At 36.3% G+C, this 121,896-nt stretch overlaps 1 protein-coding gene across 4 annotated transcripts; it reads right to left on the reverse strand.

Moving 5' to 3' along the window:
• Positions 1 to 37,719: 37,719 nt before the first annotated feature.
• On the reverse strand, positions 37,720 to 120,725 carry LOC139979122 (uncharacterized). Of its 4 annotated transcripts, none has more exons than XM_071989814.1 (21): positions 120,586 to 120,725; positions 119,579 to 119,664; positions 114,571 to 114,648; positions 112,282 to 112,426; positions 111,518 to 111,733; positions 110,234 to 110,367; positions 109,096 to 109,606; positions 107,256 to 108,668; positions 104,979 to 105,154; positions 101,349 to 101,604; positions 100,275 to 100,379; positions 98,313 to 98,520; positions 97,252 to 97,448; positions 95,777 to 95,894; positions 94,969 to 95,065; positions 84,766 to 84,886; positions 83,875 to 83,977; positions 66,355 to 66,493; positions 65,734 to 65,858; positions 62,465 to 62,613; positions 37,720 to 38,261 (listed from the first exon to the last, which is right to left on the reverse strand). In XM_071989814.1, exons 1-21 carry the CDS (start codon positions 120,617 to 120,619, stop codon positions 37,876 to 37,878), a joined length of 4,797 nt encoding a protein of 1,598 aa, XP_071845915.1. In that variant the 5' UTR covers positions 120,620 to 120,725; the 3' UTR covers positions 37,720 to 37,875. The 4 variants fall into 4 exon arrangements, with proteins under 4 accessions (XP_071845915.1, XP_071845914.1, XP_071845916.1 ...); XM_071989813.1 differs by having other exon boundaries at positions 111,473 to 111,733; XM_071989815.1 differs by lacking the exon at positions 111,518 to 111,733.
• Between the last annotated feature and the right edge of the window lie 1,171 nt (positions 120,726 to 121,896).

A 121,896-nucleotide genomic window follows, 5' to 3' on the forward strand; every position in this document is an offset into this window, starting at 1 on the left:
CGAAAACCAGCTGATTCACACAAAGATGACAGTAACTACTGTAAATTTTAAAGTTTTATACCGCAGTAACAACTGGATCGTGCTAGTAAATATGATAAATCGATAGCATGTGCTATTAGGTTTACAGTAAGAACTGAGGATATGTGTAATCCCAAAAATGCATCAAACTGGATTTGTTGGGATTACACATATCCTCAGTTCTGATTGTAATCCTAATAGTACATGCTACCGAATTATAGCACGATCCAGTTTTTACTGTAGTCCAAAACTTAAAGATCAATAGTATAGTAGTTACTTTGTTCTCTTTGTGTATCTGCGAAAACTCACCTCAGTAAGTTTAGTTATAGGGGCGTTTGATGACGTTGGTTTACCTCTCAGGCGGTCAGCACTACTACGAAAAATACAGGGATTATATAGGAAGCACTAATTGCCCTCCGCTCACTATAGGAATATCATAGAAACTATATAAAGTGATCGTTGTCGAAACAAGGAATAGAATGGATACTATTAAAATCCTAGTTTTCGTAAGACCAATAGATAAAGCTACGGATTATTACAAAACAAGTACTAAACTGGTGTGGAACTTCCCACTCGTGTTTACTACCTTCCTCATCACTGATTTTTCCACGAAACTTTGTAAATTCTCGGTCAAACTTAGTTAGCTATATTATTTCTTCTCCCTCTTCTTTGTTACCTTTTTTTTCTGTTATAATTCTCTTCACTCTTGTTCTTTTTGTAGTTTTATTTACATATTGCTTTCCAGTTGGTAAAGATGAGCTGTCTGTAAAAGAATCTAGATTCTTCAGTTCTCTTCTACTTTCTTGAATTGATACTTGTTCCATCTTTGTTCTTTTGCAAAGGGGAAATAAACTGAAACAAATTGAATTGAACTGCACATACTTCGAATAGCATGCAAATGACTCCGGTCTTAACAATGTATTGTTTAGCTTCCGCCTTGACTGTAGAAGAGTCCTCCGACTCCCAAGCTCCCCATTAACTTCAGGACTCTTCTATGGAGAATCCCCTTCCACTACAGGGCTCATCGAAGGTAGCCGTCCATTAATTTAAGAGCTTGGAATGCTCTTTTAACTAGATGATCAAGGCTAGGATGTACTTTCTAAGAAAAGTCACTCAACATGGAACCTGGGCACGACAACCAAAACGACTGATCTGATCCACTGATCGTGTGATCTCTTGCATCTGTGATGGTGTGATGGTGTTATGGTGTGATGGTGTGATGGTGTGATGGTATGATGGTGTCATCGTGTGATCGCGTGATCGCGTGACAGCGTGATCGTGTGATCATGATGATGTTACATCTAACGTGTAACACGCGTCCCATGATAAAGGAACAGATACTAGACATGATTTAACCAAAAGACCGCATAGAGCCACTCCAATAAAAAAAATTAAAAAAACATATTTGATATGAGTTTTACGAGTCATTGGCTTTCATAGTAAACATTTATTCCATACTCTCAGTTCTTAATGTTAATTTTGACATTTACAGAGTATTTACCATAATATCTTTACCTTTATCTTTAACTTCTACGTTACAGTAATATCTTTAAGATATACTGTAATTTGCATATAGTTAATACTTTGCATGTGTACAAAACTACGTTGTTCGTCTTATGATCATATCAAGAAGAAGGTTTAACAAATGCATATATGATCCATTCCCCGCCAGTGAATTATTCTTGGAAAGAATAGTGCCAGAGGATAATGTGTCTTTTTGACACATGAAAGACGAACATATTCTTATCATACAGGTTGAAATTTACATGCAATTGATTTGTGTCATTTTTGAGAGAATAACATTTAAAATTTGACTTGGTTTGCATGAAAAGTGAACTGGAAGCAAATATGTGTGGAGTCATATACACTGACATATTTGTTTGATTTTACTTTAAAATCTTCATCCAATTTGCTTGAAAAGTGGGATGCATTAACAATATATGAATATACATTACTGCAGTCATGTGGGTATTGTGGGTAGCTTCAAATCCCCTCAAGCAAAGCTGTAAAACTCAATTCAGGAATCGAAACAATAAAGTGAAGAAAAAAAAAAGAAGAAAAAAAACCTTTCGCTGTCAATCTGCAACAATGGCGTCACATCTGTTTGCTTAAAGGTCACTTATCGTACAAACTGTGCTTTTTACCTATCAATATCTCAACAACGCGTTACAGTAAATATCACGCAAATGATGCTTATTATATACTCTTCTTTCATTGGCCCAAATAAATTTTCTTCCGGACTATTAATGAACTGTTATGGACTGTTAATGAATACTAAGTTATTACTTGCGGAGATCATTGAGGATGTAAAATGTATACAATATAGAATGATAATACGTCAGTTATTACACAGGACCACATACCAGTGGCGGCGGAACCGGGGGGGGGGGGCTTGGGGGGCTCAGCCCCCCCCCATGAAAAAGTTGAGGGGGCAAATGCATGATAAGCCCCCCCAATATTTACCAAGGCTCCGAAACGTGCATCTGCCCATTTTATTTTAATCAATTATTAAATGAAAAAAAAACACAATATTAGCATTTCACCTGTACTGTATAGGGTACATGCGATCGTGACAGTGCTTGGTTCATAGCAATTTGTTGGCATTGAGAAATGCTTTCTGTTTTTTTCTTATGACATTTATTTAATTATTGCATTTAATTGCAAGTAGTAATTTACTACACTCAAAAACGTCTTTGCGAGTACACTACGAGTAATAGCTACTCTCTTAAAACACCATCGAATATACAAATTACAATGTTTTTACAGATTTTTACAGGCTTGCAGGCTTGCAGGCTTGAGACCCATATTTTAGGGCTAGGTATTCACAGCATAAAACACTCGGGAAGTGCCGTTTCCGGCCATCTGGGGGTTTGAAAACCCCAAATTTTTCTTGTACGCTCCGCGCCAACCGATGGTGGCGCTCCGCTTAGATAGTCTCCACACATTAGCCCCCCCCCCCCAATAATTTTCCCGTTCCGCCGCGCCTGCCACATACCAGTATTTGTTTGTACAAATATATGGCAGGTTGAAATGGGAATTAATTATCACAATGTGATATGAAAAAGTAAACAGAAAATATGTGATAATAATAATACAGTGTATACACAATGATAATGTAAAAGTACACAACGATAATATAAATGTACAAGATGGTAATATCAAAATGTACAAGATGGAAATACAAATGTAAAACGGTAATAACATAAAGTTACACAACGATAGTATAATCGTATACTTTGTCATTATTTATCATCACGTGTGGTCGTTTTGGCGTTCCATATATTGAGCTGCAGTGCAACAAAGTCACTATTGTACACCCCGATTCACACAGAGAACACAGTTACTACTGTAAAATTATATATAGTTGTGTACCAAAGTAAAAACTGGATCGTGCTATAAATCGGTAGAACGTGCTATTAGGATTACAGTAAGAACTGAAGATATGTGTAATCCCAACAAATCCAGTTTGATGCATATGGTGGGATTACACATATCCTCAGTTCTTACTGAAACCGCTAAAAGCACATGCTGCGATTTATCAGATTTATCAGCACAATCCAATTTTTACTGTGGGTACAAAACTTAAAGACTTACAGTAATTACTGTAATATCTGTGTCAATCGGCTGCTATGGATCGCGGAACAACTTGGACGTTTACAGTACATAACTGGTTAGCACGTCATTAGTACCAGATTATAGCCTACATGCACTAAAATACATTACCGGTATACACTGGCCAATTTTGTTCTTTTTTGAGTAATCCCAATATTAATTAAAATGCTGTAAGGCCACACTGTGTTAAATTTGCAGACCGAAAGTATTCTATCGAAACGAATACGTCTGTAGTTTTCTCTTTCATTTCTTATGACTACAAATGTCTTCTTTGTAAGTTTTAATTTACTTTTTTTTCGATTAACTTATATTCAAATGCTTTGTCTTTCTTGAGGCATGAGACGTGGACTGTAGGTTTATATCATGTCCATATCATCATCGAGCAAATTTGATAGTTAGCGGCATTGTAATTTTTGGCTCAGGGTGGTACTTTAACTCAATTAAATCGAACAGATACGACATGTGCTCACATTAGAATTCGGAATTAATTTTTGACGGACTCTTACGAAGCAGGAGGTGCTTCAGGCTTAACACAATGGAAAGCCAGCAATCGGTTTTTTATACTTAAAACAAAGCATTTATACGACCAAGGTATGCTTTATCATTTTCACAACTTAAAAGAAAAAAGAAAGGCAAAAACCCACTGACAGATCCAGGCGTGACTATGCAAAATTTGACAAGAATCCAACCAATATGCATATCTGGCGATTTGTACGGAAAGTTTGTGTCCTCGACCGGGACACGGTTGCAAAGGGGAACTAGCATCAACCACCATATGCCCAGAGAGACAAAACTTGGGCATTTCAATAGTTATCCACATTTGTAAAAACTTGGAATTACCTTGAGTTTTGTATGTATAGTCACTGGTTTAATTAATCGGTAAAGATCTTGGAAGATGCAAATATGGTTGCTGTTTTTTTTTTTTGCCATCTTTTATTCAAACTTTGAATTCAATGTACATTTTTTTTTCTCCATTTTCGTAAATAAACAATAGCTCTTTCTTAAATAGCGACCAAAATTGTGAAAATTAAAGTGATCGATTTACAAAGTATATTAGATTAATACGAATTTATATATATATATATATATATATATATATATATATATATATATATATATATATATATATATATATATAATATAATATAATAAACATTCCCACGTAGCAGATAATAAAGGTATAACTGAATTAGGACAAATAAATAGTGACTCCGAAAACCTAAACATCAAATAGAGAAGAACAACTAGGAAATATTGCGTAAAGGTTATTGTAAGAAATGGAAGAGCGAGTTTCGCACTTATGAAATATTTCTCCAACTGTAGAAAGAATTTAAACTTATTGAAGAATGCATTTGTATTTGGTATTTGTATATATATATATTTGTAGAAAACCTAGAAAAAAAAAACAGTAGAAAACCTATCAAGTTTGTTGTTGATATATTCATGTGCCGAGGCTTTAATTTGCACTTTTTCCTTTTCTTGGACTAGACTAATAGAAAGGTTTCATCCCTCGAGCTGAAATTCTCACGTATCCTGCAGGTAACAATTAGTATATTATGGTTCATATATATCCTCTCGTTCTTCTCTGTGAATTGTTGATGTTTGAATAGTAAGAGAGACATTTTGTTTAGGCAGATTTTGAAGTTTCTTGGAGAATTCAATTCAAATTTGTTAAAATGACTTGCCAGAAGGGTTTTGCATTTAACTTAGTTTTGCGATAGTTATATGTCTTTCAGTTTGACGTCTTTCTGTAAGCGAATTCCTTGTTTACCCGTTGATATGTCGACGCGTAGTCATGCATGAGCCCGGGTATCTTGCCTATAGTAACGGATTTCTTAGCTTCCTGTAGGCGCCATAATCAGGATGTACGTTCACTGTATGAACTGGCGCTATGCTCTAATAGGGCATTGACCTTGCGATCTAAGGATTACACTCTGGCCAGGTCGAGGTATAGGATCACAACTCGCGCTCGATATTTAACGTCTTAATGTTCAATTTCAATTTAATTCAATTCAATTCATAAGACTTTATTTCAATCTCTCGCATTAAAGTATGCAATTATGACAATAGACGTGGGTAAATGTACAAGAGAACAAGAGATTGAGGAGTGCCAACAAGAAGCTCTGCAGAGCTTGTTTACGTTGACACCCCTTTACAAATAAAACATAGAAAGAAAGCTTAAGTATAAACAGAGAAAACAGAACAAAGATGGCAAAGAAAGGAAAATACAAAATCAATGATAGTTTGATATAAGATACTCTTTAAGACGTTTTTTGAAGGTGTTCAGAGTTTTACAACTAGTAATAGTAGTATGGAGGGAATTCCAAAGTTTTACGCCGACATAACGAATACCAAGTTGTGCAGACCTAAGTCTAAAGTAAGGAACAGTCAATTGATTTGGCGCACGGTTGGGATAAGGATCGTTACGTAACTGAAAATAGTTGCGAAAAGTCGACGGAGCATTATCATGTAACCAATTGAAAATAAAAATACCAACGTAGTAACGATTTATATCATAGATACTAAGAGCGTTAAGAGTAGTAAACAGGGGTGCTGTATGCTGGAGGTAATCCGCATTACAAATATAACGAATGGCTCTCTTTTGAAGTAAGTAAAGGGGTTGAATTCTAGAGGCATGGGTACTGCCCCAAATAACATTACAATATGTAAGATAGGGAAGTATGAGTGTATTATACAAAGTGACCAATGTGCTTCTGGGAATGATTTGGCGAAGTCTATTAAGAACTCCAGCGCCTTTAGACACTTTCATACAAATATTCTGAATATGATTATTCCAAGAAAGATGATTATCTATATAAACCCCAAGAAATTTAGTAGTCTTAGACAGCATAACATCAACACCGCAAAGTCTGATACTATTAATGTTAGGATTTAAGTGCTTTGAAGGTGTACTAAACACAATAGAGGTAGTTTTCTTAACATTTAGTGACAATTTATTTGCACAAAACCAATCATGAATATATGTAAACTCATTCTGTATAGTATCCAATAGAAAATTAATGTCATTACTGGAAAAGAACAGGTTGGTATCATCAGCATAAGAGATTATATGAAATTTGTTGCTGGCTCTATAGAGGTCATTAACATAAATTATAAACAACAATGGACCAAGTATGGACCCTTGAGGAACACCACACTTTATTGGCTTAGAAACAGAATTTATATTATTAATAACAACAAACTGGTGACGATCAGCAAGATAGCTTTTGAACCACTGAAGTACAGTTCCCCGGATTCCATAATGACTAAGTTTTTCAAGTAAAATGTTATGGTCAAGGGTATCAAACGCCTTCGACAGATCCAGAAATATACCAGAAGCATACTGATTATTTTCGAAAGCTTCCATAACTTTACAAGTAAAATGTAAAATAGCATGTGTAGTTGAGCGGCCAGGAAGGAAACCAAATTGATAGTTATACAGTAAATTATGCTTAGCAATAAAGTTATATAACCGTGAGAACATTATTTTTTCGATTACCTTGGAGAAACATGGGAGAACTGAAATGGGTCTATAATTATTCACGGATTCCTTTTCACCGGCCTTAAAGACAGGAACAACTCGAGCTATTTTTAAAGATGTGGGGACAACACCAAGCTCAAAAGAGAGATTACAAAGATATGTGAGTGGAATACATAATGAATGGGCAACATGTTTTACAATAATAGCAGAAACACCATCAAAACCAGCAGCGGATGGCTTGAGTGATAGAAGTACTTTAAGGACCTCATCTCTTGTTGCAGGAATAATGAATAAAGAGTCAATGACTGGTGCTTGCAGGTACATTTTGTAGTGAGAATTAACATTAGGAATCTTATGTTGAGTGGCTGGACCAATAGTAGTAAAATAATCATTAAAAATGTTTCCAATATCCAATGGATTAGAAAAACTGACCCCCTGATAATTAATCTGTTCAGGAGTGCGATTAGCTTGTCGACCATGTAAAAGGGTATTTATTGACCGCCACATACTTTTCGCATCCTGGTTGTTATTATTAAACATATTGGTGTAGTAAGACTTTTTGGCCAGCCTGATAACAGACGTAAGACGATTACGAAAACGTTTGTAGTCGTTCAAGTTGTTTGCAGTACGGCTACGGAGATATTTTTTATATAGACGATTCTTTGTACGGCAAGAATTAAGGATGGCAGGAGTCATCCAGTCATTCTTGTCACTAATACCCTTCTTTGTACTAGGAACATACGGAAGACAGTTGTTTAAATGCTTACTAAATATTTTATTAAACTGATCAAATGCAACGTTTACATCATTGCCATAAAAGACATCTTGCCAAGTTTCGTTTTCAATAGCAGACCGAAATAACCGTATAGTTGCTGGATTAACGTGCCTCCTTAAAGTGATTGACGGAATACTAGTTTTAACATTGTCAATGTCAACAATAGTAAAAACAGGGAAATGATCCGAAATGTCGTCACAAATTATGCCCGAGGTAGATGACAATGATGGACTATTCGTAAAAATTACATCAAGAAGTGTAGCAGAGTGTGACGTTATCCTAGAAGGCAAATTGTGGAGTGGACGAAAAGAGTGAGAGTGTACAAGGTTGATAAACTGATTACCGATGTTTTCCGATGTAATTAAGAGATTACAGTTAAAATCGCCCATTAAGAAACAACTCCTGTCTTCTCGATTCAATGAAATAAATAAAGTAGAGAACATGTCAATCACAGTTTCGCTAACACCGGAGGGGCAATAAATAACCCCTATGATGATTGGCGAATGAGAAGCCTGTAGTTCTATAAAAGTCGACTCAAATACGCCTTCTACAAATATACTCAAATCTGAACGAGATTTGTATTTAAGAGATGAATTGATATATAGTGCGACCCCTCCACCACGCCCTTGCCTAGAGGCATGTTCCATATTATACCCAGGGATGTTGTAGAGAGTATGTAAAGTATTAGGATTACCAAGCCAGGTCTCGGTTATACCGATAACAGAAAAATTATGCCTAACGGATCTTAGTGATAATAATAAATTATTAAAGTTACTATTCAGAGACCTAGCATTCACATGATACAAGGTAAGTTTCTGATCCCATAAATCGTTGGTAATATCTTGAAAGAAATTATAATTATAATACTTGCAGTTAGTAGCTTGAAAACTTTGAACAGAATTGATATCAGGATCAATAGAACTGAGAGGGGAATTAATGTCGTCGCATGCTTGAAAGTGATTACGAGTATTTTTACAAATGATACAGGCTATGTCCCCATGCAAACTAACAATAGGATTACTAATACAGTCATTATGCCATTTTATAACCCCGGAGCAATAACAGCAATGACCTATGGAACAACGATCACTAGACGTTAAGCTATGCGCACAAATACAACAGAGGTGACTAAATAAAGTACAATGCTCCATGCAGTATCAAATGCAAACTATCAAAGAAGTAAAAAAAAAGATAAAAAAAAGAAAGAAAGAAGAACAGAACAAAATAAGAAGAGTGAAAAAAAAGTATTATAACGTATAATACCTTGAATGTGGATAAGACGGGTGGTTGGACAAACGAAAACACACGACAAAAGGGAAATCCTATAAAGTAATCTGTAAAATACCAGTAAAACGTGCAACTACTTGCTACATTTAAGTAACAAACGGCAATGGTATGTACCGTTCCCAAAAATCAAGGTAGAGGCTTCAAATTCAAGATGGCGGCTTCAACTTCACCATTGTGTCCGTACATTACCGAAGTCTTGCCAGGTCCTCTGTATTAGCAATGTGATGTTTATGATCGTTTCCATCAATGACGAATATCTTCCCATCTAGGGTCCAAGACCGGTTAACTCTTTCATGTTTGCGGGCAAGGGCGAATAGCTCCTGGTTCCTGCGGGTCAAATCCTCATTAATGTATATTCTGGTGCCTTTTAGTGAGGTCCTGGCACGATATATCCTGTCTCTTGTGTTGTATGAGGTCAGTTTGACGATGATAGCCCTGGGTCGGGTGGCGTTTGCTATGTTGTTAGCTCTAGGTTATGGAACGCGGAAAGGGTCAACGTGAGGCGCCGTTCACTTAGAAATGGTCGTTCACCCAGAAACCGTTCACTTAGAGATCGCCGCTCAAATGCAAGCAGCCGCCCACTTATAAATTGCCGTTTAATGTGAGGCGCCGTCCACTCAGAGATGGTCGTCCACTCAGAGACCGTCTACTTAGAGATCGTTGCTCAAATACAACAGCCGCCAATTTTGAAATCGTCGTTGAAGTACAGAAACCGTTCATTCAGAAATAGCCGTTGACTCAGAAATCGTCCACTTACAAATCGCCGGTCGATGCTGAGCCGCGCCTACTTAGAATTCATCCTCCCTTTACAATGGCTATATACGTATGCATAAAGTGGGCGTGGACTATTTATCGGCTGTGCTCCCGCCCAGTAACGTACACCGAGCTGTTACAGTAGAACGCTGTTGTTCCCGCCTCATTCAAGTCGGCCCTGCGGCGCCCCTCCCTTTTTCAGGAGAGTAATTTCGTCTCGGTACACCGAAGACCACATGCAATGAAAGTTTCAAGAATCCAAAAGAAATAAGATGGAAGAAATAGTTTACACGTTGGGGGTCGAAAATGCCGAAGAAGTTTATTTCCCGTAACTTCGAAAGGGAACAGGCAACTCATAGACAAACAGGAATAACTAATTTGGAAAGTAGTAACATCCGTCGCTAGTCCCAGTTTTTTTTTCATTGGTCTAATCAATTTGACCGAGATTTGACCATTCATGTGCTCAGCATTTGTCAAAATAAAAGAAAGTGATGACTTAGCATGTATGCTTCAGTAACTGAGCATCAAATATAACATATTCTTAGCCATGGAAAAGTGTGATGTGTATCATGATGATGACCATAGATGATCATAACTGTTAACCCTTGTAACTACAGATGTAAACATTTAATTTTAATTTACAATAATGAATTAATAAATTGTAACTATGAAATACTATAGGCGTTACACAATAGTAATTCCACTAACTGTTACAAATTTACAAAACATTGTAATAACTTAATGATCCCTTACTATGAATTAGTAAATTCAGTGTTACCAAGTAACGTTTCATGACAAATGTAATAGTATATCATTAAAACAAATCAATTGTATTAACAAGTCAATAATCATTTAAAGAAATTACAATACGTTTGAAATAAAAATTTGTATATAATTGCAAGTTAAAAATTCTTCATGTGTGGTACTTATTAATACCACATTAGTTGTTAAAAATTAATAATTCATCATTATGAAGTAATAACTCATTTATAACAAGTAATATTTCATTAAAACATACAAGTATTTCATTACAGCAAATTATCATTCGTACTAACAAATCAATAATTTTGGGGAAAATTGTAATCACGAATTATTAATTAAAAATACTAATGGACTTTATTGTACGTCGTCTCAACATGTACAAACTCCCGGAGATTGAGTACGAACCGACACTGTATGAAATGGATCAAAACAAATAAGTATGAGGATCAAGTCTAGTATTGGGGATTGGCCGCAAGCTGAGGAATACCAGCACCGTACTCATATACTCATCATACTAACGTTAGGTTGTATTGCGAAAGATCCATCTTTTTTCCAGAGGCCTAAAGAAGCACGCCTCCTTTTGTAACAGGTGATTCACTGCAATCAAGCAAATCTGCCGTTCTTCTGTTGTTGAAACCGATTTTCACAAATTCCTCGAATTGTATATCATCGTTTGATCCATTTTAATTTGTGATTGAAAATTCAATGAACGAGTACGAGTGCGAACGGCCGACGCACCTCGACTGTGATTGAAAAGTTCACGCCCCGCCCACGATATAAATGTGCAAGTTTGGCTGTCACTCAAATGGACGATCTCTGAGACGACGATCTCTGAGTGGGCGATCTCTGAATGGACGATTTCTGAATCACGACCATTTCTCAGTCGCGGCGGTTTCTAAGTCAACGGCCATTTCTAAATTGACGGTTCCCGAAAATGTGGGTGTGTTTGCACGACAATCTCTGCTTAGACGCCCTGTGTATCAACGGCCATCTCTAAGTGGACGGCGCCTCGCGTTAAGCAGCGATTACAAAATGGACGGCTGCTGTATTTGAGCGGCGATCTCTAAGTGGACGGTTTCTGAGAAACGACCATTCCTATTTGGACGGCGCCTCATGTTGACCCTTTCCGCGTTCCATACTAGGTCGGGGTGAAATGCGGTGTGAACGGTCGATTTCTCCAGGGGTAAGGGTAACGTTCAGTTTTTCGGTCGCCAGATTAATGACTAACTCGTCAGTCGATTCTCCAGGAGATTCAGGAATCCCCTGTATGCGGAGACAGTTACGCATTGAATACTGCTCCTGGCGGTCAGCAGAGTCCTGGGTTGCAGTTAAGTCTCGTCTGAGCTGGCATATTTCCTCCCTGGCATCATCAAGTTGTTTTTGCTTTTTGGACAGTTCAAGTTGGAAGGTGTCATGAATTTCTTTACATACCTTCTCTTTCACTGCTTCCGCTATCGCTGGCACTAGTTTGCATATTAGATTGGTGCAAAAGTCATCTGAGTTAATGGCAGCATTCAACTCTTGGCGAATAGAGTCTATAATGTCCACATGAATTAGATCAGTGTTAGGTTGAGGTGTAGGCTCATGTGTAAACGTAGCTAGGGGTCGATCTGGGATCAGCACTCAGCAGTGACCTTTGACATCCGTTGTTGTTTGTTAGTAATAATAATAATAATACATTTTATTTATATAGCGCCAAACAAATTATGAAATAATTCTCGTAGCGCTTAACAAAATAATAACAATTATAACATATATGCTTTGGTGAAGAGATACGTTTTGAGAGCTGATTTCAGAGCTGAACCGTTCACAGTATTGCACATTTTTACATGTTCTGGAAGTGAGTTCCACAGGCACGGTGCACTGGATGCGAACGTTCTCAGGCCGTAAGTCTGTGTTTTTACTCTAGGGATGAGTAACATCAGCGTGTGGATGATGGTTGGTGAGGTAGCTTGGTCCTACATTGCGCATACATTTGAACACCATCAGAAGTAGTTTGTTGCTGATTCGTTCACGTACCGTATCGGGAGCCAGTGGAGTTCGATCATGGTTGGGGTAATGTGATCATACTTCCGAGTTCTTGTAACGAGACGTAGACGTAGTAGTTGGTATTTGACAGCAAAGTTTTACTTCACACAGCTTGTGTATTTCGGGTCATTTCTTCTTAGTAAACAATTCTCAATTCCCAGGTGTATAAATGGTGATCTGTGAGATAAGCTGGAAATATAGTTGAGTGCTCTGGTTTATGGTTAACCCTTTGCGATGTATTTTCTGACTGTATAGTGGCCCGGGAGCGACTGTTTTAAATTGTGCTAATTTGGATTGGCTTTCTTAAAATCACGTTAAAAAGGCATAACATTTGCCTCTAACTTACAAAAGACACAAACTTACTGACGTAAGAGTCAATGACACTCAACATGTCAGTGAACCACGTTAAGCAAACATTTTAAGCTAAACCTTCATTCAATTACGACTATTTAGCTCTAAACTACCATTCAAACATAATAGTTGCCCTCTACTTACAAGAAGATAAACTCTCCAACAACTGAAAATATTACAAAATGTTGAATGGATATTCAGGGGGCAGACACGAAACACTCATCGTATAAAAGAAACATTTTCCACACTGTTACTTGAAAATCGTATCTCAATATCATTCCTATCTCGAGATATGGATGATTAAATATGTCATGATATGTTAAAATATTTGCCTTGCCAAATTTGTAACATATTGTAAAACAAGTCATTTGAGGGGATAAAAGTTTTCACAATGAGTTTTTTTATTCGTTGCTTCTCTGTGTAATAGACGTTATAGTCCAGTCACATTAATTGATGAACAATTAAACCAATTCACTATTTTTCATAAGCAAATCAGTAATCGTTTAATCAAACATAGAACCAAATAGTTATTTTTAACTATAGTAGACAAATAGTAGACATTTCGTTTGCCGACGCATTATTTTTATACGCGATGTTGCAAAATTCATATGACAGCATCATTTTCAGATACCTTAAAGTAAGCACTACAAGGCTCAGGTGTTTTCTCAATTTAATAAATATCAGCTGTAAGCCAGCAAAAATTTATCAATATGAAATTGTAAAAAAGAGTCTACTACGATATGTCAGTGGCATAAATTTGACAGACGATTCATGTGCCCTTGTGGTAAACTATATTGTATTGTAGTGGAGATATATGTCATATATGTTTGACATTACAGGGAAGGGGACCCATTTTGAATGGGGGGGGGGGGGGATGAGACGAATATCTCTCAAACTGTTTACTCTTTGAAGTCTAACGCAAACTAGAGCACCAGCAGCAATGGTGTATAAAGCTTTCAATAAGTGTGTGTATGTTTCGGGGGGGGGGGGGTGAGGGGGAATCGCTGTTTAGTTAGGACATCTTTGCGAAAAGAATTTACTCTTGTAGATGCTACGATGGCCCAGACGAGACATATAAAACAATTTCAACATTTCGACTAGTTTGTTTCAAATTACTCCGTTTCTTCAGACTTGTTAAATCGGTTCTGAAAATGTCGACTGTTATATCACGACATTTCGACTTTGTCCTCAAATTACGGCTTTTCACATCAAAGTTTCGAGTTTTCTCTCATGCTAAGATGGTTTCTTGTGTTAGAATTTCAACTTCTCCATCTGAAAATTTACACTATACTCTGAACAATTATAATACCGATATTTTGACTTGTCCCTAGATATTTACATATTGAAATTTTATCTCAGACGTTCGACTATTTAATCTCAAAATTAGCCATTCAGGTCCCTAATCAGGGTTCCCCTCCTTTATTTGAAACGAAATCATGGTGTAAATTATAGGTAATGATCGAATAATTCTCCTCCAGTTTTTCTTCGTTTGAGAAAGTACGGTTGTAAGGGGGTCAGTCAATTCAAATCGAAAGCTGTCTTTGCTTACGAGGGCATGTTTTAAGGGAGTGAAGACTCGTGCACAAAGAAACGTCTGATGCCGGTAATCTGACCTAGTTTCGAATGAGGTGTAACAGAAGTGCTGGACGTCACCATCGATCCCAGAAAATACACACACTGCTTGCTACCGTCTGTAATTAGACACTAGTGTACAGTCACTACATGCAGCTACGGTCAATACCCACAACACAGTGTACATATAATAACAGCGATGGACATCTCAGGTCTAGATAAAAGATAACAAGGTATCACGTTTCATTACTGTCTGCATTTTGTAGCGACAAGAAAAAAAAACTTCACTTGCAAGCAACGGAAAGTTAACTTTTTTCAGAGGGCGGCACTCTGTTTGGGGCGAGTCTTCAATGCCTTTAAGGAGCATTGCACTAGAAGATCGTTTACTTAGTACCTTATTATTGGTTCAAAGTAATCAATAGCATTACAGCGTACTAAGCACATTGTACGTATATACCTTTCTGGGTGCTGCAATGTAATCAAAACTATTGTAGCGTAGCGAAAACGATTCATTATTATTCTGCCTGCTTCGAAGTCATCAATAACACTCTCGCGTAAAACCTACTGCACCCCAATATTACCATGTAATGTCATTCCATTGAAAAAGGGAAGATCAAATAAGACATCTTTCTAAACAGAAGACACGAACTGTTTACTAACTGTACTAAATAACTCCCGATAATATTATGGATGGTCATGTTGTTGTATAAATTGGGATATGTTTCCGTCGTTTTCTGGGTTATATCGAATAAAACTGGGGCGTTATCACTGGTTACAATGTATGCCTTGGCCCCTCACCTCCATCAATCGGGTTCTTTTCAAATTCAAAAGTATTGATTTGCACAAGCTTGCGGTTTGACCTTAAAAATATACCTTATTTATAGTCTTTTATATAACTTTCGTCCATTTTGGGACTCATCAAGCGATGAAGGAAGCGAGCCCCGGATCTTGTGTCACACACAGACCGAAGTCCATACCACTCGACCACAGTGATTCTACTGGTGCATGAATGCGTATAAACTGGCTTTGTATAACTGTCAACGAGGGCGTATCACCCAAGTGTTATGATTGTACAGAGTGCAACACCTGGTGCTTTGAATTTGACAATTTACACAAAATTACCATTTTTTATAGGCAAGCCAAGCCGTAAATAGGAAATGAATGTGTAGCAAGTGGTATGACAGATATATAATAAAACTAATAAAGATCAACACATCAGCACTTCGGTCTGTGACACAAAGGTCCGGGCATCGATTCCTACCTGTGCCTGATGAGTTCCAAAAGGACGAAACCGGTCGTGAAGTGAACATTTTTTCTAGCGTGTTGATCTTAATATTCTTAAATTTGAATGATAAGGCCTATATAATATATATATAGTCGGTTATCATTAATCCATGGACATAATTTTGCTATCATTTGCTGGATTATTTTCAATGCAAACTTTTAGACATGAGACAAAGACTTGTTTTCAAATGTATTTTTTTAGATCCTCCTGCAAGCAGGAACTCGCGAAGCGCGAAGAAGCCTCCTTGACTTACCAAGCCGCAAGCTGACCGAAGTCAATCTCTTACATTCATATTTAACGTTCATGATTATGATTATTGTCAGTTGTCAACATCTCTGTAATTAGACGAAATACATTAATCTTGGAGTGACTCGAACCAGGGACCTTATGATTGGAAGGCACCGGCGTTAACCACTGAGCTAACACTCCACTAACTAACACTTCACAGATAAGCTAATAAAGACCCTCCACGGTGCCCAAGCTCCACCGTAGTCATGACATCATGAATGTAAGCCTAAAAAAAGGACGAATTTGGGCTTAATGACTTTTAATCATCGGCATGAGGCATCGGTAGAGAATAATCCCAACAAAAGACCATTGTTACATCAATTCGAAGGTCACGGACACGCTAATGAACACCCTTCTTATCTACACGTTTCCTCCGAATCAGAAATATTAATGGCACACCACCACTTCTTATCACTAATCACTAATCACCTATGTTTTGCTTCAAACCTCTTTTTTATCAACCTTACATTCATGATGTTGAACAGGTTCAGAAAACCTAACAAATAATACATGATGTAGGTCTCCACTACAACCTGACAACATATTGTCAATATATAGTTTTATATATATAGTTTACATAGTTTTACATAATTTACATATATAGTTTATAACAAGGGGCACATGCATCGTCTGTTAAACTATACCACTCAAGCACCATACATAGACAATGTGATGATACGGTATGTGTAACCAAATTTCCAGTTACTTAACTGACTTTGAGGCCTGGCTAGTACTGTGTCCTACACGTCGAATTCCGACCAGGGGACTTCAATTTTCTGTTCAGTCTGTCGAATGTTACAAAGCATTGGATTGCAGTCTCTTACTGATTTTGACAACATATGAATGTTCGAAAAATCGTATTTATATCCATAAATAGAATTCGAAATAACAATAAATTGACACCTATGATTGTTTTGGGACTTGCTTATATCGTCACGTAATTGACAAGCTTAACGGAGCTTAACGCCTTTGAGTGAAAAGTTCCGACGCTGGCGATTGAAAATCCAGAACTTTTTATTTTCACGTATTTTCACGTATCACGATCCCTCTAAGAGGAAGGCACTTTAAAATGCTAGTAATGTTTCTATAGACATTCCATGTTATGCTGCTTGATTGACATGAAACAGTACAAATGTAATAATCGCTAAAGTGGATGTTTATGTTACATTAATGTGCTACTTCGACGCCGGTTTTAACTGTATACGCAATTCATGCTTGTCAAATTTCAATGTGGTTAAATACGTGACGTGTTACTGAATAATCCCTTCCACAACTAATTGCCTTTTAGGTCTCGCACCACAGTTAATGGTTCCATTAACTAAACTCGTCACTTTCAAGACCTGCCAAATCATAGATCGAAGTTTTCAACTGGTATATCCTACCCACCACACGAATAGCTGAGATCTTGGCCTATCATGGTCAGGCGCGTAGCCAAGGGGGGCGAAGGGGGCAGCCGCCCCCCCCCCCTTGAGCATATTTTTTATATTTTTTTTAAATGTTTTTATGATATCGCTAGTATTTTCAAAAGAGAAAATGCTAAGATGCAACTAACAAGGCCTGGGAAGTGCCATTTCCAGCGATCTGGGAGGTAGTTTCAGCCAAAATTTTCTTGTACGCTTCGCGCCAACTCATGGTGGCGCTACGCTTAGATAGTTTGCAATGCCGAATCTACAGTTTCGCCCCTCCCTTGGCAAATTCCTGGCTACGCGCCTGATCATGGTACTTGCAAATTCCATATCATGACCGTTTAGATTTTGAGCTAGAAGAGGAGCAAGTTTAGCATACTGAATCCCCACCCATACATCTGCTCGCTCGGATTAATATCAACATTTAACCAAAGATTTGCTAAAATGGTTTATATCACCTTCGATCCTCACTATTTCCACACCATCTGCACTTTAAATTATGCTCTTTCATATAAAGGCAGAACGAAAAGTGATGGTAACTGATAATATGCTTAAAAAAGCATTCCACTAAGTATACTTTTACCTATTTTCTCCGACAATGGTTAACCTTTCGAGCGGATGGACACTACCCTAATTGTGGTGCGGTACCTTTAGTCTTTAAAGGCATATTCTTGTGACACGTATTATGGTAAGAAACACCCGATACACATAGAGAACACAGTAACTACTAAATCGTAAAGTTTTGTATCACAGTAAAACTGGATGGTGCTATAAATCGGTAGCATGTGCTATTAGAATTACAGTAAGAACTGAGGATATGTGTAATCCCAACAAATCCAGTTTGATGCATTTTTGGGAATTTCACATATCCTCAGTTCTTATTGTAATCCAAATAGCACGTGCTACCGATTTATAGCACAATCCAGTTTTTACTGTGGTATACAAAGCTTTAAAATATTACAGTAGTTACTGTAATCTCTGTGTGAATCGGCTGAAAGAAAAAGAAACAAATTCCAAACTGCTAGTTGAAAATCCCATCTCAATATCTCGTCTCTAACTCAAGATATATTTGATACAGTTGATTGATATTTTGGCTGGCTAAACCCTAAATTCTTCCCTTGCAGTGAGCCACAGTATAGGTGATCTGTGGTTGTCGTATTAACGGCAAATGTGTTTTTTTAAAAGCGTTTATTTGCCATTGTAATGTTTTTTGTTGATTTATCCTAAACTGGATACATTACCTTAAATGTCAAGGTACTTAACTTTCATCAAAATGCAGCTTTTTTGTTATAGAAATATTATTTGCCTCTGTGAAGGAGTGATTTAAATATTTATAAAGAAAAACACATTCACAATTTTCACGAGACATGCTGTGATGACATCGTTCAACACTCTATTGTTGCAAGATGCATCTACAAAACAACACATTAAATATTGAAATAAAACCATAAACTTTCAAATTGTTGTGAGGAAGTGGTAATGACCTAAAGGTACCGAAATTATCCAGCAATTTTAACAAGGAAATCAACTTCGGTCACGAGAGCATCCTTTTGAAACAATCGATTAATTTCCGAAAGGTATGTTACAGAGCATGGTTTCAACATTTTGTTAATATATTCATAAACATTATTGTCCCGGTTAAAATATGAAGGAATTATGAAGATTGCAATGTAAAATTTCACGTGGGCATTCTTGTGGCAATGTTCGGAATTCGTAAAATCATTTACTAAAAACAATTATTTACTTAAAAAATAAAAATTCTATAGATGTGCGTCACGATAGTCCTATACGCACTGTCTTGATACCTGTTTGATATAAATAAGAGGGGTTAAGTTGCTTACCTGAGAACTCATTAACTCAGATTAAATTCACCGTCATCAAATCATTGGGATAGATTATATGTTGGGTGAAACAGGCACATCAAGAACACTTATTGATGCGAAAAATATTATGTTATGTAATGTAAAGCCAAGGTATTCGAAGTGTGGGAGGGGGGGGGGCGACCCATTTCAGGGTTTCCATAATAAAGTTTAGACGGTCGCCAACAATTTGGAAAATAAAGAAATTGATGATATCTGTGGAAAAACAATTAGAAAATTTGAACATTAGTTACTTTAAAAGTTTCAAAGTATAAGACAATAATATCGTCCAATTAAACACCATTTAATAATCAAACAAAAAATTATTAAAGAGGGTCCAAAACTCAAGTTAATTACGAATGACCAAGTTAATTGCCTCAAAGTGATAAGTTGATCAAATTAGTCTATAATTTACTTGTTTGGGGCATAGCTTTACCTAAATTTGGTTGGATACATCCGTAGCAGACTAGTGCAAGGGTTGCGTAACGTCTACTTAAAGGCATTGAAGACTCGCCGCAAACAGCGTGCCGCCATCTTTAATAAGTTAACATTCCGTTGCATGCAAGTGAAGTTTTTCTCTTGTCGCTACAAAATGCAGAAAGTAATGAAACGTGATACATTGTTATCTTTAGCTGGACCTGAGATGTCCATCGCTGTATCGTTTGTACACTAGCTGTGCTGTGGGTATTGACCGCAGTTGTACACACTGACTGTATACTAGTGTCTAATTACCGACGGTAGCAAGCTGTGTGTGTATTTTCTGGGATCGATGGTGGTGTCTAACATTTCTGTTACACCTCAATCGAAACTAGGTCAGATTACCGGCATTAGACGTTTCTTTGTGCGCGAGTCTTCACATCCTTTAACGTTTTAGAATGATGGATATCAAAGTTCCACAGCATGTTAGTCGTCTGTGGTATAACTATACGAGAACATATAGAACAAATACGAATAATAACTTAAGGACGACAACACATGACTAATCATATAGCAATTAGGGTTTCATATCTGATCCGAATATTACAAGATCCGACTAAAGTATGTCCGCGAATATTCAAAGTTTGACTGTTGTTTTCCTTTCTACTCATATTTCCGGAGTATGAAGCTCGAACTTACCAAGTTCACCGATTTAAGTTTAACGACACTAAAATAGGAAATACTTTAGGACCGTGTTGACCACATTTCCCTACAGGATTTAATTTTAATTAATCCATTTAAGTTTGCGAAATAAAATTATTATAAAGCACTTTCCTCTCGAAACCTTTCATGTTACCGTCTTGCACCCACGTGGTCATACTCCTCCAATTATATAATTAGATAGCATTTGATAACACCACAATATATATATATATATATATATATATATATATATATATATATATATACTCTCTCTCAATCTCTGTAAGAGTATCTCCATGCGGTAAAATTAGTATACTTGCGAAAATATGTTTGATCCTTGACGCGAGCCCAGGGAGCCTGAGGGATTTATTGGCAATCATCTTGGTGCCATGCAGTGGACCTATATGTGCACATGTGAATTGTCTGTGCTTAGGAAAAGCTCCTTTATTACCATCAAAAACCATCCAAATATGGGCTTGTTCAAATCACTATTGTCACGGATAAGTAAATATATATAGAAACAATAACAAAGCAAAGATGTTTAGTCCGTTCTGTCAAGTTTTGTCAATACTCAAAAAAAAAAAAAAATTGACAGTTAGGAAGGGAATATACTTAAACCTGTAGAGATTTGAACTCATTCGAACAAACTGCTATTCAAATTAATCCAATCGATTGATCTAAGAGACAACTCAAGAGATGCCTGCGATGATGGAGAAATATTTTATCTACTGTTTTGATGAATGGTGGCGCGATATGTGAAAAAAATGTCGATAGCGCTTGAAAAACAAACAAAGACAACGCTATAGACATGAACATTAAAGTCAAATCTGCAACTTATTGGTCTAAGATCGTTTTGAAGTGTTGAAATGTTACGACATGATACGAAATTATATGATACGATACGATATGATATGATACGATATGATATGATACGATACGATATGATATGATACGATACGATACGATATGATATGATACGATATAATATGATATGTTATGATATGATACGAAACGATACGATACGATATGATATGATATGATACGATATGATATGATACGATATGATATGATACGATACGATACGATATGATATGATACGATATGATATGATATGATATGATACGATATAATATGATATGTTATGATATGATATGAGACGATACGATACGATATGATACGATATGATATGATATGATACGATATGATATGCTATGATACGATACGATATGATACGATACGATACGATATGATATGATATGATGTGATGTGATATGATATGATACGATATAATATGATATGTTATGATATGATACGATACGATACAATATGATATGATATGATACGATATGATATGATACGATACGATATGATATGATATGATATGATATGATACGATATAATATGATATGTTATGTTATGATATGATATGAGACGATACGATACGATATGATACGATATGATATGATATGATACGATATAATATGATATGTTATGATACGAGACGATACGATACGATACGATACGATATGATATGTTATGATACGAGACGATACGATACGATACGATATGATATGATACGATATGATATGATACGATGTTATATGATACGATACGATATGATATGATATGATACGATACGATATGATACGATATGATATGATATGATACGATATGATATGCTATGATACGATACGATATGATACGATACGATATGATATGATATGATGTGATGTGATATGATATGATACGATATAATATGATATGTTATGATATGATACGATACGATACAATATGATATGATATGATACGATATGATATGATACGATACGATATGATATGATATGATATGATACGATATAATATGATATGTTATGTTATGATATGATATGAGACGATACGATACGATATGATACGATATGATATGATATGATACGATATAATATGATATGTTATGATACGAGACGATACGATACGATACGATACGATACGATATGATATGTTATGATACGAGACGATACGATACGATACGATATGATATGATACGATATGATATGATACGATGTTATATGATACGATACGATATGATATGATATGATACGATACGATATGATATGATATGATATGATATGATATGATACGATACGATATCATATTATATGTTATGATATGATACGAGACGATACGATACGATATGATATGATATGATACGATATGATATGATACGATACGATACGATATGATATGATACGATACGATATGATATGATATGATACGATACCATACGATATGATATGATACGGTACGATACGATATGATACGATATGATATGATACGATACGATAATTTATGATACGATACGATATGATACGATACGATACGATATGATATGATATGATATGATATGATATGATATGATACGATACGATACGATACGATATGATATGATACACGATACGATACAATACGATACGATACGATATAATATGATACGATAGGATGCGATGCGATGAGATTCGATTCTGAAGGTATGTGGTAATTTGACCAATCTATTGTTCGGACATCACATATCCCACCATTTTAGGTTATATCAAGTCTCTAGTTCGAGCTTCAGCAAATTGCCCACTCTCGACAGATCCTAATCATCACTTGAATCGGAATGATCTCATCATCATTAATTATTCAAGTTTAACGACTCAGTAATCATTTACCGAACTTTCATCATTTTTTCATGTTAATTACTAAGATTAAAACAAAATCATTGTGAAATAGAATGGATCTTTCCATCGTTTATTGAGAGTGGTACTAGCTTCGTTAATATATAACTTTCGTAGCCAAGCCAGCAGTCAACCCCCGGGCCAAGTTCCCCTGATACCGAACTCACTACCGGAAGCTACAGGGACTTCAATCCCGTTAAAACCCATTTCTATACTTTAGTGACCTTCTTTTTTTAGTAAACCGATTTTTTCGATGCGCGCAAAACCACACCATCATCATGTGTGCATTTTCAATAACTACCTTGGCATAATCATTTACATGCACACTTCAAGGTCAAAACTGTTTTGCCGTTAGGCAGTTATTGCCTCCATCTTGATTAAACGATAACTCTAAAGCCCGGGTCACATCTGCGCGATTCAACGCGCGATTCAACTCGCAATACAATTGAAGGTTGAATCGCGTAGTTAGACACGGGTATCAACTTGTTGCGCAATAAAAGGTGCGCCGTCGATTTGGGTTGATTTGCAATAGAGCAATGTCCTAATCAGCGCAACTTCTCAGAAGCAACTTTTAATATTAGCTGAGAATTAAAAGTTAAGTCTAAAATGCAGAAGATAATTTTCTCATATTAATATTAGCTGCCATTTCGCAATTGTTTTCACGATCGATTCTGTAGTTGTTTGAACAGTCGCGCGTGTGTGACCACAAAGTTGATTTCGAAGTTCAATCGAAAATCGCGTGATTTTAGTTGCGAGTTGAATCGCGTGTTGAATCGCGCAGATGTGACCCGGGCTTTAGGCACAGAAGTAATTTTTTATAAGTTGTATACTGTAAAAAAAAAACCACTGTTGTTATTCCAAGGTCTCATTTCTATACAACTTTTAATTTTTGAGAAATGTCCCTTTGAACTGCTGGATTTCGTCAATTAAATTTGATGGATTATATAGACTAACATAGATCATCAGGTCAGTTCTTCAGATGCAATACAAACCCCATCAAAGGTAAAAGAAAAGACTTTAATTGCTTCAAATGACATGTTTACATAATGTGTTAAAATGTTGGTTCTATGAAGCTACAAGACTATATCAAGTCAAAGTTATTAGAATTTAATAAACAATGGATTAACATTAACAATTAGACCTGAACCGAAAAGCTGACGTCATCATATCATATTAGCCTTAAACGAATATTCCAAATAGTCAGTAAATTAATATCTTGAAAGGAAGAACAGCTATATAAACATTACTAACATTCAAATTTAAATGTCTAAATAAAATGAAAGAAAAAACAACAAGCCATTATTCATGAAAGTGCCGATCAATAGTCCACAATACACAAAACTAAAGAAAACGAGTTTGTATTTCAAGAAATATATACTAATGTTATTTTTTCGTGAAATGGAAAACTTTGTGACGAAAGTGGAGATAACTGAGGTTTTTTACCATCCCCGTGGATTACACACGCACACACACACGCTGGTGTGTTTTACATTCAGACTGAGGACCCCATTGTTATAGGTTTTTTTTTCATTGTTCAAATCTACGTGTCCTAGCCTTAACAATAGAATCCTTCTGAGGACTTGGTGATTCTTTTCAAATCGTTTGAGGGATGTAAAAGCAAAGAAACAAGAAAAGGAATATATGAGTGAAATTTGCAGAGTATATAAGTGATCATGACCATGATTTTCACGTTACAACATGGTTACCATCGATGTATAAAAAGCATTGGATGGGTTTTGCAACCGACATATGAAAAATGGTTTGGTTTCTTATATCTTGTCGCTTATATAGTTATGCCAAAACGGAAATAAAAAAATATATATTGAAGTTATGCATTACACTAGTAATGACTTGTACCCGTCTAGAATTGAATTATTGTCCACTATAGTGTATATTTTGCATTGTTTGTTGATATTTTCATATCATCGATAATTAATCACGTTTGTGTTGCATTCATCCCTACCAAGAAACCAGTGACCCTAACTGGTATACGGTACGCTAAGCCGATGACCTATTTATAAATTACTCACGTAATAACCAACCCCAGAGGAGACATAAATATTTAATAAGTGCAAATTAGTTTTTACTTATTGTATTTAATTATTAAGGACCAAAATATCATTTTTATAAAAGTGCTTCGATTTGTGCGATAAACCTTGTATAGCTTATTCTTGAATTTGTTTATGTAATTTAAACGACAAACTGCGTTTCTAGGTTACAGTTTGCAGTATTGATGGAGTTCTTCTTGTAACTGTATATACTGAGATGTTACGGTATTGAGTGCATTTCTGGTGTAAGATCTTTGAAGGGCCATAAAGGAAAAACATCCTATCAGAATATCTCATCTGTAGGAAGTAATGTTGAATCTACATAATGAAATTGAGTAAGGAATGAAACAAAAGAAATCTCTTTATCTAAAGTACTTCAGATATTCTCGGATAACGTCACAACCGCATAAATAATTTCTCAATCTACATAGTTTAGTAAGTTTACATACTGATTGAAGCATTAGTGACACAGAGTGGCAGATTTTATCCAGAATTTGAGCTCTTATGCATAAATTGTGTAGGTAAGGTTAAATTCCATGACCTTTTCAAAGCAACAGAATTATTGTGTTTATCAAAGCAACAATATAAATACTAACAAATATATAACAAACAAAACATCAATTATGGAAATGTAACTTGAAAAGGTAAGTCTTCAGTTGTCTTTTAAAGAGTTAACTATAATGTGGACTGTTTGAGATGAATGGGTAGTGAGTTCCAGAGTTTCGGAGCCGATGAAGAGAAGGAATGTATCGCCATAATGGGATTTTGTCTTAAATAAACGAGTACTAAACCTGATTTCCAAAAATTACCGGCAACTATAAATAAGAGTACGAAAACGGACTCTCTAAAAGTATATACAGCTTACTACCATATTTGATGTCAATACAACAATGGTTATAATTACACACATAATTTACTTTAAGTTTCTGTGAGATATTTCATTGTCCGATTGCCTACGTGTTTATACTTAATTGGTTGATTAAATAAATTTAATAAATAACTTATCGCCACGAAAGCGATTCTTCACAAAACCGCAATAGTGCCATCCGAAAAAAGTTTTTTTTTTATTCTCATTCTTCAGAACAGATAATTAATTCGTTACTAAGAACTAATTAATTCGTGGCAAAGAATTAAAAATATTGATCAAATGCCACTTTTCGTGGTTATTTGAATCATATCTGGTGCTAATTTTGCGCATTGAAACACTTACGACAAGTCGACGAAGACATTAACGGACTGAGAAATATGTTCCCGATGTCTTCCAGCTAGAACTTACCCCACCCTACCTCCACCAAAAAAAATGAAAAAGGGATAAATGTAAAGTAAGAAAAATACTAATAACCATGAATAAAATGAATCTAAAGTTATATGGACGTGCTTTTTAAAGGAAAGCTTACTCCATTAGTGAAATGAAAGACCTTATAGTGTATAGTTTAAAAGATGTACACCTTCGGGTCTGATTGTCGCTATAAGCAGTCACGTTGTTGCGAACACAATAAGCTTGAATTTTAAAAGCTACAATATTTAAAAAATACATTAATGCTATTCAGGATATTGGTTATCATCTCTGTTTTCGTTACTTTTAAGTTGTTCTGTACAAAGTATTTGAATGTTTTTACCTCTGGAGACATTAAATGGAAATATCACAGCCATTGGCAAACGAAGCATTAATGAACAATTCATATTACTGGAGGACGGATCGAGTTTATATTAAAAATTATATATATATATATATATATATATATATATATATTGTATAATATTTCCTTATAGTTATTACCCGGGTACTGTTCTTTTATACAATGACTGGCATTGGTTAATTTTCCTAGGCATAGATCTACTGGCGTTGATATGGCTGTGTTGTAACAGGTTGCTCTATGTCTAAGACGCTCATTACCTCGACTCGGGGAGATGAAGAATAAAAAACGGTTTTCAATTGGGAAGGACTTACGCGAGGACTAGAGCTAATTTCATAATGTTTGCTTTATAAGTTTCTGAAAAACTTTAATTTCGGAATTTTAACTCGAAATGACTTGATAGCATGATCATGGTCATTCAGATTACGAGGACCTTTAGTTGTTAGTTTTTTAACTGACGGAAAGTCACGTACACTTATTTATAGTTGGTTGTGGCATTCCTGAAAGGCTTTTCAAATGGTTGTCTTTGGGGAAGGAAAACTAATTCTATGATATCCCGCGGAATCTTTTTGATTAGAGAGAGAAATCATTTCAAAATGACGATTTTGTTTGCCTTATTGATCTTTTCTTGGAAAAGTCAAAGCAATTCCAAACGTACAACAACGTTCTAGCGGGCTCATAAAAGCAGCAGCGGCACACGTACAACATATCGCATCTATATTTTTACCGTGGAATTTTGCATTTAGTTAGGAGAATTAGTACAAAATGTTTTCATCCTCAGGGAATTTCAACAAAAATTGTAATGACTTAATCATTTTAAAGATTCATACATCCTAAAAAAGGCCTTTATATGGATATTAAATGGGTTACATTATTCAGATGAAATAAATTTACATCTTAGTCGGCATGTTTCGAACCTGCGCGGGCAGAGCCCAATATATTTCCACTCCATCGACTTTACCACTCCCTCCACCTCCCCTCTAGCAACAAAAAAAAAAAAAATATCCGCGCTTTTCCCCATCACTCCCCGTAACATAAATGACGCCCTCTGTTCCCTGAACGGGTATAAAAAACGTTCGAATTATAGCGTCTGTGTCCTTATATGGTAATACCAAGACATGTTTTATGCAGATTGGAAATCTTGCTTTTCCTACTGTTCCATTTGTGTAAAAACATTTTCCACAATTACGCATTATTGGCAACAATAGAAGGGGATCAAACACTGAAAACTTAAAAAATACAATTGGTTTGATCACATGTTAGTATAACGCCATTTGCTTGACAATTTCAAGTACCTTGCGGCGTAATTGTACATTAGCACATTGGCCTAGTCCTTATTGTAATTATTTGGTGCCCATATCCTGGGGAGTTTGACCTATTCCAGAGACGTACATGACGACAATTGGTTCGTAGGGGGGTGGGGGTGGGGGGTGCCGTCAAGCAACTGGAGAGTAAGAGTTTTCCAGGTTTCCAAAAGGTTTTTAAACCAGTCGTTTTTGGATTGACTTGTAAATATTAATTCGAGACACAAACACAATCATTTTCTTTAGCTTCCATCACTGAGATCTTTACGATGAACAACTCTCCGAAATAGGTAAGAAACATCTTGCTCCGCTTGGGAGATACCCCGGTTAAACAACAATCGGGTCTAATTTGTCATTTGGGGGGAGAGGGGGGGGGGTAGTTGGCCGTTACAGATATCTCCATCTCATAAACCAACAATGGTTGCGTTTATTGTATCTCATTTGACTTCTCCAAGCAAGCTGTCTTCTGTAAATGTATAAAGTATTTAAACTTAATAAGTAAGAAATCATAGTTTATGGAAAACGATCATCGATGAGGATCATCGAAAGTATAATAAAGTATTGGAGGGATCATCAACTGTCTAATTGAAAGTCTAGCATGTTCTCTCTCCTTGATTATGGCCGACATAGGTTGCAACTGCCCCTTCAGGTTTCACACAGGTAGGTTAAGCCTAGAACTGTTTCATTCTAGTCAGAGGGTAAGCATCCCTCTTTCTCCCCCTTTAGCCCTATGCCATCTCCTCCTCGTCACTTCCAAACTCGACAACTTTCACGAGAGATTAACCCCGGGCCCGAGATCCACTTTCCTTCGGAATTTGCACTGGAAGAAAGTCTTGAAATTGAAGTATTTATCCTCGTCGTTTGTGAGTGTGAGTGCGTGTCCATTACAAGAGACGCTATAAACTAACTATATGGAAGTACTGACCCGCGACAAGGTATACCATTACTACTACTACCATGGTTTAACACACCACCGATCAACCACGTCCGTTGTCCCTGTACTTGTACAAGACGAGAGTTAATATTCTTTGTGGCCATGTGCAATTCTTTACTCATTTATTCTTAGAGAGTAGCAGTGGTAACCCCTAACAGCCATTGCCGGGGCGCCAATCAGAATTCACAGCCACTTGCACCATGTATTCAGGGATCACGGCCAAAGTTCAGTCGATACAATGTAGATGGCGACCGGGAAGGGCACCGGGGAAGGAGACCGGGAAGGGGACAAGGAAGAAGAACGAGAAGGGGACCGGCAAGGGGGCCGGCAAGGGAGTTCAAGATTACATCTGTAAGTAAGTATATAGGTAAGTGAACAACGGAAAGACAGTCTGGGAAACTTTAAACAAACTCGAATGAGCGATGGAATTGTTGGCTTGAAACGTTCGTTGTTTTGAATCCCGGTCTAGCCAAAAGTTTGAGATTTCCGTGGCTCATTAACTTATAGTGTACACATATTACTTAATGAATGTTTCCCCCATTTTCATTTTCAAAACATTGTGACCAATAGGAGTACGATACGTTGAATCTAAAAATGTCAAAATTTTTACTTTTCCCAATTATTATAAAAGGTTAACAGTTTGAAAATAAAAGTAATGAAATACATTGTTATGCCATTTTAATGTCTAAAAATTTATCGAAAACTCCATACAAATCAAGGTAAGTCTGCTTTACACATGCAAAGTCACAAAAAACAGAAAGTCCATTTATTCTTCATTTGAATAAGAATAAGAAAAGACTAATAATCAAATTAACTATTACGTCATCCGAAAGATGTAAAGTCCCATAATAACGTAACCTTCGTTATAGCTTAATATATATTGCAAACTCAATATTCCCATCTTTTCAAAATGAAGGGAGAGTTTTGGTTTCATAAATACCTTCATATCTTTCTTAAGTTGAAGATTGAGATGTTTCTCGATTTTGAAGGGAGGAAAAAAAAAATTTAATCCTGCAGCAAATAAGTAGGTTTCAAATTTGCGTGGTGAATGTTTTCTGTTTCCTGTAACACTGAAATAATAACAGCGACACTGTAGTAAGTAAAACCGATTAGCTCGATATACAGGTCGTTTGCTTTAGTTTTACAAACTTTGACTCTAACCTTTCCGAGTGTCCCTCAATATTAAATTACAATTGCCAGATCTTTCTTAATTTGTTTTTTGTTCCTCACCAAATTGAGATTAACGAGTGCATACATGTAATAAATTTGATCTTATGTCAGATACTCTTCATTATTAATTCCATCAACGAAGCAAAATGTCAATTTTCACTTCACAATTTGACGTGAAACTCAAATCTAGTTAATTCAGAAAGAAAGAAAAAGAGAGAAAGACACAAAAAAAAAACACATTGTAAAATAAAGTAATTGACTAGTCTAATTACAGTTTGTTCAAACAAGCACGTACATCGGTTCCGCGCAAAACTCCAATATAAGTTTGGTTTTGCTCAAGAGGGTAACAGACTAAAGCGTAAGTATATGTGATACCTCCATGATAGGTGTAATTGCACCATAGGCAGCTGTATGAAGTACAGAAATGGTTAGCATTGCGACGTCTTGACGTCAAACTTATTTTCGTTTGACACTTCAATTTGGAGACAAGATTTACGCGTATGGTTTCTATGTTAACACCAATAATATGACGGACGGAATATTCATCCATCCTGGAGCATTCTTACTCCAGGGAGGTGTTATTTAGACCTTACTGCTTAGTCTAGATATGACAAATTAAATCAGACATTTTGGATCTGATTAAACAAATTAGAACTGAAACCCTCGTCATTAATGTGTTAGCGACGAAACATTTAGACTGTAACTTCCTAGATGATCGCGTTAGATGCAAAGTAAAAAGAAGAAGAAGAAGAGAAATAAGAGATGGAGAAGAAGGCTACCAGGTCGAGAGAGACAGGGAGAGAGAGAGAGAGGGGGCGGGTCGAGTGGGTGGGTGGGGGTGTGAGATATGAACTATGTGTTCTTTTTAAAATCGTATAATGGGAATGATAAGTTTGTGCAGTGATTCAATTGCACTGTGAAATCCCCAAATGGCAATTTCTTCTGTCCAATGATGAAGATACATTGCTTAAGTTTATCAATTTTTATAGACTTGAAGTGATTTTTTATTCCCTACCTGAAATTTCTATCGCACAACCACTTTTACCTCATATAAAATGCATACGACAATCAAATCAAGCACTTCGAAAATAAATGTTGTTTTTTTAGTTCATTAGTATATATTACTATTTAAAATTAAACTTGGTTAGTCAAGCTAGAACGACCTGCATTTTGTTTATGTATGTATGTATTTTAGATTCTCCTGCAAGCAGGAACTCGCAAAGAAGCCACCATTGGCTTATCAAAGCCGCAAGCTGACCGAAGTCAATCTCTTAGACTCATATTTAACGTCCATGATTATGAATTGTCAATTGTCAACAACTCTGTAACTGGACGACATGCATTAATCTTCGAGTGACTCGAACTCGGGACCTTATGATTGAAGGGCACCGGCGTTAACCACTGAGCTAACACTCCTTGTAATATCCTTGGATTATAATATCTAACGGACTTACAGTTATTCTTGTACTCGTTCTCTGGTTATTTTGCCATATAGTTGTATAGAATCTAATCCAAATTACATACTTGTACTCGAGTTTGAGGTTTGTACTCGTGCGAGTACTCATGCATAGCATGAACTCGTATATATAACACATATACGCCATACTCCACACGTATTATGTGATATGGTACACATGCTGAGTGTAATTACCGTTATCAATTTAAATGAATACACCCCATTGACTACATGGTATTTCGACCAGGTATATATGTATATACGTAACCCAATATCTGCAGATAAGTGATAGTGTGGGTTGTGTTAGAAATAAACCACAAATAGTAACTCGGAATTTAGGTTATTAATTAGCAGAAATAGAATCACTTAGGAAGTGAAATTTTATTTGAAATGTCATAGCAAATGATTTTTCAAGTGCAAGTTAACGACACTACGTTCAAGGAGACATTCCGGTGGCGACCACTGTTACACGTCAATCAATGTACGAGAGAACAATGTTAGTTGACGACACCATGAACTCAATACCTTGTACAGCTAACTCGAGATAATGTTTGAGTGAATGTAACCTATTTTTGGCTGATTAAACCCTTGATTCTTTCAGGGTGGATCACTGTAGGTGGTCTGTATTGTCGCCATGGTAGCAGATCTTCTTCGAGAGCTTTACATTCCATTTTTATTTATCTTTGAATTGTGGTACTTTTGGAATGTTTTATTAGATGTCAATGTTCTTTGCATATATGATTTTATCAAAATGCAAACTTTTTGGAAATTTATTTTTTCTTCCTCCGTGAATAAGTAAGTTAAATATTATAAAGAACACTATTACACAATTTCAACTGAAGTGCAGTGATGATATCATTCACTGCAGTTGCCAGGTGCATTCACAAGAGACCAAGCAAATTTGAAGATAAAAAAAATGAAAAAAAAAAAAACCAATTTGCTATTAGGATGTATTTTTGACTTAGCGATGCAGACCATTTTGTTATGCAATCAACTTCAGCCTCCACTTAATAACTTGTTAATGAAGTTAACAGGTTCCTTCCAGTTAAGACACAATCATTTAGCTACAAAATGTCAAGAATATTTACAATCGAATTTTACAAATTTAAGTCTTCAATTAGCCTAAAGTAAAGTAGCTAAAAAATGATACGTAAAATATCTATAGTGGGCATCATCATCATCATCATCATCATCATCATCATCATCATCATCATCATCATCATCATCATCATCATCATCATCATCATCATCATCATCATCATCATCATCATCATCATCATCATCATCATCATCATCATCATCATCATCATCATCATCATCATCATCATCATCATCATCATCATCATCATCATCATCATCATCATCATCATCATCATCATCATCATCATCACCATCATCATCGTCATCTATTTCCACACCTCGTGACAAAATGCTACAGTATCCAAATATAAAATGTCAGTATCCAAGAAATATACGCAGTTCATTATATTCTCTATATATTGCTGTTAACAACTCATCTGTTTGAATATTTTGCAGAAAGTCTTTATTTGAGAAAAAGAGGTTCATCTTTCGGGAGGACACTTTACCGTTTCAAATTTTCTGTATACGACTGTCGCAAGGGACGTCCAATCATCACACTTCGTTTGCATCGAAAGCAGGACTGAGGTTTTGATTTTTCATAATTTCAAGTTTACCATACCTAATAGCTCTGAAAGCGTCCCAACCAGTTTCGTGGCGTCTTGTTCCCGGAGGGAGAACTATGTCTATCGGGTAGAAACATTACTAAACGGAAGTACCTCGAGTGTTTTTTCCAAGACTGTTATTTATACCTATTTGATTATTAGATTCTTCAGGAACAAAACAGGAAAGGCTAACGCTTGATTATACAAATCATTCACGTGGAAATCTATATATTCATAATTTAAGTTTACTCATAACGCTCTGCTTTTCCTTGCCTAGAAAATATGGTAAATATGTGAGTCGATCAAGTATATAGGTTCTAAGATATGATTCAAGTATTTAACGATGATATGCACCAATAAAACTGGAATGCAATAATTTTTCCCCTACATTATGTCTGTGATATATTTTGATCTGAATTGGCACCGAGGAGCTGCCATGACTGGTTCCCAATGGCATCAATGTCCCTTACAGGTCATATGTATTGTCACCCCTCTGGCCCCTCTGGCCCCTCTCCCCTCTCTCCCCTCTCTCCCTCTCCCCACTCTCCTCTATCTATCAAGCAACCAGGCGCGTAGCCAGTGGGGCGAAGGGGCGACCCCCCCTTGTGCATATTTTTTGTATTTTTTTATGATATCGCTAGTAATTTCAAAATAGAAAATGCTTAGATGCAACTTACAAGGCCTGGGAAGTGCCATTTCCAGCGATCTGGGAGGCATTTTCGGTCAAAATTTTCTAGTACGCTTCGCGCCAACCCATGGTGGCGCCACGTTTAGATAACTTGCCTACAAGCTTCACCTCTCCCTTGGCAAATTCCTCGTTACGCGCATGTCTGCATCAAGTAGAGATCACTCATTTGCACATTTTAACAAATCATATTGCTGCCACCGTCACCGCGTTTCCGTTAATTTGGAAATTCCCCCAGTAAAGGGTTACAACCTTACTGAGAGTCAGGTTTTTATGAGCTTATTGTTGGCGTTACATAAACCTCAAGAACAGTTGCGTCTACAAGGGTTGAAGGGGGACATGAAACACCCGTAAGCCCTCCTCTTAGCTCAGTGACATTTTTGTTTATACTTATGAAAAATTAAAATTCATCAGAAAGATATATAGGGATAACAGCTGGTATAAAAATTACGATATCTTTAACACGATGAAAGTGAACGGTTCAAACGCTATCATTCCTTATATTCCAATTGTGTATTGTGATGTTTATTTTACTGCACACTTCTGATCATCTCCTTTTGGATGTATAGCTAAACGTAAAGTGTTATGTAACACTTTTTGAAATAATGAGAACAAAATACTTCCACATTAAAAAAGAATGACAGAAGAAATTAAAGTTTGTGTAGTCCTACATTAAAGTATATATTTTTTTTAAGTTTATGACTGTTTCGAAAATGTTGATATATATACTTTCACGCAGTTTGTAACACTTTGCTGCTGAAAAATGTGTCCAAAGGTTATCACATTATCTCACATTTGAGAAAATGAAACATAAATGTGAAATATATCGTGATTATTAAAAATGAAATTCGTGGCGACTTATCCGGGGAAGAGGATGACCAGTACATACATTTTGCTTATCCAGGGAATCGTCATGTCTTTTCTAGCGAGATTACTCACATTAATGTTCTGCGTTTCGACCATTAGCAAATTACAAATCATCATTCTTCGTAGCGGCATTTCCTTGCTTTGAGAGTGGATTCCTGCACATGTGGAAATGGAAATATATTTGCGATTACCTAGATAGTTGGATTACTTGAGGGAGCGGCGACGAAAGTTTGGCGGAGTTGAAGATATTTTAGACGGATACAAGGGATTTGTTTGAGAATGTTAGGGGATTTTAGGGGGGGGGGGAGATAGATGACTCAAATATTGATGGCGCTTGCATGAATTTTTTCCAGATGCAGGAGAAGTTTTGTAGCCGAATGTAGGCCTAGAGATGGTAATTTAGAGGATATCTAGATGATAGGAATGTTAGCCACATACCGGGGTTGTTTGAAAGATGTAGGTAGATTTTTGTGAATGTTCGAAGATAGTTGGAATTGGACGGATTTAACGACGAACGCATGGGAAGTTTGTGAGGGAATAAGTTTTGGAAAAGGCATAGAATTTGTGGCTAGTTTATGTGGATATTGACTGATGTAGGGGGGGGGGATTTTTGCTAACGTATCAAATATTTGTTTGAGTGGAGCTCCTTGGAGCTAGGCTTCCAAAGTAGCCTACCAAATAATTTTCTGCAGGGGCAACGATCGCATCATCTCTACCGAGTTACAGGCGATATTGTTAAGGGGTATTTAAGGTTAGGAAACGTGGATTTGAACAATGGAATAAAAAGGGCCTCGGTCTGAATGTAAAACGCAGCTGTGTGTATGTATGTGTGTGGCGCCTTGCTTGTAAACACGATATCTCAAGAAGGGAAGCTTGGACCAATCTCATATTTGGTGTGTAGAGAACCAAATTGAGTAGAAGAAGCCTTTTTTGTTTTGGGGAGGTCGAAGGTCATTGAGGTCACCAGGGGTCAAATTGTGAAAACATTGTTTTCTACTATACCTCTTCTCCCACCGATCAGCATATCAGATTACATGTGCGTTTCGCCTTATAAGAAAAATGGCGTTTGGAATTTAGCTTAAGGGCATCCGTAGATAGGAATCAGAAGTCTCGACCAATTCTCCATTGACTTTAAGAATGTCTCTAACTTCTGGGGTTGTTATGTTCGTCGCTGTATACATGCCTGTGCACAAAGGTGTGTCATGAACGTTGTACTGTTGGTACATATATCGTTGCTATTGGAATGGACGATATCGTTTTGAATCATCGGTATTATAGCTTTGCTTCCGTTGTTGGAGTTTTCCGTCGTATATCGCAATGTTCGAGACTCAGTGCCAAATAAAACTTCAGGTTTGGATGTAGTAACGTTGGGGAAATGACCAGACGCCGCTAAGAAAATGACTGTCGCCTCTTAGATGTTTTAGAGGCAAACCAGACGCACAACCTTGGGGAACAGGGGGTAAAAATCGCCCGGCGTCTGCTTAATGTACAGCTTGTATGTGTACCACATTGAGTAGAAGAAGCCTGTTGTCTTTGGTATAGATCAATATGTATGCTGAATACTAGAAAAGTTTCCATCAGCTGTCAATTTGAATATTGTTTGTCATATCTCAAAGCTTTTTGCTGTACTACTGGCTATACCCTACAGCCTAGTGTGTCACATGACTCACATCCATATAAGGTTATTCATGTAGCATCATCGAAACCACACTGCAGTTTGCTATCTGCTTAATTTCTTGCATAGCTTCAGTCATCATCTGCGTTTTTGTTAGCATGATGTTTGAAGAGGATGAAAAAAGAAACTAACTATTGATAGCCTCAAATTCGGGAGGATTGAAGGTGATGACTTAAGTCGTTTCAGAAATTCCTGGATAGAAAGTAAAGAAGCGAGAGCTGACAATTGGGTAAGGGAGCACTATGCTAAATGTTCATGGGTGACGAACATTGATTGTCTTACAGTGAAAAGTTACCGATTAGGCCTGCACAGAAAGTTCACAGACAGGATCAACGCATGCGCAGATGCTATCTCCGATTTTTTTTTCGAATTTCTAAGGAGACATGCGTATCGTCAATTCTCTTACACGTTCTCGATTTTGTGATAAACATCAGTGGAAGCAAACGCGTCAATGCTTTACGAAGTTATGACCCCATTGGCGTGCCATGTATTAGTCTGTGTGCAATGAGGATATGTAGGGAGCCAGCCGGTCGTTTAAGCTCCCAGGTGTATGAAACCGTTGTGCCGTTGCGCACCAAACGGCATTAAGCTGAATATTGTGCTCTATACGTGACTTTCGGTAAAAAAGAGAGAAATATATGCAAACACGTTATTCGTTTGTCAACATTAGTGTCAAGGCATATCCTGTGCATATGAGACCAAAGAGAATGATTTAGTTGTTGGAATTGTGTAGGAACACGTAACTCTAACGAGACAAGGGGCGGGAGTAGGGAGGGCAACGACCCGGGACCATGGACCATGGGGGGACCTGGGGTATATTGTAGAAAATATATTCCCTTCCTCATTATATATACCGGTACGTCTGCAAAATATTTTTGATAAAGAAAATGACAACCTTCAGCAAGTTAAGAAACAAGAAAACATATTGATATAGCACATTCCAGAAATAGATAAGTTAAGTTAATTAACTTTATTTAACCGTTAATTAGATTCACACATTATCATTTAAGTATAATCTGTTGGTTTTTACAGATAGCTTAAAGGCAATACATCATTAAGTGACCAAAATTCAATTTTGCAAACGTTACACATTTTGGGGGTTAAAGTTTAAACTTCCGTTAAAATATCCTTGTTATTATGTGAACTATCCTGTTTTTGCATTAAGATTGGTTTCCCTCCATCAAATTGTCTCGTCAAGCGACGCTGCAAAAGGTTAACAGCTAGACTTGATCCAGCCGTTGTATTCGAAATAAAGGCTTTGCTTAACCTCCTTCCAGTCGTTGGTTGCGGTAGTTTTTCACCTAACCCTAATGGTTTATCACCGAGATGTTGCTTCAGGTAATATTCTATACTCGTTTCGTCGGCGTTCGGATAAAGCTGACGTAATAGCTGACGTAATCGCTGTCTTTGTAAGTCCTCCTGGCGTGGTTTTGGTGGAAGCACTAGCTGGAGACCATGTTGTAATGTAAAATGTAACTTTGGTGGGTCGTCAACTGTCGACAAAGGAGAGACAAAAAGAAAAAAATACGAACTTATAACTCGGGGTAAATGTTACCACTTTATAAAATTTAATGGAGAAAAACCAAACATGACTATCATCATTTGGTCAATGATGTAACCGAGAATTCAATCAGGAAACTCCCGAAACAACTACTTAACCCATAATAATTTTCTCCCCCTTGAACCGGGGAGAGGGGGGAGAGGGGGGGGGGGGGCGAGGGAGGGAGGGACGGGTGAGACGGGGTGGCAAGAGGGAAGATGGTTCCATATCAATATCCAGAAATAATAAATAACATCTCGACATAAATATTAAGTGAAGGCAATTGACAACGCAATCGACTATATTGCCCACCCATGAAAATAACTTGCCCACCCATTACTTTATAGACTTACCCATTGTCCTCCCATTAAATTATTTTGCCATTGCCATTGTTTCAATCGTGGTCCGAAAATGTCATTTTATGGGATCCTGCATGGATTAAATATGTTTGATTTTTTTTCGAACAAGTTTGCATACTTTTGTTTTCCATATAAATTCCATAGTGGTTTATTGAACAATATGTGGGCCACAAAAAATAATAATAATAAAGCTGCCCACAAAATATTCTTATTTCCTAAACTGTAAATATTATGTTTGATCAATACGTGACAGAAGCTTCGGCTATGAAACTCTCCCTCAAAGAGATTTCCATCCCCTTTTTCGGTTTCCTTGGAAGGGGGGCATGGAATACACAGGGAGGAAAGGAAAGGGGGGGGGTTACAACTAAGGTGTTTCCTCCTCCTCCATATGTTAAACTGACATCATGTACCTTTGCATGCATTCATAAACATGAATGGTTTTCCTTATCCATACATTTTATGTCCTTTTTCAACAAAAAAAGAAATGGTGCTTGAAAGTAGAAGTTGTAGCTGAATATACCACAGATGTGTGATAGTCTCGAGTAATTGTATCGCTTATCATCAACAATGTTTACAGTTATTAATATCTATAAGATCAGAAAAGATAGAAACTACCAGAATACACTTCCTGGTAATAGCTATAGGAAGTTTCAAATTGTTAACTTGCCAAACCCCCGAAGCAATATTTCTATACTCTGAAATCTCCATCGAAACAGGGAAAAGAGAAAGAAAGTTAAGTTGTGTTAGATATGTTAGTGAGTTGAATTTAGTGTCGAATTTAATTCGGTCAGGGTTTGATCGGATTCCTGCTTAAAATTCGATTTTCTTTAGTATGAGATAAACCCGTGACGTGGATTCCGTGAAATCTACACTTTCTGAGGTAGCCTATATACTACACCCCGCAAAATTGGTGCTAGCTTCCACTCATGGTCATAATATTTCATTTTCACTGGAATGGAAAGGAAACCGAATTGAAGAAAACGAAATTATAGAATCTTAATTATTATAGAATATTATAGAAAATGGTTAAACATGAGAATCACTGGTGCAACTCTCGGTTGCATTCATTAAAAAAGAAATATTATTATTATTATTATTTTTTTCATTTCCATGAGCACGTTTGCACATCTTAAATAACTCAGTTCAATGACACAAACGACTTATTTTTATGATCATTAAGCCGATTTACTGTTAGTTTATGTTCCCAAACTACGCTTTTATCCTTGAAATTTGCTCCGTCGAGGAAAGGTTTTGTTTTTTCTCAGTAAAATCGATATTTGATTATACAGTACACTCGTAACTGCCATTCGCCTCCAAACGTCGAATATACGGCCATGAGGGACATATATATAGTAATGTGTGGTTACTTAATTATTTACGTGTACAGCCTACGGAAGCTTCGAATACCTGTCTGAAAAGAAGCAGTGTCTGCAGTCTCATCAGTGATCTAGAAAATGGTACACTACAATAATGGTAGAATTTCAAAAAGTCATTAAATACAAAATTACTGCCAGTCTCAAATTCGTCGCGGACTAAGTCAAAATGGCAGTCGTAATAATCCTGGTATTCAAGATGACTGTCATAGTCTGATCCGTTAAGGCTGTCGTGGTTCGGTAATTGTAGTCGTTGCCGTAGTCGTGATAGGTTTCATATTCACTGTCGTAATAACGGTTGTTGTCATCGACATATTTGTAGTCGTTGTCTTTTGTTGTTATTTTAGTAGTTATAGTCATTGTCCTATCGTAGTCGTATTCCTCGTCGTTATTATAGTCATTGCTGTCTTAGTCGTAATGGTTCTCGTAGTCTTACTCGTCTTAATAGTCGTATTCGTGACCGTTGTCATTGTGTTTGTTGTAGTCGTGGGTCGCTGTCGTTGTCATCGTCATATATGTAGTCATTATTATTGTTGTTGTCATTTTAGTAGTTGTAGTCATTTTCTTACCTTAGTCGTATTTCTCGTCGTTATTGTTTGCCATTGTCGTGACTTTCGTCGTAGTCGTAATGGTACTCGTAGTCGTACTATTTACCGTTGTCGTTGTTTTTGGCTAAAGCCGTAGTCACTGTCGTTGTCATTGTCATATTTGTAGTTGTTATTTGGCAGGCATTGTCCTTGTCGTAGTTATTATAGTTGTCGTCATCATATGCAACGATTTTTTCGTTTACGTTTTTGTAGTCATTGTTGTGTCTCACTCGTATTCTTCTCCGGTGTCGTCGTCATAGTCCCCTTTGTCGTCTTTATGATAGTTGTAATGGTAATCATACTCGCATTAATTTTTAATAGTCGTTACGGTTGGCATTTGTTATGTTTATAACGTAACCGTGGTGACTGTTGTTATCATAGTAGTATTTGTAGTCGCTGTTGTAATTGTCATTTCGCAGGCATTGTTCTCAAGGCGCGTCGTAGTCATACTTATTTATCGATGTCATTTTCCTCGCCGTATTTGTAGTCATAGTCTTGTTAACATTTTCGTCACTGTCTTCTTAGTCGTGTCACACGTGGTCGTAATCCTACTCATAGTAGTAGTCATTACCGCTGTCATTGTAGTCGTTGTATCATAATCATTCGGTATAGTTGTAGTCGACGCTGTCGTCGCTGTCGTAGTCATTTTCGTAGTCGTTATCGTTGTCGTAGTCACTATCATAGTCGTAATCATCATTAACATTTCTAAAACTTTCCTAGCAAAGGAATTAGTTTAAAGTTGGATGTAATAGATGGCCAATTGGTATAGGAACCAGATTCAACAAAGAGTTAAATCACAAATATGATTAATACATAGTAAATTCGTCAAAAAATATCAGTCGTTACAATTCGTTGGGAGTTTACTGAGCCATTGTACATGTGAGTCATTTTAAATGTCAGTAATTTTAAATGTGAGCCTTTGTAAAATGTGAGCCTTTGTAAAATGAGAGCCTTTGTAAATGTGAGCCATTGTAAATGAGAGTCATTGTAAGTGTGAGTCATTGCAAATGTGAATCGTTGAAAATGTGAGCTTTTGTAGTATGTGAGCCTTGTAAATGGGGGCCATTGTAAATGGGAATTATTGTAAATTCGAGCCTGTGTATATGGGAGCCTAGTAAATGTGTTAATGTGAGTCATTTAAATATGTGAGCCTTAGTAAAATGTGAGTCATTGAAAATGTGTCCCTTTGTAAAAATGTGAGCCATTGTAAAAGTTAGTCATTGAAACTGTGAGTCTTTGTCAAATGTGAGCCTTTGTAAAGTTAATCATTGAAACTGTGAGCAATTTAAAACGTGAGCCCAGTGTAAATGTATACTTCAACTATGATGTCAAATCACTTTTAAGGACGTAAAAGAACACTACACGAGTAATATTAATTTTCTAAATTACCCAAAATTTCAGAATTTGAACAGCTATAACATGTAAGTTCTGACATTAAACAAGTACAAAATATATAAAAACAAGTTTTCTTTATTTTTTAATTATTTTTTGTTGACATTGAAAACATGTATTACTTTACTCTCTGATATGTTTGTCCCATGAATCGCCAAATTTGTTTTCTTTCACCTCGTTCTCTTTGTTAAATACAAACTAGAAATATGTTTACCCAACTCACTGACGTCTTATAACTGACGTCATATATAGATAGCTAGAACGTCATATATAGATAGAACTAGTAGGCAATTGACCGTGTTAGCGTCTTCATTTAACTGTCATTGCGTTAGTACACTTAATAAGCGCACTCTAATTTAAATTTCATTACTGTAAACGGGTCAGCTGCTGATAAAATTTGACCAATCTTGCATGGACGTTAGTTTAACAACACGGTATATTATTACAATGAGAGTAGAGACTACACATCCGTCGGTCAGGTGAACAATTGTGGAGAAAAGTCCCTAAAAAACATGGACATTTACTGAAGTGACAATTTTGGGGGCAGGGTTTCAGGTATTTTCGTTAATTATTTTAATGCTTGGATATTTATAAGAGGACAAAATTAACTAAAACCCTTCAAAGAGATTTCAGGTGTTTTAGAGATTTCGTTTTGGGGCGAAACAGATAGATTCCGCGGTGGCACATGGGTTGGGAGTATTGTTTGGGAATTTTCATCTCCTTTAGCTCAAATCTTAAACGATTGTGCTAAGTAAATTTGTTAATGCCATGATAGTCCATACTCAGTAGCAAACTCATTACTTGTGGCAAACTCACTCGTTGTGGCAAACGCAATGCTTGTGTAATGCAAACGCAAAACAGTATGGCAAACGAGGGAATACTCTCGGCTTCCGTAGTTATCGTATTGTGGGGGGAAGGATATGCCTCTACCTATACGCTAGTTAACTTGGAAAGAGACGAATTTAGCGTGACTGTGTAGAGTCAATGAAGGGATGGATCGTGGCGTACGCCATCCGGTAGACGCGGGGGTATTTCTATCGTTGGGACGCGGATATGAAAAAGAAGTAAGGTAGTTGTTAAAATTGAAAAAATATAGAAGTCTTGCAATTCAAACACTTAACCCATCTTGCAGTTGTATAAAAAGCACCAGGCAATTGTTAAATGCCTTAAACGGAGCAGGTGAAACACTAATTCTAATGTAACAACCAAAAGAAATTATTTCACAACTTTTCTATTAAAGGTTTTAATTGACAACTTAATTGTCAATCCGACTTTGATAAATCTATTCGCACAGTTCCCATACATGATTATGCGCGACTCATTAGATTTTGATTTAAAAGCAATTTTTTAAGCCATTTTTACTTCTGATGTGTACCTCGACATAATATTGCAATCAGTGAACAACAATAAGAGTCCATCATAGATATTCTGCATCTTGTGAACTTTGAAGGTCAACCGTATATTGCCCCCAAATATGCTAGGAAGTCCGATAATAGTCACCCATGGTCAAATTTCGACAAGCACGCTAAATATATGGTGACCCGCAATGTTACATCTTATTGTCTAAATTAACACTCCTGCAGGTTTCTGAAAGAGTAGAAGAATCAAAGAATCAAAAGAATCAAAAGTACCGGCACACCTTGTAAGCCCGGAATCAAATACATGACGTCACACCTATACAAGCGTGACATCACGAATGTCTGGTACGGTACGTGCAGCGCAGCAGTGTCAACAAATTACACGTTGTAGGCCTAGCCTACTATACTATGCCATTCTCTGGTACGTATCAAACTACCGATTAGTAGGCTACAGTAGTATATTATCGTCAATGCACACGTTAAGTTCGCTCAGACCACCATGCAACTAACGTTTAGTGATAGTGCAGTGATGGCATTCCACAGTACCATTACATTAGATATAATTACACAGAATGACTTTAAAGTAGCAGTTGTCTCAATTCAAATAGTTATTCTGCAGGTAAATACGCCCATCACTTCTGGCGCATAGTACTGCACATAACGTATACCTAACGTTAGTCTATAGCCTTAGATGTGACGTCATGCATGGGATTCCGGGCTTATACTTGGTGTTCTAAGAAAAGTGCCTTCGAAAACCTTCTAGTATTTTTTTTTTCATGGGGGATAAATTTGGTACTGATGTGTGCTGATGTGCTATAAGCTGATGAGCTATAAATATTAAGCATTAAGGTGGATGACGAAGGCTGATAATTAAAAATAAAAGCTCCATAGCTTTTGGAACGGAACACATTGATGCAACTTCCAACTTAATGGCTTGTCCCGTTGTCGAGATATAAAATGTTACAGTTTATTGGCTTTATATGGATGGTTACATTGCGCAATAATCTGTGACGTCACTCATGGGTTTTACACCAACCATCTGGTTCTACAATTACTTTAAAATTGAAATGATGATATCACCTTGAAATAATTCAATTTTGCAAAGAGAAGTTATTCTGATTTGGCTAATGTGTGATCTAGTGACTTTCTCACAACTAAACAGTTTAATTTGGAATTGGTACTTATTAATTTGTTTAAAATAACGAAAACAAAGAGACAGTTTGATATGTTGACCAGGTATGACATCACCCCTTATTCAGTAATCCGAATAACATCTGAATAACATGATTTTCCTTTTCGTTTGTTATGTCAGCATTGGAACGAGCAATCGAGATGCATGTGAGTTGGACAAATGTGTTTATAATGGTTTCATAATTATTGCTATGTGGTATATACTTTTGAATGTGTATAGACGTCGTTGTTGTCCCTTTAATGAAAGTTGGTCCCACTTTACGAGTATTACTGAAAAAAACATTGCAAGTAATCAAAACAAGCCCCCCCCCCCCAAAACCCACATGAATATTCTACATTATGTGAACGATAATTAAATAATCCGTCCAAATATGAATTAACTCCACATCCAAAATCGTATCGCTTAGTGGTATTAAATTATTCATCACTTCAAAATGATTTTTCCTTTGTTTCTTAAAAGACACTAGGCTAATCACAAAGATTAAGTAAAACTCTCCCAAACTCACGGAAATACTCCACAACTAACCGACAAATGTCTTTAATATAAAAAAAGGGGATTAAAAGTGATATAAAAAAAAAATTAACGATAAAAAGGTCTTTGGAAAAAGGGGTTAACAAAACAGAGAGCTATCCTCTGCATTATATACAGACTACTTGGATAATTATTGGTCTTTCAAGGAAAAGGTCAAACAAATTTATAGAGATATTTAAAAATCAAGAGAGAACCCATTAGGGAAATCTTTTAACCCTGTTTGTTAATTAAATGTTTTGAAAACTCTAACCACATATGACATTTGGTTTTACTCCGACGACACGCTTTGTGCTTAATTTTATTAAAAACAATAATGGCTGATGTTGAGTCCACCAACAACAACAAAATGTTGATCATTTTTCATTAAGGGTTCCATTAGGAGTAAGGGTCTACTACAGCTCTATAAGGTCGATAACTTTGTTAAAGAAACCTTTCCTTAATTAAGGTCAATCAAAACTAACGAAACTTGACACAGAAATCGACATTTAGTTTTGCTTTATAGATATGTACACGCATGTGCAAATTCAGTATGTTAAAGTTTTTAAGATCACAATTATAAACTTTCTTGGAACCCACTGAATATTCTCGAAACAGTTTGAACTCCTCCATATTGGATAGGGGTATAATTTATGCACATATGAAATTCTTTTCTTATAAATTAATCATTCTTTTACTTTTGGCAGATGAAAGAAGAATACAATCTTTTGATGTTTTGAAACATTTGAAGATATATGGATTCACTTTGACAAATGTAGCTTGATTTTTTCTTCTTTAAAACATTCATCCAATTTCTTCGAACTTGGTGATGTATAAAACAGCACATTGAAACTTCAAATTCAATGTGGTATTGTTATATTCACATCCCCTAGAAGCAAACTTTGGAATCCTATATCCACCCAATTTACATGGCTTGATCAGATTGTACTATGAATAAGAGACAACCGTTAATAAGACCGTCAATAAGAGACAACCGTTAATCAATAAACTGAAGTAGCGTTTTAACTGATTATTACACCGTAACACATGTTAGACATGTCAGCAGATGCTACTGTACACCCAATGTACATGGCGTGATCAGTTTGTAGAATAAGAGACAACCGTTAATCAGTATAAACTGAAGTGTATTAAAACACCGTAACCACATGTTAGACCTGTCAGCAGATGTTACTGTGGAAAAAATTTTGACTAGTAAGTATACCCCGTATAAAGAAAGTTGAAATTGTAGATTAAAAGTTGTTTGCAGTAAAGTAGCATCCACTTTCTATTAAAATGTTGACGAGATTATTGACGAAACCTTCAGAGTAGTCTGGTTAGTCTAGTCAATCATTATGCATAGGATTGTGTTCGTATTTTCTGTTTGTAAGTACTCCTCAGCAGCAACTGGTCATAAATGTAACACGTGTTAAGAAATTATAATATACATCAGTTTTAAATAACTAACCGGCGCTCACCGTTTACCAGTTTTAACTGATAAAGCCCTGGGAATCGGCTATCCTATCCAATCCAAGGTCAAAACAATGAATTGAAAAGGATACAGGAAAACTAAAACATTTTGCTGTTTTAAAGTGTGCATCTATGACATCACACCTGTTTGCTTCAAGTTCACTGCTATACAAAGTGTTACCACTTCAACTACAGTATCAATATCTCGGGAAACGCAATGCAAGAACTGCATGCTTTAAGTTTCACCAGGATGATCAGTATATGCTTCTCGGCCTTTTTGGCTAAGATCATGTGTAGTATCTGTTCCCTTTCGAGGAGAATGGTGATGCACACCTGACGATGATCACACAGTCACAGTCCCGATGCAAGGGGACTGGGGTTGGAAGCGGATCAGTCGTTTGGTAGTTTGTTTCTTGCCCAGGTTCTTTCCTGGGCGACTTTTCCTTAAAAAAAAAAATTATATGCAAGCTTCTTTCATTTGTTTTATAACTTTTTTCTCTGGACGATTATACTCTTTAAGATATTCAGTCAACATAATTATGTACTATATATCAGAAATAATATATTTGCTGAATCATGCAGACCCAGAGAAATATATATATCGCGGTAAGTGCTAGATATCTTTGAAATGTAAAAACCAAATAAGATTAACGAAATTTTATGCTATGAGAAGGCCCTAAATGGAACTGCATATATTCCTATATCACTCCGATTGTTAACATTAAAAACCTCTTACTGAAACGGTTAAGTCTAAATTGTTTCTGTAGCTTCATTACGTCTTTTAACATCTTCTTTGCAAATGCACCAAAACTGGTTTTGCAGAGAGACAATCAGTGAAGTCAAGCGCACGCGCTGCCATTCTGGTGCAACATTATTTTTTGAGATGGGCCTGTTCAGTCTGACGTCATCATTTGTCGTTAGGGTGTCCAGTGGGTGTGTGGCGGGTCATTTATATCAGGTCACGAGGGATCGGCATATATGTCAATTTAAGGCGATATCTATACCAGTGACTAATACCATTTTAGATCGAGACATACCGGTTTAACATAAACCACTTTAAAATCGGTATATATATATATATATATATATATATATATATATATATATATATATATATATATATATATATATATATATATATATATATATATATATATATATATATATATATATATATGTCAGTTTAATTCGATCGATACAGAAGTTAAGTTGGACTCATACTAATTTAAACCCATGTGGCAAAAAGACGTGCAATTAAAAACCGAGGGCGCTATAGCATAATGTCACATAATACGTGCACACTCATATATGGAAGGTTATCCTTGCGCTTTCTGTAGTGCTGGTGCCTCACTTTCAGAACATTTATCTGTAATCTTATATACCTCTTTTTTGTCTGGTATCTCTCGTGCGACTGCCATCTCAATTATGTTATCTCTATTTGTTAATGTGTTTATGTCTCTTATACCTCCTTGAAGAATACCGGTACAAAGAGAAAATAAACTGAAACTGTACTTAACCCGGTGTTTAGCACCGAAATGGGTGATTTATGGCTCCTTGTATGATTTTTTACATTCTTTTGCCACGAACAAACGAAAAAACCAAAGCAACAACAAGCAACGAGGAATAAAAAATAAAAATTGTTAACTTGTAAATACTTTCTGGCTACAAATACACAGTTTTTTAATTGGTTGCAAATTGGTTGCCATTTTTTTTTTGTGGCCAATCTCTGCGAACCTATCAGCTATAACAAGAGCAAAATAAGACATCAATTCCTCATGCGCGAGATGACAATATTACTCTGAATAATCTCAAATTAACTAAGTGTTGGAACGGAAATAGATATTTCTTAACTACTGGGTCCGGGGGGGGGGGGGTGCTGCTCATCATAAAGATCTCTCTTGTTTAAGCTTAAGATGTTGGTTTGAGTGTGTGCCTACATTAATATCTTGTTTCAATTTCTAAATGCTCAGATGTATAAATAATTAACTTAGAGCTTGGTATTGTAGTTGAATATCTGAATATCAGATATGTCCCGCCTCGACATTTCCCTAATGTCAAGATACTCCGGTCATCAGCTAATTTGGCCCCAACATCTTAATATCTAGGCTCAAACTATTACGCCAAACTCTAACATCCCTACGTCACCTTCAAATATATTTCGCTCAAAATTTGAAATCACTTTTCCAAACAATGTTTAAAAAAAAAAAATACAGATAGATAGAGGTGGGGGAGGGAGGGGAGTGAAGAGGCCCTATATACCTATCTCTATATCTACAGCGATAAAGGTTTCATTGTGGAAGTATTACAAAACCACATAAACGACGCCAAGAAACATAAAAGAACCATTCAAAAGTCATAAAGTGCTATAATGTGCTATACTAGTATTGCCAGATGGTCAGCCTTGTTTTACATAGATCAATATATGTATGATTGGTGAGCATGCTTCAATCCTAAAATTAAAGCAATGAAAAAGCTACGAATATTAGCCAGAATTTCACCTAAATACCAAAAAAATGAAAAACAAAGCAAAAATGAAAACAACAAACAGAAAAAAAAAGGAAATTCAATGGCCACAAAATATTGATTTTTGTGCAAGGTGTTATCCATTGTTTGTCAAATTAGCCTTGTTGGGAATGTCGCCAGAATAATAATATATATATATATAATGAAATCGAAAATAAGCCAACACAACAACAACACATTAAGATTTACGAACCATTGACTTTTGTGTACACTTATATTTTATGAGCGCGTGAATTGTGTTACATTTTATTTAACTTTATATAACTAGAAATTTACGACCTTATTTTAAAGGTGTCGGTTCATTTCGAGAAGGTAAATTCGAAAGATGCATAAAAGATAGATAGTGACTGCCGATTGGCTCACGTGTTATTTTCACGCAGTCTATACGCGTTATACATAACACCAAAACGTAACAGAAAACAAAACTGTCTTTGCTGATGACGTTTCAGGATGAACTGTTTTCTCATGAAGTAGCCTTTCACATAAAAACAAGAAAATGTGAATAAAATCTTTGGAATAATAAGACATTTAATGCAGTCAATTAAACTGCTATAATATGGCAGATTACACAATGTCACATCTTCATCCTCTTAAATACGTCAACGGAAGACTTATTGTCCGTTCATAATTATTTAATTGACGTCGGTGCTACCAAGTCATAAATACCTCAAAAACAAGATCGATGGATCATCGGATAGAGCAATAGATGGATGGATTGATGTATGGATGCGTAGATGGATGGATGAATCAAGAGATGAACGAATTGATGCGTGGATGGATGAATTGAGGAATGGATCAATACAAGCACGGACAGGTAGACAGGCAGAAGACAGGTAAACAGGCAGACGACAGGCAGACAGACATATAGACAGGCAGACACGAAAACAGGCAGACAGACAGACAGAAAGGTAGACAGTCGACACGTAAACAGGCAGACAGGTAGACGTGCAGACAGGCAGACGGACGGGTAGACAGACAGACAGACACGTAAACAGGCAGACAGGTGGATAGGTAGACAGGTAAACGACCGACAGACATGCAGACAACAGGTAGACGACAAGCAGACAGGTAGTCAGGTAGACACGTAAACAGGCAGACGACGGGTAGACAGGTAAACGACAGTCAGGCAGACAGGTAGACAGGCAGACATGTAGATAGACAGTTTGACAGACAGACTGACAGACAGACAGACTGACAGATAGGCAAACATAGACACAGGTAGACACTCAGACGACGTACCAACAGGCAGACAGAAAGATAGTCAGCTATTTAGATAGATAAATATGCAACAACAGCGCATATACTATTCAACAATGGCACAAACACACACGCACATAAACACGTTTTTAATTTTTAGGCAGTAATTGCCGATAGCATGGGAGAAGCTGATAGATGCAAGCCTTAAAGAAAACTTGTCTATAATTTCCGTAAACGCATTTCTTACATGTGTTCATTTTCTTTGCTGTTAGGATTTTAACGTAGAAGAGACTACGCGATCTATTTGTTCATGACTCCACCTTCACACTCACAATTAAGTTTGCAAAGATCTTAATATCAGTGAAAAACTCCTATATTTGCATCAACTTATAGCATGCATCTAATGTGTAAACCTTCTAGCAGGTTTCTAATCGGCCAATTATGGTTACGTTTGGTCTGTACTTCATATGCATTTAATATCCGTTTGTTGTCAGGTAACAACTGTCTTGATACACGGACACGTATACGCTTCCCTGGATATCTGATTAAATTTGGGAAACGGACCTACTTCTCTCCTACCTCCCCACCCCCCCCCCCCCCAACTCCCTACGTCGAAGTGAAAATATAGAATAAAATACCTACACTTAATGCATTTCACGTATATGGCATACGATAATGTTATTGTGACACTTACGAAGCATTATCTAGCTTAATGTAAACATCACACTAACAAATTGTATTGAAACGTGCATCATATTAAAGTTTGAAAGTGTAATTTTTATGTTGTTCATGACGTCAGTAGCTTAAGGGACAAACAATATTTATGGAGAAACAAATTTACAAATTTTCATAACTATGAATGTACCTTCAAAATAGGCCGCATCACATTCGTCGGGACTTTTTCAACCAATTCCCGCGGACGTTACTTCAAATAATAAATATAATTATTTTTACTCAATTTGGCTCTCTTTTCTCCTTTTCTGTCTCAAACGTTCACAAATTAATCTATTGAATTTTTCTTTACATACGGATGGTGTTGTAGGTACGTTGTAGGTACGTTTGGCATGTTAACGGTCGTTAAAAAAATACTACAATCAGACGAGATTAAATTTAAATTTTTTTATTTTGAATATTAAGTTGCCCTTTAAACATCGGTGGATAAAACACGTAGTCCAGCATAAATTAGCTCAGTTCATCATCTACAGCTTACAACAAAACCGTACAAAAACGTTTGCAAACTTATAGCTGATTTACTCTAGGGTGTCATGTTTCTTTTTATGAAGCTGGAGGAGTGTCACTAAAATTAATAATCAAACAAATAAATGAATACAAAATTATTGACAACCGGAATTAGAGGCTACAACTCAGGTAATGTGTTCAACGATAAGTATATATATATATATATATATATATATATATATATATATATATATATATATATATATATATATATATATAAACGCACACGAGTAGAAAACTGGTTAAGTGTAATCAGGTATTAAGTTGGCCAATTAGTCTATGAATTCAAAATTTGACATTGTTGACACACCCAAAAGCACAACATGTGTATAAAAAACAATCAATGCTTTAAAATTGTAAACGCATTAAAATCAACCGGAAAACTAGGTTTTCAAAACAACTGCTCGATCATATTGATAAATGTAAAAACAATAAGATTAAGTGCAAAATATATACACTTTGTTATTCAAATGTGTTAAGCAGAATGAGGTTCGTGACGAAACAAGTTGAATATCGGATGGAAGCAGGCCAAGCATGTAATTTGAGGTGATGACTGTTTTTTTTTCTCTTCTTTTTCAACTATTTCCACAAACGTTTCACTACGACTTTTTTGTATTCCACTGCTATACTGCAGCTGCAACCCACAACTGCATGTAGCTTCAGTTTGCTGTTCACATGTTCCATGCATAGCTATAATGTTGATGATGTTGATCATTCTATTACTACTGCTATACTGCAGCTGCTACCCACAGCTGGATATAGCTACTTTATGTTGTTTACATTCTCCATGTTCCAGGTTTAGCTATAGGTTGTTGGTGTTGTTGATCATTCTATTACTACTGCTATACTGCAGCTGCTACTCACAGCTACATGTAGCTACATTCTGCTGTTTATATGTTCCATGTTCCATGTTTATGTTGTTGTTGTTTATTATTCTACTACTACTGCTGTACTGCAGCTGCTACTCACAGCTGCATGTAGCTACATTCTGCTGTGTACATGTTCCATTTTCCATGTAAAGCTATATGTTTTTGTTGTTGATTATACTATTATTAATGCTTTACTGCTACTCACAGCTGCATGTAGCTGCATTCTGCTGTGTACATGCTCCATGTTCTATGTATAGCTATGTTGTTGTTTATCATTCTATTATTACTGCCATACTACAGTTGCTACCCACAGCTGGATATAGCTACATTCTGCTGTTTACATGTTCTATGTTCCATGTATAGCTGTGTTGTTGTTGATCATTCTATTACTACTGCTATACGAGTCCTATATTTTCAGAAAGGGGTGATGTCAAATGAAAATCTTTTATCGTTTTATAAAGCTGACCAACGGTCTAATCCATGCTGCGTGATTAATGAGTTAATCTAGTTTGAAGTGTTAATCTCATTTGGCGTACGTTACGATAGTAATATAAGATCTTCCACAGCGCAGAAAACAGCTAATCACGAAATATATTGTTACCTTGATGATTAATCAATGTCTCGACAGATTCTCTGGCCAGATCAAATGTCAGCAAGTAGAAGTAGCATAGACCAACAAACTCCTTATACCGAGTAAGAAGAGCTAATATACTGCAGTAAGATTAGGAACAGCAAGTGTTATATAACAATAACCTATAGGGCTGTAATTTTTAAACTGTTGTTGATAATTAAAAAGACCATTACAGCCTTGGTATAAAACATCGTACTGGTAATTTGTATGTATGTATGTGTGTATTTTAGATCCTCCTGCAAGCAGGAACTCGTGAAGAAGCCTCGTTGGCTTATCAAAGCCGCAAGCTGACCGAAGTCAGTCTCTTAGATTCATATTTAACGTCCATGATTATAAATTGTCAATTGTCAACAACTCTGTAACTGGACGACATACATTAATCTTGGAGTGACTCGAACCGGGGACCTTATGATTGGAAGGCACCGGCGTTAACCACTGAGCTTACACTCCACATTTGAACCTATCTTTCAGGAATGGGATTACGATGTAACGTAAACTTTTTGTGTAGCCACCTGCTGATATATGTTTGACTTTAAAATATATTATGTATGTAGTGGAAACTGAAGTAAAACGTTTATTAAGGTAGTTAACACAAACATACACACATACTTGTAGGACATACATACATACATGCAGGACAAACATACACACATACACCCACACACGCACACATATACCCATGCATATATAAAGATATTCTTCGTAGGATTATTGCCAATATACACGTCGATATGTGTACAAAGTATACCAGCGAAATACGGTAAACAAGAAAAAACGGGACGTAAAGAAAGTGTGAAAAAATATGGCTTTTTTTTCTCAGAAGAGAAATCAAGACTCGTACAAAATACGTCCAAAAAGTGTCATTGCTTAACAACCGTGGATGGTATAGACGAACTGTTCCTTAGTAACGAATACACCACTTAAGCGCAATAAGAGTGCGTATTTCGATAAAGGTGACAAAAACGTCAATAAATATTGTTATTAGAAAATATAATAAAAGTGTTACTCTGATTTATTGGCTTAAGAGCTCGAAGTAATGACTTAGAACATTGTCAAGTCTTAGTTAAGAAATCTAGCTGAATTCATTTGCTGTTTTTTTTTTTTTTTTTGATTTTGCCTGAATAATCCCCATTATCATGGAACCATCAAACATACCGGCATGCATGCAGTTATACTCTTATTACCCAGTTAAGTTTTCGTCGACTTGGATTGAATCCCCACTCGCAACCTTGCCCCCGTCCTCGCCCCTTCTTCAAGTTGTTCGACTTATGTAATATAATCTTATAGTGGACAAGATTGGTCATTCCACTCTATCATTTGTGTACGCATCCAGGATATTATTCTATAGCCAAATTGGAAAATATAAAATACTTGGTGGGCAATGAGCAAACTCAATTAACTAAACGGGAAAAAATAAGACATTTAAGTGGTGATTGTTTCACTTTCCTGAACTCGATCCCAGATATAAAGTTCGTTTGTACACTTCGGGGATTTAGTAACAATTTTCGTGCTTTAACAAAGGGCTTGTTGGTGCTGGGTGGGTGGCGGGACGGCCACGTTTCATTTGTTTTTTTGCTTATCAAAGACAGTCGCAATATTTGTACCCTATGTGAAGACGGTCGGAGAACTGTTACGTGGGAAAACTAAGTAAGCTGGGCGGTTAACATAGTTTGAAACCTCAACAGAGCTTTGATTTAAAGTCACTTCGACATAAATAAAACACATGCAGTTTATATATTGATTGTAACAATTTACGTCATTTTTGTTTCACCTCGATTTCTCTATATCTAGAGTGACCCTTGACCCCATTAAGACATTACATGTAACGTTTTTTTGGAATGCGGGAAATAATGTCGACATTTGACCTCCACTACATGCTAAGAACTTGTTGTACATATTAAGCAGGAACAAACACTAAGTGTGAGTTCCAGTGTTTGTTCCTGTACTTCTTTCCCTTTAGGTACCACAACCTTTTCTGATTTTACTTTTTACCAGATTTTTTTTCAAATATCATTTGACCCCTCCTACATGTGAAAAAAACCGAACCCACGCAGAGAAACAAATTAAACGCAACACATTACAGTACGATTTTTACCATACCCAAATGAGCTGAAGCTAAATTACTGAGTAGAAATTCAACCAGGCTCAAGGCGGTCTCAAGACAACATGTGACACAAGCATGCGCGCACGTAAACGTCATAATGGGAAGGAGTCCTTGCCGAAGGGATACAAGATGACTCCAATAGTACAGGTAGCTTGGTAGCTAAAAGAGACAAGCCAGTGGCAGAATTTAAAAACAAATTAGCGAGATTGTTTAATTGCATCTGACCGTTGCTAAGTCAATGATGTTGCCAGAAACGTTGTAACCATGATAAACAAAAACACACAAGAAAGATTCGAAAGGAGGCAGTTGATGAATACGTCAAAGTATTGAAGTTCTGGGCTCGAATTGACTTCTTTTTTTTTTTTTTTAAGTATAAACAACATGTAAATGTTACGGATGTTAAACTGAAAACACGAGTATTGTGGTAATTTATTCATGCAGTTGGCATAAATGCATAGATTATTATGTAAACAAATAAAAAAATTGACATCCAGCCCCTTTGAATTGATACCGTGAGGCAAGTTATAGGAAAAACATGGAACATTTGCATCACGAAAACGGGTTATTATTGTCAGAAAATTTCCGTTCACGCGAGTCAAAACAAAATTCTTCTCAAAAGGACAAGAAATACATTTGAATGGAAAGTATATGTACCAAATCTTTCCCAAAAAAACCCCATACGAACATGCGATAAAGTGATTGCCGTTAGATAACTTGAAAATAATTATTTTTTTCTTTTCTCTCGTCATTATTTCTCAAAAACATGAATTATATTTGCCTTGAAGCATTGTTTGACTATATTGAACAGAATTCTAAAGCATGCATTCCCTATTTGAGCGGAAATATTACGCAAGTACTCCACTATCGTTAGCAGAATTTAGAGCAGGCGGCATATATCCTATACATCTGCAACGTGCATTTTGTACCTCCTCGGTTCTTCCTCCGTCGTATCGCCGTTATGCATTTCTACTGCCTAAGTCAGGGTTCCCCTAACTTTACCCCCCCCCCCCCCATGAACCCCCTGTGGATATCAGAGTTGTCCACGAACCCCCAACTTTTCGAAACACGATCTGAGTGATTAATTTACTATCATACGCATAACAGTGCTTCGTAAAAGATCAAGTTCATAGTGTAATATTGTACTGTCCTGCGTACACCAACTTCACCAAAGTCATGCGACCTGTGTCTGTTTCATAATTCAGTTATTTATCACATGCACGGTACGGTACTACTATGGCAACATATGCGTATGCAACGCGAAAAAAAGTTTGTCGATAAGTACGACTTTTCTACATTACTAAATTATATGATATATCAGATTTTACTTCATCAAAAGGTATACTCTAGTTTTGACTTTCAGAAACGTCTCACGAACCCCCTGGGATGGACTCACGCACCCCCTGGGGGCTCATGCATCCCAGTTTGGGAACTCCTGGCCTAAGTTAAAGACACGATGTATATGATATGCGTTTCACTGTCGTTAGTAGAATACAATTCACATGGATCCTTCAGTCCTTATACTACTAATAAAATGATCAATTCCAATCAATGGCTCTTGCAGGATTTGTTAAACACCCGGCGTCTCATTGATTGATATTCCGTTATGTTTACGTTCCGTTTAGTGGGTGCTGAAAAAAAAAAAAAACATGTGTAAACTCCATTGTCATATATCGGCTTAGTTTCAAAGTTTGACTGTTCTTACCCCATGAGGGCAAAACATGTATTTTCAAGATTTTCAAGCAGTTTTGAAGATAAAACAAAACACCCCGAAACATACACTCTATTGTCATTATAGTAGAATTCGAATAGCAGCAGTTTGTGCATGGTTGTTATCACTGGACTCGGTGAAAGTAATTACATATACCTAGTACTGTTCTTATTGGTTATCCATAATATACTTGCAATTTTTCGTTTTTCGTGAAAAATTTATATTACATTATGTCCGTAAAGCTGTAGTGAATATCGAAATTTGAAGCATGAACTTCGATTTCTTATTTCGGTTACAAAACGCACAGTTGTGACAATCTTTCATCTCCATTTATCCATTTTCTAAGGTAGGCCTATATAATATGTTGACGTCACTGTGTTCTGTGAAGACATCAAATTACGCAGAAGTCCGTAAATATATGGTAGAAGCGAGATCTGATTATTAAGCTGAAGCGATGATTTATGACATTATAATTTGATCTTTTGATAATTGATCTATCTATATAGCTACCAGCGACATGACCGTCCATCAACTTTCTAAACGGCTCCAAGTTAACTACTACAAAAACTATGAATAAATGACGCAAATTATATTTGTCACGTAGTATATCACCGATAAATTATTCTTTCTAATGAGATATTTTGTAAGAGCAAGAAGGCTATGAATCCCTCCCCCCCCCCCCCTCCCCTTTAAACACTTTTGAATTTGCAAAACATAATATGTCAACAAGAGTTATTCAGATGCATCAGTAAAACAACACCGAATTAATATTTATCCGTGTCCTAATCAGTTATTTTTATCGAGCTCGATTTGCAGGTATTAGTTTAGATATTAATTTCAAGACATGTCTTCATCCAAGGCAGAAAGGAATATAAGATAACTTAAAACTAAAACATAGAGAAACGTATTTCTGTTTATGTGTTTCGTCGTTTCATTTTCAAGGGAAACGATCATTAAAGATGTAAGCGACAACCTAGCTTGATATTCAAGATGACTAACAGAATAGAAACAAGAAACAAGATTGACTCTCGGTAAAGTTTATATTACAAGTACAACTTGTTGCCTCAATGTAACCAGAATAGTTACCTATGTTCAAGGATCAAGAATAACAAAATTCTTATTTTATTTGTTATATTATTCAGTTTATGGAATGTATATTGTCGATATCGATGTAGAGATGATGGTTTATTTACGGATGACTTTAGACCTAAAATTATATTTTTAACCCATTGTTTTATAAAACATAATAACGCAGCATATTAAGCATGTTCTTTGAATTTCATATAAACAAGAGAGCGCCCTCTATAGATGACAATCAAGGCTTTTCTTCCTTGAAAACATTTACATTATTGTTAACATTTCTACCCCAATAGTAAAAAATCAACTTATATTTGATATATTCACTTTATTTTCACTTTGACAAAAAGCAAAAGAAAGGAGTCGTTTTCCTTACGGAATACATCGGACACACACTCACACAAAATATGGGCCCATGTAACATTAAGAAAGTTTGAAAAATATACAGTGCGGTGATCGCCTACTTTCTGTTTACGATTCCAATCCTGTCCTACATTCGTTTTGTTTTTCTTGGGAGATGTTTATGAAGTCATAGAAGACAGTTATGATATCGTCTGTCAATTAGTTTCAAACTTTGAAACTGTTTCATTTGGTCATCTAAATCACACAATTAAAATCAACAAACAAATTCTAATCAAGTTGATATACAGTCGGTCGGTTTTGGAACGGTTATTTATATTTAAATGAAACTAAAGGCTTGTGCCTCATATATACGATGATAAGTCACATTATGTCCAGGCTCATTCGTGTATAGACTATGCCACGCTTCATTGATATGAATGGATGTTCTCTTTCAACCCAAATAAGTATCATATCCATACGGCTCCCTTTTTTAAATCCTAAGCCATCGGTCACAATTCAAATTATATTTGTTACAACTAGACGCTTCTACATCTTTCTTTAAAAAAAAAAAATTATATGTTAGAAGAGAAGAAGAAGATGAAAATTTAGAAAAATCTTATCAACAGTTGGTCAGCGTTTAAGCAGTTGCTCGTCTTGACAATAGACAGCCATTAAACAGTTCTCTTATCTACAAAATGTCATCGGTTTTGGTTTCACGCAAAAATGGGCCAAGAAAAAAGAAGAAAAAACTACAATGAGGGAGAAAAGTGTCAATTAATTCAATAACACTTAACATTTAGAGCAAATTCGTGCTCTTGAAGCGGTCGAAATAATCCTGAAAGCTCTTTCGAGAAGTTTGTACCAATTCTCTATCGAAGTCTGTTATCTTCCTTGTGACTTTTACAATAACGGGTATCCGAAGTATGGCCTTACAAAATTTGGTTCCATTCCCATGTTTTTGTCAACTGGTTTGTACAAAAGATATTCAAGAAACTTTGAGATATGTTTTTTTTAAATATTTTTTTGGGCCAGCTCTTCGTTCCAAGTATAAACAACTATGGCTTAAGAGATATGAATAAGACAACAATAACGTTTCAAGTGTATTCCTGGATGTGAGTTATTGATCTCCTTTCCTATATTGAAGAAACCCAGTTGCCTTTAAATCAGGGTTTCCCTAACTTTATCCCCCCTCGACACCCCTGTGGAAGTCAGAGTTGTCAAAGAACCCCCAACTTTTCGAGACACGATCTGAGTCATTATTATACTATAATAAGCATAACAGTGCTCCGTAAAAGATCAAGTATCACATGCATGGTACGGTACCACTATGGCAACATATGCGTATGGAACGCGAAAAGAGTTTGTCGATAGGTACGACTTTTGTACATTACTAAATTATATGAGATATCAGATTTTAGTTCAACAAAAAGTACTCTAGTTTTGACTTTCAGAAACGTCCCACGAATCCCCTTGGATGGACTCACGCACCCCCTGGGGGTTTCATGCACCCCAGTTAGGGAACCCCTGCTTTAAATGGAATGAAATTGTCTTAAGAAAAGAGGAAACAGAATGGCTGACTTATATGATTAGAGATTCTCATCGGTGTAACATGATATTAGTTGTTTTGTTAAATTATGGATATTAGTCTACAATTTCAATAAAGACTATAAATAGTCATTCACTCTTGACGTACACATAGGCGTAGGAGGCGGGGGGCTGGGGGGGGGGCTGCAGCCCCCCAACCAAAATTTTTGGTGAAAATTCGGGCAATATGCTGAGAATTTTTCGGGCACCTACTGAAAGAAGAATAATTTGCAGTGTGTTTTTCAATATTTTTTGGTGAAAATTCGGGCAATATTCTGAGAATTTTTCGGGCACCTACTGAAAGAAGAATAATTTGCAATGTGTTTGTCAATGGTTAAACTTATATGATTATCATCATTATTGTTGTAAAGACTTCCCCAATAATTCTAACCAATATTGAAGGGTATTAAAACGGAATGAGTTGAATGTTATTGGCATATGATGTAATAACCGATGGATGCCTATATTATATGCACATGTATTAACATGTTGAATGCGCGCGGAGCGCGCGAAAAATTTTGGTGATATTTTTCGGGCAGGTCGTTACAGCCCCCCCAAATCAGATAAGGCCCCTACGCCTATGGACGTACATCAATGGTTTTTCATTTTTCTTCTTCTTCTTCTTCTTTGTTTTTATGTTTTGTTTTGCTCTCTTGCTTTGAGCAGGGTAATCCCTCCCTGACTTTTAGTCTATGTGGTTGAAATCCCTTACATAACGTATACCTTCCAGCGGGCTTTGTATGGTGGATTATTCGGGATAACTTTCTCTGAATATCCCTGCGTAGAAAACTCATTTGGTGCACTGTCGCGGGATAACTATAAGTTATATATGTTATATAAATTATACAAGTTATATATATATATATATATATATATACTCATAACGATATATACTCATTACGATTTTCATTTATATATATATATATATATATATATGTATATATATATATATATATATATACTCATGACGATATATACTCATTACGATTTTCATTTATATATATATATATTTCATATATATATATATATTTAATATATATATATATATGTATAATATATATATATGTATATATATTTATATATATATATATATACATATATATATATATTTATTTATATACACACATAACCAAAACTATAGATGCATTGCATTATTACATGTACTTTATACACTTATGAAGATCTTTGCTAAATGTATCTATCATTCTTCTCCCTTACAACTGCATGTATAGTTAAAGATGAAGGATGTTAAATACGTGACAATGAGTGAAATATAATGCACATGAAAGAGAAAGAGAAAGTGATATAGAGACAGAACATTAGTACAACAGAGATTGCAAACATGGTGATTTAAAACATTCATCAAAGTAACTGCTTTAGAAGAAGCGTTTAAGAGCATTATATGGCATAAACGTTTTAGGTTAACGATAGATTTAAGCTTTTGTTTGATATGTGAGTGGTTGTAGTTTAAATGTAACGAAAGTACGCCACAGTAATACATTTTCACTTTGCCAAAATAAGGAGTCGTTTTCTTACGGAATACATAGCACACACACCCACACATACACACACACTCATGTTTGTATTACATTCAGACCGAGGACCCCATTGTATTTTCCATTGTTCAAATCCACGTACCCTAACCTTAACAATACCCCATACAATAGAATTCTTCCGAGGACGTGGTGATTCTTTAGAATCACAACCGAGGACCTGGAATTCTTTTGTTCAAGTCCTTGGTCAGATAGAAAAACAAACGCACACACACACTCACACACGAAATAGGGGCCCGTGTCACATTAAGAAAGTCTGAAAAATATGCAGTGCGGCGATCGCCTTCTTTCTAAGTAAGAAGTAATAGAAGACAGTTTTGATATCGTCTGTCAATTAGTTTCAAACTTTGAAACTGTTCCATTTGGTCATCTAAATCACACAATTGAAATCAACAAACAAATTCTTATCAAGTTGATACAGTCGGTCGGTTTTGGAATGGTTATTTATATAAATGAAACTAAAGGCTTGTGCCTCAAATGTACGAGACGTGTCTCAACTGCTTTTGTAATTCAATCTGTTCTGAGAGTTTATCTCCGGGAAAAAAACAAGAAATATAATATTTCAGTAAAGGTATAAAATCAACCCTTTTGAACCTATGTAACATTGCTGATGATACAAGTATCAAAAGCTCAAAAAAAAAAAAAATTACTTTTTAGGTAAATGGCTGGTGGAAGCCTTGCATTTGAGCATAACACGTGACACAAAAAACCACTTGAAACACCCTTTTTGAACTTTTGACATTATATCTCGGAGGACACGAAGCAGTGTATGCGATTGTTGAATTAGTAAATATCTCACCAAGGCCTGCAGGAATAGTTTTAGAGGTACGAAAATGGGGCCATTTTTCATTCACCTAAAAACAAAAACGTATCGAATATAAAATATAAAAAAAAATCTTCCACTTTCTCGTTTGATGTTGTTTACGAGGTTATCTTTGATGTTAAGGATCTAAATCACGTAAACAACATTATCCGTTACACGTTTCATATCCCCTACCCTCCCCTTCCCCCACTCCCACCCCACCCCACCCCCACCCCCACCCCCACATTTGACCCTCTTCCATGATAATGTGAAGAGTGTATGCATCACTTACCAGATGTTCCAGTTACTGTCTTAATTTTCACGCCGCAGACTGTGGGGGTGGTTGATTTTCTCTTCTTCTTGCGTTTCTTGCCTTTGACTGCCTGTGACGTCATGTCTACGTCAGAGTCTTGAGAGGGGCTGAATCTTTCGCGACAGAATCTGGATTCATATGACGAGAATTGTTAAAGCAGTTTGTACAAACCATTTGAGTATACTACTCAGAGTAAACTTACAATTGATCAAACTAAGGCATGTTAGATAAAAACCGATCAAAACACATATTAAACATCTTCTTAACTGATGAAACATGGATCAAACATATAAAAAGAAACTGGTCAAACATAGAATTAGATACATCAAACATCACATAAAACTGACTAACCATAGATCAAATGTAGATCAACATGAAAGAAACTGATCGAACGTAGATAAAGCATGAAAGAAAACTGATCAAACATTCATCAAACATCAAACAAAACTGATTAAATATAGATTAAACATACATCATACATCACACAAAATTGATCAAAGATCAACCATCACACAAAACTAACTAAACATAGATAGAAACTACATCAAACATGAAAGAAAACTGTTAAACTGATTAAACATCAAACAAAACTGACCAAATCAAGATTAAACATACATCAAACATCACAAAAAACTTATCAAAGATAACCCATCACACAAAAATAACTAAACATAGATAGAAACTACATCAAACATGAATGAAAACTGATCAAACTGATTAAACATCAAACAAAACTGATCAAATATAGATTAAACATACATCAAACATCACAATAAACTAATCACAGATCAACCACCACACAAAACTGACTAAACATAGATAGAAACTAGATCAAACATGAAAGAAAGCTAATCAAACATTCATCAAACATCAAACAAAACTGATCAAAGGAAGATTAAACATACATCATACATCACACAAAATTGATCAAAGATCAACCATCACACAAAACTAACTAAACATAGATAGAAACTACATCAAACATGAAAGAAAACTGTTGAACTGATTAAACATCAAACAAAACTGACCAAATCAATATTAAACATACATCAAACATCACATAAAACTGATCACAGATCAACCACCACACAAAAATAACTAAACATAGATAGAAACTACATCAAACATGAATGAAAACTGATCAAACTGATTAAACATCAAACAAAACTGATCAAATATAGATTAAACATACATCAAACATCACAAAAAACTGATCACAGATCAACCACCACAAAAAACTGACTAAACATAGATAGAAACTAGATCAAACATGAAAGAAAGCTAATCAAACATTCATCAAACATCAAACAAAACTGATCAAAGAAAGATTAAACATACATCATACATCACACAAAATATGATCAAAGATGAACCATCACACAAAACTAACTAAACATAGATAGAAACTACATCAAACATGAAAGAAAACTGTTGAACTGATTAAACATCAAACAAAACTGACCAAATCAAGATTAAACATACATCAAACATCACAAAAAACTTATCAAAGATAACCCATCACACAAAAATAACTAAACATAGATAGAAACTACATCAAACATGAAAGAAAACTGTTGAACTGATTAAACATCAAACAAAACTGACCAAATCAATATTAAACATACATCAAACATCACAAAAAACTGATCACAGATCAACCACCACACAAAAATAACTAAACATAGATAGAAACTAGATCAAACATGAAAGAAAGCTGATCAAACATTCATCAAACATGAAACAAAACTGATCAAAGAAAGATTAAACATACATCATACATCACACAAAACTGATCAAAGATGAACCATCACACAAAACTAACTAAACATAGATAGAAACTAGATCAAACATGAATGAAAACTGATCAAACTGATTAAACATCAAACAAAACTGATCAAATATAGATTAAACATACATCAAACATCACAAAAAACTGATCACAGATCAACCACCACACAAAACTGACTAAACATAGATAGAAACTACATCAAACATGAATGAAAACTGATCAAACTGATTAAACATCAAACAAAACTGATCAAATATAGATTAAACATACATCAAACATCACCCAAAAGTGATCACAGATCAACCATCACACAAAACGTACTAAACATAGATCAAACTAGATCAAACATGGATGAAAACTGATCGAGCGTAGATTGAACATCAAACAAAACTGATCAAATATAGATTAAACATACATCAAACATCACAAAAGACTGATCAAAGATCAACCATCATATAAAACTGACTAAACATAGATAAAACCTACATCGAACATGAAGGAAAACTGATCAAACATGCATCAAACATCAAGCAAAACTGATTAAATATAGATTAAACATACATCATACATCACACAAAACTTATCAAAGATGAACCATCACACAAAACTGACTAAACATAGATAGAAACTACATCAAACATGAATGAAAACTGATCGAACAGACTAAAGATCAAACAAAACTGATTAAACAATAGATCACGCATCAAAGAAAACTGCATGACAGAATGATCAAACATAAATTTTCACCATACAAGTGTAAATTAGAGAGCATAATTAATTTACCCCAATCGGTTCTAAGAATTAAAAAACAATGACATTGCTATTAATAACATACTAAAGAAATGAAAGATATGCCGAATTGCAGTCTCGTTTTAAATTCAGAATCTGTAATAAATTGAATTGACTACAGAGTTCGTTATCGAAAATATCGAAAAAAAACAAATGAAAAGGCTGTTTTTAAATTGTCTGCTGCATCGTATAGGTACAACGTAACTAAAGAGATGTAACGTACAATACTGGACCGACTCAAATGCAGTTTTTCACCAAGTAACAGGCAGTGGCGTGCGCAGGGATGGGGGAGGGGGGCGGGGCACGTTTGCACCTTCATCGTCAGTCGTGGGAAACATTAAGTAGGGGATTTTATCAAACTTTATCAAAGGTATTTTATCAGCACAAAATTGCGTTATGAATTAATCATAAACCTAACTGGAATGAACCATTTGAAGTCTAAACTTTGATTTTGTTATGGGGAGGACCCCCAGACCCCTTTTCCCTAAATGAGAGTTGCACCCTACAAAGACGCCTCCGAAACACATGTCTTTCGTAAATATGTTGATCCACCTACAGTGCGTCCACAGAGGTTCATGCCCTTACCCCTAAAACCTTTTGTATATATAATGTACAATAAGTGTTAAGTTAGTGTTAGTGTTTGTACTTAGATTAAATTAAGTCATGTTACCTTTTCCAACAGTACAACAAGACTGTGAAGATGTAGAGGGCAGCATCATGAAATAGCCCTCGTTCGATCAAGCCACTATCCGCACATTCTAAAATGTCGTCTGCCATTTCTTGTGGTATGTTAATCTGTTAAGGAAATGTTATATTTAACTGTTCTTTTCCAGAGGCACATTTGCTGAATGCAATATATATGTAGCGTATTTTCTTTAACTGCTTGACAAGTGATGTTGTATGTACCATAAAGAGCACAGAAAAAATAATAATAAACGTGTTGGTTTAATGAAATATCGCTTTAAAACAGTTCTTGTCTTCTTGCCTTTCGTAACATCTCATGCGTATAATAACACTGAGGAAATAGTAAAAATATTAATAATTTCATATCCGAAATTTTACTGAAAAAAATTAGAATCACAGACACCATAATAATAATAATAATAATTATAATAAAATGATATACTCAGAATATATGAATTGCGGTTAGATGAAAGAATTTCTCAAACAGGAAATTAACCCGATTCTCGAATCAGCTACAGAGAAACTGTCATGCTATGATCAAATCTTAAACAGACAAAATGTTGTCAACTTTCCATAAATAGTTCTAAAGAAGGAAATATCAACACACCTGCACTTTTGGAGGAACTTGCGAATGCAGAAAGCAGTCGATAATTGACCTAGCTTTTTGTTGGACATAATCCTCATCTTCAAGTGTATAGGTACCAGCTGAAGCAGCTCTTGCGGCGTTGTCGGCCAAATCTTTGAACCTGAGTTAACGAAGTAGGTAGAAAAAATGTCCTTAAATGTGATTATTATTATTATTATCATCATGATCATGATGATCATCATGATCATCATCATCATCATGATCATCATCATGATCATCATCATGATCATCATCATGATCATCATCATCATGATAATCATCATGATCATGATCATGATCATCATGATCATCATGATCATGATCATCATGATCATGATCATCATTATTATCATCATCATGATCATGATCATGATCATCATCATCATGATCATCATCACCACCACCACCATCATCACCACCATCATCATCATCGTCATCGTCATCGTCATCGCCATCGCCATCGCCATCATCATCATCATCATCATCATCATGAAATGTAAACATTCCTTACCCTCTTCCTACAGAATTAAAAGAAGTACGAATTTGTGCAGCTGTTTTATTTTCTAATACATGATCTGTTCCGTCGTACTTAAACGTATCATATTCAAAGACAAATCAATAATGTTTACGTAAGTAAAGGTAATGTATTCAATACTAGCGCATTCAATCCTAAGTGTTTTTCGGGCGATCTCAATGTCTTGTTGTTAAATCAACATAAAATTAACTTCATAACTTGAAACCGTCGTCACTGTGTTAAAACGTATTTGCACGTAAGGCAGTACACCAAAGTTGTCACAAAGTAAGTAAATTGTTAGCTCATGGTATATAAGATTGACAGAAATATCTCAACAGAAAGTAAAAATCATTTTTAATCTCGACGATACGGAACAGGTATCTTCAATTGGTAGTTTGTAATTATTAAATTATACTTTTATCGCAAATAAGAACTTAACTTCCATTAAGTACTAGCTATAGTAAGTCTGCCATAAAATATCAATAAATTACTTTACTGTAAATACATATTTTTGTGTTGGGTTGTAAGATTGTGTCATTCTGATCAAAGCCTAAATTTCCTTCTAGGGGTAGCAGGTGTGTGTGTGTGTGTGGGGGGGGGGGGTATTGTATTTATTTATTTATATTGTATTTACCCCTACAAACTGTATCAAATATCACGCATAGCGCAGCTTTAAATAACCATTGGATTTATGCATATGGTAATTTTTTTAAGTGGTAACCTTGGTAACAGGTGTTCCGAAAGATGATCTCCTATACTTATTGCGAGATGATAAAAGCATAGATCAGTTTGCCCAAGGAAACTTCCTCGTTCAAAGCACTTAGTAAGACTAAGTTTCATTTGTTCGGGGGGGGGGGGGGGTATTTCAATCAACTGAGTAAAATGTTATTTGAGACGAAGAGTATAGGGCGTGTCGAGTCCCTTTTCCGCACCTGAAGTAATTTATAAAAATGTTCATTACTTTTGACAAAAACACGAAAATATATATTTACATAAATGCATGTAACTTTCAGTGATATATTTCAAGATGTGATCAAAAGTTCAATTAACTTCTCTTGGGTCAAACTATAATGTTGGCATGTCGATTTCACACAACATGATGTGGATCAAAAGTATATTGTTTTCAAATTTGTCATACCAAAAGCTGATGTTAATCGGGCAATTTATATTTAATTTAGAATAACTCCCAGGTGCGGGAGAGTAACCACGTATACTCCTGAAGGCTCAGATTGAATCCCGGTAGGAGGAGGGGAGAGGGGCGTTAAGCGTTGTAGAGAGTAACTCAAAAAACAACTAGACCTGCATTTGCCTGCAATACGCAGTATTGTAGTGCGCCGCGTGGAGTGCTTGCAGTATTATAGGAAGTTCTGTCCAACTGTTCGGTTGTTCATGGTGTTGGTTTTGATCGGACAACACACCAGGCCTATGAGTATAGTCATGTTGGTAACTACAAAGTGAGGGCGCGCTTGTGTGAGCTGTGACAGACTCAGAATAAGTTGGCTACGCAGCTAGCCTCTGAAACTGCAAATGTACAGAGACTATATGAAACGTTAAGTTCCATCGTCCAGTCATGTAGGTATCGTTCACTTGGCCAGTAATACCGATATTGTAGCGCGCACGCGCACTACAATAAAAATCTACGGTACAGTACTTAAATATATAACATGTATGTGCGGTACACACTTTAAGTTTTAAACGGTCGTGCAGAGACGCTAAATCTATGATATTTCGCAAACGGAATAAGATTTTTCTTAGCTGTTTGGATGAGTCGACCATGACGACAGTTATATCTCCATCGTCACGTACCAAATAAATATGATGGTTGTGTCTCCTCTAAAGGTCTGTTGTAAAACTATATGTGAATATTATTTCAGTTAGATATGATATTCATAAATGTTCGAGTCCTTGAATTGTTTTGAAATTTTGATATTCAAGTGGATGATCTATGTGAAGTGAATGAGACTTGTTGTCTGGGGAATGAATAAACTTTTCTCAAACATTTTGGAAGAAACAATGAGCTAATTAAACCTGAGCTGATTAGGCAAGGTTAATAAAACTCCTGATGATAGAGCGAGAAGGCATTAACCCAAATAAGCGACGAATGAAAATATAAAAGAACTATTTGGAAACCTACACGCTAAATGAATATTTTATAATGTTACATTTGTCTGAGTCGCTATCGCAACAAGACCAGAAAAAAAAAATATTTAAGTATTGAACACTTTTAAATTAGAACAAAGCTATAGGTATTCAAAGGTTTGCGGTTACGGTAATCACCGACAACAAAAACATGTTCGTTAATAAAACATGAAACTTCCAGTTTTGAAGCCTTAATTTAGTTATGAGAGCCATTTCTTTTTGGTGTTTTGGGGGGGATTTGTTTATTCCGAGTTAGGATCAAGTGATAATTTATATAGTTTGCATTGAAAACAACTCTGGAAATTCTGAGAATGCAATATTTTTCGATAAAGTGTGTTCCTATATGTATACAGGCGCAGATGCAAGGCTGTATGGGATGTACAACCCCAACCCCTCCTCCTATTTTCAACTGCACACAAAACTGAAACATGAATTATTAGTACAACCGTTCATGTTGAAGGCTTAAATTATAAATCTATTTTATAGCCCTAAATATCCCTCAGTCAGAATGCACTGGTTTTCGTGCGAAAAAAAAAATTGAAAAGCATTTCTGGAGAGTACATTCAACCTTCAACGTGGGAGTTGGCTTCAACGACCCCAATTCTAGATCTGGCCCCGATATAAACAAAATACCAAATATTTACACTGACAGTTTCAAGTAAAAAAAAGGTCAAACCTAGTATCGTTCATAATTTCAAATATAACTCATTCTGTTCTTAAAGCAGACAAAGTATATTGGCGTATAATGAACAGGAATAAAATAATAATCATAAACACCGCACGAGGAAATATAATAAACAAAATGTTCCGTTCGAAACAATCGTTTTTTTTTTCCTGTTCTGGTGACTTGATAATATTGAAGATGAGAAGTTAATATTATATATGATATTGATATATATATATATATATCCTAAGGTCGCTTTTTTTACCATACACTGTCGACCTAAGGTATGATATAGACATATATATATATATATATATATATATATATATATATATATATATATATATATCCTAAGAGCAAAAATATCTCTTGTGTAATATTTACATGAATATTTCATTATTCATTCTTGTGAGATCTCATCTTTGCCCGGACATTTGCGTCGTTGCCATAGAAACAAAGGTTTTCCTCTTTTCTTTCTTTTGTTGTTGTTTTTTGTTTTTTGTTCTATTGTTTTATAAAGTAAATAATGTACGCCCCAGGTATAAAACTCATATAAATATGCTACTTTGTTCGACTTACACACGAGGACGTGTTGTTATCGGATTGCTTAAACTGAATCATACGAGAAGAAACGTTTATAGTGGTAAAAAATAGCGACAGGATTTAGCCACATGCATAAATTGAAAGAATGAGAATTATTCAAAACATCGTCAACGAATAGGTATGAAAGCATTATATAAACATGAACACTGTGGCGGATGGAGAAAGTGATCGCAGGTACTAGATTTAGGCTGTGCGAATAATAATGAATCTGTTGACGGTTCATTTCAAAATGATATTTGAAGCCAGTACATGGTACCAAATAAAAGCACCTGTTTCGTAACATATATTAATTTTAAACTTTAAATATTTTATAAGAAAAAAGTATTAATAGACATGATGTACGACAAAACTATAAAGAATAACCTTCACTGGTTTGTTGTCTCTAAACCTAAATCAAAATTTTAGTTTTCATACGAAAACAGGGAATGAAATAGACATAATGGAACTAAAAATCGAAATCATGAAAAAAAAAAATTTCATTAAAAATTCAAAACCAAACAATGAGAGACTCCTAACAGGTACTTGTATAGATTAGGCTACCACGCAATTCCTCCCAAATTACCTCACAGGCCTGACGAGAGGGTGTAGGGTGGGGGTTGGGTGGGTTCAGGTGGATACTTTCCCGGAGTCCGGGGTCAAACCAGAGGATCCGAGGATATATGATATAACGAATAACGTATTCTTATTTCCATATATATACTTTACTGGAAGAAAGTTGAGTATTTCAAAAACGGTTTCGAATGCATCCTCTTTTGCCGAGCTAGATATCACTAAAAATATGAACCCTTCCTCCTCCACTCCCCATTTAACCTTCATAACTTAAGGGTAATTTTAGGCAGAACTATAATAGTCTTGATATGCCATAGTCCAAGGCAAAACGACTTTTGAATGCGACTAATATATTTATATAGCTATTGAGGTGTATTAATTTTTAATAATTAATTATTATTATTATCACTTTTAAAATATGCTAAACCTTTTGAACGTTAATTGCTTTAAGGACAGAGAAAGAGAGAGTTGATGACGCCAGCTGCTAAAGACAGACCAAAATGTTAAAGTTGATCCATTGTTTTAACAATTCTAATAACTCAACCCAAACATGTTCATTTAACTTTATATAAACAACAGATGCTATGCAACACCGTTCTTCCTCGACAAATTTGTGATGTATCGTTAACATGTAATGTGAGGCCATCAGTCTTAATGTGTTCCTGTGCACCCGATAAACACAGAGAACACAGTTACTACTGTAAATCCTAACAGTTTTGTACCACAGTAAAAACTGGATCGTGTTGTAAATCGGTAGCATGTGTTATTAGGATTACAGTAAGAAATGAGGAAATGTGTAATACCAACAAATCCAGTTGTTTGGGATTGATGGACTTCCAAATATCATCAGTATACTGTAAACTTAATCGCACATGCTACCGATTTATCAGATTTGTCAGCACAATCCAGTATTTACTGTGTAACAAAACTTTCAGATTTACAGTAGTTACTGTAATCTCTGTGTGAATTGGCTGTCCTGTTTGGTTTCCCCGAAAGGGAAAACTATGGAGTCACTCTTTCCGACCTTGCAAAATTGGGAGGAGGGATCGTGGATTGTATAGTTGGCAATGACAATAACGCGGATCGCAAAGTCAGAAATTACTTATACGGTTAGATTAGTCCAACACAGCAACATACAGAAACTGCTGTACTCAAAGCCGAAGACTTCATTGATACAAATCCTTTGGCTATAGTGACGGCTAGACCATCATTTCTCAGAAAGGTTGCGATTACTAAAATCGTAGGGTCTGTACTGTTTGTAAATGTTAGAAAAACATTATCAAAGGAACATTACAATTTTACTTGGTACTATTAAATTAGTAAACATTGATAATGTATAAAGTTAACATGTTTTTAAAGGTTGAAATATGTTGTGTTCGATATATGATTGTTTACCTTCAATGCAATAGTCCACGTTACTGAAGCTATGGTTAGTACCGTTATGTTTATAGGGCTCACGTAAGTTGGCTTTTATATGAAAACAAAAATTGGAAATATATCTACAACGAAAATAACTGCTAGCCCGCAGAAGACGTATAAGGAACTATCGCATCTTTTATGTATTCTGGAAGGAAGTTCTCATTCGACTACTCAAATATGTATAGCAACCTTACGCATTACGAGTAGAACCCCTGTGACAAATCCTACGCCGTACATTAATCAGGTCACACATCCGGAGTCTATATGTGTTCTTCAATACTGCCATCATTCCTTTCGGGGAAACAATTTCATATTATAGTTTTGATTAGTTTTGTGATGCATCTAAAGAACTACATATATATATATATATTTATATTTATATATATATATATTTATATATATATATTTATATATATATATATTTATATATATATATATTTATATATTTATATCTATATATATATATATATATATATATATATATATATATATATATATATATATATATATCATGGTTTATTTGGGTTTCATTCCATCAATGCAAAACATTTCCTAGTCGATGATAATTCTATCCTGCTATAGTAATTAAGTGATATTTCTACGTTACACGGGTTTTTTCCCTTCTCTTTTTGTTTAATCTACATTAATTCAACGAATGCGATACGAAAAATTAGGTTAATTCGTTGCCATTCGTTCTTATGGATGTTTAATTCGTTTAAACGAATTATAGGTTATTCTTACGAATTATTAATTAGCTCAAAGTAGCGAACATTTGTTTAACCAACCAAAAAATCATCAGGATTGTTCAAGTTTTTGTACAATAGATTCAAGCAGTAATATGCCTACCCCGCATCTTTGACAAAAGAGAACACCCGTGAAGACACATTCTTCTTCCCGATCCAGCCTTTCATATATACACAGAATCTTCTTATCAAACGTTATAAATATGGAAACTTTCTTCATATGGCAATCGGTCCTGCTACGTTACAGGTCCTCAACTTTGGGCTTTAATTCCCATTGACAATACAACGACTCCCAAATGTCACCGATTTCTGAAAAGAAGACTTTCTCAGGAACATCTTCCTGACTCCAAACGCCATTAACAATTTCTTGGAAGTTTTCAAAATTGGGCGCTATAAACGTTGATGGATTGAAGAGAATGTTAGAACCACTGAATACTATGTCTAGTGACTGCGTTCTAGTTGGAGGAAGAAACAGCGCAAAGCTTGGGATACCTATTTTTGAAAATAATTTTATTAATATTGAACGTATTCTGATAAAATAGTTGGTAATAATTACCAAAGACAGGGGTGGGGGCGGGGGGTGGGGTGGTGTTATTGTATTCCTTAAATCATGTAGAACCGTAGAGAGGATATATCGCTCGAGGGAACCGTTAATGGTTTACCCTATTCTTCGCTTATCAAGTGCTTTATCCAGAGAGCGACCAATGGAAAGAATCTACCCCCAATTCTACCATAATCGATCCTGAGTGGAAGAATACCCTCGTAAGGGTTTGGGGTAGGGATGGTTTGTTCCCAGGGCCGTCTTAACGCATGGGCCCACTGGGCCCTGGCCCGGGCCCCGCGATGTCAGGGGCCCCGCAATCGTAGTAACCCCATGTCTTAATCTGGGAGGAAAACTTATTGAATATGCCATTATGCCTGATTGAATTCGATACTTGACAACTTGTGACGAGAGTTGGTGAAACACTTGAGAGTTTGACATTAAATATTCGAATCTGAGTTGGCAACCCTGGAATATACAATGCCCCGAAGGCTTACAACACCAGTTGGTCATAGTTGGTCATAAGAACCTACGCTAGTCTCTCCTACTATTAACAGTACACTCAATTCACCTAATAGGTGCAATTATGTTTCACCATGAGGAGCATGCTATAAGTTCATGTTCCTCGGGCCTTCCCTTAAAAATACTTCAGGTTCTTGGCGACTACGTTGCGTTAGATAATGTAAAACACCCCCTTCCATTTCTATGCATGATGGTTACAAATTGTACTGGGGAACGTTCATTTCCAAGGTTAAAACTAATCAAGAATAATCTCCGGAACAGAATGGGGCAACGGCAACTTAATAGGCTCTCTCTCATGTGCATAGAAAGCGACTTCCTCAAAAAGATTGACTTTCAGCCAATCATACAACAGTTTACGATCAAGAAATGCCGCAAGTTCCGTTAGTTTCCCCAGTTGAAAGACTCAACACAAGGGTGTTATAAATGGTGAGTCCAGTATTGTTAGGAAAGGGATGGAGGGCAACTGGAAGATTACTCTTCTATAATGTATTTCAGCTTTTAGATATATCACGTATGTTATTCAGCTAAAGTTTTAGGCTTTATGCGCGACATATAGGGGGGGGGGGGGTAAATGCAGGCATGTCTATGCTTGAGTGATTGTCACTTGATTGAGGGGCCCGGGTCCATTGCCGGGCCCAGGGCCCGGTGATCTCTTAAGACGGCCCTGTTTGTTCCCTAGTGTATGTACTATTATTTCACCAACTTGTCTATCAAATTGTTTTAACTAAACTTCCTGCAGACCCTTTTGCATCCCCGTGTTATTTTGATTGTTCTTTTTAACAACCAATGGTGCCTTTCAATTGAATTTAGTCCAAATATATTGTGTCAACTGAGTCGTAACCAACGAACCATGAAGAGAATCTTAACACTTCATGGAAATGATGGCGCTAGTTTAAAACACATCGTTGTTTTCCTTGATATACTATTATGGCCCTTAGAGGGCATCCGTACAATATTAGGCGACTAGCGACTCAACATGCCGGTCGCAAAGAGTGTTTGGACCCTCTGGGCTCTGGCAAGGATTCACGCACGCCACCTAGCACGCTTCTGGTCGATTTGACCGACTCTCGTCGCATCCTCCCGGGTTCCTTTTGCGACCTCAAGAGAGATATGGACACGGGATGCTAGCCCACAAAAAGTGCCATACCACCACCGGAGCGTGATGAACTCCAGTGTGCCTCGAACCCTAGTTACGAATTAAGCTACCGGTAGAGCAAGAGCCTTTCACCTGCCAAGTATAGCGCTGGCCGCCACGTCAGCTGTTAAAATATTTGTTTGAATTAATACATAGACTTCAGAGATGAGTATGCGGAAGGGAAAAGAAAAAAGTATTGCTTAAGCAAACTTCAGGTAAATTCGAACCCAAAACATCGGGTTACTAGTCCATAGCTCTACCCATAGAGCCCCCACCTACAGTACCTTATTACTTCTTAGCCAGCTCAAATTTACCTAGACGGTTGGAAAATGTGTCATCATTGCAATAAATTCCATTCAAAATAGTCTCCTTCTAAACAACCTTCCGCAAAGAAGCGAGGCAACGGATGGGAGTACATATATGGACAGTAAGCTTTCAGTGTTTCTCTAATACATTTAGCTTTACACAGGAGAGGAGTAACGTTTTCTTTGAAAGATATAAATATGTAACAGGCTTACACTACAATGAGAATGATAGCCTCGAAGCAAGAATAATAATAATGAACACGATTTCGTTACGCTAAAAGTTATTCTGATTAGAGCACAGCAGACAGATAAGTTGGCTTCTTTGTAAGATCTATGTGCAATAGGCTTACGCTATAACGTTACTGATCACTTCGCTATGTAGAGAGGTTTTGATGTGAAATCATCAACCCCTTACAACCATAGGCCTATGTCATTCAGACGGAGATTAACTATAGGGAGACTGCATGGGGAAAGGAATAAGTCAAAATATCCGTATCATAATATTGGAGGATAAAGTGGAAGTTTTCAGGATAAAGTATATGTGATATTCTGAGATAAGAAAGCGAAACTTGTAAGAATAATCGAAATTTTGAGGAACGAGTCAAAATATCGAGATATAATATTCGAAAGATCCTGCAGAATAGTCGAAGGTTGGAGAGAACAGACGAATATTTGAAATAGAATAGTGGAAAGTTTGGTTAACATGTTGAAAATTGTCTGTTTCACACGGGACTACTTGGCCACAACAAGAATGAAATAACATTTTCGGTTTCCGAGCTGCAATGCCTAAGATCGCCAATCATCAAAACCCTATACGAACCAAAGAAATACATTAAATCTTTATCTAAAATGATTGGTTTCTAACCAAAATCTCGACCGAACTGCATGTACATTCGACTCGACGAGAGCTTCTGTTCACGCTATACTGTATATTACATAGACAGTAATAACATATAGTTAACCTTTGTAACAGCCGTTTTGATTCCTATCAACACAGGCTCATGACGCGGGGTTGTTAGTATTTTCGTTGATAACAAATAACGGCTCCAAATCCAAATGTCTCTTTTACGAGTCACACATTGAAACAAACAAACATATTGATATAACTGGTACTTTTTCTTCTTTATGTGTCCTTTTACCGAAGTTTGACTGTATAGCAAGATACGTTACAGTCTCCGATACAGACAGACAGACCGAAACAGCACTCTTTTACAAGCGACGTATCGCATGATATACCATTAGCCATGCAGTTCTCGGAAGGTTTGATCGCCTCCCTCATTGTAAATTTGTGAGTTGGGAAAGCAATACAATCAGTTCAAGGTATAAGGGTGGGGTCTAGTTAGTAGGAATACATTATAATAATGTAATAATAATAATAATGATAATAATGATAATAATAATAATAATAATAATAATAATAATAATAATAATAATAATAATAATAATAATAATAATAATAATAATAATAATAATAATAATAATAATAATAATAATAATAATAATAATAATAATAATAATAATAATAATAATAATAATAATAATAATAATAATAATAATAATAATAATAATAATAATAATAATAATAATAATAATAATAATAATAATAATAATAATAATAATAATAATAATAATAATAATAATAATAATAATAATAATAATAATAATAATAATAATAATAATAATAATAATAATAATAATAATAATAATAATAATAATAATAATAATAATAATAATAATAATAATAATAATAATAATAATAATAATAATAATAATAATAATAATAATAATAATAATAATAATAATAATAATAATAATAATAATAATGATAATGATGATAATAATAATAATAATAATGATAATAATAATAATAATAATAATAATAATAATAATAATAATAATAATAATAATAATAATAATAATAATAATAATAATGATAATGATGATGCTAATAATGATAATAATAATAATAATAATAATAATAATAATAATAATAATAATAATAATAGTAATAATAATAATAATAATAATAATAATAATAATAATAATAATAGTAATAATAATAATAATAATAATAATAATAATAATAATAATAATAATAATAATAATAATAATAATAATTATAATAATAATAATAATAATAATAATAATAATAATAATAATAATAATAATAATAATAATAATAATAATAATAATAACAATAATAATAATAATAATAATAATAGTAATAATAATAATAGTAATAATAATAATAATAGTAATAATAATAATAATAATAATAATAATAATAATAATAATAATAATAATAATAATTATAATAATAATAATAATAATAATAATAATAATAATAATAATAATAATAATAATAATAATAATAATAATAATATTTTTTTTTTTTTTTTTTTTTCCTCCGTTTATTTCAACTATACATTAATATACAAATATACAAATAACGTATCCATTCAAAAATAGCAAAAGTTAAATAACAATGAAATTGAGCAACACCATGCAGTATAATATCGACCAACATGGCGGATAGAAAACAAATTAGTATGATAAGAACAAGTAGAAGAATAACCACAAGAAGAATTCCAGACTTACTAGAAAATATTACAACAAATAACAGCAAATTATAACAATTGAGGATGTGGAAATTGCGAAAAATTAAATATTTGAGGTTTTTATTAATGAGGAGAAAGCATCCTTGAGTTCCTCGAAATTAATGTTATTCTTATTATTCTTTCTGTTATGACGAAAAATATGGTTCTCCACCTTTAATGCAAACGTGAACTTATGAATAAATTCATTACAACTTAAGGTCTTGTTTTGACGCTTGGTACTGAAAATATAGAACTTAAGATGAAGAATGAGAAAATTATAAGGGTGACGTTTCTTTAATAAAAACCCGAAGAATAGATCCTCTTTTGTAAAGTGAATATTTATACCAATCACCTTACTGACCACTTCACCTATAAAAGAAGATGTGATGTGACATTCCCAGAAAAGATGATGAATGGTTTCAATTTCAATTTTACAGAATGAACATAACGTGTTGTCAGAGATACCCATGAGGTTAAGGAGTCTGTTGGTTGGAAGAATTCTATGTAAGAAACGGAATTGAAAGTAGGAGAGTCTCGTCTCAGAAATAGAGTACCAGGGCATACTGAAAATGTTACTCCAATCGTGACAACTGAAACCCCTAAACTCTGCTTTCCATTTGGCCAAAGCAGTTGGCTCCACTGCAATTTTAGTCATGTAGAAATTACGATAAAGATACTGAGAAACAGAACCTGTATAAAACAATATGTTATCAAACAAATCAATATTTAAATTAGTAATGTCATTTATGCTACACCCACTCTGCTTCCACTGAAGAGGGATACTGCGAATCAGTCCCCAGTAAACAGTAAAGGGAAAATGTGCCAGCTGGAACTTTTCTTTAAAAGTGTGGTAACTTAGGGCCTTATTGTTAATGTCAAAAAAATCCGAAACAAACTTCACACCCTTTTTGTACATGAAATCATAGTAGAAAATCTTGTTATTGATGCGAATATGATGATTGTTCCAAATGATTTGTTTACCGAAGTTATCAGAGGGAGAATAAAAAGAAGCCTCCAGCCAGGCTCTAACTGTTTGGTCTACAAACATATTAGACAAGCGTGGGGGATCTTCCACCTTACAATTACACTGAAAAAGCAGCTTACCACCTAACTTGGACAAACTGTCAGTAAAAAATAGCTTCCAGACTCCTTCAGTGTTATCGCAATAACGCTTTATCCAGGTACATTTTAAACTGTTAATGAAACTTGGGATATGCACAACATTTAAACCTCCTTTATCTAAACCATTAATGACACTGTTTCGCTTGACTTTATCCGGGTTTCCTGACCAAATGAAATCAAAAATGGTACTTTCTACATCCTTAATAAAGTCACGCGGTGGGTTAGGAAGAACCAAAAACAAATACACAAGCTGTGATAGTGCATAACTTTTAACCAGAACGTTGCGGCCTACCGGGGTAAGATCTCTTGTAGACCAAAGTCGCAAACAGCTTTTAAGCCTTGAAAGTTTGGATATATAGTTTAATCTAAAGAGATCGTTCCCATTGTGCGTAAACCAAATACCTAACATCCTAACAGGACCAGCGGAAAACTTTAGATTATAGTTGTTTAGAAAAGCAGGGTGGTGATGGACGTAAGACCCGAGAGGAAACAAAATGGATTTATCCATATTAATAGTCAAACCCGACGAAATTTTATAAATGTTAAGAATACGGAGAGCTTCATTTAAGGATGACTGGCTACCGTCCAGGAAGAATGTGGTGTCATCCGCATACTGAAGAAGCTTAGTTTCGATACCACCAATTTCAATACCATGTAATCTGCTACACTTTGTATAGATAGCCAAAACCTCAGTACAAATAATAAATAAGTACGGGCTAAGCGGGCAGCCTTGACGCACGCCTCGCTGCACCGGAAAAAAACCGGTTGAATAGCCATTATTGCAAACACAAGCTGTGCAGTTGCTGTAAAAAGTACGAACCCAATTTATGAAACTTTGACCAAAGTTAAAAAACCTTAAAGATCTTATAAGAAAATTCCACTCTAGTTTGTCGAAAGCCTTCTCGAAATCGACGAACAACATAAAACCTGACATTTTTTGGAAATTACAGTGATCAATAAGATCAAGAACGTACCGGATATTTTCCCCAATAAACCGGCCGCGTAAAAAACCTGTTTGGTTTGGACCAATGATAGTTTCAATGACACATTTCAGTCTAGCAGCGATAGCCTTTGCACCAATCTTATAATCCGTATTCAGTAAAGTAATTGGGCGGTAATTATTTAAGTGGGTAGAATCTTTTTCCGGTTTTGGAATGAGGGTAATAATGCCTCTGGATTGTTCATGAGAGAGATGGATATTATTGTAGGAATAATTTAAAGAGTCAACTACATAGTTCCCCAGAAGATGCCAAAACTTTTTATAAAAATTTGCTGAAAGGCCATCACTGCCGGGAGATTTGTCATTAGTTAAAGAGTTAAGTGATATACTACACTCCTCGAACGTAAGTTCCCCTTCACAGCTATTAGAGTCATTCTGATTTAAATGCTTCGGGGGCAAATTAAGAAAAATAGTATCCGGGTTACAATGACTGCTCTTATATAAATTTCCATAAAACTTTTTGATATTTTGGAGAATAACATTACCGTCCGTATGAATATTACCATTAGCATCACAAATCTTACGAATAGAGTTCTTTTGTTTATTGCGTTTCTCAAGGTTAAGAAAATATTTGGTGTTCTTTTCGCCTTGTTCTACCCAACGAGCACGAGAGCGGATAATAGTTCCTTGAAGTTTAATATCGTAGAAGAGTAGCTGTTCATTTCGGGCATCTTGTAATTGTGTTCGGGTCTCAGGTGAATCGTTGCTGAATAGATGTTGTTCCAGTTGGGCTATTTTTTCTGTAAGTTCTTCCTCTCTGTGTCGCCTTTCTTTTGCTTTTTTCCTTGCAAAGTCTATGCTATCTTTGCGTATCAGAAACTTGAGTCCTTCCCATCGCGATGATGGGTTTGAGTATGAGATATCGGGTACGTAGTCCTGGATGGTATTTGTGATCGTAAAAACATAATCTGGGTCGCTTAAGAGAGAATTATTTATCTTCCAGTAACCAGGTCCTCTCTTCTCGTTGGCGAGAGTGAGTGAGAGATTTACGAAGGAATGGTCTGATTGAATGCCTGGAGAGTGTGACGACTCGGATACTGAATGGGCGATATGACGAGAAATCAGGAAAAAATCTAAACGGCAGTACAAACCTGGGGTGATATTGGAGGTCCAAGTAAAATTTTCAGTTCTGGGATTTCTCTCCCTCCATATGTCGATTAGGGACAGCCCGGTCATAAAAGAAATACATTCGTTCCGTGCACGAAAATTTGTTCTTTGCTGCCCCCCTTTCTTGTCGATGTCAAGACTGAACACAAAGTTAAAATCTCCTCCTATGATCAACGTATCACAAGTAAACACAGAAATGGTTTGAAAGAGATTAATAAAAAATGTTGGGTTATCCAGGTTGGGGCCATAGATGCACACAATGGTTACAATCTTGTCTGTAATCGCTATATCCGCAATTATGTATCTGCCTAAGTCATGACTATGCCACTTTAAAATGTTAACGTTGAAAGAGGGTTTAAATAAAATGAAGACACCGCAACTGTCATGTGTGCCATGAGAAAATATAATTTGTCCTCCCCATTCATTTTGCCAGAGTTTCTCATCCATAGGAAGGGTGTGAGTCTCTTGTACCATAATGATTTGTGCATTCCTTCGGTGGAGATAGGAAAATAGACGCCGCCTTTTATTATTCTGACGCAATCCCCTAGCATTATAAGAGACCATTTTGATGTCGTCAGCCATTTGAGAACTGGATGATATTAAGTGCTGGAACAGATACGTCAACGAACTTGATGATAGTGGAGGATGAACACAAACAGACGAAAACGAATAAAAACGAAAAGATCAATCCAAACTGGGAATGATACCAAAGAGGCAGAGGTTGCCCCATGCCACGGGGAATTGGTTCCCGATTTGAAAAAGGTGACATCATTGTAATGTCAGCGGCTGGTTACAATAACATGCCCTCCCGGGGACTTGACGAAATGTACTAGTGGAAAAAACATCAGTGAAAGGATGCACGTGCTTATGTTGGACCAAAATTATAAGGTTTACCTGTGCTTCCACGCCAGCAACCTCCAGTAAAACGTAATCTTGTGCCTTGCTGGAAAAGTTCCTGAACTTCTGACTTATATTTTCTCTTTTCGGCTAGATCGATCTTGGTCAGGTCATCAATAATGTAGTAGCGTTTGCTCGATAGGGCTTCTCTGGCATGCTTTAAAGTGGTGACTTTATCTTGGTAGTATGAGAGCTTCACCAAGATATGCCTGTCTCTATTCGGGACTGATCTTCCGTCCCTGTGAGCCCGTTCCAGCCTGCAATCTTGGATTCCAACTTCATTCAGCACCTTTTTAGCAATTTCAAGACAGTTTTCTCCATCTTGGGTTGTAAAACCAACGATTCTGATGTTGTTCCTCCTGGAAAATCTTTCGTTCTTGTTGATAAGTTGTGAATGGCTAAGTCTATTGTCCTCCAGAATCTTTAGTCTATTTTCCAGGGATGAGCACCTCTGCTTTAAAGCAGTGTTCTCTGCTTTAATTTCTTCAACGCTTTGTCGCAAGTCGTCAATGGTCTTTGAGAATTCTTGTTGTAGGCTTTCAAACTCTTTGACCATACGACTCTTTAATCCGGTAATCTTCGTGGCCAACGAACTCACTGCCTCTATCTGGAGGGCTTCAACGTCTGAGTCAGACTCGTCGCACTGGTGTTGTGTTAGGCTTTGGCCTCAGCTTTGCTGACTAGAGGCCTGCGAGCGTTTCTTGATACCAACACTGCCTTTTGGTCGACCGCCTGGCATTTTTAGAAACGTATGTCGATTGAAAGTAATGTGAAATGCCAAAAGATTCCTGTGATCACACAGAACCAATTATTAGTAAGTCTAAATACCTTTTTTATGAAAATATCTGTAGTCCCTCGGGAGCTAACGTCTGACTATGGCGACATGTTAGGCATGTTGTGATAATAATAATAATAATAATAATAACAATAATAATAATGATGATGATGATGATGATAATAATAATAATAATAATAATAATAAAAATAATAATAATAATGATGATGATGATGATGATGATGATGATGATGATGATGATGATGATGATGATGATGATGATGATGATGATGATGATGATGATGATGATGATGATGATGATGATGATGATGATGATGATGATGATGATGATGATGATAATAATAATAATATTAATGATGATAAAAATAATAATAATAATAGTCAGCAATATATTAATCACATGGTATTCGTAAAATGCTCGGTAGTAGAAATTTAAGGTATACGCTAGGAATTAACTCGGTTCTCGAAAGTATTTATTCGTTACTTGAATTTATACTCGATGCTCGAAAACGTACTAAAAAAAAGTATATACTCGGTCTTCGGAGAGACCTTGATGTTCTGCCCATTGCAAGTATGGATTGCTTAATAAGTTAATGGGAGGTGCCTTTCAATCGTATAAGGTCCCGAGTTCGAGTCACTCCAATATTAATGTATGTCGTCCAGTTACAGAGTAGTTGTTGACAATTGACAATTCATAATCATGGACGTTAAATATGAATGTAAGAGACTGACTTCGGTCAGCTTGCGGCTTTGATAAGCCAATGATGGCTTCTTCGAGAGTTCCTGCTTGCAGGAGGATCTAAAATACATACATATATATATAAATACAATGCATTGATAGGGACATACCTTTCAACTTCAGCCCAAAAGCTAAGATCATTCAGCAGTTTCTCAACAATTACTACTTTGTTACTGATCATCCTTTTGCTCTGAATACCAGTCTGTTCTTGCTCTGAGAAAAGAAGAACAAGAAACAGCAAGAATTTTAAGATGCATAAAATCAGATGCATTTGTAATCAATACAATTTTTATGAGTGTAATTAAAAATTAATAGTTATCGCACTAACACTAAGTACATTACAACTGATCCCTATTTACAAGAGCCACATAAGATGGAGCCTGGTCCAGAGAACCAAACAGTTTGACCCACTCTTAAACCCAGTCCCCTTACTTCCTTTAAAACTACGTTAACCGTGCAACCCAATTACGGTCTATACATGTGTACCTGGTTTCCTACTGACAGGTACGCGTAGGTCGAGGGCTATTGCGTATATATAGCTCAATTCTTGCAGGGCGTAGTTGTTAAGGCACACGGTTGTCTGTCATTAAGTATTGAAAATATATTCCTTTTTCTTTTTTAAGACACTAGAAAATCCCACATTTTAACTTTTCTATTCAATAATCCTTTCCATTCAATAAAGGAAGTAAAATCAAAAGGTATACATTATCATCTGCGCTTCCATAAAACAAATATTAAAGTATTAAAGTTTAAAGTCCAGTCAGAACTCTAAAAGTAGCTTCACGTTTGTCGTTTAGCTTCAAGCCATTACATTCAACAAATATTTAACTCAATACTGGACGTAATTACATGTATCTGAAGAAGACTCCTGTGATTGTCCACATTTGATTAACCAATTAGTCCAAAACAAAGCAAAACCTTGTCTCCCACAAGATTAAAGTCATTTTTTTTTTGTTTTTATCTCATTTGATTTAATTCGTTTGATTTATTTGTTTACATACTTTCTACCTCTCTTCGAACTTCCTTGCCTAAGAAATCTTTGAAGGCTTTGAGGGACGCTGCGTTCATTAACCCCCGCCGGAAACTGGTGACGTTGTTGATAAACATGGCCCAAAGTGCTTTCTGTATTTATGAAAAATGTAAAATGCTATCAAGTATCATTATAGGTATCATGACTGAGTAAGAAATATAATTTCACACGTCACGGTCTAAACATTAGCAAACTTTTCTCCTCAATTTTTTTTTATAGTCTGTTTACACTTCGCCAGGGGCAATAGTACTCTCCGTGCAATAATAACGGTATAGCTCGATACATATATAGGCCAGGTTCAAAGTTGTGAACGTTTACCTTTCTGTTAACTTAAATACTGTTTTCTATCATTATTTTGCAATAGTCAACGGTGGTTTCGATACTGACTCTATACAAAGAAGTTGAATAGAGACAACGTTATAAAGGATTCATGCAGGGTAAACTTATATACTTTCATATTTTTAAGCTGGAACTTGTTTTGTAAGAATATTTGAGAAAAGCTGATTAGCTTCATATGGAAACATATTTGTTAAACACGCATGTAAAGAAGTGTCAAACAAAAGTAGGATGGCAACTACCCCCCTCTTCTCGCCCCTCAAAAAAAGAAGAAAAAAACAAGAAAAAAACAAGAAACAGACACACGAAAAGAAAAGAAAAACAAATCGTTATCTTTTTCCATAAATCAGATTTGTGTGTTTGAAGGGGAATTATATTTTCTCTTTGTTATATTCTTATTTTAGAGTTGTTTAAAATTCTTTTACTCTACTCCGCAGCTCCCTGCATGGATAGGATTAAATGGGGTGGGGGAGGATGGGGTGCAGGGTGGCCTGTATAAAGAGCAGGATGCACGTGCATACGTTTACATCATCAAACCATTTAAAGATAATACAATAGCCCCCCAAAAATATGCAAATAGTCTTTTTTTAAGTTTTATCTTGAATACATCGGATTGTTTCCACCTCCATTATCCCACACACACACACATAATATATCTTGAAGCATCCTGCATAAAGTCCAAACGAATTGGCACAATTCCGCTAGATTTGAGTAAAGTAAGATCAATAAAAGATAAATGAACTGTCGTATCTTGATCCGGAATCCTCTGTTTGTCACCCGGAGCAAACAGAACCACCGTCCAAAGCTTGATATAAGATTGACCTGGTTATGGATACTAGGACATACAGTAAAAGGAGTCATTTCAAAGAAATTTGAAACATGACGGCGGTATTCGTCAATTGAAGGATCATTACACGTATAGTATGTACAGAATAAACTAGTTTGAAGTCCATCTTATCTACGCTTTTATCGCAGCTTGTATTACGTTACCACTTTTTTTCAGAAAGGAATATTTAAAACTTAGAGGCATATCAATGAAAGTTGCTGTACTACCTAGCCTAGCCTAGCATACATATACACATAAGTCATATACAGAAAAGTATCAGACGTGCGGCAACAGAAAAACGTACGGCTGTTTTTTTTTTAATCTCAAATAACATGTTTATGCGTTTCAAATATGTGAAGGGCGAACAGGGTTGAGTGTTGAGTGTTACGCAAGAGTGTTTTCTGGGTTGCATGAAGCTAAAAAGAACATATTTACTCAGTTATTAGAATTTTTTTTATAATAATGGATTAAACATGAACACTAAGACAATATACCAATGGGCCGACGTTAGTATCGATTTAACGTTAGTGGAGCATTCCAGATATGCAACATATTTAAAAAACAATAATTATCGAAGTAGTTATGGAAATATTACTAACACTCTTTGCATATATATATATATATATATATATATATATATATATATATATATATATATATATATATATATATATATATATATATATATATATATATATATATATATATATAAATATATTGATGATCGATAATGATAAAGATGAAACTGAAGTAATCTACCAGATAGGGGATACTCGTGTTTTCAAAGTACCGCGTTCTTTTCGTTTCGTTGACGGGAACGGGTTTGCTTCACATTAGCTGCAGTTTGTAGTTTGCAGTAACGGTATCGCTAATAGTATAGTTAGTGTTATCAAATGCAATCGATCCTTCCCATCCTTAGTTGGACTGAATATAAACAAACATGTGGGAAATAAATTGCCTAAAGTGAAGAAGATGTCAGGGATTCCTTTCATAATCCACCAACATATGTTAGCTGCTATATTTGTCCAATGAACTTTAAGATGCCCGTTAGCCATTATTCACCTTTAAACTTCAACGCATTTTGGCACGCACAACCCGCTACTTGGTTTTTCACATAAACAAATAAGTGCATCCCATATGTTGGTAGTCGTAAAGAACATGACATAATTAAACAGTTTAAACATTCTTCGTGTCGAATAATTTCAGGTAAAATTTTACCTAACACATAAAGAGCCAAAGAAACAAAGTACAAATTCAAGATTAGCACAGATACAAACATATGTGTAATAAAAAACAAGAGTGGCGATAGAGGCCTTACAGAGTGCATTATAAAAAATCAGAAATGTTTTCTTGGTTCTGAAAAGGAGGTCGGGGCATAATGATTGCACAGAGATATTGAAGATGATGACGAAGATAAAGATACTGGTGATGATGATGATGATGATGATAATGATGATGATGATATGATGATGATGAGATGATGATGATGATGATGATGATGATGAGAATGATGATGATGATGATGATGATGAGAATGAGGATGATGATGATGATGATGATGATGATGATGATGATGGTGATGGTGATGATGATGATGATGATGATGATGGTGATGATGATGATGATGATGATGATGATGATGATGATGATGATGAGGATGAGGATGAGGATGAGGATGAGGATGAGGATGAGGATGAGGATGAGGATGAGGATGATGATGATGATGATGATGATGATGATGATGATGATGATGATGATGATGATGATGATGATGATGATGATGATGATGATGATGATGATGATGATGATGATGATGGTGATGGTGATGATGATGATGATGATGATGATGATGATGATGATGATGATGATGATGATGATGATGATGATGATGATGATGATGATGATGATGATGAGGATGAGGATGAGGATGAGGATGATGATGATGATGATGATGATGATGATGATGATGATGATGATGATGATGATGATGATGATGATGATGATGATGATGATGATGATGATGATGATGATGATGATGATGATGATGATGATGATGATGATGATGATGATGATGATGATGATGATGATGATGATGATGATGATGACGACGATGAGGATGAGGATGAGGATGAGGACGACGACGATGATGACGATGATGACGACGATGACGACGATGATGACGATGACATAATTAAACAGTTTAAACATTCTTTGTTGCAAGTAATTTCAAGTACCTGTAAATTGATCGATTTGCAAATTTTTGCCTAACACATAAAGAACCAAAGAAACAAAGTACAAATTCAAGATAAGCACAGATACAAACATATGTGTAATAAAAAACAAGAGCGGCAATAGAGGCCGAAATAGTTAAATTATATAGGTTGAGACGGGAAGGTTAGTTAAACGGCGTTATCAACGTTTTGTTTTATACATTACATGGAGCCCAAGGTGTTGACAATCTATTGGTATTACAGAACAAAATCATTAAATATATAAAACTAGAATCAATCACTTTTAAGCATGGCTCGCCAAAGGGTGTAATAATTTACATTGTTAATCTCGATAATGGACAGTCAATCACCGAAATGCTCCATATTGGTAAACTGAAACTATCCATATATTAATATATATATATATATATATATATGTATATTTATATATATTAATATATATAACTGAAACTATCCATATATAAATATATATATATATATTTATATATATATATATATATATATATCCATATATATATATACATATAAATATATATATATGTATGTATATATATATATATATATGTATATATATATATATATATATGTTCAACTCTGAAGATCGCTCAATGCGTGAAACTCCGAGTAACAACTACTAGTGTTCCACTAGTCTCAACATATTTCGTTCTGTCCACCGGACATAGAGCACAAGATAGACGCCAACCAACCAACCAACTTTATATATATATATATATATATATATATATATATATGTATATGTATATATATATATATATATATATATATATATTCGTGGGTATTTTAACCCTTTCAAATAAATTACCCATATAGATTTAACAGGGTCAAATTTGGTGATTGTCTACCTGAACATTGGACAACATGATTTGAATGTATATGGTGAACGTAAAATGTCGGTTGGAGTTAAACAATGAGTGAACCAATTTCTTTTTTTTTGTCATCATTTTTAGCTAATTTCGTTAACAACTCTATACAAAGCCTGACAAATTGAACATCAATTATCTACTCGACAACTATTTGATCGCTGAAAAACAGGTGAAATTCAAAGAAGAAGAGAAACTTGAGTAGTCAATTTCAATAAAACGAGACACCGACATCAAGGAGTGTTTACTAAAAGTTCATGTAGATGATATCATGTCTACAGCACTTTAGCACTCAGATAACTAGGTCACAGACACTGAACCTATATCCCACGGTATTTTATTTTAATATAAAATATGACGTGTTTTGAAGGTTTCATTCACTTAACGGTTTCACAGAAAATAATGACAGCGGCTCAAATTCCACAGTGATAGGCGATTTCACGGGAAACAATACATTGAGAGATATTACGTGCTTTATATGCATGCGTCCAGTTTTGTTTGACTTTTACAATATTCATCTGAGAAACATGTTCGTGTTTATCATCAAAACAAAGTCGACCAAACAATGAACTTTGCGGACTGCAAAGTTAGACAATGTTCTTTCTTTTTTGGGTCTGTCTTATTTTCTTGGGGAGGGGGGAGGGGAGGAGGATGGGAGGGGTGGATTGCACGCAACGCAGGCTAAGGAATGTTCTCTTAGAAGTCAGTCAGAATATAAATCGCCCGTGGTATTGATCTAACAAACTAGCGACCACGGAAGGGGCCGGGGGACTCTTTCCTCTCATTTTAAATATTCTCTTTTCGGCAATAAAAATAAGCTGCAAATATAGAGAGCTCTATATGCTCAAAGGCAAATAGCGAGTGGAAGAAGTAAGTAAATTACCCTCCATCCGAGAGCATGCATGTCTCACTTTATTAGAGGATATTTTCTCACACAACAGCTGTTGCGGTACAGCAGTTCAATATCTAACGATCAGCCCCCCCCCGGACCCCCCTCTCCGAACTATCTGGAACATTCATTGCAAGTTATTTTAACATTTAAAAAGTGAATGAAACGTTAAGTGAATCCGTTGCGAAGAAAGACTTCAAGTAACACAATCATCTGACATAATTAAATTTTAACTTTAAGGAAATAAACTAAAGATATAGTCATAGACAAAGGAGACATAATGTGTGTGGGAAGGGGCGTAGGGGGGAGGGGGGTTATGCTCCATTGGTGTCAGATGTTGTAGAGATGAGCGTAGAGTTGATATTTTGAACTAAGTGTGTTGCATTTCTATATCGGCATAGTTGATTAAAACCAGAGCTCAAATTAACGGACGGCAAATTGCATGGTCGCGATAAACATTACTACCCTTAACAAACTATCGTGTTACAACTTTAACATGCCTCCCCCCCACCTCTTTACTGACGTTGCCGTATGGGTGTATATACCTTGTTAATGATTTCCATCATTTTACTTCAATATCAAAACTCAAAATTGCAGATTCAAACTTCGTTCGAACCTTTGACAATACTTGCACAAAGGAAACAGTTACGAAACAGTGGCATAAAACGTATCTCATCTCACTCATTGCATCAAGTAGTGAAACGTCCCTATTTGCTGTCGGTTCTGTAGCCTACCCGTTATCTCTCTCACTTGGTGAAAAAAAAATACCCTTAGTGCTCATTCATTATAGTTAAATAGTTGCCCTTTTGAAAGGTAACATGTTGCTTTGCCTTTCTCGATGTTCAAAGGTCTCATGAAAACATATTTATTTACTGCGCAGTAATGTTTGTATTTTTCGCTTGTGTTTAGGATTGGTGTTTGTTTTTATTGTGTAGTTTATATTTGTTTCTGTAAAGCGCTGTGATATTTTGTAGAGTGCTCTATCAAATACATATTTTGTAGAGTGCTCTATCAAATACATAGTAATAATAATAATAATAATTTGAACACTAATAAAAGGGAATTTCGTTGGACAAAGTTGACTGATTGAATTGTTTGCTGTAACTTCGTTGTACAGCGTAATTCTACACTAATAGGCGAAGACCACACATTCTGAATGTCATGGTGTTGTGAGATATTTCTTTGATGTTTCTGTAACTGTTCTTAAATTTGTTTGTATGTTGGCCATTAACATTTCATTTGTGGTCTATATCCTTGTATAAATTAAATCCCAACACAACGAAAACTATAGCAAATTATAAATATAGCAAATTGACACCCTGAGCTTGATTCATAACCATGACTACAGTTATCCGGTTGATTAATGCATGAATTAACCATCCATCCTTTGGGCTCAAGCCTTGGTCTCAGGTTCACAAATGTTTGATTATAATTTGTCACTTTTTGTATGCAATTAAAATTGTTTAAACTGTCGTTATTGTACTTAATGAAAATAAAACAGGGTTTCCCTATCTTTATCTCCTTAAGAACCCCCTGTGGATGTCAGAGTTGTTCACGAACCCCCAACTTTTCTAGACACGATCTGAGTCATTATTATACTATAATACGCATAACAGTGCTTCGAAAAGATCAAGTTCATAGTGTAATATTTTAATGTAATGAAAAAACAAGAGATGAACAAATATTTATGTGGAAACTTCAAGATCAGCTCAGCTCTTTATCTTCACGGCCTTCTTTTAATGCGTACACCAACTTCACCAAAGTCATACGGCCTGTGTCTGTTTCATAATTCAGTTATTTAGAACATGCACGGTACGGTACTACTATGGCAACATATGCGTATGGAACGCGAAAAGAGTTTGTCGATTGGTAAAACTTTTGTACATTACTAAACTACATGATATATCAGACTTTGGTTCAACAAAAAGTACTCTAGTGACTTTCAGAAACGTCTCTCGAACCCCCTGGGATTGACTCACGCACCCCCTGGGGGTTCATGCACCCCAGTTAGGGAACCCCTGCTATATGTGGTAACAATTACATCGACCTGGGATTGATCACTAGCGGTTCCAATCGCTTGTAGCTCATTACATGTAACAATGAAATTTAAATTGTGTGCAACGTGTTTTTTTACATAACATTTGAATCCAAGCGTAGGCGTTAATGTATTCAGACAGTAGGTAAATATTTAGGCTACCAACCAGATGTAAAAATAGCAGTGATGGCAATGCTAAACTAGTTGTAAACAATTAGATATTAAACACACACATGGGAAAATGGAAATCAAACTTGACAGGTAAAGAAGTTTACCAAATTCGATAGAACAAAACAAAATGGAATCTGCTAGCGCAGGGGTTCCCTAACTGGGGTGCATGAACCCCCAGGGGGTGCGTGAGTCCATCCCAGGGGGTGCGTGAGACGTTTCTAAAGTCAAAACTAGAGTACTTTTTGTTGAACTAAATTCTGATATATCATATAATTTAGTAATGTACAAAAGTCGTACCTTATCGACAAACTCTTTTCGCGTTCCATACGCATATTTTGCCATTGTAGTACTGTACCGTGCATGTGAAACTTGATCTTTTACGAAGCACTGTTATGCGTATCATAGTAAAATAATGACTGAGATCGTGTCTCGAAAAGTTGGGGGTTCGTTGACAACTCTGACTTCCACAGGGGGTTCGTGGGGGGGGGGGAGGATAAAGTTAGGGAAACCCTGACACATAGCAACATTTACTAAGGGTTCATGAATTCATGATCTAGCACCGCCCCCACCACTCTGTTCTACCTCTCTTTTTATCTCGCTCTCAGGTTCACTTTCAAATGAATATTCATGTGGCAGACACATTAACTGAACAGACAAATTTTGTTTGTTAAGAACCCCGGGGATCCAAATATCTTGTCCCTAACTCAAGATATATGGTTGTTCGAATGAACCTTTGTTTTGGTTGGTTCAACCAGGAAGCTGCCACTGCGGCGGCTAATTGTTTCCTCTGGGAATAAGTGAGGTTCAAGATTATAAAACTTCAACTTCAGCTTACCAAAATATCCTTTTAAATGATTGATCAAATTTATTTTGCCTAAATCATGAGTGACAAAACAACATGTGGCTTTAAACTCAGATGAACCAGCAGCGATTGGAATGTTTCGAGAGTTTATCCGTTCGTCGGAACGCGTTTACAATTACATGAGTGTTAATCTGGCAAAAAAAACTGAAATAAAAGAAAAGCCCTCCTAGATGCGATTTACAATTTTTCATAATAATAATCTAAGACGCACTGCAGAAGAGAATCTGGTTATCATGTTTCATGTTTTTTTAATTTTTTTTTAATGATGTGATGAATTATATTGAGATGAGGTGTGAAGTGATGTGATGTGATGTAGTGTAATATATGTTGTAATGTGCTGAGGTGATATGTGACGTGATAAGATTTCATGTGATGTGATGTGTTGTCAAAACATGTGCTATGATATGACTAATGCAATTTTATTTTATTTGATGAAATGAGATGAGATGACGTGAGATGAGATGAGAGTTAGATGAGATGAGATGATATGAGATGATAATGTAACGTCAGAGAAATAGACATGTAGAATGTTAAGGTTTCTTGTGGAGCTGTATTATACTTTGACTTAAGACCAAAACAGGCCATATTCACTGGATACGCGTAATGTGTGATCAATCTAGTAGTGCTCAGCACACTTGGGATTTCTTCAGCCGTGGGTCAGTCACCTTTTACCGCAATACGAACATTTTACGAAAGATATCACAGTTTCGTTTCCCAACCCATTGAAATTAATGCTTCATTTTATAGCTTCTGACTCGATTTCTGTGGACTTGTGTCACAGATTATGTGTTCAGTCCCACCCACCCCCTCTTTTTCATTGATTCCACGATGGTGTATCGTCACCAGTTTGGCATATACGACCCAAAAGTAATGGATCGCATTTTCTTTAAATTTCCACTAAAGATCATTAGCATTTCCACAACTACATATAGTAGAGAACCAGTGTCTGGTCACTCACGTTCAACCTTATATATCACCATTTTACTAACATGCTTCAACGCGTGTTCCCTCACTATTTGATTGTCGGGTTTAATTTGATTTAATTTAGGCATCTTCCCGGAAGCTCCTGTAATATGTGGTGATTATTATATATATTTAAAGTTCATTAAATGAATACAACAGGCAAACAGTGGTTTTTATGGCTCTAGGAAATAATTACTGAATGTTTTCATGAACTAGAATCCTTTATTGCTAAAGGATACTACATATTATGCTAGTCACACTTTGCCTTACATCGGTAACTTTCTTGTTGCGACTTGAGATATAGGATGTAATGAATCTGGACATTATGTTCTTGTAGAGGCGATTTTTCAGTTCTTTGCTACGGTACAGGTGAGATTTCGGTAGGATATTATGAAACGCAAGGCCTGCTGCCATAGTTACATGGGGAGGGTGGTACAAATATTGACGTCCGTCCTTGGGGGAGGTATCTTATAGGGAAGGGTATGTCCTCTCCTCTAAGAGAAGTAATTCTTTGGACAGTGCAGCGCTTACATGCAAAACCAATTTATTATAATTATGTTTATATATATAATCATAATAAAAGTAAACAATTTGGAAGATGTTAAAAACTAATTCGGCTTAGTACATCTGCGGCTCACACTATACATAAATACTTTGCACTGATTGATTTTAATTTAAATATTTTTTTAAAAACATTTTTATTTGTTAGACATGTTTCTTAAATGATTATCGTAAGCCGTACAAAAAACGTCATGGATTCGAGGAAGGTTCCTCAGCGGATATCTAAGGATCAGATGGATTTTGAAATAACAAATACAGGATTATCTTTCAGCTAGTTAAATCTGGAAGGCGACGTCTTATAGTGTTTTGCATGTAGTTCCTACCTAAATACGGAGAAACTGAATGAGAGAAATAAGAAAAATACGGAATTTTGTGTTTGTGTCTGACGTGTGAAAAATTCACTTGCAATTTGGACTCACTGATTTTTCTCTGGGTGCTAATTTGCGGTCAGTTTCGGACGAATCGCTGTCACTATCGATTGAATCCTCCGGGAAAGTGTCCTTGTAAGCATCAAACCTTACAAATAAATAGGGAAAGGTAGAGATGGTTAAATTCGAATTCATTGTGACGTCAATAATAGAAATGAGACGCAACTTATCACCAAAATGGTACCCAGGTAGAAAAAACAAGAACAAGGGGAGGGGGGGCGGGGAGGGGAGGGGAGGGGAGGGGAGGGGAGGGGAGGGAGTAGAAGGATTTCGTCAGGTAAAACGTGACAGTTAACTAACATATTTGATGAAACAATCCCTTGAGAAATTTGAAGCATTAACATTAATGATGACCGAATGAGTTGATTATGATTTATGATTATGACATATTTATGACTTCGATTTGTATAAAATGTGATGTAAAACTACAACAAAAAATAACAAAAAAGAAAAGATGTTTCATTTATCTTATAACTTTACCTGATTTGGGCAATTTTATAATGTCATTAATTGAAAGTATCTAATTTCATAGTACCGGTTCAAATGAAAGGTATAAGATCGAGGCTCCAGCATAAAACGATCCGACGAAACATATCAAGTTTTAAATGCCACGAGAAAAAATGTATGCGGTCAACATATCACTGGGTGTGATCCTCTTAAGTACATCGTAATAGTAATATTAAAGTAATATTCCTGCTGGGTTTTACAGTTACTTGTGTATAACATTGTTGTTTTCCAAATTTATATTTCAAACTAAGAGAGGTTAACATCGGCGGAAAGAAAGATCAAGATTTCTTACCATTTTTCTTCCATGCTTCTTGCTACACAAGCTTGTGCGGAAAGTATCATTTGGGGTGTCACTTTTTCCATCATTGGAATATCTTGAATAACGTCAGCGTCACATTGGAGAGCAGCACCTGTAAAACGTACAAATTGAAAGGTATATATATATATTGAAAGGTATATATATATACAAATTGAAAGGTAAATATATATATATATATATATATATATATATATATATATATAAATGAAAATCGTAATGAGTTGGAAAATCAAGAACAGTGAAAAACTTTCAGCCTCCACCGGGATTCGAACCACGGGCCTTCCGCTCTGTACGCGGACACCCTAACCACTAGGCTATGGACGCTGATTGTATGCCCAGAGGTTTGAAACCGGTAAGGAAGGTCGTAATTCCACTGTAGGCGTTTGTCACCTGTATCGAACAATACTAGTTCTGTTTTTGGTGACATATATATATATATATATATATATATATATATATATATATATATATATATATATGTCCCGTATGTTTACTGGGTCTTGTAAATGAAATGACAGGTGGTCCTGAGAAAAATGATTTCAGACGTTTGGTGCTTTGAAGTATATGTGAAAATTCTTCTGAATGATATTTGCCAGCCTTGGTGGGAGACCAGGGTGGAATTCAGTAACCAATGGTGACCCTTTTGGAACTGGTTTGACGGGTTTTGTACGTCAATGTTTCAATGCGGGGATTGCTAATCACCTTTTTGATGGCATTTTCAACAGAACCCCGAAAATACTGTCTGCTGAGAAGGTGTTGTGACAGTTCTTTGGTGCGAGTATCACTATACTGGCCATGACTATCAATGTTATTTTCAGTTATTAAATGACATATTTCATCACATGAAACAACACCAGTGGTACATTGAAACATAAAGCAAAACATGAGATCAAACATTATCTTACGTTTTCTTGTTGCTCTTTTCGGTACGCACGTAATCACTTTATTCCAAATTTATATAATAATTTTGTGTTTGTTAAAAGCTGTTCTAGCGATAAGATGACATCCTTGGCATTTTCCCTCCGGGAAGTGAGATACCTTTACAGTTCCTCCGCCTTATTGGCATGAAGTTTCGTCTTGATATCATTAGCCACGTAATTGCGATGGACCGGACTTGGTTACTTCCTACATGATTGTCATAACTTGCCTTGTTTCCTGTTTTTGCTTTATACTAACTGATTGAGTATACATTCTGCCTTGTTAACATATATCTACATTGGCCCATTAAAATCTTTGAAACTATTCAACAAATTTCTAAGGTATCAATGATGGATTGAAATTTCCATACAACCACTAAAAGAAAAGCAGTACAGACGATCGCATGTTTGCCAGTGAGGAAGTATTAAAGTATTTTTTTATATAAATATTTTTAGGGTGGGAGGAGGGGGGGGGGTTAGGTTCGTAAAAGGTTACAAAGTGGAGATTAAGATGATAAGGTGAACACTTACCGAAATCTGTAGCTTTCCCGAAGAATTTTCGAACGATCAAGATAGTTTTATTTTGACGGGATTTGGCATCTCGGCAAGACGTTCTCATCTGTTCAACCGCGTTCCAAAACTGGAGAGGAATCTCAGAATTCTCCTTGATGAGGAAACGTCGAAAGAATTCCAAATGGCTTGGATCCCGCAGAACATCTTGAAATAATCTGTTAATTTTGTTAAAGAATAAGAAGACAGAAGATCGAGTTAACATATTAATGTATTCATTTCAAACAGTTTCTCCATCAATCGATAGAACTCAATAATAAGGTTTTTCGTTGTATGTCACTTACATAACTACAATATGAGCAATAATGTGTTGTATTTCGTTACTTATGTAATAAAACACATGTAATTATGATATATTCTTAGATTATATACGAGAACGTTTATAATGCATATTCATTCACGCTGTAAGTTCGATGTCACCAAAAGAGGATCCAGAGAGAGAGAGAGAGTGAGAGGCGGAGGGAGGGTGGGGAGGAGGTGGGTAGAGGAGGGGCAGGGGATGTTTTGGGGCCATTATATCGTCCCTTTTCTATATTAAAAGTATAAAATACGTTGCACGCATAGCCTGTAAGTCTAGAGACTGGTCTATGGACGGGTCTATGGACGTATCTAGGGACAGGTCTAGGGACGGGGTTAGGGACGCGGGTTAGGAACGGGGTTAGGGACGGCTCTAGAGATGGGGTTAGGGACGGGTCTAGGGCTAGGGACGGGGTTAGGGACGGGTCTAGGGATGGGGTTAGGGACGGGGTTCCGGGCGAGGCCCACTCTTATTTTGGCACTAACAGTTGACTCAAAACATAACTATGATCAAAACAAGAAATTCCTTATAGCCTAAAAGTGGACCTAATATTACCGATACTTTTCAATGTTTTTAATTCTATATTGCCACAAGACATTTATCTACCGATGTTGATATCATGGGCTCGTCTAATTCCCCCCCCCCCACCCCTCCATCCCCCGCCCCTATCTGCTTTTCGATAATCATGGATCCACCAATGATAAGGTTTTATTTTCAGATTTACTTTGGCCTCGGTGGTCTATATATGGTTTTTCCATTCTTTCGAATTGCTGTGCAGACTCCTTTGGCCTCTTTTGGTCTAGAGATGGTGCTGGAGCTCTCGTTGGCTTGAGGAAGACTTTGAGTCTGCTCTCTCTTCTCCCTGCTTATAATGATCGTTCTTTCCTTCGGTTTGGTTGCTTTCATATGGACAGTGCTCTCAAGTTGTTTTTCTGCAAGCGAGAAGATAATTGCACCCAAGTATGAATAAATTGCAGATGATAACAGCTGGTTGATGTTTCATAATCATGGGTTAGATTAACACCAGCACTACTCAAAGTATAATAATGCTACAGCGATTGTAGTTAGCTAGCAGTTTTCCTCAACAGTAAGAACTCTAAGCCCATGTTCTCACCCAACCGCATGTAAAGTGTGATAGGTCTATATAGGTGAAATCTTTAACTTACATTACAAAGTGTGTTTGTTTGCGGGGGGGGGGGGTGGGGGGTGCAAATCAGTTATGGGGGATGGGCAGATATTTTGGTTGCAAGTGTAAAAATATAATGGGCACGTGAAGGGCAAAGTTAGAGGGCTAAGGGGAGAACGTCTTACCCTCTAACGCGACCCACGCTTAAGCGGTGAAAAAAAACGTTTAACTTTTGACTTCATGAAGGATTGTGACAAAACGTTAATGTAATATAATTAAGGTCGTTTATTCACCATTTTATCAAGAGGGATGTTGATCGATTTGCGACCGACTTCAGTGACTATGGTTGAGCAACGTAAAACGAGAAATAGCCCATTTTTGTGGAGGCAGGTTATCTAGGCTATTGTAGTAAACTCTGTTTAGTTGTGTGATTGATTCAAAGGGTAATATATCCAGGTTATATGCGGTATTCGACTCAAATAGCTTTTGGCAGATGAGCCAAGGCCCCTTATCAAACCGCGTACATACGAAAGTACATATCACATTGTTAAACCTCTGATTGTGTGAGTGCCATTTCTACACGGTTTATGTTTACATGTCGTTCATGAATACAATTCGTACGTCACAGAAAATTACTAGCAATCGATTGGGTAATATTGTTTCCATTGACTAACATAACTGCCACACAGCCGGGAGCGAAGGCCCCCAAAAGCTGAAGCAATTTTGGAACGCAAAAATACGTGTCTAAAAGAGGAATTGCACTTACATTTAATTTGTAAAGTATTTAAGGGCCCTAATGGGAGTCCAAAGGGGGACCCCGGTTGGGGTCTAGGGGCAAAGCCCCCGGAAGTTCAATCGTTTTCAGATATTCCTTGTTCCCTCCTAGCGAGTGTTAGGCACAAAATATATACTATGGAATTTCGAATTTATTGCAAAGCCCTGGTGGGGATCTGATGGGAGAAACCCCCGGAAGTTGTATGATTATGAGATATTTCTTGTTCTCCCGTAACTACTTCAAACGACAAGAACACAAAATGTTAACATAAATTCAAACATATGTTTAATATAAACATAAGTTTCTGTGGTAGGTATTCCAATTCCGGAAGCTGCAGTGTTTTCAAATACTTCTATTATAGCGATTTTAACTTCAACACAGTAATGTATTCCAGAGAGGAATTCAATTTCATTAAAATGTATTTGAAAGCTCCTGGAAAAGGGGGTCAAAGGCGCTTAGCCCTCGGAATGTGTAGCATTTTGTAAAACCAACACCCAAACATGGGGAATTTAAACATAAGGGAGAGTTTTTCAGTTTTGTGTCACCTCAGCCAACTGGAGAGGGGAGGGCAACAGGAGGGGGAGGGGACATCATCGTTATGAGAGATGAGACCCCCATGTCCCTATGCCGTCGCCTCTATCTTTGTATATATATAACAGTACTTGATCTATTAACACGTATGTTTTAATGCTTGAGGACAAACTTGTTTCCGAAAGTGCGTCAATGGTGATTATTTTGAGTAATCGATCACTTTCTCCCTTCGTCAGTAGCTCAACTTTACTCACTTTCTTTGTAAACGGCCATTTTCGGTCGCCGGAGGCTACCTTCGTCTTCACTATCTACTTCCGGGTCACTTGGATCGCTCAGGTCATCATCCTCATCATCACGAGCTGTTTGAGTGCATAGAAAATATAGAACGAGAGGGTGACTTTCAGGGGCGTCGGAAACTATTTGGGATTGGTACGGCAGATCAGAGTGTGGCCATCTATCGTTATTATCGGGGGGGGGGGGGGGGCTTTGGTAAGTCAAACTACGCTACGCGCCACCATGGTTGGCGCGTATAGCGTAATGGAGAAAATTTTGAAAAAAATGCCTCCCAGATTGCAGGAAATGGCACTTCCCGAACTTGAAAACAAGACCCCTGCCATGCCAGAGTACTTACATTTAGCCTACTTGCCATCATCATTATTGAAAATTATTGAAAAATATACCTTTTTTTTTTTTTTGCGCCGTGAATATTGGTCCGGCGTTCGACGGACCTGCCGTACCGGCTCCGACGCCCCTGACTTTGAGATGTTGGTCAACGAGTAGAGACAAGCAGAAACAGTAATATAGGCCTATATACGATTAAGTCCCGTAAGGACAAAGAAGCCGATGAAGTGAAAACATTCAGATCTACTTACAGGCCTCACAAAATGGGCAAAGAGGACGGGAAGAAGAGAATAAAGCCACAAAGAACAGGTTAATCTCCCAGGGTTTAGGTGAATTGTGAGGAGGAGAACAGTGTATATGCTCTCGTTCATAACATACTTAAGTAGGACCTACAAATGACCACGGTCGACGTGTTGATTGAATGTTACTGTAACGCTGAATGTGACATACTACACTGATTATGAATGAATGAATGAATGATTGAATGAATGAATGAATAAATAAATGAATGAATAAATAAATAAATGGTTATACATATATATATATATATATATATATATCGAAATCATTTGTGATTCCTAAAGCCGGTTCTCGATATATATATATATATATATATATATATATATATATATATATATATATATATATATATATATATATATAACCATTTATTTATTTAACATACAAACAGTCCATAGCATACATACACGAGTATAGAATTCCTTCTGTTAGTTGAAAGGCTTTCCACATACGATGGGGTGCTACTGTAAGTCGGTCAGAGGTATCAACTTCCCGTCCTTTGTCTGTCTTTCCTCTTACGTTCTTTAACATTTTCAGCATATGGTTAGAAGTTTCTTGAGAGACCAGACTTAATTGGCTGTCTTTATCCAAAACATTCTCCGATGATGCATTTAAAATGCTGCCTCTTGGTAGAGTTGAGCGAGCAAAATTTTTTCGGTAAGCCTATGGAAATACCGACGAAAAGAAAAGTTTTTCGATAATTTTTATTTTTGTCTTTACTTATATTGTCACCTTTCAAGCACTTGATTTAATTTATACAGTATGTATATCATTGAGATCCAGTGATATAAAGCTCTGGTTGACCTAACCCAGAAATTCAGCACACAAAATTCCAAAAGGAAATGCCTACATAAACTATTTCGTTTTTTCCCTTCTAAATCATGGCCCGCAGCGTTCCTATAAAGTCTTTAACGTAGTGTTTGCTGCTGATTTAGTACATTTAATTGCAATTTTATCTTCCAATCTACGAGGTAAAATTGGTAAGACGAAATGGAGCAATGAGTCTTTACGTCACATAGATGTTAGTATTGATCACGTACTTACTTCTCCAGGGTATACTCGGTATATATGCCGAGGGTGTTGGGAGTAGAGGGCGGGGAGGGGGGGGGTGGGGGGTCTCTCCTGCACAGCATCAGAATACTTAAATCTCTTGGGTATTCAGTATGCTGATCAGAAGTCTGTGAAATCGGTTAATGGATGACCAGAATAAACAAAATCTTACAGTTTTTATCTATTCCAATTCCTACAAAGGTAGGTTATCTTTTGTAAACTCTTGTTTTGATTGATTCCCAGAAGTTAGACTCGAGAGTAATTGGGACTCCATGTTCAATGATACTTTTACAGCAATTCAATTCATTAGTTTTGTTAACAAGAGTAATAGACCAATTTTCACAGCCAGTCTTAAAATGGCAACAGATAGAAACGTCGATGTGACTTTATATAAGGATTCTAGTTAGGTATAGGTAGGTAGCTGGGGTGTAGCTGGGGGGGGGGTTGGTGGCGGAGGGGTGGGTTCTTATAATCTAATAAGCGATCATTGTTTGAATTTTAGCCTAATAAACAATTGGAGGATGTAATCTATATGAATTTCTTGTAGATGTCAATGTAGTGTAATTTTCATCACAAACTCGTTCAATTTTTTTTCAAATATAAATCTTTTTTTTTTTTTGCATTTTAATTATTTAAAAGTTTTAATATTTAGTTCAGAAACAAATGGCTTCTTCCAAATGTTTATGTATGACAACGCTTCGAATGCACTGACGTCATCAATGAAAGTTCAAATCAATACGGATGTCGTTATAACATGCTTTGGTTTGCTATTCTAACCCATTTTACGTTATTGATTAAACTGTCCACCTTTTTTTTTTGGCTGCGAAATTCTGGTTCATAGTTAGGCAAGGGAAACTAGTAAATTGAACTTCAGAACACTTTCTCGACTGCCAGTCCAGAAAAAGCTACATTTTCAAGATACCTGACTGAATCAGACGCTACTTAAACTGACAAACGCCTAGTTCTGTCATTGTCTTAAGCTCATGCACACGTCTCAAATTTCCACGTTTTTTTTTTTACAAGTAAAACGACAGTCGCGTTGAGTCTTGGCTCGAAGAGTCGATTAGTGCCCAGCGAACTATTTTAAGAAATAGGACATTCATTGACCTATGGATTTTTGTTTCAAGATTCTTAGAACAAGATATGAAACTAGAACAAAAATATGAAATTACACTACGAGGAATATGAATATTGATATTCTCCAATTGTATCCAAATTGGGCTCGATAATTGTGTGAACAGACAAAAAACATTGCATATATATGAGCTGTCAAAGATCTGTGTCCTTAGAAACTAAATAGATTATGACGCGTTCTGGTCTTATTTCTCCTAATGTAATTGATACACTTCGAAGTGGAACAATAACCCCTCAGTTCCCCTTGTGTAAGGAAACTATTAAATCTAGACACTTGTTTAGGAGGACCTGATTGGTTTAAACAATAATTGAATTGTACACAGAACTAATTACTATTGAAGGAACTTTGGGCAAGATGGAAAATCTCGACAACAAGGTGAATCGTGTCTTCCTGTACCTCTTTTTAATTTTTAAGGGTAGAGGGAGGGGTGCGGGGGGGGAGGTGATAAATTCATCTACCTTGGATATATCTTTCAAAGTTCGATATTGTAACAGAATGCATAGAAAGGGCATTTTACAGATTTAATATGAAAAAAATCATTTGAAATAAAAGCAAAAGAGAATATAATATTCACTATAGGACAAATGATACAAGCACAGGTTATAGAGTAGATAAGACTACATAGCATTATGCTTAGCCTAATGTATATACCCACACATGGTAACGTAATCATGCAACACCACACCACTATCAACAGCCAAAAACTTGAAACCTTGGGTTTTAAGTAACACTCCCCCCCACCCCAAGATAATTTAGATGTTAATTCATCCTGGCTAGTTTTTGTTGCATTTTCACCTGCTCGCCGTTAAAATTTTCTGAAAAAATACCCGAGCAAAGGAACCAAGCCTTACTAAAGTAACCAGGCTTCCTAGTTGAAGGATATACTTTTTGAAAAAAAGTGTTTCATATTTAACATGGTAGAATAAAATTTTGAGAGCCAAGTACTAAGAAAATGCACAGTACAGGTTAAATAACAGCCGACTCTACTCCCTCTCGATGAAATGCTACCGTATAATTTTATGTTGATCGCTTAAATCAGGTTTCAAAAACGTGTCTTTTTATTAACACATTTACCGCGTCTTATTACCACACAGTATCATATTTCCATGTATAAGAATTGTATTAAATCCCACAAAAGGCAAATTGGATACTCTCATAAAGCAGTAAACAGTAGTATACATAAATATATCAAAGTATAAAATTATGAAGACATGTACAAACAATCCTAAAACAATACAATGGGCAAGGCAGGGGACCGGAACAGTCCTAACAACAGGTACCTAACAGGTAAGCTTTAGCGTTTTTTTTTATAGTCGAATATGGCACCACCGTGAACAGTATGAAGACAAATCTTCAACGGAATAAGGCTACAGGTATGGAGATTTACGATCATTCGTCTTAGATGCATGAAACACATGTTCTTAAAGGGAGTGAAGACTAGCGCACAAAGAAACGTCTGATGTCGGTAATCTGACCTAGTTTCGAATGAGGTGTAACAGAAGTTGTAGACACCACCATCGATCCCAGAAAAATACACACACAGCTTGCTACCGTCGGTAATAAGACACTAGTGTATAGTCAGTACATGTAGCTACGGTCAATACACACAACACAGTGTACATAACAGCGATGGACATCTCAGGTCCAGATAACAGATAACAAGGTATCACGTTTCATTACTGTCTGCATTTTATAGCGACAAGAAAAAGGCTTCACTTGCAAGCAACGGAAAGTTAACTTTTTCAGACGGCGGAACGCGGTTTGGGGCGAGTCTTCAATGCCTTTAAACATAGCTTACATCAATGTTTAGTCATTTGCATCATTTCAGATAAAGATAGATAACCTCTTTTACCGTTCTCATTAAAAATTCATCCGTGTCGTGTTTCTGAAATGTTTTCCAACTTGCGGAGAGTGTCTCAACTGCCATTTTTTGAACCCGAAGTAGAATCTCAGGAATATTCGATCCAGTTTCAAGACAATGACGTAATTCAGATGATAAATGCTTCCCTATACTCACGTATCGCTTCCCTGAAAGAAATCAAGAAAGAAAGAAAGATAACAAACTGACAAACATTAAGAACGTTTCTTGGCAGCAGGAAACTCCGGACTTATTTTTGAAATAATGTTCTATTTATCAATATACTCTCTCGTCAAGAAATTTAGAATAGAGAAAAACGAAGAACTAACCGCAATTATATTATCAGAAGAAATTAGAATAGCTATGCTTTTCCGTAACAAATTATTCGTGAGGTAATGCAAACGCAACTAGCGAGAAACCCCAACTGGCATGAATGAATGAATTACTTAATGAAGAAATGGATTGATAGATGAATGTCTGAATGTATGCATGAATGTATGAATCCATGAAATAATGAAAAGATGATTTAATGATTGATGTACGAATGAAGTAATCAATGATTGATCGAATGAAGCAATCAATGATTGATTGAATGATTGATCCAATGAATGAATGTATGAAACAGGGAGATGTTAATTGAATACTATGCTTCAAGTTACTCTTGTTTTGAGCATGTGCTTCCAAATTCTTCTCTCAGTTGAGTTTTAAATGATGTCATTTTAACAACAACCAAAAGTTGGTCGACTTTTCTGGGCGACTAAAACAGCTTTTGGATTCTGTGTTTTATTTGTTCCATATGCAAGCTACTAAACGCCTACATATTGTCAGTATCTCAAAAACACAACAACTGTAATAGCAACCCACAGTAATAAATAAAAAGGGAAATGTATCCATGCTATAGAATATATGCTGTCATCGTCAGGAAGATTGATCGACATTCTTTATGATATGTAGGAAGAAATTTATTGATGTCTCTCAAAACGAATGTTTAATTTGGAGCGAAAAGAGTATTGCATTGTATCTCGATCAAGACCAAAGTGTCGAATTCACTACGGAATTCAGAACCAAATCCCCAGAGAACCCGCCACGCATGCCAACCTGCCCCCCTTCCCTTGCACCATCCACCCCATCCACATGTATACACACAAATATGCTAGAAGAGAAGTAATCTTTACAGTTAGGGCACTTTTCTTCGGGATGAAGTTCCCATGTAAGTTCCAGGGAGTTGCTTGGCCTCCTGAGCATCCTGGCACTAGGGTTAAATACGGAGTGCCAAATAGAACTGTATTTGCCTGTAAATACGCAGTATTGTAGTGTGCGTGAAGTGCTTGCAGTATTAGGAAGAACTTTTCGGTTGTTCATGGTGTTAATTTTTGGGCGGACAACACTCAAGGGAGTATAGTCATGTAGGTAGCTACAAAGTGAGTGCGCTTGTGAGCGCCGTGACAGGCACAGAATAAGTTGGCTACAGAGCTAACTTCCGAAACTGCAAATGTACAGAGACTATATGAAACTTTAAGTTTCAACGTCCAGTCATGTAGATATTGTTCACTTGGTTAGTAATGCCAATATTGCAGCGCGCACACACTACAATAATTCACAGTGCTAAAGATGAACCCTGTCATTGGCAGTTTGAGTCGCCATCTAAATATCTTGTCCATAACTCGAGATATCTTTGATTGAGTGTATCCTAGTTTACTTGTTAAATCATACCTAAACTATAAATATCCTGTTCTTTAATCCTTGAAATCTGATACATATGAAGTGATTGCTTTAATAACTGTCGATGTAATATGTGTGTAGATGTGACACGGGGTGGGTGTGACATGTTACCAATGATCAGGGGGTTAAATTTTGCATAGCCATGTGACAAGGCCTTAGCTTATTACAAGACTTCAACTTAGACATTATTTTGAATGTCATCAAAATGGAACCTTCTTGAACAAGATTTTTTTCATCTGGGAATTAATGCTTAACATATAGATAAAGTAAAATTTAAAAAAACATTCACATCTCAATTATCACGATGACATTATTTGGGCTGCTGATGATGGAAGTATCCCAAAAAAAGCAACATTTTTTGGGAGTAGGGGAGGGTGGGGGCCTCCGCTCTCCGCCCCCTGGTAGACAGAATGTTACAAAATCTTCCTACTGTGTACAGTAAATAAATACAACATGTATAAGCGGTACAACCTAAACAGTGGGGAAAATTCTTCAACACCGATTTTAAAGTTACAAACCATATGCGAGATGTAGGTTGAAAAACTGTACCTGATGGAACCAGATAAAGGGCTGTCATACGCTGCACCAGTAGTTGTTTAACGATGCCCGGTGATCTGTCGCTCTTGTCTGATTTAAAATGAACGAGTAACTCTTGCGTCATTTGCCAAAACATCAGATGATTCAGCGCCTCGTACTTCCCTATTTTTTTCAAAAATGTCTCCCATGGTTTTCCAGCAACTCGATCTGACAATATAGCTCCACGAATTTGTTGAGAACTTTCATCATCATCATCACGCTCCCTGACTCTCCCATAGTCACTATCAAGCTCTTCGAATGTAATTGCCCTAGCAGAAACGTTGTAAAGAGAGGGTAAATTTGTCATGGATGAGCGACTCTCGGGATATGCTGTCAAGGTTTCCGTAGACTTGAGATCTTTGAGAGCAATGTTTCTATTCTCAGACTGGGAAGTACCCAACGACGATTGATCCGACGCACGGCGATATCTTCCATACTCTCCATCCGAAATTAAACGTCGCCTCAAGAATGCACGAGGATTTACATTGTTTTGAACATTAAACTTTTCTAAGTTTCTCATGGTAAGTTTGGCTATTTGCTCGTTTTTGTCTTTTGATAATCGAGTCTGTTTAGCATTTATCTCCTTGCCTCTTCTCCCTCTCTTCTTTTCCTTAGAACTTTTATCATCTGTTGCCCGAGAACTGCCTTTTTTCTGTTTCTTCTTTTTCTTGATCATCTCAACCATCCTCTGGCGGTCTTCCATTTTCTTTCTTTCCACTGCTTTTGATCTTGCTTCTTGAAGAGCTGCGATATCTAGCTTTGGTAAAACTAGTGTGGAACCTTGAGTATTTTGTTCCTTCTTAGATTCGTCATGATCGCTGTCCGCCATAAATGAGAAATCAGCCAGTCGGAAACTAATCGACATCGATCTATTTCTCCTGGCAGGTGGTTTGCTGGCTTTCTTCGGCGTCCCACTATTTGCCATGCGAGTAGATGATCCTATGCTACTCGATGATGCCGCATGATGAGATGGGGATGAGACAGTCATTCTTCTCCTCGATGGCGTCTGGATTGATTGATTTGAAGTCGACGTTATGGTTAAAGAACTCGGAGTTCCGGTGCTTGAACGTCCGTAAGGAGTCGCAGAAGGGTATCTTGTTGTCGAGGTTTCCTCTTCTAAAGGAGAAATAGCTTTCTCTTGTAGCGTGTCCACAACTGGTGAGGATACATTTTCAGAAGACTCCTCCTCTTTCTCGATGATGACATCGCTCTCTGATAACTCATGGTTTCTATCCGCAATGGGTTGTGGGTCTGAACTTTTCACGTTAGTCATTGTATCATTAGACATAACAGATAAGAGACTCTGCTTTAACTTGACCAAAGATTTGTTCTTCTGGGTTATCTCTCTTCGACTGATAGACATCGGAATAGCATCTAGTAAGGGAACTGGAATATAGAAAAATACTCATGAATAATCAAATTTACTTACTTTCAGGTTATCGCTATGGAAACGAAAGTCGAAAGTGGGCGATTCTATTGATGAAATATTTGGAGCAATGCTTGGACAGTGAAATTATGTCAAAATCCACTAAGACTGTGCGTGAAGACCGAATAACTTTTAAATGTACTCGAAGTAAAATGTGTGCAACGAATGATCTACAAAATCCAGTGCAACGAAAAATGATTATGATTCCTTGACCCCCCCTCCATCGAAACTGACTAACCCCCCCCCCACCCCCACGCACAAACAGAAAACAAATCAGTTGACTGGATGACGGTTATTGTCTAACTCTACGGACGAATTTAGTTCCAATTACATGTAATAAGTCTCTTCTTACCATCTTTAATCTTAAGTAAAGCATTTTCGACCTACCCTTTTCAAAAACCACCTCGGGTGAAGGTGTCAACGGCGGGTATTCAATGGGTAGAGGGCTAAGCTCGCGTTGAATTTTGGCGCTACTGTTTCTACTCGAGCTAATCAAACTTTCTTCTGATATATCGGGCAACGGAAACTCCTCTGCGAGCCATTCTCTGTGGTCCAAATAGGAATCGTGAGGTTGGTTTTCGACATCTTTCGGCATCGTCGTTTCACCAGTATCTTCCAAGTTAATGAGAGCAGATATCTCGGAGTGCCTAGCTGTATTCGAACTGAACATAGATAGCAGGTTTGAAAACCGCTGTCGTTTCATGGTTATGTTTTTGGTAGTTGAAGAGCGATTACTGCTGTTGGCTGGTTGATCATCTTCACTTGACAAGTTTATATCTGTGAGGCTTTGTACTTCCACAATGTAAAAGTTAGGTCGATATACTTTAAGGGCGGTGCGGCCTGACTTTTTGTTGAAACGGAGTTTACAGTGGATGAGAAACCTCGGTATCCAATAATTCTGGGATTTTAAGAAAGGAAAGAGTAAAAATATATTTGTCGTGAATGAGATGAATAAAAAGTCAGCCGAGTAAAACTATCATACACGCTGATGTCAATTTTGGCAACTTGAACAAAAGCCATTTTGTAGCGTGTTTAAAAGTACTCATATATATTTAGCTATAGGATGTTTAATCGGACGAGCAGATGTAATGTGCTTAAGGTTTACGTAGTTATTGAAGATGGTATTAAAAATGTAAACAAATATGTATTAAATCGCAGTTCATAATGTAACATTTGAAGATCACCCTTTACATATCAAAGTACGGTACACTTGAAGAAACTTAATATGTGTATTACAATGTTCGGATTCAGAAAAAAAGTTATGATTTGGGTATTATATTGTTGATGAGGTACTTTAAGAATTGATATTTAATGAGACAGTCATAACAACGCAAAACTGATATAAACGTTATATTTTTCTTTATTAGACATTATTTCCTGTAGCCTACACCCTTATAAGAGCCTTCTCGGAATTCTTTAAACGTTCAAGTTCTGGGCGATGCGTTCCAGCTATCAAAAGGTCACCAAGCTCTGACTCTCACCTCACTCAAGCAGTTTCAAGCAGTTTTAAGCAGGCAACACTTACTTGCATTTGACGTAAGAGGAAACCTTGGGCAATTAATAGTTTGTCGAGTAATAAACGTTCGCTATCAGATGTGTTGGCGCTCTCTTCAACCTCAGCTTTTGATGTCAGATCTCCCGTGCTGTTTTGAGGTAATGCTGTAAAGAAGGAGGGAAGAAAGAAAGGAGCGGTGAGGTGTGGTTTGTTATCTTTATTGGTAATTTGATATTTATTGGTAATTTGAATGCATAATTGTAAACCTATTGATGACCATCCATCCATTTCGCCCAAGATTCCTGTGTTACATAATTTCTTTTGAATAAACAATCGTCTGCATGACTAACACATTAGTAAACGATCGATATATATATATATATCTTTGAGTCTCATTGACTTTTTGCTGGTAGCGGATTTATCACAATGGTAGTGGGCAAACACCGAGGTATTTCTTCTTTTAAGCCGTTGCCACCATGTTACGTAGTGTGGGGTAATAAGTTCAAGACAGTGTCATTCGTTGCTTTTCTTCCTTTATTTTTCAAACTCCACATAGCTCCACATAACTCCACTGCTTCCTTTCACAATTCACTAACATCAATTCTCCTTAAACAACCTCTGCTTCCTTGCAACACTATCCTCGCTATCTTCCCACACTCCCTTACGCTTCTCTCCTTTTCTCGTCTCCTAATACCTTGGCTCCTCACCTCACAAAAGCCACAGTCCAACTGCCCGTAACCCCTCTCCTCATCTCTAGTTCTATCCTTTAATCCTATTAGCAAGTCTTTACGTACAAAGTAATCCCAGCTTTGTAATCCTCTTAAGCTATCCCTAGGACATAAGCAGCTTTCCTATCCTTACTTATAGACTTCACAACAGTATGGGATCCTCATTTAGTCGGCGTTGTGTTGTTCTTTGTGCATTCCATCAATAACAAGGCTAAATCTAGAATATTCATGACTACAAAATATGAGTAAATCAGTAAAACATGTTTGTTATTTTACATCAAGATCATCACATGAAACAGAGCTATTTATAATGTTAAATAATCATAAATGGATGACACATTGGCTTATCAAAGCCGCAAGCTGACCGAAGTCAGTCTCCTAGATTCATATTTAGCGTCCATGATTATGAATTGTCCATTGTCAACAACTCTGTAACTGGACGACATACATTAATCTGGGAGTGACTCGTACCGGGGATCTTGTGATTGGAATTCACCGGCGTTAACCACTGAGCTAACACTCCACATATGTATTTATGTACCTAAATTCTGATCTTTGAACGCTGAGGGCAACTCCATGATGTTACCATTAATGATATATTTAGCTTCCATATCCCTGAGTTGACTTGACCAATCTTCATCCTTGACTCCACTCTGCCTCTTTAACCGTTCCGCATCCATCCAAAATTGCAAAGATCGATGACCAGCGGTCTTAGACATAAAACGACGAAAACGCCTCATTCCAGAAATTCGACCAAGCCATCTGGACATTAATTGACGATCGATAATTTTATCCTTCGCACCTAATGAAATGACAGGGTTAGATATATGATGTCTACCCAATGATTTATTGTACGGTCAAATAACAATGGAAATTTAAAAAAAAAGAGAAATTTTAAGAAAGCTATATGTGATATCACTTTTATTCAAGGAGGCATGGGAAGGAGGGTTGTCCTTGATTTGTTGACGCTGTCCAGATATATAACGCTAGTCAATGTTATATCTCACTGTTGTGTCTCTGTTATTCCCTGAATATTCCCTTTATTGTTCCACCTTTCTTTTCGTGGCATTTTTGTTTATCCTTTTACGGATATTTAGGCTACTATCTGGAGCGTACAGCTAAGCATCCTTTTCGATTAGGTTGTGGTATGTAATTCTCTATAATCTAATTATATACATGCAAGTTTCTGGTGATTATAAAAATTCAAACGTTAAAACGACTAGGTCTGTATTTGTCCTACATCAACTTTACATCTCTTTTTAACTTCGCACGATACCTCTCCAAACCTCTCCACACCGCACGATACCTCAACGTTACAGAAATATATGAGTTAAAAAAAAAGGTTCTTACTTGTCTTTTGTGGCTCGTACATGAACGTAAGCTTTGATTTCTCCAATTGCTTACATAGGACATACTCTAAATAGAGGTCGCTCTTAAAGAAATACACCGCTCTGTGCGTTCTGACCCATCTCATTAACTTCACTCTATCCAATCTCTGCAGGAAGATGAATAAAACGTAAATTATCGTTTATTAAAATTGACCAAACCGAACAGTGTTTGTTTTAGTGTAAAATCTGTAAAATTCAGCCATTAACCAGCTACACCCTCTGTTATTGAAAGATTTGTCACCAGTTTTGCACGGTTTGAATTTAGAAAGATGCAGCGATAACATTATGTATTGCACCTACATGGCCCTATGTAGATTTGTGTGTTTATTCAGCTCATGTTAGCATAAGCTACAGCACCGCAGATATGACTTGAGGGGTCGAAAGATGTCAACTTAGATTGCTTAATATATATTCCGGTATACCGGGACATGCAGCAATATACACATGACTTCACAAGTGAGATGTATCCTTCTCACAAATATAACCGAAACATCAAATTCGTCTTCCTTAAAATGATTTTTAATTAAGTAAATTAGACACGATGCCGCACTAGACCACTTTGCACCTCCCACTTATCCATACAGACGAGGCATACAGTCTTAGTTTTATTTCATATTTTTTGGCTTCTACTATTGAAAAATCCGAATTCCATCTCCTATGTTTGAACGTACACGCATGTGTCATTATTGTGTAGCAACGGAACTCAATAAATTTGCTTAACTTGATGTGTGCATTGATGTGTATATTGATAAGAATATGCTATAGGATGTAATCGAAGACAGTCCATAAATCTTAATCCTTAAACCTCCCCCTCCAGCTGTGATTGGCGAAGTTGTTAAACTACACGTTTTGCCGGTATTGATCGTCCCCCCTGTATAGAGTTAACGAGCACGGAGCGCTGTTTCACAGTGGTAGTTTTAATCTTATTCTTAATAATAATAATAGTAATAATAATAATTCGGCTTTTATATAGCGCAAAAACATCGAAGACATCTAAATTTCCTAGATGCACACTGATATTGAGATGTAACATATTGATATCATTTATGATCCATATATGCATGATAGTAGATCATATCATATTGATTCTAATATCGGCATGCTGATGTTTAAGTCGTTTACAAGCTGAAATTATTCCTGGTCTATATAGGCTTTACTGATATTTATTACCTGACAGTGTGCAACAGACGGCGTTCAGGTTTTCAGCTGAATAGCTCTTTGCTATTTTCTTAATAGTTATATATTTTAACTCAAGTTTCGAAGAGGAAAATAATATTTTTATTTTCCATTTCTATAGGTACATAGTTTATACAATATCCCAGTTCAGAGAACCTTGACAGCTAAGCAAATATTCAAAATGTATTAGGTTTCAAGGATAAATCAACAAGAATATTAAAAATGGCAAAAATATACAGCTTTGAAGAATATTCGCCATTATACCATCATAAGTAACGTACTATGATATAGGCCAGGTAAGAATCGAGAGTTAAAGTAGCCAAAACTTCTACCAACCACACTTGAGTAAGGGGCAAGAAAGTTGAGATTGGGTTTCCAACTAACATTGTAGCATATTATTCATTTTCCATATCAGCATCGCATTGCCTACGACCGGAATATCCCTTTTAACTAAGTCTGTATAATACCATTTTCGTTTAACTATTGAATTAATTTTCAATTAATCAAAATTAAATCAAATCCATTGAAACGAAAGCCACTCGTTTATATTTTCGATTTGCTGTCACGTTGTGACAGTTAATGGAGATCGGAGCCGAATTCATTTGAAAATTCATCTTTCTCCTAACTGCGTCGCTCAAAACCGTCATAAATGACTAACTAACGGGTGTTTTTTTCTTCCTGAAAACTTTAAGACATATTTTATGTGTCGGAGTACCGAAAGAACATTTAAGGAAAACTGATAAAAGAATGCAATCGAAGGTTAGCGGTTGCACAAAGTCAGTCAAATGGACGAAACATTATAAAAAATAATAATAATATTTTACCGTATTAAACCGAGTACTTTATGAACAATTCTCATCAGCTTTTAACTTGAAGCATACAAGAAAGGTATCTTCCATCTAAGGGTAAAAGTCACTTTCCACCTACACTTCTCGTATACACAGACCCTGGGATGCTCACCTCAGTCCTAGTCATCCCCACCCACCCCCCCCCCCCCAATCCTCACCCCCACTCACTCAGAGCGATGCTATAACTGTCAACTGATCATTACATTGTAAGACAGCTTAGTACTTACATAACGCGTTCTCTGTAAGGGTGGATCCAATTCGAGATGTTGTGAGGCGAACCTGTACAACAATCGCTGGGGAAACACCTTTGATGTAAAAAACACAAACATATGTTATATGCCACCGCCGAACATTTGACACCTGCAGTTATGTCGTGTAGGATATAATTATGACGGCGCCAAAACCGAAAGATCAGTTAATGAGAAGCATGCACTCACAAAAGAACAACAAGGAAAAGAAGAAAAAATGCTCAATGAAAACTTAAATATTTATAACACCCGCAGAACAATTTCACGCTACAGTTTGTCACGTGGGATATAATGATGGCGCCAATATAGCTGTAGATTAGTTAATACGAAACACGCACAAAAAAAAAGTAAAAAAAGAATGGGGAATAAATGAATGAATGAATGAATGAATGAATGAATATATTGAGACCGAACTGACAATAAAATATGTTGAAATTTCGAAAAATTCGGATGCTCTCAATTCACACTTTCTTCTCGCTTTCATCAAGTAGGCCTAAAGGAAACGCCACCCTTCAATCGCGGGGGACTATAGTGACAGTACATCCGCTTTGAGATGAGGGACACCATTTGGTTGCCATCCGATGAGAAATACCATTTGTCAGCGTTTGCGCCCCGATTTCTTCTTCTATACCTATTCTATAAAACATTGTCATTGAGTTGATGCGCTACATTGTGCATGTTTCATTTTCTTTCTAGCATTCTTTATGAGATAGATATGAAAGTCATAAAACTGTAACGATTTAGTAAAAGTGTATCAAAAACCCTCTTAGACCTTTTTTTTTTTGTTCAATCAAATTCAAGCCTCCTCAAATCTCCTTTCCGGCCCGAAGCAAGGAAATATAAATAATTCATAACTCTTCCCTCGACCCAAAACTTTAATATTCAAAAGGAAACATGCTATCGACGAAACTTTGCACATCTTTCTGTTTATTTGTTTTCATCAAATGCAAAAACTAAAATCGGCTTGAATAATGAATGTTAATGAATGCATATATATCAGCATTAATCACAGATACAAAATAATAATAATAATCAGAAAATGTCAAAGATGCAGAGGTCTTCGACATTTCCTAATAATTCCGGTAGCCCCTGTTCTTAGTATATACATTTTTTTCTTCTTTGTCTTCTTCTTTTCTGTCATTTTCTTAAAAGAAAACGTACTTTATAAAAAAATAAAATTAAGGTCTTGATGTTCCTATAACTTTGTCTTTATTGTTCTATTTAGCCGAAGGGTATAGCATAACAGCAGATTTAGATGCCGCATTATGGTTTCGCTGCATTAGATCATCCTTGTGATTGCGTGTTATAACATCAGTAACTTTACTATAGTCACACGCGACACCGGGAGACTATAGTACCACTTCTTATCACGGTAGAACAGAAGCAAGTTTTCCAGAAATTCTGGAGACGTGAGTGGTTACGTTGTTACAGTTAAAGGGGTGTTCCGGTGTTGTAATATTTGTCCGCATTACTTCTTGAAAACATGTCAGCATCTTGAAATTATTCCACACCGTTATAGTTGAACATCTGTAAGATGATGATGATGATTGTGATGATGATTGTGATGATGATGATGATGATGATGATGATGATGATGATGATGATGATAATATAATGATGATGATGATGATAGTGCTGATGTTGATGGTGGTGATGATGGTGATGATTGGGCTACCTCCCTACAGACTTGTAGTGAGTCCGTAATCGTACTCTTACTCGTACTAAGTCGTACACATTCTGTTATACTCGTAATACAAGTACCTCCTTGTGGGAAACCAAGATCCTGGCCCCTCCTCCCACCCCGCCCCCTCCCCTCAGGCGTTTTCAAAAGTGAGCAAGGGACACAAACACAACCATCATCTTTGGCCTATATGACAGAGATCAGATGACAGAGAACATCTCCCCCAAGCAGCTGAGAAAAACCTTGTTCCGGTTGGGAGATACTCTACTTTAAAAGTCTTTGTCTGAGAGCTGTCATTTTGTATCGTACCATAGTTAGGATCTGTAACCGTTTACTTTCTCATTGCATCTTCTGTTCATCATAGTTTCAAATGGAATGATACTATTGTTGATTTCAAACCAATACCAAAGATGAGTATTCATGGTTAAAAATTCAATATAGATTCAGCTTTTCCCATCAAAACCCATCTCAATTCCTGCAATATAAACTTTATTGTAATAAATAAAGGAAAAACATTAAGGAAAAGAAATAAAGCCAGCAATTGCGGCTCGAGGGATGTCATAATTTAAACTTGATCAAGTCTGTAGCCTTGCGTATAAAGAGACATTTGCAGCCTGTGGAATCTCCCAAAGAAAATCAAAATTTTCTTGATCTGCTTAAGGCGGTTGTTCTTGACATTTACCTCTATCGCACAGATCGATATGGAATATAGGGTTTGGTGTCTCCATAAATATATGGATTGAACAGACCAGGCAAAATTATTGTCATTCAGAACACCCCCCCCCCCCCCTTGATCAGACTGATACAGCGCGAAATATAGCTTGGAGGAAGAATTGCTGCCATCGGTCAGTTGATCACTGTCTCACTGGAATCCATCATTTTTGTGAAAATAACGAAAAGAAAACACATTCTCATATGCAGTGGCGTAGGAAGTTACTTTTGAGTGGGGGGGCTGAAGACTGATGGCCGGCCTGGGGGAGGGGTCTAAGGGGAGGGGGTGTCCCCCTCCCCTTTGGATTTTTTTGCATTTCCAGATAGCCTCAGATGCAATTTGGTGCAATATAGCACACTTCAACACCCACTCCATTTTGTAAACTTAATTTTGTATTTTCACCAGGCCTATAGATGCAATTTGGTGCTCCAAATGAGATTTTTTTTCTCATTTGGAAATGAAAAAGGGGTTTTCTGACTTGCGAAGCGGGGGGGGCGGAATGATACTTCCGCCCCTCCACATTTTTCACTGGGGGGGGCTGGCGCCCCCAGCCCCCCCCCCCCCCGGTTCCTACGCCCTTGCTCATATGTCCTACAGAAAACAGACCTGTGGGACCTCTGTTACTTAATATTTCTCTAGACAAACTCCTCTTATCGTTAATATCTTGCCTGTAACTTCCCACAACTATACAATATAAACATCTCGTGGTTCTGCTCGTAGTAAAATAAGTAACACCATGGAGTTAGAAGAGACTCCATGGTAACACCAAGATTCCTTTCAATCCATATAAAGCTTTTTTCCTCGATTTACATATCAAATCTCAAGACTTGAGGGTTTTAAATTTCATTCAAACATGTTTAAGCAACCCACGCGGGATTTTCGGCATATTGGTTATGAACACATCCATGATGCATCATTCTTACCGTTTTGTATAGGAATTGTTTACTTCTATAGAATATAAATTACTAATTCACTCAAATATGAAGAGCAAAATGTGATCGAATGGATCTACGGACGTCTAGACACAATTTGATGATGCCTGCTTTCAGTTAGTCAAGCTGGATTACTGTTTTAGACAGTATGCAACATGTCTAAGCGATGGCTTTATGCACAGAATTAATTTTGATATGTTATAAATCCTTAAAAAAACATAACTCTATAATACTTCTCAATATTTGAGGAAAATGACACTTGAAACAACCTGAAGTTCATCAATTAAAGTGAAATGACTACATAATACAGATTGTTAGGTATATTCACACAGAGATTACAGTAACTACTGTCAATCTTTAAGTTTTGTGCCACAGTAAATACTGGATCGTGCTGAGAAATCTGATAAATCGGTAGCATACATGTGCTATTGGGTTTACAGTGAGAACTGAGGATATGTGTAATCCCAACAAATGCCAACAACTGGATTTTTACTTTGGTCTACAGCAGGCGCGTAGCCAAGGGGGGGGGGGCGAAGGGGGCAGCCGCCCCCCCCCCCTTGAGCATATATTTTTTTTTAATGTTTTTATGATATCGCTAGTATTTTCAAAAGAGAAAATGCTAAGATGCAACTTACAGGGCCTGGGAAGTGCCATTTCCAGCGATCTGGGAGGCATTTTCAGCCAAAATTTTCTTGTACGCTTCGCGCCAATCATGGTGGCGCTACGCTTAGATAGTTTGCAATGCCAAATCAACAGTTTCGCCCCTCCCTTGGCAAATTCCTGGCTACGCCCCTGGTCTACAGAAACGTTAAGATTTACAGTATTAACTGTTTTCTCTGTGTGTTTAAGGCGGTCTGTTATATTCCAATACAACACAAATCTCAGTGGGAAAACATAACACAGTTATGGCCTCGAATGAAATATGTCATTATACATAAGTAATTTGTCAAGGAAAAGTGATGTTGAATGTCACCAAAGGGTGATTTATTGTTTATATTAAGCTAAATATGACACAATTAGGTTGAGTTATTATAATTTATATAACATTGGATTAACGTTAACATAAATGCTTTTACCGAGGAGCCGGCGTCATCTATGCATTGTTAAATCTCTATGTTAGTTTTCAAATGTAAACTAAAGTAGGCCAATTTTAAATACAAAAAGGTTTCTTTGAGGTAAATTTGATGACGTCAGCCATTCATTTCTTTATTTTATATATTTCCATAAATCGAAACAGAAATATCTTCAACGTATGCAAAAATTCCAAAACAAATGCATTGAAAACGAGTTATTTGACATGACGTATTCTTTCTCTCTCCACCTCTCTCTCTCTCTCTCTCTTCTGGGGTGGGTGGGCGGGGGGGGGGGGGGTTGTGTGTGAGACTCTAACGTATATGGGATACATTGAGCTAAATTTATCGGAATCCAGCCTATATCATGGCTCAGCCGACGAAGGTTTAGAAACGTTAACTTCATACGAGGCGTGTTTTTCAAGTGAAACCTGTATATGCCAATAGTTTTTCTTATAAGAATCGGTACTATAAATGTTATATTATAAAACATCAATTGTGCTTTAGCGTCTGAAGTTATCGTGCATACTTTTATGTGCATACTTTTTATGTCGGAGTAAAGACAGTGAGTTGTAGTTAATCATATACTTACTGGGAGAGATAGGAAGGCATTGAAGTAGTCCACGAAGGTCTTGTCACACAAAAGTCTCGCGAATTCAGCCTCGGTCGGAATTTCTCCTGTTTTGATCAAACCAAAATACAAAACAAAGTAAATTTTACATAACAAAAGGGCACTTTTGAGATACAAAAAGGGAAACCGAAAACGGTAATTTAACATAATTAAAGGAAGAGGATGAGTGGGCGTTGAGGGGGGGGGGGTGGTAGAGGGTGGGGCTCTTCGCGTTTAAGAAAAGAGTCACCTTTGAGGTTTTTAGTATTGAAGGCACATATCATGTGCGCGTCGGCTGAGCCGCCGCCAGAACTCTACATTCTTTGAATCTTGCATATCTTTTCTAGACCAAACATGCATCAACTAAAGATAGAATAAAGTAACTTCGTTGAAGTATATTTATTATTTATGTGTTATTTTTTTCTTGTGTTATATATATTTATCTTTATTCACTGTAACAGTCAACCCTTTTTTCTCCCCGGTCTTCTCCTAGTTTTGACAGCAATCTCACAGTATCCAAATTCGATTCCTCATTTTGGTCTATATATATTGCGATCAGAATTGGCCAGAGTGTGAATTTTTACCCTCGCAGGAATGTAAAACACGAAACGCCACTTTGCAAGTAATAAAACGACTATCATATATATATAATATATATCCTTGTCTATAGTGAAATATCATATAAGTCATGTTAAACTCAAGATGACACACATCGGTGAGGGAGTACACTGTTAAATAATTCCGTTCCCTTTGTAATTTATTAGTTTAATTTTCGCACATACACAGTCAAACACTAACGGACACACAACTCACAGTAATTCAGGTGTTACCGTGTGATTTCACAAACTCCGCCTTACACTCTTCCTTAATAAAATTGCATTGACAAATATTAACACAGTTGCATGATCTTTATGGAAACGTTATTGACAATAAAAATATTTCTCCCTTACATTATACGAGATCATAGCATTAGTTTAAAGGTGTCTTACCCTTTGGAGCGAAATTTCCGGCATTCCGGTCCATATTTCACCACCAGAGTTAACGAGCGATGGTGGAATTGAAGCCAGGATTGGCAGTGATGAAAAACGTAATGTGTTGATTTTTATGTTTGGATATTGCAGGAACGAGGGAACACAACTACAGTTTGACAGTTGCATCACAAACACAAGAATGCGCTATGCAACGCGTGCGCGCATTTAGGTGTGACGTGTCCGTGTAAAGTGTATGAATGCCATTTCATAGTATTAACATGGAGATATGATCAATGATTGATGTCTCCTATATTTCTTATACACAAATACGTGAAGCTTGTACACGCACGCGTACCTCTCTGCACACGTGCGACTTTGACAATATGATTTCTTGCAGTACGTTCGTATATCAACTCAATGAGGAAGCCAACTTACGCGTATACGCGCGAAAATACGTTTAAAATGGCTGTTTCGTGAAACTGCTTTGCCGTGTTACTAAGATGTTGACCGTCACTAATTTTGTTTCGTAGTACAGATAAGGAACTGTAATAGTAGTCGGTCCAGGTTTATGTAGACACCGATGGTTAGGACCACATGCAATGGCCGGATGGTAGTGTATAACACCAAATGCGCTATAATTACCCTAGTCCTAAACTTCGTACACATAAAATGTTGATTTTCTTACAGCGGCAACCAGGGGCGGGATTTGAGTTGTGAAAGTGGGGGGGGGGGGGGGCAAACCTGCCATCAAGACTATCTAAGCGGAGCGCCACCATCGGTTGGCGCGGAGCGTACAAGAAATTTTTTTGTCTTTAAAAACCCTCCAGATGGCCGGAAACGGCACTTCCCGAGTGCTCTCAACTGCATGTACCCATCCTTGAAATATGGATCTCATGTCTGCAATTGTATCTAGATAGTTAATTATCGTTTAAAAATTTGAAGAGGATTGATAGTATAACATATGGTCAGATTGTGATGTACAACTTTTGTTATACGTCACTATCTAAGCGGAGCGCCATCATCGGTTGGCAAGGAGCGTCGAAATTTAAGCAAAAAGGAAATCCTAGATCAGCAAATATGACACCTCTGGTAACAATAAATCACATCTAGACAGTTCTTTCCCCCTAAAATTATTAGTATATTGTGCATTCTACCGATCAAGAATATGTTCAGCACCCACTTCGAAATTCTCCCCGCGGCCCCCACTTCTTGGAGCACTTGGCAAATATTGGGGGCTGAACATACCTTCACCCCCACCCCACTTTTATGCAAAACCAAACGTAAGTGTTTCATTCATCATCGAGAATAGATCCGAAAACGGAACTCAAA

This window comes from Apostichopus japonicus, chromosome 13, assembly GCF_037975245.1.
Source record: "Apostichopus japonicus isolate 1M-3 chromosome 13, ASM3797524v1, whole genome shotgun sequence".
NCBI classification, from domain to species: Eukaryota; Metazoa; Echinodermata; class Holothuroidea; order Aspidochirotida; family Stichopodidae; genus Apostichopus; species Apostichopus japonicus.

Excerpts from the sequence above, each read along its gene's own strand:
- LOC139979122 (XM_071989813.1), bottom strand. The coding sequence starts at position 120,619 with ATGGACCGGAATGCCGGAAATTTCGCTCCAAAGG. Across the intron at positions 98,521-100,274 it reads AATGGCCGTTTACAAAGAAA|AAAAACAACTTGAGAGCACT; the intron begins GTGAGTAAAGTT and ends TCTCGCTTGCAG. Across the intron at positions 83,978-84,765 it reads AGTTCGAAGAGAGGTAGAAA|AGCAAGAACAGACTGGTATT; the intron begins GTATGTAAACAA and ends TTCTTTTCTCAG.